The following is a 144,179-nucleotide window of genomic DNA, read 5'->3' on the forward strand; positions in this document are numbered from 1 at the left end:
ACCGAACTATGAACAGCCTAGTGACTACGTGAATATGGAACAGGTCAATGCTGCGGGTACTTCAATTCCAGTGGGCATTGGATTCAGGGTAGACAACGGGATGCACCCGGCGAGGATCATCCAACTTTCGATGGGAGACGGGGGCCAATCAAAGAAACCAAGGACAGAACCAGTATAACCCCAATCCAAACCAAACCCTAACCGTGGACTAGCAAACCCAGACTACCAGCCCAACTGGTCAGGAAGAAACAACCAACCCAAAATCAAAGCCCACAAAGCCAAAACCCGAATCCTGTTTATGTACCACCACCACCAGAGAAACTTCCACAGTTTCCAAATCAGCCAAATCATGCACCCCAACACCATCAGAACCAAAATCAGTTTCAAGCCCAGCACCAGAATCAATATCCTCAAGATCAGTACGTCCCTCCTGCCCAGTATAACCAATACCCGCCTAATCAAGGCCAGCAAAACTTCCAGAACTATCCAACACCAAGGCCGAATCATTTCCAAAATCCGAACAGGCCAAGGAGGTCCGTTGAGGACATGATGGTGAAATGCTAGCGTCACAACAGAGCATCAAAGGAGAATTGCAATCCCATAACGAGGTCGTGCAGGGGATGCAAAATGCCCAGAAAGAACATAAGGCGAACATGGATATGATGAATAGGCAGTTAGCCCAACTGGCCAGTTCGGTGGGTGATTTGAAGGGAAATGCAGGGAAACTACCATCTACAGTCCAAATACCCGAAAAGGCAAATGTGAGTAAGGTCGTTGAGGTCAGGAACTACTTATGACGCGCCTCAACCCAAACGACCTAGTGGAGGATCTAACGGAACGAAGATAGGAGGCGATACCGTTTCAGCGGAAGAACTAGGGGGCCTATGCCTCAGATGCAGGATCCATTCTTCTTGGATGCTACACCAATTGCAGGAGATGAACCCGAAACCCTACTGACCAGAAAGGAACCTCATCGAGAGGAGCCCACAGAATGGAAGCCCAGACTCAGGAACTACCCCGGAAAGACTCCAAGAAGGTTGCTAAGGACAAGTAGATGAGAAAAAAGGGAGAAACCATTCCCATTCCGATTTGTTACAAAGAGGAAGAAAAGAGAACCCGGTTGACTATTTGTCGATTTTTGGGAAGTTGGATGTCACCATACCATTTCTCCAAGCCGTGAAACTACCCCCCCTTGGGAAATTCATAAAGGATTTTCATAGCCGGGAGAGCCCAGAAAGATGGCAAGATTATGGTGGAAGGGATAGCGTCAGCAATAGTGCAAGAGACGTTACCACCCAAGAGAGCCGACCCAGTATGTTTACCTTACCAATAACTGTTGGAGATGTGAAGGTCGAACATGCAATGTGTGATTTGGGGCATCTATAAATGTCATGCCATTGTCTATCTATAACCGGTTTGAAGGGAGTGAGGCTGTCAAGTACTAGAGTATTGATCCAACTGGCTGATGGTCATGCAATAAGTTCGGAGGGAGTTTTAGAGGATGTATTAGTTAGAGTGCATGATTTTACATACCCTGCTGATTTTTATGTGATCAAAATGAGTGAGCATGAAGCGAGGGAGTCTAGTGGAGTCTGTTAGGAAGACCATTTTTTAGAACGGCCAAGACGATCGTGGATATGGCTGAGGGGACAATTTGCATTGATTTCCATGGAGAGAAATTTACTTTTGATATCATGATGCCATGAAGAAACCTATTGATTCTGAAAATCTATGCTATGTTGATGTGATTGACCCTTTAGTCCAAGATTTTCTTGAGACCGAACTATTGCAGGAGAGACTCCAGGCTTTAGATGTTTATGAACAGGCTGACGTAGAAGCTGCTGCATGGTGTGATCTGATCAGTAGCCAGGGGTTGACCGATGAAGAAATTGAAGGAGCAATCAAGGATTTTTGTCAAAAGTCGGAGGTTCATAGGAGCCGCAGGGGCCAGCTACCAGTCAATATAGAAGAACCATCAGAAGGAGATTTAGAAAAAGGGAAAGAGTCCGAGAAAAAACCCCCTAACCGAAGACACACTTCCACCCCAAGTTGAGCTGAAGAAGTTACCCTCGAATTTGAAGTATGCCTTCCTCGGAGGTGAGGATTCCTATCCAGTGATCATCAGCAGCAGCCTTACGAAGGAACAAGAAGCTAGGCTACTGACCGTGCTGAGCAAGAACAAGAAGGCGATTGGATGGAGTCTTACAGATTTAGTTGGAATTAGCCCCGACGTCTGCATGCACCATATTAGGCTGGAAGATGGAGCAAAGGGCACATCGAGATGCCCAAAGGAAAGTAAACCCTAACATGCGAGAGGAAATATTGAAGGAAATCTGAAGTTGTTGTCACTAGGGATTATCTATTCAGTGCCAGACAGTGAGTGGGTCAGCCCAATCCACATGGTTCCAAAGAAGTCGGGAATCCAAGTCGTCCAAAATGAGAGGAATGAGCTGATTCCAACAAGGCTAGTCACGGGTTGGCGAATGTGCATCGATTACCGCAAGCTGAACAATGCAACAAGGAAGGATCACTTCCCTCTGCCTTTTATCGACCAGATGTTGGAGCGACTCGCTGGGAAGAAGTACTTTTGCTTCTTGGATGGGTACAGCGGATATTTCCAAATCTACGTGGATCCTGAAGACCAGGATAAGACTACCTTCACTTGCCCATTTGGAACTTATGCATACCGGCGCATGCCTTTCGGCCTATGCAACGCTCCAGGTACGTTTCAACGCTGCATGATGAGCATATTTTCTGATTTGATTGAGGATTGCATAGAGATATTCATGGATGACTTTACGGTCTACGGAGACTCGTTCGATTCTTGCCTTCATCATTTGGATATAGTTCTTGAGAGATGTCAAGCGAAGAGTTTGGTTTTGAACTTTGAGAAGTGCCATTTTATGGTCACCGAAGGGATAGTTCTGGGACACGTGGTCTCGGAAAGGGGAATCCAGGTAGATCGAGCAAAGGTGGACGTTATATCTAAATTACCATTTCCTACTGATCAGAAGGGGATTAGGGGTTTTCTGGGGCATGCCGGATTTTATCGACGATTTATTAAGGATTCTCCAAAATCGCCCAACCCCTTACCAGGCTACTTCAAAATGACGTGGAGTTCGTTTTTGATGAGCAATGCAAGGCTGCTTTCAATCTTCTCAAGGAAAAGCTGATATCCGCACCTATCATACGGGCTCCTGACTGGGACCATCCTTTCGAAGTAATGTGCGACGCCAGCGACTTTGCGGTAGGGGCCGTGCTGGGTCAGAAGATCGATGGGAAGAGGTACGTAATTTTTTATGCGTCCAAGACTTTGAATCAAGCCCAGCGGAATTACGATACCACTGAAAAAGAGATGCTGGCAGTAGTGTATTCTTTCGAGAAGTTCCGGCCGTATTTGTTGGGATCCAAGGTCATAGTATATACTGACCATGCAGCCATTAAGTATCTGATTGCCAAGAAGGAATCCAAACCACGCTTGATCCGATGGGTACTCTTGTTACAAGAATTTGATTGGGAGGTGGAAGATAAGAGAGGAGTCGAGAACAAGGTGGCAGACCATTTGAGCAGAATAATGCAAGATGGAAACAGTGACGGAGTGCATGATAAGTTTCCAGAGGAACATTTATTTGAGGTGATTTTTGTGCCCAGGAAAATTGATTGGGAAGTAGTGTACAAACTTACTGGTCAGAATGATACAGCAAAAGGAAAGGAGAAGGTAGGGCAGGAGCCATGGTATGCGGACCTGGCTAACTACCTAGTAACTGGAGAACTTCCAAAAGCACCAAGTGTTACCAAGGCACAAAGAATGAAGATCAAGAGTGAAGCAAAATACTACTTTTGGGATGACCCCTACCTATGGAGGGTAGGATCCGATCAAGTGATAAGAAGGTGCATTCCTGACTGGGAGCAGCGGGATGTTCTAACCCACTGCCATTCGTTAGCATGCGGAGGACATTTCGGATCCAAGAAGACGGCAAGGAAGATTATGGATAGCGGCTTTTATTGGCCAACACTCAACAAAGATGCGTACGAGTTCTGCAGAAGTTGCGAGCGTTGCCAACTGACCGGTGGAATATCTGCCCGGGACGAAATGCCGCAGGTTCCTATAATAGTTTGCGAGCTATTCGACATATGGGGAATGGATTTCATGGGGCCTTTTCCTTCGTCCTATGGCAATCTGTATATCCTAGTCGCGGTAGATTACGTCTCCAAATGGGTAGAAGCCAAGGCCACAAGTACGTGTGAAGCAAAAGAGGTGGCCAAGTTCTTAAAGAGTCATATCTTCAGCCGGTTCGGAGTTCCAAGGGCGATCATATCAGATCAAGGTACACACTTCTGTAATCGCACAATTGAAGCCTTAATGAAGAAATACGGAGTGCACCATAGACTTTCCAGCCCGTACCATCCGCAAGCCAATGGTCAAGCGGAGATCTCTAACCGTGAGATAAAGAAGATTTTGGAGAAGACTGTGAACACTTCGAGGAAAGACTGGAGTGTGAGGTTAGAGGATGCTCTCTGGGCGTATCGAACAGCCTACAAAACCCCCATAGGCATGTCCCCTTACCGGATCGTTTTTGGGAAGATGTGCCATTTACCGGTTGGGATCGAACATCGAGCATACTGGGCAGTACAGAAAGTGAATATGGATGCTACAGCCTGCGAAGAGGAAAGGAAGCTGCAGCTGCAGGAGCTTGAGGAACTTAGATTGGAGTCATTCGACTCAGCCATGTGGTACAAGGAGCGAACCAAACTGTGGCATGATCGAAATCTGAGAACTAAGGAGCTCCACGTTGGCCAGAAAGTACTACTCTTCCAGTCAAGATTGAAGCTTATGCCAGGGAAACTCAAGTCCAAATGGACAGGACCTTACATCATAACTGCACTCAGATCCAATGGAGCAGTAGAAATTTCAGGGAGTTTTCCTAACTCGGAACCTTTCATAGTAAATGGACATAGGTTGAAAATATTCAGGGAGAATAGCGAAGTGGGTGTGTAGTGGATGAAATTCCACTGCAAACACTTACATCGGTTTCATACTGATCAGTAAGATGGGAATTTGGAATTCCACATGGCTAGTTCCTTTTTGATAATTTTCTGCGTATACTGGCCAAGTAAGATTCCAAATTACCCAAGAAAGGTGTAAATATTGTAAATACGTAATTAGTCTTTGCATGTCAGATAATTCCTAAGAAAATCCAAAAAAATATTTTCGGGCCTTAAATTTAATTTGGAGTACACATTAACCAAAAGACTACCTGTTTGGTGCTATTTCAATTCTAATTTAAGAGCCCATTTGAATTATTTCCCTTATTAGGTAGGTATCGAGAAAAGACGAAATTTTTGAATTAAGACTTATGCAGCTTTTGCAGGGTGGCAGTGGCTGGAGTGGCGTGGAGCAGGGAGAGCAGACGTGATAGCCAATCAGGGGCCAGCATTCCTAACCGCCTTCTGTCCAAGCGTCGCGACCGGCAACTCCCTATAGCCGGTTGCAACCACCTGCAACTGCTATCTCTCGCCTAAATTAAACGACCGTCCCAAACTTTATCCCTCACAAACCCTCATTTTCAAATTCCCTTTCTCAAGAGATATTATCCCATACTCTCTCAAGAAAGCGTAAATCACAAACCCTCATTTTCTTCCATTTTCTCCCAGATATCAAGACCAAATTCCACTGTTTACAAGCCCTAATTTTCAGCCATGGGGAAGAAAGCTTTTGCTACCAAAATCAAACCGCCCTCAAAGAAGGTCAGTGAGGAAAGAAACCTCGAAATACCACCACCACTAAACCCACAACGTCCCGCGCCAACACAACAAGCCCCGCCGATGGTCTCTCTGGATGCAATGACGGAGTTTCTCCGATTGCAGGATCCGAATAGGAATTGGGCAGCGGAGTTAGAGTATTTTAACCAAGGTAGAGGGCAAGGGAGCGGAGCCGGAGCAACTCATGCGGCAACCATGCCAGTAACCACTACGTAACCCTTGACCCCTATTTCATCTACATTGCCGATTCCGTCGATGATTCCCCAGGAAAGCAACCCCTCAACTGAAGCCGAAATGACAGAGACGGAAGAATTTTTTCCGACGACCCAGGAAGCCGAACTTGAGGATCTCGAGGCCATTGCGGCTTATTATGCCTCTGATGAGGAAGAAAGAGCGGAAAGGCTGAGAAGGGAGCAACAAGACCAGGAAGGGGGAAAAGGAATTGAGGAGACGCCAGAAGTGGAAGCGGTTCACCAAGAAGTAATTAGGGAGGAGATCGACCTGAATAAGTCGGCCCAAAAGCGCGGCCTCATGACGGAAACGGAGTTTGAATCAATAGTGGAGGAGGTGAATCGCAGGGAAGATACCGCTCTAATGGCTGAGGGTCTAGACCTCGCATCGAGGGCAGTAGGAGAGGATGAACAAGCTTTTACAGAACCCATACCGAAGGATAAGGCATCCCAGTCAGTAGGGGAAGAGGAGAGGGAAGAACAGAGTGAAGAAAAGGGGGCAGAGCCAGTTGATACCCAAGTGGAAGCAGGGGATGATCGAATGCAAGTAGAGGAGGGGAGACCAACCGTAGACACTCAAGTGCCGGAAACTGTGGCGCCTCCCGTCTTAAGACCCCACCCAGTGAAGCGGCAATTGGTCCTGAAGACGCGGGTATCTCAGCGATGCCTGGGCAAAAGAGCAGCCAGCAAGGCCAAGACAAACACGGCTGAGAACTCAGTAGAGATCGAGAGCGAGGAAGAACAAGCCACTCCAACGAAGGCAGGGGGTGAGCCTGCACAGCCTACTGCTCAGGAGGAAGAAGCACAATATCAGCGAGAAAGAAAAAGGAAAGGAAAAGCCGTTGTGAAGAACAAGCCGATTACCAAAAGACCGCGTACCGTGAACACAAGCATCGTGATCACTGAGGCTGACCAGAGGACCCCATCAAACCGGCAAAAACAGAGTGACAGTGAATATGAGATCAGTGAAGAATCTGAATCCGATAGCAATACGACCATGGAAGATGAGGAGTACAAGGAGCAGCAACTCCCTAACGATCATCGGGAACTATTGCATCCACCTGCAGAACCACTCCGATATAAGCGTTGGACGGTGGAGCTCACAGATGACGTGGTGGAGGGGATGCAATTTTTTGACTCCAAGGAGCTCCAATCCATCTATCGCAGCAAGAACGCAAAAGGCAAGAAGGTTAAGTGTGGAAAGGTAATTCATCTCCCCTCGTTAGATGAATTGAAGGTTCGGGAATCGTTTCTCGCCCTTTTCCACGAATTGGGTTTTGAATGGCTGTTAAGGAATGAGAATTTGAATGTTCCGGTCGATTTGGCCAAGGAATTTTTCGCGACCTTTCGATTCAAGGTCACAACGGATTTGGATGTAGAGTGCATCAGTTTCAGAGTATTTGGAGGAGAGATTAGGATGAATTTGATTGAATGGACTGTTCGGCTAGGGATATGCAGTTTGGAGGAGGCCATAGGGCCCGAGTGGAGAGATAGGGAGCGGGGGATTCCCCGCAGGCATGTGGACTTTGAGCCCCAGGTAGCTTGGGAAGAGCTTACTCACCCCGGGGCAGGACAGTTTCAGTCCACTATCTCCCGATCTATCCATCTCAACGATCCTAATCTACGCCTGGTTCAACTCTTCTTGGGTTACAACCTTTTAGGACAGTCGAATTCGGCAGTCCGGACATCGATGACGGAATTGTATCTTATGTGGTGTGCCAAGAGAGGCAAGAAGTTGCACTTAGGGTTCTGGACTGCATACACATGTCACCTCATCGCTACCCACCCAGCACGGAATATTTCCCTCTGCCATATATTGGGAATCTTTGTGAGAAACAATGTCACCGTTTCAGAGGACGAAGACTTAACCCCCTTGGCGATGGTGGACGCCCCAGGATTGTTTGATACCCCCCTATTCGTCCGGACGAATGCGGTATACATGAGGCAAGGCGTGCCACACTTCTACGCGATGGGAGAGGAAGCTAACCCCACTGCTCGGTTGGCAGCAGCTCATGAAGCACCGACACACGACCAGAGACAAGAGGGGATGGAAAAAGCTATGGAGAAGATAGCGGAGGGAAGCAGGCAGATCAGGGCAGACATGATCGGATTGGCATCGGACCAGGAACAGCGTCAAGCCAGGATGGAGAAGGAAATGGATGAAGTAAGAGAGGAGAATAAGCAATTGAAAGCAGAGATGGTCAAGCTAGCGGCAGTGATGGAAAGGATGTTGAAGAGATCTGCAGAGCAGGAGACATTGGCTCAAAAGCAAGACGCTATGGAGACGTTAGTGACTACTTTGGGAGAGGAAAATCATCGATTGATCACGGAGATGGGCCGGATGGCATCCGTGATAGATGTGTTGTTGGAAGAAGTGACCAGCCGGAAGAAAGAACAAGCTACAGGAACAAGCGGCCATGCTGGCCAGGATGTTGAACCACAAGTCCCAGAGACCGTAGTGAAGGAGCAAGAGGAAGAGAAAGCCGAGGTGCTGGCAACTGCCGAGGAGCCGGCAAAGGATGATGAGCACCAAGCTGGAATGGAGACAGACCAACCGGAGGACCAACCGATAGAACGACCTGCACCACCTGCCCCACGAAGGAGCAGGAGACTCCGATAGACCCCCCCCTACTGACCAAGTTAGTTTTTCTTTTTAAGTTTCAGTTTTTCTTTTAACTTTTCGTATTGTTGTTATAAGTTGGTTTTGTTTAGGTAGTATAATTTGTGTTTGTGCGCAAACCCCACTTCAAAACACTTAGCCTATTCCATAGTCTAAGTGTGAGAAGTTAAGGGTTTGTTTCTTTGGAGCATGTTTTCTTTGTTTTGTTTGTTTTGTTTTCTATGTCGCATGCATGTTAGCTCACACTTAGCCCATTGCATGGTCTAAGTGTGAGGAGTTTGTGGTTATGTTTTGTTGATCTCTGTATAGGTGATAAAACCTCTCTCACTTAGCCTATTCCATAGTCTAAGTGTGAGAAGTTTTTGTTTTAGTTCTGCTGTTTGTTGTCTGTGTGCCATCGTACTGGCCATTACCTTTTCCACTTCACAGCCTTATCTGAGGGCAGACACTTGTGAAGTGAGAGGGGGGACGCAATGGCCAGTAAGATGTATGTATATATGTGTAGTCTTTGTGTTTGTGCTTTTGTTTTGTTTTGTTAGGTCTAGTTTTATGTTGTTTGTGATTGGGCTTAAAACTCAACCGTCTTGAGCTGAAGGTGAGGGGAATTGAGGGAGATAGGACATGCTGGAAAACCTAAACCATCCCCGTTAGTACCTCCTAGTCAGGATAGATGAGGTGAGTATGAGAGAAAAGCCCATACTTAGAGCCAAACACAAAAGCCCTCTAAAAATGCGAGTTATAAGCCTTAAAGTGGAACCACTTTCCACATATATTGAAAAAAAAAAAAAGAGAGAGGCTGCCACAATTCGCCTAGGGTGAAGTGATCACGGGTAGCAAATACTGAAGGCAGTAGGAACCCCCCCTCGTTAAAAAAAAAAAAAAAAAAAAAAAAAAAACCACCTTTAGAACCGTTTCTTCTTAACCTTTTATATACCCAGATAAACACCCCAGCCGACTGGGACTGTGTAAGGCATGAAACAATGGAGCTTACTGGCCAGGAAGAAGTGCGGAAAAGCAGAAACCAGCTGGGCGAAAAAGTTAGAAGAAAATCGACCAGGGAGTCATTCCCAGTCCAAAAAAAGAGAAGAAGGAATAAGGGTGGCGAAGCCACGAAGGAACGAAAAAAAGAAAAAAAAAGGGGAACCGAGAAAATGAAGAAAATGGTCAGAAAGATTTGACCACAAAAAAGAGATGAATGAAGGAATAAGGGTGGCGAAGCCACAAGATGCTACTGACCAGTGGAGATCAAAGCCAGAAGCGCCAACTAAAGAAAGCAACTGATCAGAAGCCTAACATACACAGTTCCCCCGCATAAATAAAAATAGAAATTTTTGAACCTTAGAGCCTTAGGAACATCCACCGAAACATTACAAGCCAACAGCCCCGTTACAAGCCTATAAGTCCTTCAGTAGCCGCTCGTGGAATCTAAGTCCGAAGCAATTGTGGTGAGCATAATGAGAGAATGCAGTCCTGACATTCCTGGTGAGGTATGAGCGACTGAGCGAACCTAGTGTTGGGCCAAGAGTGTGGGCGATCTTGACAAACAGATATACTGACTGGAAGGGAAAAGGGGGGCGGCAGAAGTTCAAGGCTGTCTAAGGCCGGATTGCACCTGATCCAGAGGGGAGGGATGGTTGAAAATATAGCCCGATCTATGTGTTTCAGTCTTTTATGTGTTTATGTTTCTCTGTGTTTGTTTGTGTTTTTCTTTGCGTCATAGTTTAGAGTCTAAGTTAGGTAGAGTCGGTCAGGGGAGTAACCAGGCTAGAATTCGACTTATTCTTTTCTTTGTTTGTTCTTCACGCTTGAGGACAAGCCTGTGGTAAGTGTGAGCAGTTTGATAAGTCGTATTCTAGGCCTTGGTTACGGGTCAGTATGATGTGCTTAATTGATTATATTTGCAAAACAGTTGTTTAAAGTGTGCAGGTTAAGCATTCTAGCCAGTAGGGAAGTTTCGGAATGTTCAGGTGAAGAAGGCGCCAGCATGATCTCATACTGATCAGTATTCGTGCTAAAACGGCTTGAGATGGAGAAGACGGATAGCTGGGACGGATTACCCACAATTAAGGGCAAAGAAGTCAAATTGCAACGAGGATTTACCCTAAAATCAAGGGTAGCCTCCCTATAAAAGGAAGCCAAATTGGAGAGAAAGGGACGATACAACATTCACTCATTCAACACACCATCTTTAGGTAGAAAGTTCTCTCGGTAGTTTCAGTCTTTCAGCCGTGTCCTGCTTCTTGCCTCGCCGTAGCCATGATCACTTGACGTTCAGATGTTCCCAGAATTCCAGTCATCGTCCATTCCAGCCAGCAAGATCGTAGTTTAGAGTCTCATCGTCCGGAGTGGCAAAACACTTTTACATTGCTTTCGTAGTTTTAAATTTCTCGCTTTCCTTACGTTGGATCTTGTTTACCTTTGGATATTTTCTGCTTTTGAAATACTTTGTTGAAGATCCGAACGTGTTTATGCTATGAAGTTGATTTCCGTTTCGTTTATTGTGGTGTTTCTTTATTCCCTTGCCTAATTAGCTTAGATCTAAAGTTTCTCGGTGTTTAAAGTGCTGATTCTCTCAATTCCGTTTACGTAACAAATTTCTTTAGGATAGATAAACAAGTACTGTTTGATCGGAAAGTAGGTAGTTGCATGAAAAGCTTAGTTTTAATTTCTGAATCGTTCTTTCATGTTGACCAGTATGCAGAAGTCCAGTTTCAGTGTTTGATTTCGGATTTGATTTCTTAGTTTTGGATCTGTGTTTGTGAGTTGTTAATCTGAGTTTTTCCGTGTTGAATCTGGAATTGTTATCTGAATTTTGGAAGTGTTTGTTGAAGAAGATGATGTCTATTTCAATTGGAGGGGACCACTTACTTTTCAAGATGCTTTTGCTTTTGTCCTTCACTTTTAGTTAAGCCCTGTCAGCCCAGTAACAAAACTTCCACTACACTCTGAATATTCTGCTTAGCCCGAAATAGAAACCCGTACCTTCCAAATATTTTCTGTGCAAAATTGTCCCCCCATTCCACGTACACAGTTACATTCCAAATGTTTTCCTTACCGTCTGACCAGTAGAACACCTCCTTTAAGTTCCAGTCTAGGTAGAAACTCAACCCAGCGTGGTAGCTAACCAAATCTTCCGATTGTCACCGCGGTAGTTTAAGAACGCACCATCTCTGTGGGATTCGACCCTTACCACCACTATGCTGATCAGTAGAAGTGGGTTGAGGAATCTTTGAAACCAAGGTCTAGGTTAGTTAGGATTTCTATCCTGATCAGTAGGATATATCCTAGCTTGAACGACACCTACGCACCTTAGGTCCCTTTCACTCGCACTCTCATTTTCAGCATCAACTGTTTCAGAGAAAAACCACAAATGAATGCAACACTCTGAAAGGTACAATCCCAATCCCATTCATGAGCTTTCAACTATGAAGGATCTACAGGTTAAGAAATTTCCTCTCTTTTCTCTACCAATTATCAGTTCTCCTGCTTTAAAATCATACCTGGTGGAAATGGAGAACATGCTATGCTTAGGGTGCCTTTTTCGCATCATGCAACTATGCAAGGAGGAACAGAATGGATTGTTTTGAAGATGCAGTTATTGCAGCAATTTTTTTCATTGGAACATTCTTTATCAGGAGTAATTCATAAGCACTGAAATCGATAGATACCATATCCAATTTTCTCTAACTTCGATGCTGCAGTATTGAATGCCTTCGATATATGGTACAGTGCACGTCCCTGGCAGAAAATACCTCTTCATTAGACAAGCAATACGTAAAGCCTAACAACATGCAAGCTTTACATATCATCTCAAGTTTATGCAAGAAGCTACATCTGCTATGAAAATCAATAGCATGGTGGAGGAACGAACATGGACATTGAATCTTTACAAACTTGAAATCCCACTATAGAAAGACAGAATTAAGAGATTAAAAAAGATAAATTATGGCATCCTAAAGAATCAAAAGAGAGAGAGAGAAATGATTAAGATATGATATGGTTGTATAAACTCAAAAACATGCGAGCTTGCAACAAAGGCCACTACCAAATCATTCAACGATGCGATAGACATTCTGATGCTGGAAGAACGACATAGATACATGTGACTATTTGAAGCTTGGAAAATCATAAAAGGTAGAGGAATACTAACAACTTGAGAAGAGAATACGTTGCAGAGCTGAGGCGCCTGGTATACCGATCCATCCAGATGTAGTAAGTCACCACTAATTTTAATTTCATACCTGAGGTTGTTTCTTCAAGAAGATTCCCCCAAATACCATTCTTTAGGAGGTCCCTTGTGCAATGATTTCAGTAAATTTTGCATAAAGTAGATGCAAATTAACACACTGGAAAAATATCATGGTTTTGATAAAGGTTGTTCCAATAATAGATGTAGCACCTCAGACATAATATTTATATAACAAAATCAAGGTTTGAAAGAATGCATAAAAAACTGAATGATAGTACCCATTAAAACTCTTAGCTATAACCACACAAGTTCAGGGAAAGAGAGAAAATTTAACACGGATTACTCTGTGGAAGAATGAAGATGATCAGAAATGCACTAGCTAATATTACATCCTTACATTTAAATCTGTAGCCGACGAAAAGCTTCACATGGTAGTTCTTCAAAATCACGCTGCACCTGCTTCCACAAAAGAACACTTATAAATCATCTTGCCATACCATTGAACTAATTAACAAGGAGTAAATTCTAAATATAATCTTGATTCTAACAAGCAAATGAAGGAACTAATTACCTTGCTTCTAAGAGTTTGAGAACAGAATACTGAAGTATCATGAAGCAAATTATCCGCCACCTATTCACAGGTAAACAAAATTGGAAAAGCATGCAAACACCTCCTTTGTTACATCAGATTATATGCCTCCTTACCCATATTAGGATCATATCGCATAGAACATTTTCTATCAAACTTGATATATATTTTAAAAAAGGGGTGTCGCAAATGAAGGTTTGACCGTTTGAGAAGCTACAAGAAGGGGTGTCGCAAATGAAGGTAACAAAGTCTTAAAAAAGAGGTCATTGCAATGTTCAGATTAGTACATAGTTTTATAGCTTAGCAGAAAACAATACACCAAATGATATAAAATCAAACTAACAAAATCTTCGTCATCGGCAAAAAAATCCAGCTCTTGATTTGGAAACTCTCTGTTCACTAAGGCATATCTTGGAACATAATGCAAAACATTTCAAGTTTCTACCCTCAAATGAAGACTACTTACCCACTTTAATTGTTCTATTATTAGATGGAAAAGAAAACCACGAGGGAGAATTCAGACAATCAATTTTCATTTTCATTGGAACTCCAAATTGACCGGATATGATGAAGGAAAGAGTAAACTTTTCCTAATGGAAAAACTAATGTTCGGAGATGTACATTACAATGATTGCATTAAAGCATACATAATCCAAAAAAGAGCAAATCATTATATGGCTGTTCTTGGGGATAGAAACTGAATGATGGACTCCTTAAATCAAAAGCAATAATTCACAAAGAACGGACTAAATTCGCTAAGTTAAATTTTAAAAAAAAATGGCGACATTTTAGAATTCATTATTGTATTGAATCTCCAACTAAGAATTTTATAAAACTTAAACAAAATGTTACTTCAAAATTGAGTTGCACAACAACGATATTGAAGCTTGAATGAACAAGAAATTTACCCCTCCAATTTCAACCGTAAGGACACCCGAGGCACCAGCGTGGATCGAGCACAGTGAGCGATGACAACGGAGCTGAAGCGGCTGAATGCTGTAGCGGATTATCCGCCGCCATTCTGCCATCCTCCAGTAATATAGACTTTTTTTTAGTGTTTAGAATTTGCATTTGAGTACATGCATATATATAATTGTGGAAAACAAACCTTCCCCCTCGTAAAGGCATTTTAGGGCATCAATAATCCCGCCTGGTTTCAGGCCCCAAGTCCTCTCCACGTCATGGTTCCTCTACAGTTGCGGTCCAAGCCCCAACTGCTCTAATCCTGCAGGCCACAACCCGGGCCGCAACTAATAAATTACACTATTCACAAATTCAACATATTTAACTCGTAAATGCAATTCGTTGAACAATTGAAACCGGGAAAATGCATTGTTCATTAGAAATTAACATTACATTTCCTAGACGAAGCAAATTAAAAATACTAGAAACCGGGCCACAACTACTACTTCTTCATTTGAGCGCGAAGGTAGGCGATCATCTCACGGTGTAACTCGAGATCGAACTCCGACATCGTCGAGGTATCCCTCGATGTCAACTCCGTCAGCGGGCTCATCTGCCATGTAATACTCATCTCCGACAAAGAGTCGGACATCTTATCCAGAGACGGATTGATCGGTGGTGGCACCATGGCGGAGTTGCTCGCAGTTGCCTTCCCCTTTGCTTTCCTCTTTGCCGTCTTTGTTCCCATCGGGCAGCTCTGAATGCTAGGAGAGGAGCCGAAGACATCGTCGTCCGTCACGTTGAGGTCGATCGACGGACCTCCTTCGCTCGAAGAGTAGTTTCCGGAGGCGGAAACTTTGGTTCTCTTCGCCGCCCCAGTTGTCGTCGGCTCGGCACCGCTGGTGTACTTCGGGCTCTTCTCGACGAGCTTCCAAATGTCGAAGTATTTGAAGGCCTTCTTCCCGTCAGCGAAGAACGCCTCCTTCGCCTTTTCGACGAGGTCCGCCTCGCTGGGCCCGCTCGGCCACATCCGGACAACGTTGGCCCACTTTCCATTCCACTTGCTCATATCCGCCTGGACCCGACCCCAATGCTTACGCAGCTTCACGTAGCTACACTCGATCGACCCTTTAGGACGCCCAGCTTTATACCTCTCAGAAATCCGCTCCCAGAAATCCTTGCCGGACTGCTGGTTGCCGATGATAGGATCCTCGGTGACGTTGATGTAGTTCCTCGCAAGCCACATTGTCTCTTGCGGACTGTACTTCTTCAGCCCATCCTCCTCGCCGACCTTGCCCCTGCCCCGCCCTTGAGCGAGCTTCATCTCACTGATCTCGAACTCTTCGGTGTTGACCGGCGATGTTACGTCGACGTTGCTACCGACTCCCGGACTAGGCGTCGGCTGCGATGGTGGCGACGCCGGCATGTACCAATTGTTCGAGTTAACGAACTCGTCCATCTGACGTTCATCGTTGTTGAACCACTCCATTGACGCCGTAACAAAGGTATAATAGAGATTTGAAATGGATAATGCACGTAAGAATGATGGGCGATAGTCTCGTATTTATAGACACAAAATCGAAAAAAAAAATAATAATTTTTGGAGACTTGCGGCCCGACCCGAAGATCATGCAACGCTGGGCCGGGACTCGCGGGATGCGGCCCGTGACGCGTTAACGCCGGCCCGGCCGGGCCGCGGGGCCGTCACCGAGCCGCAAATGCGGCCCCGAGACCGGCCTGGGCCGTGACTCACCTCCATCCAACGCTTGGGACGGGCTGGGACTCGCTATTTGCGGCCCGGCCCGACGCTTTATTGATGCTCTTGAGGAGGTAAATGACACATTTCTACTGTATCCAACCCCCTCTCTCTTTTCTCACAAGCCATTCTACAGTTTATTGAACAATTCGGAGAAAATTGTGTTAGTTTATGGAATACGGTAGATTTGGGCAGTCTTCTTTATTAATCTTTTCCCAAAGAGAGGCCACCATCTTCCAACTTCCTCAACAAGCTGATTACGATTCTCGAGAAAGAAAACTTTGGTATGGCGTGGATTGGTGGGGTAGGGGTGGTATTCAACTAAATAAGCAAAAGTTTTACTATAAAATTAACTTATTAAAACAACTTTAACTTTTTTATTAAATTGGTAGAATAGTAAAAATAATATTTATAACTAGAATGCATTTATAAGCATAATTGCTGTTGATTTTAAGTTTTGGATGAGATTTTAGTTATTATTGTATCACAATTTTATAAAATTAATAAATTTTATTTTTATTTAATTTATATTGTTTTCTTAGTTTGTCCTAATTTATTCGAAGATTTAACTCAATAAACCAAATTATAAGATAAAATCCACTACTAATTTATTACTTATCCATACATATCTCGTATTGTATATCGTTACTAGGTTGTCCAAGAAACCGAACACCATCTTAATCTACTTAATAAAACATGCCCTTATTATTTCTTTGACTAAAGGCCCATTTTGATCCTTAACATATTGCGATTTTTTTATTTTGGTCCAAAACATTATCTTTTGAATTATTCGGTCCCTCACAAAAATAAAACGGGTCACATTTGGTCCATTTTGGACGGTTCCGTAAAAAATTTGACGGAAATTCCCCCCTCCCGCATCTCCGCCGCCAAGCTCCGCCGTACCATCACCTTCGGTCCTCCTCCTCCCTCACCAAACCAATCCAGCTCCCTGCCACCGCACCATGCTCCTACCTCCTTCTCCAGCACGATTTCTCCTTCTCCTACAGCCAGCCGCCGGTCCTCGCCGCCTACACACCGCCGCCGCACTGCCCCTCCCCAAGCTCCGCCAAAATCGTCCTCGAGTGGACGGTGACGTGCAAGGGCATGCAATTCGACCGCATCTTCGGCGTCTGGATCGGCGGCGCCGAAGGCCTCCGCAGCTGCACTGCCGAGCCATCCGCCGCCGGCATTATCTGGACGGTGAAGAAGGACGTCACGAGGTACTTCTCTCTGCTCTCCACAAACCAATCCCTAGCTGTTTATTTGGGGAATCTCGTCGATTCCACCTACATCGGCGTTTACCACGTCAACGTATTGCGCGAATTTGGTTTCCACCTTAGGGTTCCCATCAAATTTTTGACGAAACCGTCCAAAATGGACCAAATGTGGCCTGTTTTTATTTGTGAGGGACCGAATAATTCGAAAGATAATGTTTTGGACCAAAATAAAAAAATTGCAATATGTTAAGGACCAAAATGGGCCTTTAGTCTATTTCTTTTAATGCATTTAAAAAGAGTTTTCATATGCACCACAAACAAATGAATCCGAGATTTCCTATCTTAATTCTTACGCACACAAAGATACTACATGACTTCTGGACCATTCTTAGGTGGTGTTCAGTTTTTCAGATAAAATAGTATCAAGATACAATCTAAGTTAAGTTGTGAGATTATTTTAGTTGGAAGAGTTGGCTATTACTAATTAACACATAATTATTTATCGAGAAGTGAGTTGTGAGATTTAATCTCATGAACCAAACACACAATATATTTAATCTCGAGAAAGAATCTTGCAAACCTAACAACCCCTTAATCTACTAATTAAACGTAATAAGCCTTACTTTGCATGAGTACTAATCCCTCAGTCCATGATAAGTGTTTCAAATTTCCTTTTTTCGTTGTCTACAATTAAGTGTCTTATTTACATTTTACTATTTTGTAGTAATGGGCCTTACATTCCAATTCATCCAACTCACATATTGTTATAAACTAAAATATTATCTCTGTCTCATTCTAAGTGAAATATTTCTAATTCAACACGTGATTTTATTAGTGTTGTTTTATAAGTTACGTGGAGAAAGAATAAAGTAGGAATAGTGATGTTTCTATTTTAAGAAATATGTTATTTAGACCGAGACATACAAAAGAAAAATGTATTACTTAGAATTAGACGGACATAGTATAAAAATGGGATCACATTGCACTAACTTTTTCTACCTACTTTCTATTAAATTTCTTTAAATCTGAATATTTTCTACCTACTTTCTATTACATTTCTTTAAATCTGAATTGAGTGAACTTATATTACTTCACCATAGACAGAAAAAGTAATATTTATTTCTTTAAATGCATTTAAAATGAGTTTTTTTATCTACACCACAAACATATGAATCCAATATATCCTATCTATATCAGTCATAATCTACTAAATAAACGTGCTCTAAATCAGCCTCATACCTTGCATATGTATCTGCTACCATTATTTCTTTATTTTAATGCATATAAAAAAAGTTTTTATCTACGCCACAAACTTATGAGGGCATCCACAATGGGGCGCCCTAAGGCGCACCCTATGGCTCGTCACGTCAACAGTTTTATCCTCCTACCCCCTACCTGCAATGGAGCGCCCTATGACGCGCCCTATGCATTTTATTTTATTTGAATATTTAAATAACAAAAAATCAGGAAAAAACTTCATTTCATATATAAAAATTAATACATTACAATACGAATTAAAAAAAATACGCAAACTCAACGACGGCGGTTACGGTCCCACACTTCTTCAATCATGTCGTTCATGAGTTGCGCATGGTCTTGTTGGTTGCGCATTGAGGCCTGTCTAGCTAGAACCTCGTCGAAGCCCGACGGCAATCCTCTAGCGGGGTCTCGGTCGCCATGCTGGACGAGCTAGATGCACCGTCATCATCATTCCACTCGGTGATGCTCCCACCTTCATGCTCGACTATCATGTTGTGGATGATAATGCACGCATACATGACGTCGGCGATGATTTCCTTGAACCAAAGACGAGCCGGCTCTCTCACAACGGCCCACCGTGATCGGAGCACACCAAATGCCCGCTCGACATCCTTCCGCGCCGACTCCTGCTTTTGCGCAAATAAAACCCTCTTCTCACCCATTGGGCAACTGATCGTCTTCAGAAAAACAGACCGTGGGTATATGCCATCGGCCATGTAGTACCCCATGTGGTATCGGCGTCTGTTGGCAGTGAACTCGATGGCCGGGCCGTTGCCGTTGCATTGCTCGGCGGAGAGGGTAGAAGAGTTGAGGACGTTGATGTCGTTGTTCAACCCGACTACGCCGAAGTACGCATGCCAGATCCAGAGCCGATGGTCAGCGACGGCTTCGAGGATCAAAGTCGGGTGGCTGCCCTTGTATCCACTAGTGAATTGGCCTCTCCACGCCGTCGGACAATTCTTCCACTCCCAGTGCATACAGTCGATGCTCCCTAGCATCCCAGGAAAGTCGTGCGCCGTCTTGTGCATCTTCATCAGGCCCAGGCAATCAGGGGCAGTCAGCTTGGGCAAATATGTGTCGCCGTAGGCCTCCACAACTCCCCTACAAAATCTCTTCAAGCACTCCCGGCCTGTTGTCTCCCCGACGTGGAGGTACTCGTCCAAAATGTCCGCCGTGGTGCCGTATGCCAATTGACGGAGTGCAGCCGTGCACTTTTGCAACGGTGTAAGGTCGGGTCTGCCGATGCCGTCTTCACGATACGTGAAGTATTCATCACGTGACGACAACGTTCGGACAATGCTGAGAAATAGGTAACATGGCATTCTAAACCGCCGGCGGAAAACAGTCGGTCCCCACCGTGGTTGATCGGCAAAATAGTCTTCAACCAGACGTTGGTGAGCTGCCGCGTGGTCGCGTCGTACAGACGTCCGACGTCGAATAGGCCTGCGGATCTGCTTCGCCGCCGCCGCCACCTCCTCGCACTGCAGTTCGAGTAAGCATTCCGCCATGGCCTCATCAACGGCTGCAAGTAAGGCTGCCGAGGTCTCTGAGTGCGAACTACCCGACTCTGAGGAGCTAGAACTAGTGGTGTCATCGTCGTGGTTTATTCTGGTATGTGAGATATGTAGACATGTGAGAGAGGAGCAAAACGAGAGAGGCGAGATGTTCGTATGAACAAGTGAATGAGAAACGAGGTTTAAATAGAAAAAAAATAAAAAAATGCGTGGCATCGTCTACGACCATCATCCGCCGATCCCGCAATGGGGCGCCCGATGGCACGGACGATGGCCTATCTGCCCGCGCCCATCGTCAGCCGAGCCCACAATGGCGCGAACGATAGGCCATCGTCCGCGCTTCAACCGCGGATGATGCATTGGGCGTGGGCGTAGGGCGCGGACGATGGCGGACACCCACAACGGGGTGGACGATAGCGCCCGCGGACGATGGCACGCATCGAGCGTGCCATCGGGCGTCCCATTATGGATGCTATGAATCCAATACATCTTATTTTACTCAGACAATCTTATTTTTATCATATCGAGACCACTGTATCTACTAATTAAACACGTTAATCGACCTCAACATTGCAAGTGTTTACTATATTGTCTATTTCTCATTTTGTTTAAATATTGATTTTACATTTAAATTATAATTGGTGATGTTATCGCTTTACAGTCCGTTGTATGCAATTGGCAAAGTGTGAACAAGTCCAAAGGCGATGAGTACCCTATTTAACGCATAAGAGGGGAATATTAAAAATATCAACTCAAACATGAATATGTGATAGAGGGAAAAGATGAGACTATGACTCTGTGTGTGCGTGTCAACTAGCCAGGAGGGTACCTAGACCTAGCTGTGTCGTTGGGTCTGTGTCTATCTTCCATATCAACAAAAAAATACCTCAACCCACTTCTACTGGCTAGTATAGTGGAGTAAGGGTCGAATCCCACAGGGATTGATGTAGGCGAGATACACTTGCGATGACATTCTGGGAGCGGTTGGTTAGCTACCACGCTTTTTTTTTTGGGGTTGAGTTTTACCTAGTCGGAAAATGAAATGGAACCTATACCCCTCCTGACCAGTAGGTCAGGGTGGGCTCTAAATGCTGCATGCTAAAAGAAATTAAAATGCGTGTGTAAACTAGGGTGTGCGAGTGTGCATGTGAGAAGCTATTAGACGAAACTTACTAAAAATGGCTAGACAAAAGGTAAAGGGAATCAAAGGACATGCTGGCAGACTGTCTGCTGGGTGTGCAGAAAAGCAGAAAAAGTGCAAGTACAAAAGCATAAAGCAACAAAAGCAACACAAGTGGTCTCATTCTTTGATTGTGATATTTTCTTCTTCACCAAGCTAAACTAACAAGATCTAACAAACTCCATTGATGAATGATCAAGCTTGAAAATTCGTAAATGCAATATTTAACTTGAAATCGAGAACGAAAGCTAAGAAAACTGAGATCTACGCAAACTGGTCAGCGGGACAAGGTGACAGAAGCAAGCAGAAACGATTCCCATGTATTTTTGAGGAACTTAACCTGATTAAAACTTGTAAACACTCCAACAAAACCTAGATCTAACTAAGCAAAGAAGATTCAAGCACTTAAACAACATAAATCAACGTAAAACTACCAGATATAGCTACTAGGCAGAAAGAAATAGTAAGCAAGCTGAAACACAAAATAAAACCACAATAAACTTCATTGCATTCAAGATTATCACCCAAAAGATGTTCCAACTAAGTAGCTACTGGAATCCAAGTCAAAGGCAAGCAAAAACAAGTACTTAAACTAAGAAATCTTAAAAACAAAGCAAGTAAAAGATTGTTTGGCTCATCGGAAACTGAAACTGGAGGAATTTCTGAAACTACGGCGGCTGGAATGAATCAGGCATGATGCTCTTGGCCGGCAGGTGGCCGGAATCTTCAAGTCAGACTGCTGGATTTAGATGGAACTAAGAGCTAATGGAGCTATTCTCCTCAAAAGTGATGTAGTAGTGATGATAAGTCCTATGTGAAGTGGTGTAAAAATTTCTCCCTTTTCTTTATATTCAGCTCCTATTTATAGGGTGGCTTGCCCTAATTTCTAGGGCTTTCTCTTCATGTGGAATGACAATTTTGCCCTTCTTTAGATAGGTGATTATTGATAAACTCGTATTTTAACTGTTTTATTGGGCGTTAAACGTGATGATAATTGGTGTTTAAATGCATATTACTTGAGTTTACGTCCATATTTCACTATAAATGTGCTTTGATGAGTTTATCCAGTGTTTGAAGTTAAAATAGGTAAAAAAGGGTCAAAATGAGCCAAGCCGTGACTAGGGTCTGCTTCAAACGTTAATCTGCCTATCAATATGGGGTCCAAATCCTATTTTGGGAGTACCATTGTCTTCATCATCGAAAGAGCTTCACGTGGGTACCTCACACGCCCCAATCGGAGTTTGGATTTGAGAGATAAGGCCGATCTACGAAAGCCGCGCGGACTGGCGGGAGCTACCCAACCGGGTGAATTTTATGTGCAATAATTCCACCCGGCCGGGTGGCCAATTTTGTTCATAAAGAGTCCAGAGACTTCTGCCCGACCGGGTGGATTTTATGTGCAATAATCCACCCGGCCGGGTCCGTCTGACCGACGATTTTTAGCCCAGACATGATTTTTCTGAAGGGAAATAAAAAGAGAAAAGCTAGGGCAACGAAAGGGTATTCTTCTCCAGCCGCGAAAATACACTTTCTCTCTCTCTGAAGAACTCTTGGAAGAAGATTGAAGATTCAAGCTTCGATTCCTCCGCCAATTGTAATTCGTATCATGGTTTTTCTTATTTTTCTTAGTTTTTGTCTGATTTCCGCCATGAATATGAGTAACTAAACCCTTTGTGTGGAATTCTTGGTGAAGATGCATTGATTCATAGTTTTAATCCAATTGATTTCGTTTTTATCTTGCTCTTGTAATTGTTTGAATTATTCTTGTGCTTTTTTTCCTATCAATTGCTTGATCACCATCTAGGAGTGTTAGGATTTCTTAGAGTAATCGGGAGATGAAATATTTAATCTTGATAGAGGAATAATTCACACCTTAATTCAATAAAACTCAGGAGAGTTGAGATTATGAGTGTGATCTTTAGTCTAATCAAACTTTTGGGAGTTAGGTCTAAGATTTAGAAGGGGACTTCGCTTATTACACCTAATCTACAGATTTCTCACCTCGGGAGGGGGTTTAATCTACAATTGTGATTGATTCAAAAATTCTGGAGACTTTAAATGGTAAACCGGTGTTAATTGGGTTAGGCTATGAGTTGTGCATCGGATCCTTGAATTCTGCATATTTCTCCATCATCTATACAACTTGCTTTATCGCTCTCTTGTTTATTTGTTCTAATTTAATCTCTGCATTTACATGTTTTCAGTAGTTGTTAGTTTCAAAACCAAAATTCCTGATTGTCTGGATAGTAGTTGAAGTTTGTTCGTGGTACTTAGGTTTACACTTAATTGTCTCTGTGGGATACGATATACTCTTGCTTGCTATTTGCTACGATAACCCCGTACACTTGCGGGTATTATTTGGGTAAAATAAAGTTGAGTCAAGTTTTTGGCGCCGTTGCCGGGGACAATTTTGTGTTATATAGCTTGATATCGTGATAATAATCAAGATTACTACTTCAGATTTTACTGCTTTATTTTTCGTTTAATTTCTATTTTTTTAGTTCTCACATTTGTGTTTCTTGTTCAGGTGTATACACACACGTTCTAAAGGCTTGCCTCTGGAACCTTTCGACTCTGAGATCGAAACATCGAACCGGAAGAGGAACGCATATAGGAGGCTCACGCAGAAAATTCACACCTCTTCGCCTACCCGCGCAGGAGCATCTTCAGATCAGAGGGATCTTTCACCCATCCGATCAACAGTTCAGGATCATATTCAGTTTGATCCTGTTTCTCCTAGTCTGATGGAGAACGAAGAGGGTAACAACGGTCCACCACCTCCTCCTCCTAATTATGCTGAGCTTCTACGACAGCTGGAGGAGTTGCGTCAACAGGTCAACCGTACACCACCTGTGCCTGTGCAGAATCAATATGTATACCAAGGCCCGGCAAATCCAACCGTCCATAGCAACATCGCGGCCAATACTTTTGAGCTGAAAAGAGGACTGATTTAGATGGCGGAGAACATTGCTTTTAGGGGCAAATCCACATATGACCCTAACAAGCATATCACCAAGTTCATTCAGATTTGCAACACAACAAAGATGAATGGAGTGACAGATGAGCAGGTTCGACTAAGGCTGTTTCCTTTCTCTTTAGAGGATTCAGCAAAGGATTGGTTGGAGAGTTTGGAGCCAGGATCAATTAGAACATGGGATGCTATGGTGGAAAAATTTTTGGAGAAATTCTACCCCCCTAGTGAAGCTATAAAGAGACAACACGAGATCATTGCCTTTCAGATGACTCCTACAGAGAATATCAGAGATGCATGGGGGAGGTTTAAATCTTTGATGAAACGGTGTCCCAACCATGGGTTAACCCCGACTGTCCAAGTTATTACATTTTTCAAGGGATGTGTGCCTGAAGCACAAAGGGAATTGAACTTGAGCTCAGGCGGTAATTTTCTCAAGAAAGGAGTGAATGAAGCCATGGAAGTAATAGAGGAGCTTGCATCTAATGACGAAGGATGGTGCAACGAAAGGAGTAAGGTGCATAGGGTAGCGTCTACTACAGATCATGATCCTATGAGTGCCCTATCTGACAAGTTGGATGCGTTGACTATGAAATTTGACTGCATTGCAATGGGACAGTCGTCTCAAGAACCCCAAGGAAAAATGGGGGACGTGAACTATGTGAATCAAGGGGACAACAACCGGTACTCAGGGTGGAGGATATAATCAGTTCGGGAACAAATGGCATCCCAATCTCTCTTATGGAAACCCAAATAATGCTCTGCAACTACCCCCGGGGTTCACAGTTACTGACGGAGTGGTTAATGATCTGAATAAGATGACCACGGAAGACATACTCAAGTCTTTCATGCTACAGTCCAACAAGCTCATGGAGCAGAACAATCAAAGGATGGAGAAGGTTGAGACAGATGTGCAAAGTATGGCCACTCATCTGAAGAACATCGACACACAGATCAGCCAGATTTCCCAGACTGTGAGTACTATTACTCAATCGGGAAAATTCCCTTCGAACACCATCATAAATCCCAAAGAATGCAAAGTTGTGCATCTAAGGAGTGGCACTGTTTATGAAGCTCCCTCACTGCATGCGACCACATCTGATACCGTTCTTGAGCCCAAGGCTGCCGTGGCAGAGAAGGAAAAGGAGGCTGAAAAGGAGAATACTGGCACCACTTCTGGAGTAAAGGTGCCATTCCCGCAGGTACTGAATCAAAAGAAGAAGAAAGATGAGCAGTTCACTCGATTTTTGGACATCTTCAGAAAGGTGCATGTGAACATTCCTTTGATCGAGGCACTGCAGCAGATGCCTAAGTACGCTAAGTTTCTGAAGGAGGTGATAGCCCAGAAGACCAGTTGGGGGCAGGTTGACACTATTAATCTAACTGAAAATTGCAGTGCTCTGCTGCAAAGGAAACTGCCTGCCAAGCTGAAGGATCCTGGAAGTTTCACTGTCGACTGCCTCATTGGGGGCTATAAGGTGGAGAATGCTCTCTGCGATCTAGGCGCTAGCATTAATCTAATGCCACTATCGGTGTTCAAGCAAATGAACATTGGTACTTTGAAGCCCACCTCAGCCACACTACAGATGGCAGACAGATCTGTCGTGTATCCAGAGGGCATCGTGGAAGACCTACTGATTAAGGTCGGGGAATTTATTTTTCCCATCGACTTTATGGTCTTGGTACTTTGAGTCCCCCTACTGCTAGGACGTCCCTTCCTTGCCACTGCTGAGGCAAATATAAACGTGAAAAAGGGAGAGTTGACAATCTTCATGGGAGAAGAAAGTCAAACATTTTCCCACAAACCGAGAAGCATGGATGGAAGAACTTATGAGTGCAAGGTGGTGCGTCTGAAGCACCAAGAGACTACTGAAGAAGGAGGATCGAGTGCAGTCAGAAAAGTGAAGCAGAAGGACTTTTATGAGCTTCACATGGATATGATGGCTTCCACTGACTCAGAGCCAATAACATGGATCGAAGCAGACCATAGTCGCCCTTCACCGGTGCACGCGGTGATCACTACTGAACCCCCTAGGATGGGGGGTAAAATACCAACTGATGTCAAGGGAAGAAAGATAACTGCTCCAACACTAAAGGAGCCTATCCCGAGAGAGCCTGAAAAGTGGTGGCTCACCAAGACGTGGAACGATCTATTTCCTCATGGAGGAGGAGCCAAGCGATCACCTAGAGGCAACTCTGGGATGAAAGGGGATCTCGGTTGATATTTGAAGACGTCGGGCACACGACGATAAAAAGGTGCGCTGCATGGGAGGCAACCCATGGAAGGTATCTTGTTTTGTTTTATGTATTTCTTTTAGTGTGTTTGCTTAGTAGGCATCACCTCTCCACCAACGTTTCAAACTTATTTCTTTGCGTAGCTTTGAATAAGTTTGGGGGGGTGATATGGTGGATGGTGAACCTATGAGCATGTTTATTGTTTTCATGTTATTTTTGGGTAGTTTTAAAATTTTTGCTTAGGATTTTAGTTTAGGATTAATAAACTCCCTTGGATGAAATTGAATGGGGTCGGAGCAATTTGAATTGAATTCAAGCATGTTTGTTGGATGAGTTGCTAATGATGCTATATGTTAAAATGTTTGTGAAAACTTGTTGATATGACCAAGCATGCTTGTATGTCCTTATTGTGATTTGCCTAAAGTGAATTGCTCGTTGTATTGTCCTTTGCCATAACCCTGTGAGACTTGAGCCTATATATTTCTAAATGTGTGATTATCGTCATTGTGTTATATGTTTCTAGAACTTGCTCGCGATCTTCCTTGAGTCTACATAGTGAGTATAGATTTAGGAAGTGACGTTAGGCCATCCGTTCTAGCCTTGTCTTTACTTTTACTCTAAAATAAAAATCATAATCCTTTATTAGCCATATTTGAGCCTAATAGCCTATTATTTGATAACTTGGGGTTGTATATATGCTTGAAAATAAGTTTGGGGGAAAAGAACACTTTTGGATGATAAGAAGAGTTTAAAGGTGAAGTATTGACTTGAATATCTTTGGGAAAGTGGATGTATGCTTTTAGTTGTGAAAAAAAAGAGTGTTAAAAAAAAGAATAATTTGGTGGTATAAGCTAGGCGAAGCCTAGAGGGGGTATAAGCTAGACGAAGTCTAGAAATGCGTAAGAAACCAAGTTTGGGGGAGAATTGGTAGATGAGAAGAGTCTATAAAGACTACTGAGGAGTTGAGTTGTTTTAAGAATGAAGTTATTATAGTTTCGAAAGGGATTATAAGTCACTTTGGCCAAATTTTCCTTACCTAACCAAAAACCCTACATTACAACCTACAAATAAGACCTTTCAGATCCTTGATTTATAGTCACAAAATAGTAGAAGAGAGGTTAGATTTCGAGCAAGCCTATGGTAAACTATGCATGATTGATTGATTTGAGAGCTTGTATTTTACCTATACACTTTGAGAGTGGGAGAATCACACTACATATCTATCTTGTGAGGGCAAATTGACAAGGTTGCATACGTGTTAGTAACTTGAAGCAATGATCAGTTGGTTTACATGTGTGTGAAGTTATTGATGCATGCTATTGTTTATTAACTGAGGCAATGATGAGATCCAACTAATGTGTATGAGTTTATATTTGATTGTTGTCTGCTTCTTGTTTGAGGACAAACAACTGATTAAGTTTGGGGGAGTTGATAAACTCATATTTTAACTGTTTTATTGGGCGTTAAACGTGATGATAATTGGTGTTTAAATGCATATTACTTGAGTTTACGTCCATATTTCACTATAAAGGTGCTTTGATGAGTTTATCCAGTGTTTGAAGTTAAAATAGGTAAAAAGGGGTCAAAATGAGCCAAGCTGTGACTGGGGTCTGCTTCAAACGTTAATCTGCCTATCAATATGGGGTCCAAATCCTATTTTGAGAGTACCATTGTCTTCATCATCGAAAGAGCTTCGCGTGGGTACCTCACACGCCCTAATCGGAGTTCGGATGAGAGAGATAAGGCAGATCTACGAAAGTCGCGCGGACTGCCGGGAGCTACCCGGCTGGGTGAATTTTATGTGCAATAATTCCACCAGAGACTTCTGCCCGACCGGGTGGATTTTATGTGCAATATATCCACCCGGCCGGGTCCGTCTGACTGACGATTTTTAGCCCAGACGTGATTTTTCTGAAGGGAAATAAAAAGAGAAAGCTAGGGCAACGAAAGGGTATTCTTCCCCAGCAGCGAAAATACACTTTCTCTCTCTCTGAAGAACTCTTGGAAGAAGATTGAAGATTCAAGCTTCGATTCCTCCGCCAATTGTAATTCGTATCATGGTTTTTCTTGTATTTCTTAGTTTTTGTCTGATTTCAAGCATGAATATGAGTAACTAAACCCTTTATGTGGAATTTTTGGTGAAGATGCATTGATTCATAGTTTTAATCCAATTGATTTCATTTTTATCTTGCTCTTGTAATTGTTTGAATTATTCTTGTGTTTTTTTTCCTATCAATTGCTTGATCACCAATTGGGAGTGTTAGGATTTCTTAGAGTAATCGGGAGATGAAATATTTAATCTTGATAGAGGAATAATTCACACCTTAATTCAATAAAACTCGGGAGAGTTAAGATTTTGAGTGGGATCTTTAGTCTAATCAAACTTTTGGGAGTTAGGTCTAAGATTTAGAAGGGGACTTCGCTTATTACACCTAATCTACAGATTTCTCACCTCGGGAGGGGGTTTAATCTACAATTGTGATTGATTCAACAATTCTGGAGACTTTAAATGGTAAAACGGTGTTAATTGGGTTAGGCTATGAGTTGTGCATCAGATCCTTGAATTCTGCATATTTCTCCATCATCTACACAATTTGCTTTATCGCTCTCTTGTTTATTTGTTCTAATTTAATCTCTGCATTTACATGTTTTCAGTAGTTGTTAGTTTCAGAACCAAAATTCCTGATTGTCTGGATAGTAGTTGAAGTTTGTTCGTGGTACTTAGGTTTACATTTAATTGTCTCTGTGGGATACGATATACTCTTGCTTGCTATTTGCTACGATAACCCCGTACACTTGCGGGTATTATTTGGGTAAAATAAAGTTGAGTCAATTATTCCAAGCAAGTCCTTCCTTCTCGTGTCCAGTTCTACAGCATCCATCCTGGCCAGTTTGCGTATTTTCTGCTCATACTAACCAGTTTGAACACTTTTCGCAGCTTTTTCACTCGAATTCCTTCTGAACCTTTCCTCCTGATTTAGTACTTCAACCTGCACACTTTAACAACTATTTTGCAGATATTATCCGATAAAGCACCTTATACTGACCAGTAACCAAGGCCGAGAACGAGACTCATCAAACTGCTCACACTTAACTCATACTTGTCCTCAAGTATGAAGAAACAAGCTAAATAAAAATAATGAGTTGAGTTCGCAAGCCTGGTTACCTCCCCTCACCGACCTAAGACTCCAAATCTTAAAAGACTCTTCAAAACATAGATGACTCACAGAAAACAAAAAAATAAGAAAACGGAAAAAAGAAAAAAGAACTCATAAACACATTACACAGGCTATATTTTCAATCAATCCTCCCCCTTGGGTTGAATTAATCCGGCTGTAAACAACTTTGAAATTCTGCCGTCCCCCTTTTCCTTCCCAGTCAGTATATCTGCTCGTCAAGATCACTCAGATTCTCGGCCAAACACCAGATTCACTGTCGCTCATTCCTCACTAGGGATGTTAGGACTGTTTTCTCTCAAAATGCTGAACCACAGATGCTTCGGACTCAGATCTCACGTGCGGCTCCTGAAGGGTTTTAAGGCTTGTAATGGGACTATTGGTTTGTAGTGTATGGGGTAGATGTTCCTAAGGCTCTAAGGTTAAAAAACTACTACTTTATTTCGATATGGGGGAACTGTGTGCATTTGGGCTCTTGGCTGTTGCTTCTCTTCGGCTGGACGTTTTCTGATATTGGACTCCAACTGGTCAGTAACTTCTTTGTGGCTTCGCCACCCTTATTCCTTCTTCTTTCTTTTTGTGGTCAAGTGTTTTCGACCATTTTCTTCAACATTTCTTTATGTGGCTTCGCTACCCTTATTCCTTCTTATTTTTTTGGACCTGAGATTTTTCCAGGTCGATTTTCTCCTTTCCTCTCAATTTCTTTCTCCAGTTGGTTTTTCTTGTATGTCCTCCTGGCCAGTCTCCTTCTTGCCTTATGCCTCGCACTCACACAGTCCCTGTGGTTATTGGGTTATATCTGGGTATAGATTTGGCTAGAAAAAGGGGTTATAAGGGATGGTTTTTTTTTAGGGGGGTTTCCTACTACCTTCAGGACTTGCTACACGCGGTCACTTTACCCTAGACATCCTGTGACAGCCACTCTTTTCTTTTCTAAATTGGTGGAAAGTGGTTCCACTTAGGCTTGTAACTCACCATTTGTATCTGACTCTAAGGATGGGTTTTTCTCTCATACTTGCATCATCAATACTGACTAGGAGATACTAAGAAAGGTGGTTTCTACTTTTGGTGTGTTTTATTTCCATCGATCATCTCGCCTTAAGATTGGATCAGTTGAGTTTTAAGCCCGTGTTTTAACACATGTCCTAAAAAAACCAAAACTTAACCTAAACTGACTTACTAGGGATTGACTCGACACATGACAGCACATATATACAATTATACTGGCCATTATCTCCTCCTCCCACTTTATCCTTGCTTGCCTTCATGCAAGTTTAGTGAAGTGGAAAACAGGATGACTAGTATCCAACACATAGAAGCACAAAAGACCAGAAAACACATAACACATGGAAAACATATTATATATGAAATTCTCACACTTAGACTATGCAATAGGCTAAGTGGGAGAAGAATAACGAACATAGAGAACACATAGACAATGTGGAACAAGAACTAATATGCAAAACATACTATGTCAACAAAAACTTCTCACACTTAGACTATGCAATAGGCTAAGTGGGAGAAGGTATAGGACTCACATAAAAAAAACACAAAACAAAGACAACTTCTAAACATCCTAAACACATATAACGTTGTAAACCCTCGTCTTCTCACACTTAGACTATGGAATAGGCTAAGTGTTATGAATGAGGGTATACGCATGCTAAAACATGTACAAAAAATAGAAACAACACAACTAGAAAAAAAGTTTAATGAAAATAAAAAGAGAGCTAACTGGTCAGTTGGTAGGGTCGGTCATCTTCTCCTCTGGATCCTCTTTGGTTAGGAGCCTTGTGCAGTTTCTTTCTCGGGTTCCTTTGTTGGTACACATCAGGGGTGTCACTCTTTTTCTTATGATTCTTGAAAGTCCCCTTGATTTTCCTCTTTTCCATGGGCCGCAGATGATGGTTGCTGGGGACCTTGCTCCCAATCAGTTTGGGCACTTGTCCCAGCTTCTTGATGATAATGGCCGATAGGACCACCCTGGGCTTCTTGGTCTCCTTCTTTTGCTTTGCTGCCCCATTGTCTTTCCTCTTTCTTTCTTGGTTGCATTTTCCTTCTTTGTCTTGATTTTCGTGTAAGTCAGTTTCTGGTACTGGTGTCTCTTTCTGGGTAGCAGGGATGGCAAGTGGATTGTCGATGTTGGCCTCCTGTACTGGCTGGGTGAAAGTTGCAGTCGGGTTCTCCCCAGGTTTTGTAGGAGAACCTCCTTTCTGGATAGTAAGGGTCGATGACGGATGTCCAGCAACAGCAGGGGTCTTTGACTTGGTTGTAGCATGTTTTGGGTCCTCCCCAGGTTTTGTAGGAGGTCCACTATCTTCCTGGCCAGTATCAGTGTCCTTGCTCTTCTTTTTGTTGCAAGGAGTCTTGTCCTCCTTGCTTGAGATCTCTACAAGATCATGAACCTTGCTGGGCCTCTTCTTTTTCTCAATCCTACGCCTGAAGATTCACCTCGATGCGCGCTTCAGCCCTTGTTTTCTCTCTGCCTTCTTCTCGGCCAGTTGGTGAGCCCCAGTGGCTCTAGCGAATCTTGACTTCTGACAAATAGTCTCTTCAATATCCTCTTCATCAGGTTCTTTAGTGGTTTCCCTTGAATTCTCTTCCGGACCTTGATTGATTTGAGGTTCAGCAACTGGTTCAGTTTCATCAGGACCACTCCTCTTGGTCAGTATGTCCCCCTTATCCTTCGTCTTGCTTGATTCCCCAAATGACTCCTTCCGTTCAGGCTACTTTTAGGATGTTCTTGACCACAATGTCACCTTGCTCACATTAGCCTTGTCAGGTATGTGCACCGTAACTGGGAGCCTTTTCGCATTCCCACGAATCTCGTTCATCGAACTGGCCAGGTAGGACAGTTGCTTATTCAGCATGTCCATATTTTCCTTATGCTCTTTCTGGGCGTTTTGCATGCCTTGCACCACTTCATTATTTGACTGAAATTCGCTCCTCATGGTTTGGTGGTAAGCAAGCATCTCTCTCATCATCTCTTCCATAGATCTTCCTGACTTGTTTTGGTGTAGGAAATAGTTAGGATTTTGCTGATGGTGGGGATTATACTGGGTGTTAGGGTATGGGTGGTTGGTATAGCTTGGCTGATTTTTATGAGAGGGGTACTGGCCGAATTGGTTAGAGTTGTGGGGTTGACTGTGATTGGGATTCAGGTGGTGTAGGTAGGGATTTTGCTGGTGATGGGAGTTATACTGGCCGTTGGGATGCGACTGGTAGATGGGATGGTTTTGATTGTAAGGGTAGTTTGGCTGATTTTGGTGTGAAGGTTACTGACTGAACTGGTTGGGGTGGTTGGGGTGAGTGGGATTGGTAATTCTGGTTTCCCATCTAATATTGTGGCACATAGGTGGTATTTTGATATGGATTTGGTGGGTGCGGATTATGCTGGTTTTTTCCTGACCAGTTCGGATGTGAATCTTGGGCTGGGGGGTACATTCTGAGGTGGGTTGGGATGGTTAGAGTTTCCCTCTCCCCATCTAAAGTCCAGGTGTTCTCTCCAAGGCGTGTCCTCCTACTTTTCAGGATTCCAGTTCCTATTTGAATTCCAAAGCCCAGTCGTATTTGGATAGTGATCCTCTTGGGCAGTTACCGTGGTGGCATTGATTGGAGGAACTTGCGGTTTACTCTTCTCAATTGCTGACAAAAGTGCCCTCTCGAGCTTGTCAATCTGACTCTCTAATTGATCATTATTTCCTACTGCTGCAGCATTTGCCATACCTCTTCTGGACGGGAGAGTACGTGGATTGTCATTGGCTCTTTTCGCGTAGAGAAGTCTTTCCATAATTCTCTTGGCCTCACTAACTCGTAGTTTGGAAAAACTTCCTCCACTTGATGAGTTCACTAAGTCCTTGCTCTCTGCATTCATCCTCTCATAGAAAATCGAGTAAATTTCTACTTCCAACATATGGTGGTTTGGGCATGCGTCCAACAGACCCATGTATCTTGACCAGTAATGACTCAGTGTCTCATCATAACCTCGTGTAACTCCTCGGATTTTATCTCTTAGTGCACTTGTCCTGGCCGCTGAGAAGAACTGATCCAAGAACATAATCTTGAAGTCAGACCAGGTTCTGATACAATTTGGTGGCAGCCTCTTGAACCAAGTATTCGCCTCCCCTTTAAGGGCAAAGGGAAGGGCCTTCAGTCTGTAGTCGCCTTCGCTCGACCCCGCTAGCCGCTTTAGAGCCTTGCAGATTTTGCAAAATTCATGCAAGAACTCGTATGGGCTGTCACAACTCCTTCCCAAGAACACAGGCAAGATGGCCATAATGTGGGGCTCCACGTAGATTGCTTCTTATCATAGGGTCGTGACGATTGCTTGCAGTGGTTCGCCATCCAAGTGAGCGTACAACGAGCTTATCTCGGGATCATTTTCTTGGTCAGCCATGTTGGCTTTCTCCTCTTCAGTTGCGGATATTGATTCCAGTTCACTCTTGATGGCTGTGTTGCTATCCTCCTCACCGCTCGCATCCAAGTTAACAGGCAAGGCAGTGGTTAATTCTGAATGAGTGGTGACTGGATTTACCCCTTCTTCCTTTGGCTAGTTGGACTCAGTTTCATTTAACTGCGGAACACAAAAAATAAAGAAAAGTTTATCTACAATATTCACACCAAAATTCTTAACAAAACTCCTCATAAACTAAGAAACAAAAGAAAAGAAAAACAATTAACTATATGTACACCAAAGTGTCATGCCACAAATGTAAGCAAAAACGCCATCCATCCCCGACAACGGCGCCATTTGATAGAGGGAAAAGATGAGACTATGACTCTGTGTGTGCGTGTCAACTAGCCAGGAGGGTACCTAGACCTAGCTGTGTCGTTGGGTCTGTGTCTATCTTCCCTATCAACAAAAAAATACCTCAACCCACTTCTACTGGCTAGTATAGTGGAGTAAGGGTCAAATCCCACAGGGATGGATGTAGGCGAGATACACTTGCGATGATATTCTGGAAGCAGTTGGTTAGCTACCACGCTTTTTTTTGGGTTGAGTTTTACCTAGTCGGAAAATGAAATGGAACCTATACCCTTCCTGACCAGTAGGTCAGGGTGGGCTCTAAATGCTGCATGCTAAAAGAAATTAAAATGCGTGTGTAAACTAGGGTGCGAGTGTGCATGTAAGAAGCTACTAGACGAAACTTACTAAAAATGGCTAGACAAAATGTAAAGGGAATCAAAGGACATGCTGGCAGACTGTCTGCTGGGTGTGCAGAAAAGCAGAAAAAGTGCAAGTACAAAAGTATAAAGCAACAAAAGCAACACAAGTGGTCCCATTCTTTGATTGTGATATTTTCTTCTTCACCAAGCTAAACTAACAAGATCTAACAAACTTCATTGATGAATGATCAAGCTTAAAAATTCGTAAATGCAATATTTAACTTGAAATCGAGAACGAAAGCTAAGAAAACTGAGATCTACGCAAACTGGTCAGCGGGACAAGGTGACAGAAGCAAGTAGAAACGATTCCCATGTATTTTTGAGGAACTTAACCTGATTAAAACTTGTAAACACTCCAAGAAAACCTAGATCTAACTAAACAAAGCAGATTCAAGCACTTAAACAACAGAAATCAACGTAAAACTACCAGATCTAGCTACTAGGCAGAAAGAAATAGTAAGCAAACTGAAACACAAAATAAAACCACAATAAAATTCATTGCATTCAAGATTATCACCCAAAAGATGTTCCAACTAAGTAGCTACTGGAATCCAAGTCAAAGGCAAGCAAAAACAAGTACTTAAACTAAGAAATCTTAAAAACAAAGCAAGTAAAAGATTGTTTGGCTCATCGGAAACTGAAACTGGAGGAATTTTTGGAACTACGGCGGCTGGAATGAATCAGGCATGATGCTCCTGGCCGGCAGGTGGCCGGAATCTTCAAGTCAGGCTGCTGGATTTAGATGAAACTAAGAGCTAATGGAGCTATTCTCCTCAAAAGTGATGTAGTAGTGATGATAAGTCCTAAGTGAAGTGGTGTAAAAATTTCTCCCTTTTCTTTATGTTCAGCTCCTATTTATAGGGTGGCTTGCCCTAATTTCTAGGGCTTTCTCTTCATGTGGAATGACAATTTTGCCTTCTTTAGATAGGTGATTATTCCAAGCAAGTCCTTCCTTCTCGTGTCCAGTTCTACAGCATCCATCTTGGCCAGTTTGCGTATTTTCTGCTCATACTAACCAGTTTGCACACTTTTCGCAGCTTTTTCACTCGAATTCCTTCTGAACCTTTCCTCCTGATTTAGTACTTCAACCTGCACACTTTAATAACTATTTTGCAGATATTATCCGATAAAGCACCTTATACTGACCAGTAACCAAGCCCGAGAACGAGACTCATCAATATGTCAACACAATTGTATTGACGTATTACATGTATCATATAACATTTTATGGTATATCACGGTTGACATGTATTGATTATCGAAATATGTGAAATTTCCAATAAATATTAGTATTATCAGATTTTATCGTCAAAACATATGCAATTGGGAATTTCATTAAAATCCTTATAAAACTATCTTTAATTTGATATATGTTGCTGAAAAAATAATTTAAATAAGAAACTTATATGAATTCTAAGTTTCGAGATACTCCCTCTGTCCCATTACAAATGAAACGTTTTCCTTTTTGGATTGTCCCATTAAAAATGAAATGTTTCCTAAAATGAAAACAACATCATCTATTTGCTGCTATCTCACTTTACTTTCACTTCATTAACTCACAAAATAATCATGCATAAAATCCATGCCAAAAAGCAAATGTAACGGATGGAGTATTTCATACTCCCTCCGTCCCTCTGTAGTAGAGGCGTTTCATTTTCAGCACCCGTTTTGGAAAAATAATAATAAATAGTTAAAGATAGAAAAAGTAACGTAAGAGATAGAATAATATAGAGAGGACTCTTATCTATATTATTCTCTCTTATTTTACTCTCTCTACACTTTAACTATTTATTATCATTTTTTCAAAATAAGTGCTTAAAATGAAACACCTCTACCACAAAGGAACGGATGGAGTATGAGTTAGTTATAACTAATAAAATTTAGTTTCCAATAATACCCATGGTTAACATTTTTTGCATACCAAATTGGCATCACACGTTAAACTAATCTTGGTAGCATATCTGAAGATCTTATTGTAGTTAGCACACTGTTATTATTCTAATACCCCCCAATATACCTATCTCACTACATATTTTTGACCATGTCAACATTTCATTTTGCATTTTTAAACACTATTGCAATTAGGTCTAACCCCCAAAGTCCAATGGTAGAATTACATGGAGTTAATAAGGGAGGGTGTGATCAATTGCTAACTCAACCCAACTACAACTAATTTAAAATTATAAGATTTGTAGAGATTTAGTGGTCTATAAATTAGTATGTGTAAGTTTATTTTTTTATTATTTAAATTTAAAAAGATAAGAAAACTACCAAATTTAGGGTTTTGGATCAAAATGTCAATATAGTGTATTAAATATAGTAAAGGCCAAAATTGGTCTTGAACATATGACCATTTTACGATTTAGGTCCTAAACTTTATCTTTTGAATTTTTGCATCCTGAACATTTCAAATCGGATCACAATTGGTCCCCCGTTTACAATTCCGTTAAAAACTTACGGTCAACGGGTTTAATCCCGATTTTGACCAAATTAGACTTTTAATTCTGATTTTTTACTGCCTAATTAATTCCCTAATTATTTTAGTAAATATTCATTTAAAATCAGAAATATATAATAGATTAGGGTTCTTATTTCATCGTCCTCACATCGGGTTTACTCCTTTTCTTTCATCTTCTTCCTTCCTCTTCCTCTCAAGCCGTAGTTATGGAGCGTTCAACTTTCAGTAAAGGGTCCGGCGTGAGTGGCGGCAGTCGATTTGACCTGTGATTCCGATACGAGTCTTGCAATTGCAAGAAACTTGCTTCACTTCGTATCGTCAAAAGCCATGATAAACCTACAAGGGGGAAGCTCTACTTTGTTTGTGAGAAAAAAGAGTGCACTTTGTTCAAGTGGTGCTCACCAATCGAACCAATTGAAGAAGATGATGGTGTGGAATCATTGCCGAAGGGTTAGTCAAGTGTAAGGCTTCGTCGAGAACTACTCTAATCCCTCGTCCAACAAAGGGATTTGCCGGCGATCGAAGTGAGCGGGAGGGAGATGGAGGGTTAAACGTCGCGGGAGGGAGAGGGGAGAGGGAGAATACGATTCATTTTCTGGCAAAGTGTTAGAGAAAGAATTTGTTTTAATTTCAATTTGTTATTTTAATTTCAATTTGTTAGAAGACAATTCATTTTTAAAATATATTTTTTTTGTTTTATTATATTTCAGAAGACGATTCAGTTTCAAAATATATTTCAATTTGTTGTGTATATTTATTTTTAATATATTTGTTTTGTTTTATTAGGAGTAATAAATAGAATAATAATTAATGATACAATTAGTGACTTAAAAATCATAATTAAGAGTTTTAATCAGTCAAAATTAGGTTAAATCCGTTGACTGTTACAAAATTAACGGAATTGTAAACGGATGACCAATTGTGTCAAGTAGTGTAGTTTCCATTTGTCCATCCAGTTGATCAGTTAGGAGTTGTCTTAGGTAGATCAGGTCTTAGCAAAGTTCAGTCCAGTTGATCAGTCAGAAATCGCAAGTGGTCAATCAGTTTTTGCGTAGTTAGTTTAGTGATCAGTTAGATTAGTTTTTTTTATTTAGCTCCGTCAAATAGGATAAATCTTAACCCACTTAGTTTGCGTGGCAACAGCCATCCCGAAATGTCCACAACACATGTTGAAACACCTTAATCTCTGTGGGATTCGACCCTTACTTCCCTTTACTAGTTAATAGTACTGTGGGTTAAGGCTTTAAAGGTTCCTCGTTCTAGGATTGCACACCCGACGACACGTAGATAGACTTTTAGGAGTCGTCTTGACCAGTTAGACTTCCACCGCTTGATCCGTCTGCGAATCATCACATGTCAGGTTGAAGTGTGTCTGCTGGGTCAGTTGGTCGATGTCCTCTTGATCAGTCTGCGTTAATTTCACTTAATTACGTTGCGTGCAATTCAACTCAAACGATGCTCTTTCAGTTGCGCTTAGGTGTGACCTACTGGTCTATCAGCGTAACTGCATGGAGTTAATAAGGGCTTAAGCCCCCATTCAATTAATTTTTTTGTATTTATATATTATTATCGACTTTTTTAGATTTTGTGTTAATCATTGTGCAAAAGCCCTTATTATGATAATAAAATATATGGTAGTTATTTTCTCAAAATTTCAAATTAAAATTTATCCCTTCAGAGCATCTTCAAGGGAATTAGGTAAATTGAGAAGGTATATTTCATTTACCTCTTCATAAAGGTAAGAGTGAATAGCACAAAAGTGGCCTAACTTTTCGCCGTGTAACAGCAGAGGCCCCTAACATTTAAAAATCCCATTGCAAGTATCTAACAAAATATATAATCACAAATCGTGTATATTTTGCCATTTTTCGGATGAAAATGCCCAAATGGGTTGAAGGGCAGTTTAGACAATTTACCCACTAAACCTGCACCCTATGCTGCACATAGCCTGCATGTGTAAGTCCTGTCTTGTCAAACAGAATAGTAATCATATTTCCATTCTCCTATTTTCTTTCATCTTTCCCTCCCTCTCTAAATGATTTGCATTCGACACTGCATTATAAACACTCTGTTTCTTTCATCTTTCATTTTCGTTGGCTTTCATATTTCCCACTCTGAACATAATAGGCGATTTTATGTTGTTCCGCATCTGGGAATTTAGGGGATTGCATTTGTTGGCAGAAAGTTCGGCATCTGGAATTTAGGGGATTTCATTTCTTCGGCATCTGGAATTTAGGGGATTTCATCTGGATTTCGCTGAATTTAGGGTATCTATAAAGGTTTAGGTGATTTCATATGAAATTTTATTTTGCAATTGTTGGTTGATTTTTTTTGTTGTAGGGTTACTGTCGGGTATCTGAAAAACTATTTTGCAATTCTTGGTCGAATGTAATGGTTGTAGGGTTATAGTCGGGGCATCTGTAAAATTTTGCAGTTCTTGGTTGAAGTTTGCAGTTGGGCGGAATTATGATTTCAGTTTTTTGTGCTATGTGCTATCTTTCGGCAAAATTGCATTGCTGATTTGAATTTTGTATTGTCGAATTGAATTCAGGTCGTGTTGCAATGTCTTCTTCTTCTTCTTCTCAATCTTTCGGTTCAAGCTTCAATTGGAATTGGCCTCGTCCCGAAACTGTGAATTGTAATCACGATCTTGAGGCTGAGCTTGTAACATCTAGGACGGCTGCTAACCCGGGTAGACGTTACTATCGCTGCCCAATATGGAAGGTTAAAATCATGAATTTTTGTCTATTTTTCCATTAATTTTGTTGGCAGAAAGATTAATGAGAAAGTATTAAGCAGGAAGATGATTGCAAGTTTTTTCGATGGGTTGATGCGAGTCTATCCCCAAGCCAAGACAGTTACTTTCAGAGAGTAAAACTTGAGCGAGACCAATTCGAATCTGAACTTCGAGCCAAATCGCTACTTGAAGGTGTTCTGCAAGAGAAATTGCGCATGAAAACTGTGGAGTTTGAAGCCTTGAAGTTACAACTGGGCATGAAAACTGAAGAGTGTGATGCATTAGCGCTAACAATTGGTAAAACGGCAACAACTCTCCGACAGTTAAAAATCACAATCTTGTTCTTATTTATTGTAATTTTTCTACTATTATAACAAAGTTATGTCGTGTTCACTCCTTCGTTATCTTCTGATGTTGATTGATTACGCTTTGTTTTCATCTATGCCTGAAATCACGAATGAGGTTACTCGACTATGACTGAAATCACAAACTATGTACACCAATGAATACAAACCGACGAAGATCACCGCGGTGGCCGCATCGCTGAGGCAGAGTCCGGGTCCGAGTCCTTGGTACCAGATCCGAAACATTAGGCTGCAACAATTAATAGTATAGTAAATATATATGAGAAAACACTGTGTACAAGTAGAGAATGTAGGTGCAGATGCTTATTGCATAGTACCTCTTGGCGTCGGCGATTGTTCGACGACTCAGGCAAAGTACTCTCACCACGTTAACATGACCCGTTGTGCTATGAAGTCTCCCCAACTTGAGAACGGACATCTGTCCGAGGATCATTGCTGCATGTCCTCCTATTATGACCTTTTTGACCGCACCGACGACATTTCATCATGAAGGTGCGACGCAATGACTCACCTCCATCCGCATGAAGACGAATCTGGGGCTCCTCAAGTCTCAGTTTCTTCGGCCTACCACGCTATCGCTTTGACCTCGGGGGCGTCAGTTCCACCGCACAATCAGAAGTAGTCTTGGGCCAATTGTCCACCCCATTGATGGGGTAAAGGACATTATTGTACAACATGACCATTATTGACTTAAAATAATAGCGGGAAATGAATCGCGTCACGTCGTCACCCTTCTTATTGATTGTTTCGATAGCATGAGTACACGAGATTCCGGTTAGCTGCCACAATCTGCAGGAGCATGTAAAATCGCGCATGTTGACAACATATTGGCCAGAAGGCCCAGTTACTTGGTACGAAGAATGTCTGTTCCATGTAACCCTCCACGATGAAGCCCGCGCGTACCACTTATCAACAAGCTCCTTGATAACAGGAGGGACTGCGTGATCGTAGCTTTTGATCCACTGGCCTCTGATCTAAATTCTTTCAATTTGACTTGTTCGAATGTCCTCCAACATGCTGATAATTGCTTTCTCTCGAGCCAATGCAATCTTCGAATTGAATGTCTCACAAATGTGGTTGAGGAGCACATCACAACAAGTGTGTGGAGAGAAAAATGCCTTGACCCACTTTTCTTTGGGAGCAACTCCAGAAAGCCACTGATGTGCTTGGGGATACTCGGTCTGCAAAGCATCCATCTTGTCCACATAATGTTCGAGGGTGGTACTCGAGGTAATCTCCCGTAACCGGTCTTTGAAATTTTCCGACAAATCTCTTCTTGAAATTGTTGTATTTGTGCTGAACACAGAAGCGATGCTCGCTCTGTCGGAATTCCTCAACAATCAACTTTGCAAGGCCCTGATGCAACACAACAAAACAAAAATTACCACAAAATCACAGTTCCAGTACATAATGTATTGATCAAATCACAGATAAAATTAAATCACATACCAAGTACATTATGTAATATTGAAATCACGGCGGCCATACCTTTTGTTGGTCAGACATAAACACATATCGTGGGCCATTTGCATGCAAGTTAAGGTCATCAGATAAGTACTCCACGACCCACTTCCACTGGACATAACTCTCGGCCTCAGTCACAGCCCAAGCAATCGGCCACCAGCCATTGTTGGAATCAATCCCCATTGTTGTCATGAGCTGTCCTTTGTACATCCCTTGCAAGAAACAAGCGCCGAAGAAGATAATTGTCCGACATAACTGCATCCATCCCTTTTTCAATGGTCCTAGACAGCAGTAGAACCTCAGGAATCTCGGACATACGGCGCCATCCCTCGTATTCTCATAATGTATATGTATGCTGGAATCAGTGTGCATCCGCTCAAATTCAGCTTTGTAGTAGAACAAGTTTCTGTATTGGGTTGCCACAGAGCCGAATATGCCGTCCAATGCATGCTCTCTGGCCCGATATGCCTTCATCCTACCTATCTTCAGGCCAAAATCTTCATCGACACACTGCCGTATAGCTGCAAGTGGAATGTGAGGGCTGGCTTTGATCTTCTTCATATAACGCTCACCTAGCCATTTTGCCGTCAGCCACTTCAAATCCAACACCTGAGAGCATGTGTGCGCGTGATCGCGTTGCATATTCATCACGACGTAATCCCGACCGTTGTGTATTTCGTGCTTCCTCAAGTACACATACCACTCACAGCCTTGCCCTTTACAAATCACACGAAGTTTGTCGCCGTCATTTCTTTTCACGTGCACCCGCCTTCTGTTCATTATTGCGTACTACCTCAACACGTCATAGAAGAAATCTCTATGCTTAAAAACATCACCAGGCTTCCACAACGGAAGCTCATTACTCTCGAGCTTGAACGGGGTAAACTTTATGCCTCTCTTCTTCAAACCCTCCAATTCCTCAAGGTCATCAATATCTTGTAGCTCTTCCACAAATTCTTCCTCGAAAGTGGGTTATCTGTCATGTTCCTCTTGTCCACATAAGGCGAATATTTCCCCCGCCGTTTATCCCCTGACCCCCTGACTCCGTCTGCTCTTCGCTTTCACCCGATTGGTCTACATTCTCTGGCTCCTGTCTCGCATGTTGTTGTTGGAAAATGGATTCGTAATATGAGGTGAAAAGCTGCTCATCTCGGCACATGTGTGTCAATGAGATAAAATGGTCCATCTCATCATCTTCATCATCAGTCGGCGGTCCCTCGTTATGGAGATGGCAGCCGTCCGGAACGTACTCAAACGATGGAATGTATACCTCCACTTGAGGTTCTACTCCCGGCCCATCATGTACTTCCTGTCCACCCTGTACTTCGGGTCCAGCTTGCACTTCCGGTCCACCCTGCACTTCAGGCCCATCATGAACTTCATGGCCAGCTTGTTCCACATCACGTTCAAGTCCGGACATTAGCAATTCATCCAGAATCTCCTCGATAATGGGAACTTCCGACTGCAGTTGACATTGAGGTTCGGCTGAAAAATCTAAGGTCGGGTTGTACACACTATCGTTAACATGTTGAACATCTTGACTTTGAATAGATTGGCCCATCTGATTTAACATACAATCACAAATGAACACCATACATACAAACATAAATCACAACTCTAGTACAAAGGTGTGCACTAACCTCTGCCACGCTATCAGGGTCTATAATTGCTTCATCTTCATGTTGCCCAATCTGACCAAAAGATGAATCACATATGAATACCAAACATAAATAACAAATCACAAACATAGACCACATGGTGTACTAACCTCTGCAGGGTCTACAACTGCTTCAACCTCAACCTCAGGTTGTATAACGCGTTCACCATGTCTAATTTGTTCAACTCCATCTTCTACCTCAACCTCAACTCCATCTTCGCATGCATGGACCTCTCCTTGTCCAATAACTCCATCGACTGCATCATCCTCTTCACCCTCCACCACAACAGCTTCGACTTGTTCTGCACTACATGATGCAAATGCATCCATCAAATTCTTACGTGTTGCCTCATCTTCCCTCTTCCATTCGCGACGTTCGTCTTCTAAACTTTTGGTCAAATACTCTTCAAAATCGACATCCCTAGGGTACCACTCAAGCATCAATAATGGTGCCGATGGTTTCCTCTGCTCCTCGTGCTGATGTTTCTTCCTTTTCGGTTTACTCTTCGGCACAATTGGTTCCGGTTCGTCAAGCTCTTTAATGACCACAGTGGATTTTTTACAAGCGTTCACAAATTTTAGAAACTCCTCCGCTTCTTCCTTTCGCTTCTTGAGCAAGGCGGTCGCCTCTGTCATCTCCACGAGATAAATGTGAACTAGCTTTGTGCTAGTAACCGCGACTTCGAGAAAAGGGGCTAGATGTGAATCGTCAGTAATGGGCAGTAATGGACCTCCTATTTCCACGCCCATACAACCATAACTGTACCTTGGATGAACGTAATAGAACTCACAGATGGTTTTCCTATTGTACCCCAACCGCAACACCCTGCTAGAAAGATCTAAGAGCTCGAATTGCCGAATCCAGCAATAGTCAAAGAATGTCAATTTCCCCCCAACATACTTCTTCTGTCCATTGATTTCGAAGATTGACCCTCCGTGATGAAAAGCGACGGAAAACATCCCGACACGGTCCCCTGTTAGGGTTTGTATATAGTTAAAAAAATTCCAAATTTAAACCAACAAATTTCACATATCAAGTCCTAAATCACAGTCAAAACAATTTCACAAAACCTCCCAATTTTCGGAGCCCTAAATCACAGTCAAAATCGCTTGCTTGGAATTTTTAATTTGAACTTACTATATTCTTCCTCCAGAATAAAGAAATCCAGCCGAGGATCGCGAATGCTCCATGTTTCTGGGCCTACGTCGATTATCTCCGGTCCTCGACCCCTTCTACCGTATCTAGGTGATGCCGGAGGTGATGTGACGAAGACGATGGCGTTGGCGGCTTCTTTTTGCGCCTTGAAGAACTACGGCCGGAGGACGCTCCAGCAGAATTTCGTCTTCTTTTTGGAGGCATTGATGAAAATAGTGTGAAAGGCAGCGGCGTTTTCCGAGAATGAGTAGAAAATTGTGGTGAGATAGGGTTATGCCAGACAAAAATGATGAAGTGAAAGTGGATTGGATGGAAATAAGAAAGAGAAGCAACCGCCTAAGTGTTTTGGTAAATTAGCAAAATTTTAGAAATTACAATGCAGGTCTGAAGCGTGGGAAGATAATAGGGGACAAAAGACATGCTTTTCTGTCATATCAATTGCTTTTCGCCACCACGTCAACAGTACATGCAACAGCCAATGCAGTGGCGGCCATACAAAAGGGCGATTTTGCTCTTCCAAGCCCTAGGGGTGTTATGGTCCGAAAAAACACGATTTGTGATTATATATTTTGTTAGATACCTGTGATAAGATTTTTAAATGTTAGGGGTCTCTGCTATTCACAGCGAAAAGCTAGGGCCCTTTTTGTGCAGTTCACTCTAAAGGTAAATATACATTTTTAAAAAGTAGTGAACTCCAAGGGAAGAAGGTAAATTAATAAATGTATACAAAAGTGACTATCATATTTACGTTTTATGTGGAAGAGGTAAAGATATACTCCCTCCGTCCCACTCTAAGTGAACCATTTTCCTTTTTGGGATGTCCCATTCTAAATGACACATTTCTAAAAATATAAACATCACTCTCTCTACTTTTTCCCTCTGTCTTACTTTATTTTATTCACTTAACTCACAAAATAACACTAAATAAAATTTTGTGCCAGAATAAAAATGCTCCACTTAGAGTGGGACGGAAGGAGAACCACTTTAAAATCGAAGAAAGTATAATACTTTCTCATACTCGAGAAGGAGTTTTTATGAAGAAGATGTAAATATAGTAGTAGTACTAGTTATTTTTATCCACCTCTCTATTTACCTCCTTCCTTGGAGATGCTTTTAACAAAACAATTTTTTATGTCCACCTCACCGAGTCACATCTATTCAGATTATTGTCTATTCGGGTGCGAAATAATCGTATTGTAATTTTATCTTATTAGAAATTTACAACCACAATCCTTTCAATTGAATGGTCTATTCGAGTTAGTTCACATATCCAGACTGCACTGACATATACATGTAAATCATAGATGACAAGGAATGGAAAGAATTAAGTGTTTAAATTGATAATCTTCAATAAAACCAAATAACCTTCACCAAAAAATTGAGGACAACTCTTTACAACTTCACCATATTTCCACAATGTCTAATCCACAATGCAATCATAGTCAAAGCTCTATATTTTTAAAATAACATCTCCCCGACCAATAGGGAGGAAGTCTCTCTAAGGAGGTTTTTCAAAAATATATCTAAATTAAAAAGAAAGGTATAGTATCGAAAATGGATTAGAACTTCCTTCCCGTCATCGTCTTCAGCCAGATTCACATTAGATTTTAATTAACTTTTGAACTGTTATAAATTATAAAAATATAATAATTGATATTAATTGAAATTATTAAATTTTATATACAAACATTGTTAGCTGTCATAATGACGTGGATGCATTGTTATTATTTGCAAATAGCGAAAAAGACTGATTTCTATTTAAATGGTTATTTAGTTTTTCAATAAAATTTCGATTGTATTATCCCCTCCCATCCAAGACTTTTCCTAGTAGATATACTATAAATCAATAACTTTAGTTAATGCTCCAATATTGTTTAATTGTTCCATTTTAATAATTTATTAATAATTTAAATCTAAAATTTAAAATTTAATTTATAAAAATAATAATTGAAAATTATAATAGTCAAAAGGATTATGTCAATATTCACTCAATAAATAATTGTAAATCTCCCCCAAATTTTCGTAATGCGGAATTCCATAGTTGAGATTCAATGAATTCCAATTAATACATTTTTTGTTTTAAATTATAATACTCTATACGAAAATAAATTCTATTTTTTTTTATTTTGGTTCATCCATAAAAATTAAATTTTATATATTTATGGATTTTTTTCACAAATTATTATCCTTCAATATCTATTTATTTAAAGCTTATGTATGTGGCCCATCCGGTCAACCATTTTTCCCCTTTCTCTCTTAAATTTTCCATATTTTCTCCGTCTCTTATTTTTGAATAAATTGAACATTAAAATATGTGTCTCTTTTCGTGTGGATAAAAGAGTATTATTTTCCAAAAAAATTTTGGCAACTTGTGAATCACATTTTATACATACAACATCAAACATCATAAAATCTAATGCACTAAATTTTGTATAAGATCATATTTACAGAAAAAGTAGTCAAAATATAATATTATGTGTAATATTGGACCTCTTTATGAGCATTTATGATGCCCCAGTGTTATATAACTCAGGAGAAAAAACAGAGAGAGGGCAAGAAAAGAAATGACGATTATGAAACTGAAAAACATTGTGTTTGTTGTGTTTATGTGCATGGTTTCAGGATGCTTGAGCGCATCAATCAACGAGTCATTTGTTGAACTGAAAAACTGCAACATTTATGAAGGAAAATGGGTTTATGATGAGTCCTTCCCTCTCTTCGATTCCTCGAAATGCTCTGCCATTCGCGGCCAATTCAACTGCCTCAAATACGGCCTCCCCGACCACCAGTTTCTCAAGTATAGGTGGCAGCCAAATGCCTGCAACTTGCCAAGTATGCCCTTCATTTCTTTCGAGATTTTTATTTAATTATTTGGTTATGCATTACTATGATTTATTTATTTAATTTTTTTAATAGATTCGACACCAGAGATTTCCTGGCAAGGATGAAGGGCAAACATATTATGTTCGTGAGAACCATGGGCAATCACTTATTTGCCTTCTTAATCAGGCCGGTGCACCGGCCAAGGTTATCGAGGCCGTAAGTGGCCTGACCCCAAGCGACTCGATCACCAATGTTAAATTGGAGGTATGTACAAAGTGATTAATAAATTTGAGACCACCAAACTATATACTAGCTCATTATTCAATGGATCACAATTGTTCATGTGGTTTGAACATGCAGGCACATGGCGTTACGATATCAATTTCTCCTTTCGCATTATTTGGTAGACATCGAAAACGAGAAAATCGATCGAGTTTTGAGAGCATCCGCAACGGTAGAAGGACGGCGTCCATCCGTCCGTGCCAGCGGCGCGGCGGAACGCTGCTCGCCGCTACGCTCTTGTCGTTGGCTTGGCGCTGCTCTTAGTTAAGAGCACGCCCGTGCCAGTGAGCAGCTGATGTGGCGGCTCCTGATTGGCCAACGACAAATTCGTTGGAATTTAATTTTTTTTAAAAAAAATCGGATTTTAATTTAAAAATCCGATTAAAAATAAAAAATATATTTTCCCACTTTCCAAAAAATTATATCCGTTTTCTCCCCACTTTTAATTTATTTTTCAAATTTTTTCCCCAAAAATACACATTTTCATCTATAAATACACAATTTCATCTATAAATACCATTCTTCCACCCAAAAAATTTCACACCACGCTACACAATTCTCATCTAAATTCTTTCATTTCCATTCTTACAATTCTCAATCTTTCTTTCACTCTTAACAAAAAAATGTCCGGCTCCAGCGATCACCCCTCCGGCTCCCACGGTTGGAACCACGAATGGTTCGGTTCACAACCATTTCCTTGTCTGGAAACTGCAACCATTTCCTAGTCCGGAAACTGAATTTTCGGCCCCTCCTCAAACCCAAAGTTCGCAAGCTCCGGGTGGCTACCGGCCTTACCCGGTCGACAACCAAGATGCCCCCGCTGGGCAATACGGGTGGGCACCCGAACCACCCGTACCTAGAGCGGGAGGGAGCGACGGCTCTCAAACTCCTACTCTTCCTACTCTTGGTGTCGGCACCCCGTACACTCCGGGGGAGATTGAGCAATTATTCAAAGCGTTTTTGTCTATCTCCGAACATTCGGAGATTGGCACGAACCAATCCGGGGACCATTTTTGGTGGCGCATCTGTCGCCGGTACAATGAAAACCAGCCGGCTGGAACAATCGAGCGAAACGAGAGTATGGTGCGCAATACCATATACAAAGCAGATGAAGAAATCCAAAAGTTCCAGGGGTATTACCTCCAGGAAGAGCGGTCGGCGGGGAGCAGCCGAAGCGAGGTCGACATCGTCAGTGCCGCGTTGGCGACCTACCAATCCCAACACTACAAACCGTTCAAGTACCTCAATGTTTGGCAGGAGGTGCGCGGGCATCCGAAGTATAGGGGAGGCGTAGCATCCTCCTCTAGCTCCTCCGGCAAACGGTCGAGGTCGGTATCCCTATCCGACGCCGGCTCCGATGAGGTGTCCACCCAGTTCGCCGAAGCTAACTTGGGTAGCCCCGACGCCGGCCCGAGTAATTCCCAACGCCGGCCACAAGGAAGGAAGAAGTCGACGGCCAACCGCCGTCTCGCCGCGACTCCATCCGCCCCCGCTCCCGATCCCACTCCCGCTCCCTTTGTGCCACCTCAACCCCCCACCAACTCATTGTGGGGGGTTTTGGCCCAACTTAATTTGGCCGATAGGTCAAATATGACCCTCGAGCAACTTTGACCGCATGTGGCAATGATACGGGGTCTCCAAAGAACATTGGGGGTAGAGCCAGATGCATAGTCTTCCACGGCGGTATTTTAGCCTTTAATTATGTAATTTTAATTTTTTAGGAGTTTAATTAGTAATTTTTATTTTTTAGGTGTTTAATTATGTAATTTTTAATTTTTAGGATTTTAATTATTTAATTTTTAATTTTTTTGTAATATGTAATATTATTTTGAGTATTTTTAATGCATTTTAATTTTGTGGAAATGTTTTTATTTAAATTGAATAATAGAATGGTGGGACCCTTGAGTTTGTCCTTGCGGAAGAGCACGGATGTGGGTGTTGTGCTCTTGCCTAAGAGCAGAGAGTAAAAAAGTAATAAAAGTGGGTCCGTGCCCACATCCGTGCTCGTTGGCAAGAGCACGGATGGGGATGCTATGAAGCTCGATTCGATTAAGGATGGAAACACATGGAAGCAGGCCGATGTCTTGATCTTTGATGGATCCGCGAATTTCTGATGTTAGTAAATGCTGGTAGAGAATAAAGACTACGACACAATGAATTTACGTGGTTCGATTTACTGAAGTAAATCTACGTCCACGGGAAGAAGGGAGGGCAAGATTGTATTGCTTGATCTGGGATTACAGCTTACAACACAGACTTGCTATATGCTATTTTATCTCTAGAGAGCTTAACCCTTTTCTATCTGATCTAAGTTCTATTTATACATTGAACTAAGGTCGTGGTTTGCAGCCCCACTAACAAGATCGTGGGTGAGCAATAACTGCTCAATAACTGCTTCGTACCACTAAATAGATCGTGGGTATAGCGGAGGTCGTGGAGGCCTTTCATGAGTCCACTAACTCCTAGTTCGGTCGAATGCTGAGACCGAACTGCTGGACTTTACCGATCAGCTCTTGCCGATCTGAGAGGAGAGCTTGACTGGTCGGCTTTTACCGAGCTGTAGGCTGAGTCCGAACTCTTTGGTCGTGCCGAACTCTTTGGTGCCGAACAGATACTCTTTCTTGGGCTCTGGGCTGATGGGCCGTCACTGTTATTGGGCTTGCCATTAGGGTTTAGTTCGTACCCCATCACTACCCCCCCCGAAAAGCGAAGTGAATCACTTCGGCGAGGTGAGTCACTTCGGCATTCTGGATAATGGTAAGGGGGAGGCTGACGTCAGGGGACGTGCCTTGCGCGTGCCTGCATTAAATGCGACAGTAAAATCCGGCCGTTGAATCCTGAAAAGGTGGGATTCGAAACGGCGCAACGATCTCGAAATCTTTCCCGAATCTGATAAATATGCTCTTTCTTCCTCATTTGAACACCTTTGCTGTTGCGTCTTCTATACTCTCTCTTTCTCGAGAAATTTTCTTCCTCTTTCAAGAGCTTCTTCAGACTTTCTTCACCTTCAAAAAGTAAGAAAAATGTCTTCTTCTTCTTCGGAGTCGGGTAGCGGTAGGAAAGGGGATAAGGGGTCTTCTGGCCGGAAAGAGTCCGGGGAGAAGACCGTAGAGTATTTCCATAGTATTTTGAGTAAGGATACTGTGATATCCCTACCCGAAAAATACTTTTTTCCTGGGGGGAAGGCAGTGGTACCTGACGGTGATCATAGGGCTGACTCCCCGCCGGAGGGTTACGCCACCGTGTACGAGGCCTGCTTAGAATTCGGGCTTCGTTTCCCCCTCCCTTCTGCCTTTATAGATTTGCTAGATTTTTTTCAGCTTCCTTTAGGCCAGGTGACTCCGAACTCTTGGAGGCACTTGTCGGCCTTCGCTGCCGAACTCCGTAGGTTAGGAAGGGATTTGTCTTTGAAGGCGATCCTTAAATTCTTTCAATTTAAGAGGAAGGGGTCTTGGTTTTACTTGATCCCTTTACAGCCCTTTAGGGCCTTTTGTAAAACGAAGTGGCCGAAGTGGCAAAATCGCTTCTTCTACTATGATAGGACCGCGGCTCCTAGTTTTCCCTGGAGAGGGCCGAAGTCTGTTATCCGTCATCCTCGGCCTGAACCGTTGGACGAGCTCGATGGCGAGCTCAACAAGATTCCCCTAGTTAGGAAACAATACACGGAGTCTGAGCTCGTCAAGGGCGACGTCGTGTTCGACATCTCGTCTTCGGACGAAGAGGCCGAGGGTGAGGATTTCTCTTTATCTTTATGCTCTACTGCTTTAACGAAGAAAACTAACCTTGCTTTCTTGCTTTTTGGCAGTGTACATGTTGAAAAAGGCTATCCGAAAGTCCTCCGAGCTTGTGGAGCCGGAGAGGCAGAGAGCCCCTCGCTCGGCGTCTGAAGCCGAGAAGAATCCGAAGAGGCAAAAAACCTCTTCTTCGGATCCGAAAGTGCCGGAGTCGTGTTCGGGGAAAGACCTGGTCATCTCCGAGGTGGTTGCAGACATCCCGGAACACGTCCCTGAGCCTTTTCAATGGCCGACGAATTTTGTGGAGGTAAGCTTTCTGACTTGGCTTGTTTTCCACATTTTTTGATGGCCATTCTGTTGAGTTTTTTCCTTGTTCATCTTCAGAGAGCCAAGCTCGTCTCCGTGGAGCTCTCCAAAGCATCCCACGACTACGAGGAGATGCAGAAGGAGTTGCATCTTGCTCGTAGTCTAGCCGAACAGGCTGAGGCCAAATTTGAGAGGGCCCGAGCTGCTAGGATCTCGGCTCAGGATGAAGCCCGGTCAGCCAAAAACCAGCTCATCATCCTGCAAGAGCAGACGAAGCACCGGGAGGCTCAGAAGGAGGCTGCCGCCGTGGCTGCCCAGGGGGAGGCTCTCCGTGTTTACACGGAGAAACTCTTTTTGAGCAGCCAGTTCTCGGCCTTTGTCGGTAGTCTGGTAAGGCTAATTACCGATAAGGGCGAGCAGGGGGCCGACGTCGTGCTGCCTCTGTACAGCCGTGAGATAGCAGCTCGGCTTCAGAATCTGCCGCTCCTTGAGGAGCTCGCTTCATCCTCGGTCCTGCTTTCTGCAGACCGAGTCCGGGGTTGTCGAGCTGATCGGGACGAGAACCTGGAGGCTATCTTTGCCTCCGTGGGACCCGTTTCACCCGCTTCGACTTACAACGGAGAGGGTGAGGCCGAGTCGCTGGAGCTGGAGGCCGAAGTCGAGCGGGCCGGGCATCCGGAGAAGGAAGCCGATCAGGAGGCGGAGGCGAGGCCGGCAGGATGCGAGGCCGAGGCTGAGGTAGCTCAGGAGAAAGAAGCTGAACCAGACCAAGGAGCCGGAGACGAAGCTGGCGGAGTATGATTTCGTCTCCCTTCTCTTAGTCTAGTTTCTTCCTTGTAAAATGGCCTTGAAGCCCTCCTAGTGTAAAAAATTTTCCTAGTGAATGAAAAATTCTCTACACTTGTCTTCGTATAGCTTTTCGTACTCGCCTTTATTCCTGTTGTATTTTACTATCTGCTCGGTACAGCTGCCGAACTAATATAGCTGCTTTGTACTCAAGGAGATGGAGATACTTCACTGGAAACGGCTGTACTCTTCGGCTTTAGACGAAGCTGAGAAAAGAGCTATAGCCGATCAGACGAAGAATGACGAGCTTCTGGCTCGTTTAGTGAAGCTGGAGGCCGATAATAAGGACTTAGAGTCCGATAAGAAGAATCTGGAGGCCGAGCTGAATACGACCATTGCTGAGAGGACTGCGTACGAGGATTACATCCGTGTGCGCGGGGGAGTGACCATATCAGATGTTCAGAGTCGAGTTGACGAACTGTGGGAGGAATATCATGTACTCCGGAGGAACAATGCGCTGGAGAGCTCGGCTTGCCAACAAGTTGTGAAATCATTGCGGCGCTGGGCTTCTCGGTACAACATTGTTCTTTCTCGGCGCCCCTCCATAGAAAGATTCCTTCGGCATATCGTGCCCACAGATGCTCGCACTCCAGATCAAACCTCTGGTTCCCTTGTTCAAAATCCTACTCCCAGTCAACAACGAACTCCGGAACAGCCGGAAACGTCAAGACGAGAACGGGCTCAGGAGCAACCGGAATCGTCAAGACAGGGACGGACTGAAATTCGCCGAGGAGTTGTGACTATGAGCGAGCAAGATCAGCAGATGCTAATTGCAGAGACTCTTCATCGCCGAGGTGTTAGGACTTCTCGGGCTCGCGGAAGAGGTGTTGGGTCGAGGATAGCATCTCGTCGACCTGCTTATTCTTCATCTGCTCGGAACAACCGAACTCGGCTTCCAGAGGATTTCGCAGATAGGTGGCTTAACTTCAGCAACCCTGGACAGTAGAATAGTCCTTTGTAATAGCGTAACGCCATTTTGTAGGGTAGCGGAGTTGTATGCCGAACAAGATTTGAAAAATGAGATTTTGTTTTCGCTTCTAACACTGTATTTACAGCTTAGCGAAAAAATTTCATCGTACTTGTCCTCGGTCTTATGAAGTAAACTTCTTTGACCGGACTTGGTCCTTGGTCTTATGAAGTAAACTTCTTTGACCGGACTCGTCTTTGGTCTGATGAAATAAACATCTTTGACCGGACTCGTCTTTGGTCTGATGAAATAAACATCTTTGACCGGACTCGTCTTTGGTCTGACGAAATAAACATCTTTGACCGGACTCGTCTTTGGTCTGATGAAATAAACATCTTTGACCGGACTCGTCTTTGGTCTGATGAAATAAACATCTTTGACCGGACTTGGTTTGTGTTCTAATTTGGCGATTTGTCGCCGGGATCGAACTTTCCCTTGTCCTAATTCGGCGAGTTTTATCGCGTGGATCGGACTTTCCCAGTTAACCGAAGTGGTCTTATGCAGTAAACCCCTTTGACTAGACGTGGTCGTCCCCGGTCTTATGAGGTAAACTTCTTTGACCGAACTTGGTCGTCCTAATTCGGCGAGGTTTATCGCGTGGATCGGACTTTCCCTTATTGCAGTTCGTTTCAGACGAAGTGCTTATTTCTTAAGCCGAATTGTGGTCTTGTATCTTCCTGAGAAGCTTGGACTCACAATCGTTGGCTTATTGCAGTTCGTTTCAGACGAAGTGCTTGTTAAGCTGAATTGCGGTCTTGTATCCTCCTTGGAAGCTTGGACTCACAATCGTTGGCTTATTGCAGTTCGTTTCAGACGGACTGCTTGTTAAGCTGAATTGTGGTCTTATATCCTCCTTAGAAGCTTGGACTCACAATAGTCTTTAATAATCGATCTAAAAAGGGGATCAGTCTTTAAAGAACGATATACCTTGGTACCATTTGTAAGAGACGACAAGCACATAGAGACAAAACACATAGAGAAAAAATGAAAAAGACGAAAGAAAAAAAACTTTAAACTTTTTATAAAACGACAAGTAAAAGGTACAAGTAAAAACAAACAAATAAAAACATGTACCCCTATGACCGAACTAGACACAAGACAGACTGACCGGACTTTGTCTCTTACAAGTGGAACTTCTTGAGGTTGGAGACGTGCCATGTTCGGGGTACTTGTTCTCCTGACATGTGAGTCAATTTATAAGACCCTTTGCCGAGGACTTCTGACACCCGATACGGACCCTCCCATGTGGGCTCGAGTTTGCCCAGCTTTTCTGCTCGGCTTACTTCGTTGTTTCTCAAGACGAGATCTCCCACTTGAAATTGAAGCTTTTTCACCCTTTGGTTATAATACCGGGCTACTTGCTCCTTATACTTGGCTGCTTTTATGCACGCCAATTCTCTTCTTTCTTCGGCGAGATCTAGTTCTGCTCTCAGTCCGTCGTCATTCATTTCTGAGGAGAAATTTAGAGTTCGGGGACTGGGTACGCCGATCTCCACCGGAATTACGGCTTCAGTGCCGTACACCAGACTATACGGAGTTTCACCGTTGGAGGTTTTGGGTGTAGTTCGATAGGACCATAGGACTTGAGGGAGATTTTCTACCCATTGTCCTTTGGCTTGTTCTAACCGAGCTTTTAACCCTTTCACCAGAATCCGGTTCGTTACTTCCGTTTGTCCGTTTGCTTGGGGATGGGAGACCGAAGTGAACCGCTGTTGAATGTTCAGCTCTTGGCACCAATTCTTGAACGTCTTGTCGGTGAACTGAGTCCCATTATCCGAGATGAGGATGTGAGGTATGCCAAATCGGCACACTATGTTCTTCCAGACGAAGTCCAATGCCTTTGAGCTCGTTATCGTAGCTAATGGTTCCGCCTCCACCCACTTCGTGAAGTAGTCCACGGCAACGATAAGGAATTTCATTTGCCGAGGAGCTTGAGGAAGTGGTCCCACTATGTCTATGCCCCATTGCATGAAAGGCCAAGGGCTTTGCATAGTGTATAGATCGGTCTGCGGCATCCTTGGGACATTTGCATGAATTTGGCACTTCGTACACTTCTTGACGAGCTGCACTGCCTCTTGTACCATGGTTGGCCAATAATATCCCCATCTCAGAACTTTTTTAGCTAAAGCTCTGGCTCCGATGTGGCTACCGCACGATCCTTCATGAACTTCTCTGAGGATGTAGTCCGTCTCTTCTGGTCCTACGCACCGCAATAACGGCTGGAGGTAAGACTTTCTAAAGAGGACTCCTTCATGAAGTTCGTACCGAAGTGCTCGGCACGTGACCTTCCGAGCTTCTCTCTTATCCTCGGGCAATTGTCCTTGATCCAGATACTGCAAGATCGGCGTCATCCAGTTCGGCGAGCTGGATACTGAATGTACCTCGGCTTCATCAATGCTTCGATGCATTAATTCTTCCGCCTTTGAGCTCGGATCTGAGGCCAACTTACTTAAGGTATCTGCTCGGCTATTTTCCGCTCTGGGAATGCGGATTATCCGAAAATAGGAGAAACTTCGGCTGATGCTTTGCGCTTTGTCCAAATACTTCTTCATTCTCTCGTCACGAGCTTCACTTGTACCCAACATGTGATTTACTATGACTTGTGAATCACAATGGACTTTGAGAGATTTGACGAGCAGACTTTGCGCTAGCTGGAGTCCGGCCAGGAGGGCTTCGTACTCGGCTTCATTATTAGTAGTGGGGAATAGGAACCGAAGTGAGTAGGTTACCTCGTGTCCGTCGGGAGCGACAAGTAAAATACCAGCTCCACTTCCCATCTTGTTTGAAGCTCCATCTACGAATCCGCTCCAGCAGTCCGGCGGCTCTACTTCGGATTCCAAGGGCTGTGCTAGTTCGGCATTGGCAGAATCCTTCTGTTCGGCAATAACAGGAATTGCTTGATCGAACTTTGCCTCTGCAAGAAAATCTGCCAAGGCTTGTCCCTTGATGGCTTTCCGAGGTAGATATTCAATTGTGTGCTCTCCCAACTCTATAGCCCACTTGGCGATTCTGCCTGATGCTTCTGGTTTGGTCAACACTTGCCGAAGTGGCAGATCAGTTAAGACGCATACCTTGTGAGCATAGAAGTATGGCCGCAGTCTCCTTGCTGCATTTACTAATGCCAGAGCAATCTTTTCCAGAGGTTGATACCTGGTTTCTGGACCTCTTAATGCTCGGCTTGTAAAATAGATGGGAAGCTGCTTTAGGCCTTCTTCTCGTACAAGCACCGCGCTGATGGTTTGATCCGATGCCGCTAAGTATAAGAATATTACTTCGGCTTCGGTTGGAGCAGAGAGGAGAGGAAGCTCGGCTAGATAACTTTTGAGCTCGTCAAAGGCCTTTTTCTGCTCGGCTCCCCACTCGAACTTTGGTGCCTTTTTCAACACCTTGAAGAACGGCAGTTGCTTTTCGGCTGCTTGGGAAAGGAATCGATTCAGTGCGGCTAGACATCCGGTTAGCCTTTGCACGTCATGTATGGACTTCGGCATTGCCATGTTCTGAACGATTTGAACTTTTGAGGGGTTTGCCTTGAGTCCGTCCTTTGAAACCCAACAACCCAGAAACTTTCCCGAATCTACCAAAAAGGTACACTTTTGGGGATTAAGTTTGAGGTTGGCTTTCTTGAGCACGTTGAGAGTGGACTTGAGGTTGTGCTCGTACTCCGAAGTGCTTTTGCTTTTGACGACTATATCGTCAACATACACTTCGACCTCCTTTCCAATCAGGTGCCGAAAAAGCTTGTCTACCATCCTTTGATAAGTGGCTCCGGCATTCTTTAAACCGAATGGCATCTTTTTATAAGCGAAAATGCCGAAATCAGTAATGAAGGCCGTTTTTGAAGCGTCAATCTCATCCATTAAAACTTGATGGTATCCTTTGTACAGATCAAGAAAACAAAAAATTTCAAAGCCTATCAAAGCTTCTACTTTTTTATCTATTTTCGGAAGGGGATAGCAATCTTTGGGACAGTGCTTATTTAGATCGGTGAAATCTATGCACATCCGCCATCCTCCTTCCTTTTTCTTGATCATGACAGGATTGGCCACCCACGAAGGATACTTCACTTCGAATAACACATCCGCCTTCAATAATTGACGGACTTCGTCATGGATGACTTGACTTCGTTCTGCCGCAAAGAGTCTTTGCTTCTGTTTTATCGGCCGGACTGAAGGATCAATATTTAACCGATGAGTGATTACCTCGGGGGGCACTCCGGTCATGTCCAACGGAGACCATGCAAAGACGTCTTTATACTCCTTGAGGAGCTGGATGGTTTTTTCCCGAAGTAGGGGCGTTCCCGCGAAGCCGATCTTAACCGTTCTGGATGGATCGTCTTCGTACAGCTGAACTGTCATCGAGTTCGGCTCCGGTATGACTTCGGTCATCGCCTCTGACTCCGGCTGCTGTGATTGCTATGCTTGGTGGTGCCGATCTGACTGCTCGGCACTTCTAAGCGCAATTTGCAGACATTCCTTTGCTCTCTTTTGGTCACCTCGGATGACCGCTATCCCTCCTTTAGTAGGGATCTTGATGGTGAGGTGATAGGTGGAGCAAACGGCCCGAACTGTGTTGAGCCAGTCTCTTCCCAGGATGACGTTGTACGGGGACCGAGCTTTCACCACGAAAAACTCAATCATCGTACTGGAGCTAGTAGGCGCTTTCCCCACCGTGATCGGAAGGCTGATAATACCTTCAGGGCGGGTGTCCTCCTGGGTGAAGCTCTTCAGGGGAAGCGGAGCCGGACTGAGCCGAGCTGGGTCCACTTCTAGTTTGTCGAAGCACTCTTTAAAAAGAATGCTAACCGACGCTCCTGTATCCACAAACACCCTGTGGATCAGTTTGTTTGCCACTCCGGCTTGGATGACAATGGCGTCTTGGTGAGGAGAGATGGCCGGGACGGGATCAGCAGCCGAGAACGTAATCACTTCGTCCTGCTTCAGCCTTTTATGCGTTGGCTCCTCTCGATTGGAGCCTCTGCGTTCTGACTTTAGGGACGACTTGGTCTTCCCGGCAGGGAGCGCGTCAATAGTCTGGATTACTCCATCATATTGCGGCTCGTCATCGTCTTCGGGATCCGGCTGCCTTTTCGGATCCTGAGGAGCGCAGTTCGCACCACTCTGCTTTTTATTCTTCTTTGGCTGCTTGCTTCGGTATTTTTTCAATGTCCCTGCCTTCACAAGAACATCGATACCTGCAGCCAAGTTTCTGCACTCCTCAGTATCGTGACCGTGGTCTTGATGGTAGGAGCAGTAGCTATCCTGTGGTCGGCGCGCGGCTGATTTCGTCATCCGCTTTGGCTTTTCGAATAGGTCAGAGTGTAGTTCGAAAATTTCCGCTCTCGGCTTGTTCAGCGGTACGAACTGAGCGGGCGACTTCTCGGGATTGAGACGAGGTCCCAATCTGTCTTGCACCGGAGCCCTTTGAATTCTTTCAAATGGAGTCCGGCGAGGATGCCCCTGATCGCTATGATCGGGCTTCCTTCTGTCTCCTCGGGTCGATGAGCTGTCTAACGACCGTTTGCGACGGTCTGCCTCATCGGCCCGGGAGTACTGGTCCGCAATGTCCCACATTTCCTGAGCTGTCTGCGGACCGTACTCAACGAGCTTCCTGTAGAGAGCTCCGGGCAGGATTCCATTTTGGAATGCCGAGATGACAAGCAGATCGTTGAGATCGTCTACTTGCAGGCATTCCTTGTGGAATCTTGTCATAAAGTCGCTGATTTTTTCGTCGCGACCTTGACGAATGGAAAGCAGCTGAGCCGAAGTGATTCGGGCTTCCGCTTTCTGAAAAAACCTCCTGTGGAAGGCATCCATTAGATCTCGGTAAGATCTGATGCTGCCCTGGGGGAGGCTATCGAACCACCTTCTCGCGTTCCCGATGAGCAGCTCGGGAAACAGCTTGCACATGTGGACCTCGTTGAGACCCTGGTTCGCCATGTTATATTGATAGCGCCCCAAGAAATCGTGAGGGTCCACGAGCCCGTCGTAAGTCATCGACGGAGTTCGGTAGTTCTGTGGTAGGGGAGTTCGGGTGATGTCGTCCGAGAACGGAGTCTTCAGTGCTCCGTACATGGCGAATCCGATATCTCGTCGGTATGGAGGAGATTGAGTTCTCCTGTGATTCCGGTACCGAGGAAGAACTGGAACATGTGGGGGACGGGGATTCTTTCTCTTGGGAGATGCGACACTACTGCGGTAGTGACTTTCTTGTGCGGAGGGAGAAGGAGAATCCGCCGTTTTCGTCTCCGGCTGCTTTTGGCTTTTTCGCAGGAAGGTTAAGAATTCCTCCTGCTTCGCCTCCAAAAACTGCTTGACAGCCTCATTCAAATCGGGCTGCTGAGAAGACTCAGTGGGACGATTTTTGGAGCGGCTTGTTCCTTCACCATGAGAACTGGTGGTGGATTTATCCCTAGGCTGTTTTCCAGACCTATGGGATGGATTGGCTTCCTCCTGGTTCTCACGGGCAGGAATACGGGTACTCTGCGATCTGGTATGCATTTTTTGGGCGGAAAAAATGGATCAAAAATTCGCTTTATCACAAATTTTGTTCTCTGGTTCCCACAGACGGCGCCAGTGATGGATCCGCGAATTTCTGATGTTAGTAAATGCTGGTAGAGAATAAAGACTACGACACAATGAATTTACGTGGTTCGATTTACTGAAGTAAATCTACGTCCACGGGAAGAAGGGAGGGCAAGATTGTATTGCTTGATCTGGGATTACAGCTTACAACACAGACTTGCTATATGCTATTTTATCTCTAGAGAGCTTAACCCTTTTCTATCTGATCTAAGTTCTATTTATACATTGAACTATGATGAATCCGCGAATTTCTGATGTTTGTGAATGCAGGAAGAAGTAGATCACGACACACAGATTTTACGTGGTTCGATTTACTGAAGTAAATCTACGTCCACGGGAAGAAAAGAGGGCAGAGTTGTATTGCTTGATCTGTTTTCTTACAGCTTACAATACAGACTTGCTATTTTGTATTTTATCTCTAGAGAGTGAGAGAGTCTAACAGAACTTAACCCTATCTATCTGATCTAGGTTCTATTTATACAAAGGACCAAGATCGTGGCATGCAGCCATTTACTAGGTAGTGGATGTCGTGGAGATCGTGGCGATCTTGCATGGGTCAACTATCCTGCATGAGTTAATGACTGCTTGACACCACTAAATAGATCGTGGGTGTAGTGGAGGTGGAAATCCTGCATGAGTCCACTATCTCCTAGTTCGGTCGAATACTGAGACCGAACTGCTGAATTATTGCCGAGCAGCTTTTGCCGATCTGAGAGTAGAGCTTGATGCCGACCTGAGAGCAGAGTTTGATTGGTTGGCTTTTACCGAGCTGTAGGCTGGGGCCGAACTCTCTGGTTGTGCCGAACTGAACTTTTTAGTCATGCCGGACTGATACTCTTTAGTCATGCCGAACTGATACTCTTTCTTGGGCTTTAGGCTGATGGGCTTTACTGCTGTTGGGCTTGTTTAGTACGTACTCCATCACTACCCCCCCCGGAAAGCGAAGTGAATCACTTCGGCATTCTGGATAAAGGTACGGGGTAAGTTGATGTTTGTCCTCGGTCTGATGAAGTGAACTCTTCTTTGACCGGACTTGGTTTGCGTCCTAATTTGGCGAGTTTTATCGCTCGGATCGAACTTTCCGTTTTCCTAATTTGGGGATCGGACTTTCCCTTGTCCTAATTCGGCGAGTTTTATCGCGTGGATCGGACTTTCCCTTGTCCTAATTCAGGCAAGTTTTATCGCGAGAATCGGACTTTCGTTGCAGTTCGTTTCAGACGAAGTGCTTGATTTTTAAGCCGAATTGTGGTCTTGTATCCTCTTTAGAAGCTTGGACTTCACAATCGTTGGCTTATTGCAGCTCGTTTCAGACGAACTGCTTGTTTAAGCTGAATTGTGGTCTTGTATCTTCTGTAGAAGCTTTGACTCACAATCGTTGGCTTGTTGCAGCTCGTTTCAGACGAAGTGCTTGATTTTTAAGCCGAATTGTGGTCTTGTATCCTCTTTAGAAGCTTTGACTCACAATCGTTGGCTTGTACATGTTCTAAGAAGGGGATCAGCCTTCGAAGAACAAGATACCTCAGTAACATTTGTAAGAGACGACACGCACAGAGACAGACAAAACACAGACAAAACGCACAGAGACAAATAAAGACCAAGTAAACCAAATAAAGCACATTGACCGAACAGGACTTCAAGACTGACTGACCGGACTGTCTCTTACAAATGGAACTTTTTGAGGTTGGAAATGTGCCATGTTCGGGGTACCTGTTCTCCTGACATGTGAGCCAATTTGTAAGACCCTTTGCCGAGGACTTCTGACACCCGATACGGACCTTCCCATGTGGGTTCGAGCTTGCCCAGCTTTTCTGCTCGGCTTACTTCGTTGTTTCTCAAGACGAGATCTCCCACTTGAAATTGCAGCTTCTTCACCCTTTGGTTGTAATACCGGGCTACTTGCTCCTTGTACTTGGCTGCTTTTATGCATGCCAATTCTCTTCTTTCTTCGGCAAGATCTAGCTCGGCTCTCAGTCCGTCGTCATTCATTTCTGAGGAGAAATTTAGAGTTCTGGGACTGGGTACGCCGATCTCCACCGGAATCACGGCTTCAGTGCCGTACACCAGACTGTACGGAGTTTCACCGTTGGAGGTTGTGGGTGTAGTTCGGTAGGACCATAGGACTTGAGGGAGATTTTCTACCCATTGTCCTTTGGCTTGTTCTAACCGAGCTTTTAACCCTTTCACCAGGATACGATTTGTTACCTCCGTTTGTCCGTTTGCTTGTGGATGAGAGACCGAAGTGAACCGCTGTTGAATATTCAGCTCTTGGCACCAATTCTTGAACGTCTTGTCGGTGAACTGAGTCCCGTTATCCGAGATGAGGATGTGGGGTATGCCAAATCGGCACACTATGTTCTTCCAGACGAAATCCAATGCCTTCGAGCTCGTTATCGTAGCTAATGGTTCAGCTTCCACCCACTTCGTAAAGTAGTCCACGGCAACGATTAGGAATTTCATTTGCCGAGGAGCTTGAGGAAGTGGTCCCACTATGTCTATGTCCCATTGCATGAAAGGCCAAGGGCTCTGCATAGTGGATAGATCGGTCTGCGGCATCCTTGGGATATTTGCATGGATTTGGCACTTCGGGCAGGTCTTGACGAGCTGCACTGCTTCTTGTACCAATGTCGGCCAATAATATCCCCATCTTAGAACTTTTTTAGCTAAAGCTCTAGCTCCGATGTGGCTGCCGCACGATCCTTCATGAACTTCTCTGAGGATGTAGTCCGTCTCTTCTGGTCCTACGCACCGCAATAACGGCTGGAGGTAAGACTTTCTAAAGAGGACTCCTTCATGAAGTTCGTACCGAAGTGCTCGGCACATGATCTTCCGAGCTTCTCTCTTATCCTCGGGCAATTGTCCTTGATCCAGATACTGCAAGATCGGCGTCATCCAGTTCGGCGAGCTGGATACTGAAAGTACCTCGGCTTCATCAATGCTTCGATGCATTAATTCTTCCGCCTTTGAGCTCGGATCTGAGGCCAACTTGCTTAAGGTATCTGCTCGGCTATTTTCCGCTCTGGGAATGCGGATTATCCGAAAATAGGAGAAACTTCGGCTGATGCTTTGCGCTTTGTCCAAATACTTCTTCATTCTCTCGTCACGAGCTTCACTTGTACCCAACATATGATTTACTATGACTTGTGAATCACAATGGACTTTGAGAGATTTGACGAGCAGACTTTGCGCTAACTGGAGTCCGGCCAAGAGGGCTTCGTACTCGGCTTCATTATTAGTAGTGGGGAATAGGAACCGAAGTGAGTAGGTTACCTCGTGTCCGTCGGGAGCGACGAGTAAAATACCAGCTCCACTTCCCATCTTGTTTGAAGCTCCATCTACGAATCCGCTCCAGCAGTCCGGCGGCTCTACTTCGGATTCCAAGGGCTGTGCTAGTTCGGCATTGGCAGAATTCTTCTGTTCGGCAATAACAGGAATTGCTTGATCGAACTTGGCCTCTGCAAGAAAATCTGCCAAGGCTTGTCCCTTGATGGCTTTCCGAGGTAGGTACTCGATTGAGTGTTCTCCCAGCTCTATGGCCCATTTGGCGATTCTGCCTGATGCTTCTGGCTTGGTCAAAACTTGCCGAAGAGGCAGATCGGTTAAGACGCATACCTTGTGAGCATAGAAGTATGGCCGCAGTCTCCTTGCTGCATTTACTAACGCCAGAGCAATTTTTTCCAGAGGTTGATACCTTGTTTCTGGACTTCTTAATGCTCGGCTTGTAAAGTAGATGGGAAACTGCTTTAGGCCTTCTTCTCGTACAAGCACCGCGCTAATGGTTTGATCGGATGCCGCTAAGTATAAGAATATTACTTCGGCTTCGGTTGGAGCAGAGAGAATAGGAAGCTCGGCTAGATAACTTTTGAGCTCGTCAAAGGCCTTTTTCTGCTCGGCTCCCCACTCGAACTTTGGTGCCTTTTTCAACACCTTGAAAAACGGCAGTTGCTTTTCGGCTGCTTGGGAAAGGAATCGATTCAGTGCGGCTAGACATCCGGTTAGCCTTTGCACGTCATGTATGGACTTCGGCATTGCCATGTTCTGAACGACTTGAACTTTTGAGGGGTTTGCCTTGAGTCCGTCCTTTGAAACCAAACAACCCAGAAACTTTCCCGAATCTACCAAAAAGGTACATTTTTGGGGGTTGAGTTTGAGGTTGGCTTTTCGGAGCACGTTGAGAGTGGATTTGAGGTTGTCTTCGTACTCCGAAGTGCTTTTGCTTTTGACAACTATGTCGTCGACATATACTTCAACCTGTTTTCCGATTAGGTGCCGAAAAAGCTTGTCTACCATCCTTTGATAAGTGGCTCCGGCATTCTTTAAACCGAATGGCATCTTTTTATAAGCGAAAATGCCGAAATCGGTAATGAAAGCTGTTTTCGGAGCGTCACTCTCATCCATCAACACTTGGTGATATCCTTTGTATAAATCAAGAAAACAGAAAATTTCGAAGCCGATCAAAGCTTCTACTTTTTTATCTATATTCGGAAGGGGATAGCAATCTTTAGGACAGTGCTTGTTTAGATCGGTAAAATCTATGCACATCCGCCATCCTCCTCCTTTTTTCTTGATCATCACAGGATTGGCCACCCAAGAAGGATATTTCACCTCGAATAGTACATCCGCTTTTAGTAATTGGCGGACTTCGTCATGGATGACTTGGCTTCTTTCTGCCGCAAAGAGTCTTTGCTTCTGTTTTACTGGCCGGATTGAAGGATCAATATTTAACCGATGAGTGATTACTTCGGGGGGCACTCCGGTCATGTCCAACGGAGACCATGCAAAGACATCTTTGTACTCCTTGAGGAGCTGAATGGTCTTTTCCCGGAGTAGAGGCGTTCCTGCGAAGCCGATCTTGACCGCTCTGGATGGATCATCTTCGTGTAACTGAACGGTCATTGAGTTCGGCTCTGAAGTGACTTCGGTCATCTCGCTTGCCTCTGACTCCGGTTGCTGTGATTGCTATGCTTGATGGTGCCGAACTGATTGCTCGGCACTTTTAAGCGCAATCTGCAGACATTCTTTTGCTCTCTTTTGATCACCTCGGATGACCGCTATCCCACCTTTAGTGGGGATCTTAATGGTGAGGTGATAAGTAGAGCAAACGGCCCGAACTGTGTTGAGCCAGTCTCTCCCCAGGATGATGTTGTACGGGGACCGAGCTTTCACCACAAAGAACTCGATCATCGTATTGGAGCTTGTAGGTGCTTTTCCCACCGTGATCGGAAGGCTGATAATACCTTCAGGGCGGGTGTCCTCCTGGGCGAAACTTTTCAGGGGAAGTGGAGCCGGACTGAGCCGAGCTGGATCCACTTCCATTTTATCGAAACATTCTTTAAAAAGAATGCTGACTGACGCTCCTGTATCCACAAATACTCTGTGGATCAGTTTGTTTGCCACTCCGGCTTGAATGACAATAGCGTCTTGGTGAGGAGAGATGGCTGGGACGGGATCGGCATCTGAAAATGTAATCACTTCGTCTTTCTTCAGCCTTTTATGTGTTGGCTCCTCTTGATTGGAACCTCTGCGTTCTGCTTTTAGGGACGACTTAGTCTTCCCGGCAGGGAGAGCATCAATAGTCAGGATTACTCCATCATATTGCGGTTCGTCGTCGTCTTCGGGATCCTCATGCCTTTTCGGATCCTGAGGATTGCAGTTCGCACCTCTCGGCCTTTTGTTCTTTTTCGGCTGCTTGCTTTGGTATTTTTTTAACGTTCCTGTTTTCACAAGAACATCAATACCTGCAGCCAAATCTCGGCACTCCTCGGTATCGTGTCCGTGGGCTTGATGGAAGGAGCAATATTGATCCTGAGGTCGCCGCGCGGCCGATTTCGTCATCCGCCTTGGTTTTTCGAACATATCGGAATGTAGTTCGAAAATTTCCGCTCTCGACTTGTTTAAGGGTATGAACTGAGCGGGCGGCTTCTCAGGATTGAGACGTGGTCCCAATCTGCCTTGTACCGGTGCCCTTTGAATTCTTTCAAAAGGAGTTCGGCGAGGAAGCCTCTGATCGCTATGATCGGGCTTCTTTTCGTCTCCTCGGGATGAGCTGTCTAAAGACCGTTTTCGACGGTCTGCCTCATCCGCACGGGAAAACTGGTCCGCGATGTCCCACATTTCTTGAGCTGTTTGCGGACCGCACTCCACGAGCTTTCTGTAGAGAGCTCCGGGCAGGATTCCATTTTGGAATGCCGAAATGACAAGTAGATCGTTGAGATCATCTACTTGTAGGCATTCCTTGTGGAATCTCGTCAGGAAGTCGCTGATCTTTTCGTCGCGACCTTGACGTATAGAAAGCAGCTGAGCCGAAGTAATTCGGGCTTCCGCTTTCTGAAAGAACCTCCTGTGGAAAGCATCCATTAGATCTCGGTAGGATCTAATGCTGCCTTGAGGAAGGCTGTCGAACCACCTTCTGGCGTTCCCGATGAGCAGCTCGGGGAACAGCTTGCACATGTGGACCTCGTTGAGACCCTGGTTCGCCATGTTATATTGATAGCGTCCCAAGAAATCATGAGGATCCACGAGTCCGTCATAGGTTATTGACGGAGTTCGGTAGTTCCGCGGCAAAGGAGTTCGGGTGATATCGTCCGAGAACGGAGTCTTTAATGCTCCGTACATGGCGAACCCGACATCTCTTCGGTACGGAGGAGATGGAGTTCTCCTGTGGTTCCGGTACCGAGGAGGAACAGGAACATGTCGGGGTTGAGGATTCTTCTTCCTGGAAGACACGGTACTACTGCGGTAGTGACTTTCATGTCTGGACGAGGAAGGAGAATCTACCGTTTTCGTCTTCGGCTGTTGGCTCTTTTGCAGGAAGGCTAAGAACTCATCCTGCTTCTCAGCCAAGAACAGCTTGACAGCCTCATTCAAATCGGGCTGCTGGGAAGACTCGGTGCGATGACTCCTGGAGTGGCTTGTGCCTTCTTCGTGAGAACCGGAGGTAGATGTCTCCCGAGGCCGTTTTTCAGACCTGCGAGCTGGACTAGCTTCCTCACGGTTATCACGAACGGTATTGTGGGTGTTATGTGATCTGGTATGCATTTTTTTGGTAGAAGAGGATCAAAAACTCGCTTTATCACAAATTTGGTTCTCTGTTTCCCACAGACGGCGCCAGTGATGAATCCGCGAATTTCTGATGTTTGTGAATGCAGGAAGAAGTAGATCACGACACACAGATTTTACGTGGTTCGATTTACTGAAGTAAATCTACGTCCACGGGAAGAAAAGAGGGCAGAGTTGTATTGCTTGATCTGTTTTCTTACAGCTTACAATACAGACTTGCTATTTTGTATTTTATCTCTAGAGAGTGAGAGAGTCTAACAGAACTTAACCCTATCTATCTGATCTAGGTTCTATTTATACAAAGGACCAAGATCGTGGCATGCAGCCATTTACTAGGTAGTGGATGTCGTGGAGATCGTGGCGATCTTGCATGGGTCCACTATCCTGCATGAGTTAATGACTGCTTGACACCACTAAATAGATCGTGGGTGTAGTGGAGGTGGAAATCCTGCATGAGTCCACTATCTCCTAGTTCGGTCGAATACTGAGACCGAACTGCTGAATTATTGCCGAGCAGCTTTTGCCGATCTGAGAGTAGAGCTTGATGCCGACCTGAGAGCAGAGTTTGATTGGTTGGCTTTTACCGAGCTGTAGGCTGGGGCCGAACTCTCTGGTTGTGCCGAACTGAACTTTTTAGTCATGCCGGACTGATACTCTTTAGTCATGCCGAACTGATACTCTTTCTTGGGCTTTAGGCTGATGGGCTTTACTGCTGTTGGGCTTGTTTAGTACGTACTCCATCACTAAGGTCGTGGTTTGCAGCCCCACTAACAAGATCGTGGGTGAGCAATAACTGCTCAATAACTGCTTCGTACCACTAAATAGATCGTGGGTATAGCGGAGGTCGTGGAGGCCTTTCATGAGTCCACTAACTCCTAGTTCGGTCGAATGCTGAGACCGAACTGCTGGACTTTACCGATCAGCTCTTGCCGATCTGAGAGGAGAGCTTGACTGGTCGGCTTTTACCGAGCTGTAGGCTGAGTCCGAACTCTTTGGTCGTGCCGAACTCTTTGGTGCCGAACAGATACTCTTTCTTGGGCTCTGGGCTGATGGGCCGTCACTGTTATTGGGCTTGCCATTAGGGTTTAGTTCGTACCCCATCAATCTTCAACTGGCTCTGGTGGTATCGCAAAGGCCCTAAACAACCGTACGTTCTTCTTTTTCATTAATCAATACTTGCAAATTCTACTACTTGATTAATCTTTCCCTCTAATAATGCTTAGATTTCATACCTTCTTTATGATAGTTATTGGCATATAATCATAAATAGTGATAGTATACCCTAATCAATTTATCTTTATTGAATATTGTATATATATTTTCAATCATGCTCGAAATCATGTGAAAGTCTGTTATAAATTTTCCATATCATTTATTTTTATTGCTATAACTAGTAACAAAACTAATTTATAATTGAATTCAAAATTTAAGGGCATATGTTAAGTTATGAACATCTATCTTTATTCATTTATACATTATGTAGTTGACCTGTCTTAGTAAATTAGATGCCGATAATTAAATAAAAAGTGCCGATTTCATATTTTCAAAATTGGTACACTATATAATTTGGGCAAGTATTTTAGTGTTGATTAATGTGAAAGGCGAAACATATTGAATTCTGACTTTTCATCACAAACGTTTTTCATTTTTTAGTTAAAAACAGGATATATAATGCTTGGTTTGAATTGCAGATGAGATTATATTGAAAGTGAGGGAAAGATAGTGAAAGACATGGACCACATGGAAGCATGTCGGAGAGGTCTTACTACATGGAAAAATTGGGCTGACTCAAATCTTAATCCTTCCAAAACCAAAGTTTTCTTCCAAGGGATCTCTCCTATGCATTACAAGTAATTAACAAATCTCAAACACATATACTCATATATGGTAATACTCAGATAGTGATAAAATGCAAACTTTATGTATTGTACAAACTCGCAATTCCACAACACAGTGTCAGCACAATGTCAACACATTGTAACATTTCAAGATTTTGATTTCAATACAGCCTCAACCGTTGACATCTGTTAACATTTTCTAACGGTCCAGATCATAGTTTGGAGGTTGTACAATATATAGAATTTGCATTTGATTACATAACTACTCATATAAGGTTAATTATTCAAAATATTCATCAAAGTTAAGCATGATAGCTTTTGGTCTTAAACAGTATGTTTTGTTTGAACATAGTGGGGAAGATTGGAATGCGAGAGGAGTGAAAGACTGCTCTCGAGAAACAACGCCTCTAGAGGGATCGACTTATCCAGCCGGGGAGCCATTGGCATTAAAAGTGTTGAAATAAGTTCTATATCGAAAAACATCATCGTCCTCGGTGCCAATTTCTTTGCTTAACATCACAACTCTGTCTCAGTTGAGAAAGGATGGGCACCCTAGCAAGTACAACAACTTGGGTGGCATGGACTGCACCCATTGGTGCCTCGCAGGAGTTCCGGACACATGGAACCAACTGCTATACACAGAGTTGTTGCGCTAAATAAGGAGAAAATCGGATTTCTAGGCTATTTGGCCTTTAAAATTACGTAAATGTACCCATTTTGTTATCAATTCCATTTATGGGAAAAACGCCTACGAGAATGGCGTGTTTATAAATGAAAACGCTAGTGATATTAGCGTGTCTATACGCAAACACGCCAACACAGTTGGCGTTTTACAATGGCACCGTATTTTGCTCGTATTATTAACCAAAATACTTAAATTTAAACACGCTAACTTCTTTGGCGTGTTTGATAGTAAAGACGCCAATCTTGATGGCGTGTTTAAGTAATAAAACGCCAAGATCATTGGCGTGTTTAACATAAAAAACGCCAACCTGGTCGGCGTTTTCCGGTTGAACCATATATCACAGATCTCCCTCAAAATCGCAGACCCTAGTCACATTCCCTCCCCAAAACGCGAAAAACCTTCCCAAAGCTGAAAAACGCGAAAACGCTTGCCTTGGTCGGGTCAACCCGGTCGGGTCAACACGCAAGCCGACGAGCAGAAGTCGAAGATGATGCCATAATTTACCTACACAGCATTCATAATCCAAATTTAACATTTACCAAACATAAATGATTTCAATAATTACATACAATTTAATCCAATTTCACAAAATGGAACACCAAAATCAAATAATTCACAATACACAAATTCACCTACACAACATTTCACATCCAAAATCATAACACAATTCATCTACACAAAATTGACAATTTCAATTACAAATTTGTCCAACCTAACAATTTCAATTTGTCCAATTACAAATTGCCCAGCCTAACAATATAAACAAAATCAACAATTCAAACTAAACAATATACATCAACCAAAACCCACATAAACCAAATCAATTTGCCCAATTTTTTTGCTATAACAACCCTAGGGTTTAGGTTTATAATCAATCACTACTAGAAAATTGGCTTGTAATGACACTTAAAATTGTCACTAGAAAATTACTGTGCTGACACTTCATCTATAATGGCACTTATGCAAGTGCAGCACCGGGTACCTGTAATAAGAGGTAGTGTGTAGATAGTACATCTATGATGACACTTTTTATGTTGAAGTGCAGTAACAATATATTATAAAGTGCAGTGAAAAGCTAGTGTGTAGATAGTACATCTATGCTGACACTTTTTATAAAGTGTGATAAAAAAAGTGTAGTGAGAAGCAATTTTTCTAGTAGTGAATTTTATATATAAATTCACTTAAATCCAAATAATCCAACATAATAATCAACACTAATGTCATTCAAACAATCCAAAAGGCATAATATTTCAACTCAATTCACAACCCATTACAAACCCTAGCTAACTATCCAACAATTACTCTAATAATGTAAAAGATAAGCATACTAACCGAAGAAAATATATGAATCTGGGGAAGAATAGCACCGATTGATGAATGGAGGGTGAAATCACGGAGAGGAGGGCGAATTCGCGGAGATTGGCGCTGCTTGGAGAAAAATCGCAGAGTGTGGGTGTGGCTGTGATGTTTTCGCGATTTGGGGGTGGAGGCTGGGGTATATCAGCCTGTTAAAACACGCCACTCAAATTGGCGTTTTTCTGTTAAACACGCCGATGTTATTGGCGTCTTTTCTTTTAAAAACGCCGATGTTATTGGCGTCTTTGCGTTTAAAAACGCTGATTTTATTGGCGTCTTTGCGTTTAAACACGCCGATGTTATTGGCGTATTTGCGTAAACACGCATCTAAAATTGGCGTGTTTTATATAATACACGCCAACACTAATGGCGTGTTTTAACGTAATGATAATTGGAAAGAATACGCCCAAAATACGGCACAAGTATAAAACGCCGTCTATGTTGGCATCTTTACGTTTAGACACGGCAACTTCATCGACGTTTTTCCCATAAATGGAATTGATAACAAAATGGGTACATTTACGTTATTTTAAAGGCCAAATAGCCTAGAAACGTGATTTTCTCCTAAATAAGAGGATCATATATAACTCACCCTTTTCCTTACTATTTCCTTCAATATTTTTACTTTTACAACTGATCATATGAAACTTCATTTATAAATACTATAATAATATGATACTACTGTTTATGTTACTTATTGGCTAATGGAGAGAATATTCATCCAAGAAACAAAATTGATCATGACTTCTATGTGATGAGCACACATGTACATAGATTAGTTATGGATTGGACACATGCCCAATCTCGTTTGCATTGCCACACTCAATTCTGAAGTATCGACTTATGTATTACTATTTGCTATTTAAAAAAATACTCGCCGTCCTACTATAAGCTAGAAGTTTCATTTGGGCATAAGATTTGAGAAACTGATGCTTTAGATAGTTAAGTTAAGTTGTGAAGATCGAATAAAGCAGGAGATATAATAAAGTCAAAAAGAATAATTATGTTATATTTTGTAATAAAATATTTCATGACTTAGTTTAGCTGTGACACCCTAAAAACATATGCATAGCTTAAAACAGATAAAGTAATAAATTAGTTGAACTATAAGGTAGTGACTTTAGTGTAATGTTTCATCTTTCAAATTAATATATACGCAAGCATTTGTACTTATGTATCTCTGCAGAAATGTTGATGATTGAGCATGTCCCAATCATTCAGATACTCGCACCGTCTACAAAAAACTGTTCCATTTGTGGACGGCATGAGTTTTAATGAGAAATGAATAAGGTAAGAGAGAACTGGAAGAAAAAGTAGATAAAGTAAGAGAAATAGGGAGAAAAAATAGGTAAAATGTGAGAGAAAGAAGAAAAAGTGGAAAAAACATGAGCTAGAAACTTTTCACTTTTAGAAAAGAGACTATGTTTTGTAGATATCCCAAAATAATAAAATGAGATTATTTTCGTGGATAAAAGAAGTATTAAATCCCGTTTGTTCCTTCATATCATGTAATAAAAAAAGTATACATCTTCATTATTGTATATCACATTTGACTTTACAATAATATTTTATTAATATGTCTCGTATTCGAATAACTCATTACTTCACATTTCTTGTCACGACCGCCCATACAAAGGGGTACCACAACCGCGGTGATCGTGACCGACATGCATGGATAACAGTTTAAAAGAAGACTTAATTAACTTAAGAAAGGAAAACAACCTAGTTTTAAGAAGTTTAAGGTTATAAAAATTTTTTAGAAGACTTAAGGTAAAATGCTTTTAAAAGAGCAACGGAAAAAAAAGACTTATAAAATAAAACAATTAATAACTAAGGTAAAACAAACGTTTAACTTAAATATCGGAGAACACCATTTTCAAAAGACAACGTAAATACTTGTTTGAAACCTAACACCACCATACATGTTCAAACACAAAATATAAAGAGAAGGTTAAAGTCTTGAGACATAGTTCAAATTATAGCAGTGGAAAAACAATAAGGTTAAAGGAGAGTCAAGGATAGCGCCTATGTATGAGGACACAACGCATCCTAGGTACTTAAGCCAGCTCAACATCCACCGCAACATCCCTCTCAACCTGCACATAAGAAAATTAATATGCAGGGCTGAGTACTTGTTGTACTCAATGGGCTCATGCCGAAAACATTTTAATAAGTTATGTCATCCATACCAGTGATCTCGAGTTTTATATAGTAAGAAATATCACGAGAAACACAAAAATATTCAAGTCTGGCCAGACAAATTTATCTCCCCATTTTCCACATCAATCCATCAATCACAATCACAGTGCGACGAAAGTGTGGCCACAATATTCTCCCACGAGACCGGCCGACTAGCAAGGACGGCTCACGATCCCACCAGTGTACACAGCCTGATAGGGTTTGCGGCCCTACTCAGACCCGAATTCGTTTCACAACACAGCCATATAGCCAACGGAGTAAACCCATACGAACTAGGCATCAGGCACACAATCTCATAATAAAAACAACATGGCATGACATAACAGTTAAACCACCCTTATAACGCCACATAGCATTTTCGGAAAAGTAAAGAGGTTTGAAAAGAAAGCCCACCTCGTTCGCCTAGCAATTCACAACTCAACTTATAGCAACTCTCGATCCTCGAGTTCACGAAAACACAACACCTTTGTCAACGACAACACAAGTCAGCCTTCTACAACAACATTTTACTATGCATGTCCTATCGCTTCTCTCTCATCGTTTTTCTCAAATTCCCCAACCCAACATACGTCACAAAGGTGTAAAGACACACGTAACACATTCCAACTTATCACAAGTGATTACACCATTTAGACACGTTCCTTGGACATACATGCATCATACAATACTTTTAAACTTGAAACAATGCGTCATTTTAACAAGGTAGAAAACTGGCAGAACAGAGCGACCGTTTTGTAAAAATCCCTATAAATTCACCCAACCTCAAAAGAAGCTAAATTTTGGTCACAATACAGAGGACACATTCAAGTTCATCCATGAAAATTTTCACACCTAAATCACGTCATTTAGTCAGTCATATCACATATTAAACTCTCTGCTCGGAACATACAATTTCTGACAGCACTGCGCAGTTCATTTAAAAAATTCACCATAAATTCATCCAATGCCCAAAAAGGCTGAAAATTTAACACGACTCAGAAGACACTTCAAATTTGCATATAGTTTAAGAATCACATCAATCGGAGGTCATTTGGTTAGTCAAACAGAAAACGAAATATTCTTGGCGAGAACACGAGTTTCTGGCAGATTTGCGCAGTCAACTTCAAAAATTTATTAAAAATTAATTTTTTGATAAAAAGGGCTGAAATTCACGCGAGACGCAGGAAACACCTTGAAGTTTACTCAGTAAAAATTTCATATCAAAATTCGTTCGTTTGGTTGGTCAATTACAGATCATAAGTTACTAGTCGTGCACCACATATTTCAGGTTCATAGTTCGAAAATAGGGTTTTCATCTTCCATCAAACAAACACCAATTTTTCATGCTTGAAAACACATAATCATGCTTTAAGGTTTCTCATACACATATTTGCACATAATCTCACTTCATTCACCAAATATTCCAATCCAACATCACATGATTTCAATCAAAAACACATAACCATCCAAGTTCTTACGACAACACACTTTCCCCCCGATAAATCTTGCGATCTATTAATCCTACACCCTCTACATGCATGTAGGACTCAAGAACATGGTTCAAACGAAAAGGATGAGGAAAAGTGAGCAAATATACCTTCTTGGACAAAAATAAATCGGTAGAAGCAAAGAACGATGCGATCCGTCGGAGACTCTTGAAAATCACTTCAATGGGTGCAAGAATAAAGCTTGAATGGGAGGTTTTTGGGGAGGAAGAGTGGGAGAGGAGGAGAAAACGTGTGAGAGTGAGGGAGGATGGAGGGAGGCGTGTAGGATGACAATGAGGGCTAGGGTTAAGGTTTTTAATATTTATAGTCTAGGTTAAAATCCCACACTTAAATGAATTAATTAAATTGTGGGAGATGTAAAAAAAATTCCCACAATTGAAATAAAAGTAGGCGTGTGGAATGGGGGTGAATTTCGAAAATTTTGCCAAATAAATTAGTAAGGAATTGACTTGGTATTTTCTTGGAGAGAAAAATACTCAAAATTTGGTAAAAGATATTGAGTATTTCATAAACAAGGAAATAAAATAATTTGAAGAATCTACAAGTAGCAAAATAAAAGGGAGGGGGCATGTATTTTGAATAGGGGAGAAGAGGATTATTTAAATCCTCAATTAAATGGGGATAGGATTTAAATTTGGAAATTCTGTTATAGGAAAAGACTCCCATAAAATAGGTAACAAATAAATAAATTTCCACAAGGAAAATAGAAGCATATGGGGCGTGTGGGATGGAGACAAAATAGAAAGAAAATATTCACATCCCCAATTAATTAGACATAGGTATTTATTTTGTATTTATTTGAATAAAAAGGGATTCCACAACAATAGGAAACAAATACAATTTCTCCACAAATAGGGAAGGGGCGAAAATTTGGCTTTAATTGCCACAAGGAAATATTTCAAATATCAATTCAATTAGAGTGAGGAAGTAAAATGTGGCATGATTTAATTGGATTTGAAATAAAAGAAGGGAATCAATAAGGCATCAATTAAATCAAAGAAAAATAATTCATCCTCCTATTAAATAGGGGATTTTTCGAAACTCCCAAAAAAATAGCTAGAGTTCGAATTTCATGTAGCATAAATTAGGGATAATTTGGTTTGGATTTAATTTGGATAAATATCCCAAAACAATTAATTAAATCCAAGAAGAGAATATTAATTCCAATAATTTTGAAGAGGCCGAAAATATCCCATTAAATTGGCTAGAATAAAATGAATGATCTCACTTAATTAATTTCCTCACATTGGAACATATAACAATTAGACAATTCTTCATTCCACATCACTCATAACAATTATTTCATATAATCAACTTAATCACATAGAAACAATTAATTTCATAAAAGGAAATTTTATTCGACACCCATATAAAAATAAAGTCACAAAAATTTTGGGATGTTACATTTCTTAATACCAATATCCAAATAACTCATTCCTTCATATTTCTTAAAACCAATATCAATCTCAAATGAGATGATTAATGGCAAATGGAAGGGGTATTTTTTTATGCAACTATAGAATTCCATTAATTTGTAAAAAAAAATATATGAGTGTTGGGAAAGTGTGGCTTTAAAATATGAACTAGCCGTTGGAAGTGTGGCATGGTGTGTAGCTGCTCTGAGGTACACCGTACATGCGATTAGGGCTGTATGAGTAACGGTTAGAGGAGTATAAATACCCTCATTCCGGTCATTCCAGATGTAACAGGATGTAACAAATACACACACTACAACTCAAAATTCAATCTGAGATGAGAGATGATCTTTGAGATCAAGAAGGAGTTGAGTTCTTGCTGTCAAGTAGGCATTGGGTTAGTTGATCTTCCGCGTTTTTGGTAGAGGAAATTATATGTAGACATGGTTAGATCGTTGATACGCTTGGATTTTGCATTATTTTAAGGCCTTTATTTGGTCCACTTTAAGTGTCAAGTGTGCAATTCATGTCCATTATTTATACTTTTTATTTACCTTGGTATTTTGACGTGTTTTGCGTTAAATGTGCAAAATAGAGCCTAAAAAGATAGTAAGAAGTCAAAGTCTGGAGCATTCGAGCCAGCCGCTGGACCGCTGCAAGTGGCCGGCTGGCCGCTGGAGCCCATCGACCATTGAAGCTGCAGCGGTCCATCTCGGAAATAGTGCTGAAAAGAGGAACACGTCCAGCGACCGCTGGACTGTGCACAACGACCGCCGAAAGTTGCACTGAAAGAGTCCGAAGATTCCTAGTGGCCCGCGGGATATCTAGCAACGGGCCGCTGGAATTGGGCGGCGTAATATTTACTTAACAATTGGGTTAGAAGATTTACCATATCATCATACACGACTTGAAGGCTATAAACGCTCTCAAAGCTTCATCAAAGCAACCTTTTGATGCATTCAACACCAGGGATAAAATATTTAGAGTTCATGATCATTGTTCATCATCTTTCCACCGTACTTGGAGTTTGAAGCTTGGATTGAAGTGAAGATCAATACTACAAGATCATCATTTGTGTTTTATCTTATTAGTTTTTATATTTTCTATGTTTTCCCTACAAACTACTCTTTCCGATCCAACTAATTTGAGACATAACTTTTAGGCACAAAGATTAAGAAATTATGTTGAAAAAGTAGGAGAGAAGAATAAAGTAGGAAAGATAAAGATAGAGTAAAGTAGATAGTGGAATAAAGTAAGAGTGGTTGGATGTTTTATTTTTTTGTTAAAAAAGGAATACGACTCAACTTAGTTAGGACATCCCAAAGAGGAATACGAATCCAAGCCCCTTGGCCTAGCGATAAAGGGTGCTGGATACCGCGTCCATCCTGGAGGTCTCGAGTTCGAACCTTAGGTGGCGTAATTTGTCTTTCCTCCTTGTTATAGGAGTTGATTTGTAATTCCCTCCTTCATATATATGATATAAATATATGAAGTTAATTTTAAAAAAAAAATCCCAAAGAGGAATACGACTCAGCTTAGTTGGAACGGAGGGAGTATGAGTTTAGTATATTTGCCTATGAGTAGCTAAATCTGTAGAATTTTAAAAATATGTTAGTAACGATTTTGGTTTATATAGTTCATATTTATTTAATATTTGTTTTGTTCATGCTTGCTTTATTCTAAGTTGTGCGATAATGTTTCATGTTTGAGTGACACATTCTATGATGATTTCTTGGCTTGCAAAATAATTGAGAGAGGATTTGCATGTTAGAATGACTTAGATAACACTACAATTAATTCCCCCTAAAAAGGTGATTTGAATTGAGAGTGAGGACCTCTTGAGAGTTTAATTGAACCTATTGGAGTTGTTAATCTAAGATTGACGACCTTAGTGTGTAATCTACTTTGTGCCGCATGAGAAATACTTATCTGACTTGTTCGAGTTAAGCATGAACTATGCTAGAGTGTTGTAGTTGGAATTTATATATATTGAAAGCAGATCCTTGGAATTCCCTTATCTCTACCTGTTTTACCCTCGTGTTTAATCTATAAATGACATACTTACTTTTTTTAATTGTTTTATTTACTGTTTTTCTTGGTTCAAACCAATCCCAGAACTGTGTCTCCAAATAATAGAAAAAGTCTAGTATTAGATAGACAGTCTGTGATAGTGTTCCTTGTTTTCAATATCCGGTACTAACCTTTAGTTATACTAGATCTACAATGTATACTTGCATGTATTTTAGTGCTAATACATTGTATATCAACCGTAAAGCTTGTATGTTTGTAATCGGTGACACATTTTGCAAAGGCATCAATAAGGAATTGCTAGAGTTTACCCGTGGATGTAGGCTCATCACCGAACCACGTATATGATCGCGTTCTTGGTTATTGTTTAATTCCATTCGTTTGATTTGTTTATGCTTTAGATTCAACTCGATATTACAAATTGGCGCTATATGTGGAAAGCAAAAATTGGAATCAAACGAAATGATTACGACTCAGTTTGAAATGGAAAGATTCACTGGAAAACATAAAATGATTTTGGATTATGAAGGATCAAAATGCGAGCGATCTTGATACAACAAGGTCTGTGGGAGGCACTAAAGTATGAGGCTGTGGGTAAACCTTAAGTTGATGATAAAGAATAAAGATGTCATTAAGAAGTTGGTATTGTTGGAGAAAGCTCATAGTCCTTTGGATATATGTAATAGGATGGCCGAGAAAATGGGTGGAAAAGGAAAACAAGAGAAAAGTTAGGTCAGAAAATTATGTAACCTGACCTAAGTAGAAAAAAAAAGAAAAGAAGAAAGAATTATTAGGTTAAAAAATATACAACTGACCTAGGAAAAACAGAAAAAAAAAAAGAAAAAGAATAAGGCCAAAATGGCATGTTAACCCCTGATTTGTACAAAAGCCAGAGCTAAACTGAAGAAGGTTGCTTTCAGAAAATGTCTTTGATCCTGCATGTTTTGTTTTTTTAGTACATATATTCTAAACTTAGAGTCCTTAGGAACCTACATGTATATGCCCTAACCCCAAGCCCTATTGCAACCAAATAAAATACCTTTAGGAGCTATTTTATGTGAATTGAACTTGAAGCATTTGTGGTCTAGCATGAATGAGAGAAAGATCCTAATATGTCTGGTGAGGAATGAGTTACGAGTGAATCTAGCTTTTAGTTAATAACATTGGCTATCTTGATTTGATGTGTTTTTTCATACTTGTGGAAAAGTATATGTTAATTGTGGGCAGTTTGATAAGGCGTGTTTCATGAATTGGTTACTGTTAGTTGAATAGTGCTTCAACAACATAAGTTGCTAATGTGAATCAAATTGTAGTCCTTTATTGTATTATTTTAACTGTCACGACCGCCCCTTAGGGTTAATAAAAGCGGGCGATCGCGACTTAAAGGGGTTTAGATGAACGGCATAGAAGACTAGGGTTTTCAATAAAAGTTTGACTAAAAAGTAAGTCTAATAAATAATGCGACCAAGAGTATTAGGGTTTAATGAATAAAGACTAGGGTTTAGCATTTATTCAAAAAGTGTAACGAGTTTCAAACATCCCATCATAAAATAGTTTCAGAATTTAAATGAAAAGTATTCTAAGAAAAATATCACAGCGGAAGCATCCAAGAGAAGAGTGACGTCATGTGTGAAGACACAACGACACTCGGAATTTCAAAACCAAAACAACCACAGTTCATTATTAGTTCCTGCTCAACACCGCCAACCGCCCGTCGCCGCTCAACCTACATATAGGGAAAACATATGCAGGGCTGAGTACTATGAAATAATACTCAGTGGCTCATGCCGAAAACATTGTAAATACAGTTTATGATATCATGCCGTACGTAAGTAACCGTCGGGGTTTTTCTTTAGAAAGGCCCGAGGCACTCAAAATCATTTTTCCATTTCAAACATCGACTGATCAGTCATTTTTCCCATAGACGTTAACCATATCTGCCAATACATGACAAGGAATGCGGCCGCAAACCAGGTCACTAGACCGGCCAGCCCGTACGCTAGCACACAGTCTACCATAGGTGTACACTAATCCAAGTAGGGTTTGCTGCCCTACGGGGACCCGAATTCGATTTATAAATAGTGGCAAAAACCACATCAGATAGGCACGTAAAAACCAAAACAAGGCATGAAGTCACATTTATTCTCATTGATAAAACATTAGGACATGGTCCTTATTTAAAAAGGAAGAGAGCCCACCTCGATCCTTTAGTTTTCAAGTTTCGCTTTTCCTTTGGTATCACGCGTCTCGCACAAAATTTCACCTTTGGATAATGTGTCCCCGATTAGTCACTAACATGGACTAAAATCATGCATGTCCTAGATCACTCCCCTTTCCCAATCAACAATAGGAATCACATCATATCACCCATCTTTGCATATCACATCACCTCATCACATATGTAAACTCATGTATGTCATTCAAGCATACAAATATAGTTGTTTAACCAAAGTAGAGATCTGGCAGCCCTGCGCAACTTTTTTGTAAAAATTATTTAAAAATCATCCGACCTCCGATGGGGCTAAAACTTTATGACAAGGCAGTAGACTCATCAAATAACATTCAGTTTAAATTTCATGTCAAAATACCACTTTTAAGTCGGGCAAACCAAAGGCGTAACCTACTGGTCGAGAAAACACGTTTTTGGCAGAATCGCGCAGTCAACTTTAAAAATTCACCATAAATTCATCGTTTAGCCAAATGGGTCGAAATTTACACACAATATAGAAGACATCACGAAGTTTACACAGCAAGAAGAATCGGTCAAATCGGAGTTCGTTTGGTTGGTCAAAAATACATCAGAACACACTGTTCGGAAATCACAGATTTTCATACTGATAGCAATTCGAATTAGGGTTTATCCCTACTCATTCAAAATCAATCTTTTCATGGTTTTGATATACAATCATGCTCAAAAGAGTCCTTAAACACATATTTTCACGAAATCGCACATCAATCACCGAGGATTCAATAAATCAACAAGTAATTGCAATCAAAACGCACTCACACATATGATTTCACATTCCCACCGATTAAACCCTTAGATCTTCATTCCCTGCACTCTCTACATGCATGAAGGAGTCAAAGAAAGTCTAGATGGAGAGGATTGAAGAATATGGGTTTGAATTTACCTTTTCTTGGACGAAATAATCGGTAGGAAGCAATTAAAACCTTGGTTCTTCAACAATCTCTTGGAAAATTGATAGGATCTTGAGTGAAATGGATAACAAGTGGGAGAAGAGATGAAAAAGGGGGTGGGGCGTGTGGTTTGAAGAAGTGGGCGTGTGATTTGTGTGTTAGGTTTAGGGGTTGATCCTTTGTTTATAGGATTAAGAAATATCCCACAATTAATTGAAGATTTGGGAGAATAATTGAAATAAATGATTGAGATATTTGGGAAGATTTTGGGGGAGGAAATGGCGTGTCATTGATGGAGAAATAAGGAGGATATTTTGTAAATCATGGCTATTTAATTAGCCATTGATTTAATTTAGTATTTTCACGGAGCAGAATAAAATAATACGGAGCAAGAAAATCAATAAAAACCCTCCCAAATAATATGAAAATAGGCGTGTTATTCAATTCCTCCCACAAGGAATAATTTCCAAATATTGATAAATAAAGTAGGGAAAGATTTGCTAGGATATTCCAATTAAAACATGGAAGGAAATAATTGAGGGATCAAAATAATTAGTGAATAATTTCTTCTTCCACAAGCTAGGAGATTTCGAAATCTCCCTAATCAAAACAATAGGGGCTAATTTTATCAAGAAATAAATAAGATAATTAGGCTTTAGGATTTAATTTGGATAATTATCCCAAAACAAATAATTAAATCCAAGAAAAATAAATTCCTCTCCAAATAATAATAGTGGTCGAAAATTCCCTTCATAAAAGGGCAAGGTAATTATTTATGATCCTAATTAAATCTCACTCCCCGAAATAATATAATTCACCATGATATATTTCATTCCACATTAATTAATTTAAGCCACTTCATAAAATCAACGAATTTGACTCGATCAAATCAAAATTAGGTCACCATTTCAATCACATAATAAATCCGTCATTTAATTCGGCAATCAAAGCAATAAGTACAACATCTTAGGGTTCGAAAAAATTAGGGTTCGAAAAGTGGGGCGTTACATCCTACCACTCTTAAAAGAAATTTCGTCCCGAAATTTGGTACTCTCATGGGAAGAGTTCTGGGTATAACTCCATCATCTTGTCCTCAAGCTCCCATGTGGCTTCTTCGTGCCAGTGGTTTCTCCACTGCACTTTCACGTAGGCAACTTGCTTATTTCTCACGTTCTGGACTTTTCGGTCTAAAATCGTTTGGGGTCTCTCCTCATAGCTCAGGTCCGAATTCAACGCGACCTCCTCGTAGTGAATCACGTGCTTTGGGTCGAACACGTATTTACGTAACTGTGACACATGAAAGACATTGTGCACGTTCCCAAGGTTCGGAGGTAGCGCCAAGCGATATGCAACAGGACCCACTCCTTCAAGGATTTCATACGGTCCAATAAATCGCGGTTTCAATTTTCCCTTGACGCCGAAACGTGTTATCCCTTTCAACGGGGATACTTTGAGGAAGACTTTGTCGCCAGCTTGAAATTGCAAGTCGGTTCGCCGTGCATCCGCGTATGACTTCTGTCTGTCTTGAGCTTCTTTTATCCTTTCACGAATTTGTCGAACGATTGCAACCATTTCTTCGACTGCGTCGGGCCCGAGTACCCTTCTCTCGCCAACTTCGTCCCAGTAGAGCGGGGATCTACACTTTCTCCCGTACAAGGCTTCGTACGGCGCCATGTTTATCGTTGCCTGGAAGCTGTTGTTGTAGGCAAATTCGATCAAGGGGAGTGCGGACTCCCAACTTCCTCCTCGGTCTAACACTACGGCTCTCAACATATCCTCGAGGGTTTGGATCGTCCTCTCGGATTGTCCGTCCGTCTGCGGGTGAAACGCCGTGCTAAAATTCAAACGAGTCCCTAGCTCCCGTTGTAGGCTGATCCAAAATCTTGAAGTGAACTTCGGGTCACGATCAGACGTGATCGTCACTGGGACTCCATGCAGTCGCACTATTTCCCTTATATAAATTTGAGCTAGCTTATTTGATCCATAGGTTATGGGAATCGGTATGAAGTGCGCACTCTTGGTGAGTCGGTCTATAACTACCCAGATGGCAGTATTCCCTCTTTGCGTCTTTGGCAATGCTGTCACAAAATCCTTGGCGATATGCTCCCATTTCCACTCGAGAATTTCTAGTGGTTGCAACTTTCCGTACGGTCGTTGATGTAGAGCCTTCACCTGTTGGCAGGCTAAGCAGCGCTCCACAAATGCCGCTATATCCCTCTTCATACCATTCCACCAAAAGGTCTTCTTCAAGTCTTGATACATCTTCGTACTCCCTGGGTGGGCGGTGTAAGGAGTCTCATGTGCTTCACTCATGATTTCGTTTTTGAGTCCTTCGTCACTCGGTATGCAGAGTCTCCCTTCGAATGTGAGAGCATTGTCGGATTCCTCACGGAAATTCCCAGATTCGCCAGTTCTTAGATCAGGTGTAACCATCAAGGTGGCAATTCGACCCTTCACTGTTTCGGGTGCCCTTACCACTTCCAAACGCATCTTGCTAAATTCGCGTATCAAGCTTTCTTCTTTGGTGAGAAAAGCAGCCAGTTGGGAATGACTCTTCCGGCTCAAGGCATCTGCCACTACATTTGCCTTGCCGGGGTGGTAGTTGATGCCACAATCATAGTCCTTTACCAATTCGAGCCATCTTCGTTGTCGCATGTTCAAATCCTTTTGCTCGAAGAAATATTTCAGGCTCTTGTGGTCCGTAAAGATCTCACACCGAACTCCGTAGAGATGATGTCTCCAAATCTTTAAGGCATGTACCACCGCTGCCAGTTCCAAATCGTGGGTTGGATAGTTCAACTCGTGTGGCCTCAATTGCCGGGATGCGTATGCAATCACCTTGTTGTTTTGCATCAACACACATCCAAGTCCCACCTTCGAAGCATCCGTGTATACCACGTAGCTCATTCCAGGCTCTGGCACGGCTAAGATTGGTGCGGTGGTCAGTTTATCCTTCAAAAGTTGAAAACTTGCCTCACACTCCGGGGTCCAATTGACTTTTACCCCCTTCTTGAGTTGTTGGGTCATTGGTCTCGCTATCTTGGAAAATCCCTCTATAAATCTTCGGTAGTATCCTGCCAAACCCAGGAAGCTTCGAATCTCGTTTGGTGTCGAAGGTGCCTTCCATTGTTGTACCGCCTCAACCTTGGCGGGATCCACTCGGATTCCTTCTGCCGACACAATGTGACCTAGAAAGTTGACTTCTTTCAGCCAAAACTCACACTTGCTGAATTTGGCGTATAGCTTCTCGGTCCTCAACGTCTCCAAGGTAATTCGCAGATGCTCCTCGTGCTCTTTCTCATCCTTCGAGTAAACAAGTACGTCATCTATGAAGACCAAGACGAATTTATCCAAGTATGGGTGGAATACTCGGTTCATCAAATCCATGAATACTGCGGGTGCATTTGTCAATCCGAACGGCATTACAACAAACTCATAGTGACCATATCTTGTGCGAAAAGCGGTCTTTGGTATGTCCTCCCTTCGGACTCTCAATTGATGGTATCCGGACCTTAGGTCCATCTTTGAGAACACACCGGCTCCTCGGAGTTGATCGAATAGGTCATCTATTCTTGGCAGTGGGTACTTGTTTTTGAGGGTCATTTTGTTCAACTCCCTATAGTCGATACACATCCTCATCGACCCATCCTTCTTCTTGACAAAGAGCACCGGAGTGCCCCACGGTGAGACACTGGGTCTAATGAAACCCAGGTCCATAAGCTCTTGAAGTTGTATCTTGAGTTCCTCTAACTCTTTAGGCGCCATTCGGTATGGTGCCTTGGACACGGGTGCCGACCCTGGCTCCAGGTCGATTGTGAACTCCAATTGTCGATCTGGCGGTGGTCCAGGCAAAGCTTCGGGGAAGATGTCTGGAAACTCTCGTACAACGGCAACATCTTCCACTTTCCTTTCTCATTTCTCCTCTCCTTGTAGATAGACAAGATAAGCAGGACGCCCTTTTCTCACCATCGCACTAGCTTGAAGAGCGGAGATGATAGACGTTCGCCGGTTCATCGAGATTCCATAGTATATGGTGGGTTCCTTCCCCGGGGCTTGCAGAGATATTTGTCTCTCCTTGCAACGAATAGTAGCAAAATTCGTAGCTAACCAATCCATTCCCAAAATTATGTCAATATCCCCCATTGCCATGACTTGTAGGTTGTGAGCGATTAACTTAAGTCCTCCCATAACAATTTCTACGTTCGAGCATGTTCGAGAAACCTCTATTACCCCTCCCACTGGTGAGGACACCATCATCTTATGTTCAGATTTGTAAGCAGGTAAACTTAAGGTGTCCACACACAATTCAGATATGAATGAATGTGATGCGCCCGTATCAAACAATACAACAATGGGTGTGTCGAGGATTTTGCCCATACCTGTCAGGTTTCCCTTCTCGTGACTCCCATGTTCAGTCTTGGGTTGTTTCTGACTCAAGGCATATGCTCTAGCCTGAGAAGGGAGTCTTGGGCGGTAAGGTTGCTGTTGTCGCGTAGGTTGATCGCGATTTCCCCTTGATTCAATTTGCAGTGCCCTTGGCTGCTGGCGGGATCCTTGAGTGTTCTGCCTCGACCCCATTCCCACATTCTTGCTCGGACACTCTCTAGAGAAGTGGCCATTTCCCCCACAGTTAAAGCACTTGGTGGTGTTCTGAATTCTACACTCTCCAAAATGGTACTTGGAGTACACATTGCATTGGGGTGGCTTGGGCCGGAAGTCGCCTCTCTGGTTGGATGAGTTTTGCCCTCCACCATACTGTGGTCGGTTCTGGGTGGGCTGGTACCTCTTGTTGTCATATGGGGTCCCATTCCCCTCCCACTTCCTCTTCTCTCGAGAGTGGTGTGGTGGAGGTAGTGCCAAAGTAGTGTTTTCCTTCATCCTCTCCTTGGGCATAGCTGCCTCAATATCTAGCGCAAGGGCTAACGCTTCCGCGTAGGAGAGTCTCCCACGACTAGCCAACGACATCCTTATCTCATGCCTTAGTCCCTCACGGAACTTTTCAGCCAGCTTCTCGTCAGTATCGACTTGGTCAGGTGCGTACCGGGTCATGTTGTTGAGCGCACGGTCATATTCGGTCACAGTCATGCGCCCTTGGGTCAAATTGTAGAATTCAGATGCCTTTGCCTTCCGGTAGCTCTTGGGCACGTACTTATTATATATTTCTGTCTTGAAGCCTTCCCAAGTCATCCCCGCTGCTTGATCTCGGGGCATTGTCTTCATCCTGGTATCCCACCAGAAGTCAGCAGACTCGGTTAGTTGGTAGGTCACACAACTCAACCGTTCCCTATCATTGCACCCTAAGATTGCAAAAATGCGCTCCAATGCTCGTATCCATGATTCAGCCTGGGCCGGTTCTCCCATTCCATCAAAGACGGGAGGTTTTTGCTCTAGAAAAAGCTTCACAGTTTCACGGTCAACCGGAGGTGGAGGAGGCGGTGGTGGAGGGATGGGTTGTGTCACACTCTCTTCCATCGTCTGAGGGGTAGGTTCGGGATTGTTACGTCTTATGTTGCGTCTTGGCGGCATTCTGATTCAGTACCACACGAGTTACTATCGCATTTATTCAAAATCCAAGAATAGTCATGTGGCGTAGTTGAAAAGTGGAGATCAAGGGGCAATTGCATCATAAAGAGCTTTTGCAAAGGTGTCAAATACAATTGCACAGAATGATAACAAGAGAGCAATTGCAAAATAGCATAGCAGGAGGTGATTGTAGAAGAAGGCGATTGCTCAACAGGGTAGAAAAAGGTAATTGTTTAATAATGTAACAAAAGACAATTGTACAATAGAATAGCAAAACATAAGGGCACAATTGGGATAGAAAAAGGCAGTTGCACAACAGAATAATACAATTGCATAATAAGACGGCAAAAGGCAATTGTACAATGGAGTGGTCAAAAGATAGTTGCGCAATAGTACATCAAAGGTAATTGTGCAATATGATAGAAAATGACAATTACAATATAGTATAGCAAGAGGCCGTTGCGTCATAGGCTAGCAAAAGATAATCACACAAAAGATAATAAGGGATGGTACCAAATCATTACACAATAGGATAGCAAAAGACAAGAATTTCCCATAGAAATATGAAAAGTTGCCTCGAAGAGGTCTTAGTTCCATTATAACGAAAACAAAGGAAAAAACGATGTCAAGGTCAAGCAAAAACGGTAAAGTATCCAAAACATGGGAAATCGTAATAAAATATTATAGAATTATTATGTTTAATCCCTTCCATCCTCATCTTCCTTCTCCTCGGTCTCTCCAACGCTCTCTCTAATTGGGTCCTCCTCCTCTACGGGATCCTCTTCCTCGGGATCCTCTTCCTCATTTTCCTCCTCGACACCCGCAGGTGGAGGGGTAATCCCAAACCTCCCATTGACCTCTCTGTTGCTTCTTTGAGGGGCTGCGACACGCATCCCGAGTCTCCTTCTCTTAGGAACACGGGAGACGCGTGGCTCCTCGTCGCATCGATACTTCCGCATGCGGGCTGTACCCGGCGGATAGATATGTGGAGGTGGATCACGTGGCGGTCCATCAAATGCCGCTGTCATGGCCGGAAGCAGCACCTTTATAAGGCCAACCAAATCCCCTCGCGCGGTGTAATCGAGCGGGCTATACCATATGAAAAACTGAGACGCCTGAGCGGTCCACTCGCTCCAAGGAGATGGTAGAGTGTGGATGAGCTTTTGGATCCCCTCGTGATGGGTAGCTCCCCTATATGCATAGGCGTTCATCCATTTACTGTAAAACTCGGTGACGTAGGTCATGAGGAAGAGCTCCCCGTCCCACTCGTAATCTCGGTAGTGCTCAACCGGGTGGTCCCTTTCGCTGGAGTAGCGATTACGCATCAGAGCATAATACCGTTGGGCCATAAAAACTCAGCATCAGCACAAGGATCGAAAGAAATAACGGTGTATGAGGTTTCGAATGATGCTGAGAATATGATGGGTGCGTATATATAAATCTCCAATGATGGAGGTGTGCGGGTAGTATCATATCAAGAATGAATGAAATTTCATTTCCGAAGCAAAAAGGTTCGTGCGTTTTCGCATTTCGTTAAGTCGCGATATATATCCCCACGCGTCGCTTGCCTTGCGTTAGGCTTTTCCTGCCTCCACGTTCGACACTATCTCAAAATTTTTCATTCATACATGATTTACAATTATGTATAGCAGCATGCTCAAGTTCTTTCACATATTGCCTCATAAAGCAATTGAATAATCACAATCATATAACTTCATTCATCCAACGTATATAGAGTTATCACATATTTGCCAATTTTTCCTTATCAAGTAAAATACAAGTTCATCGCATAACGACATTCATCATCTTGGGCATAAGCGCAAATATCAATTCCATATCCATGCATTTTCATCCATTCATATTCCAAGCAAAAAATTTCGAAAATATCATATCAACTTTGTTCCCCATCGAAAATTTCAACTTCGGTTAATCAAATCCAAAACTCACAAAAGTATTTTTACCTTTTTTTTTTGTGGTTGGGCGGAGACGAGTTGTGGTGTTGAGCTATCGATGTTTATCAATTTATCAAATTACACATGCATAGATTTTGACTCAAACAAGACTCTTGGGTCCAGAGCGGAAAGAACTGAGGCTCTGATACCAAACTGTCACGACCGCCCCTTAGGGTTAATAAAAGCGGGCGATCGCGACTTAAAGGGGTTTAGATGAACGGCATAGAAGACTAGGGTTTTCAATAAAAGTTTGACTAAAAAGTAAGTCTAATAAATAATGCGACCAAGAGTATTAGGGTTTAATGAATAAAGACTAGGGTTTAGCATTTATTCAAAAAGTGTAACGAGTTTCAAACATCCCATCATAAAATAGTTTCAGAATTTAAATGAAAAGTATTCTAAGAAAAATATCACAGCGGAAGCATCCAAGAGAAGAGTGACGTCATGTGTGAAGACACAACGACACTCGGAATTTCAAAACCAAAACAACCACAGTTCATTATTAGTTCCTGCTCAACACCGCCAACCGCCCGTCGCCGCTCAACCTACATATAGGGAAAACATATGCAGGGCTGAGTACTATGAAATAATACTCAGTGGCTCATGCCGAAAACATTGTAAATACAGTTTATGATATCATGCCGTACGTAAGTAACAGTCGGGGTTTTTCTTTAGAAAGGCCCGAGGCACTCAAAATCATTTTTCCATTTCAAACATCGACTGATCAGTCATTTTTCCCATAGACGTTAACCATATCTGCCAATACATGACAAGGAATGCGGCCGCAAACCAGGTCACTAGACCGGCCAGCCCGTACGCTAGCACACAGTCTACCATAGGTGTACACTAATCCAAGTAGGGTTTGCTGCCCTACGGGGACCCGAATTCGATTTATAAATAGTGGCAAAAACCACATCAGATAGGCACGTAAAAACCAAAACAAGGCATGAAGTCACATTTATTCTCATTGATAAAACATTAGGACATGGTCCTTATTTAAAAAGGAAGAGAGCCCACCTCGATCCTTTAGTTTTCAAGTTTCGCTTTTCCTTTGGTATCACGCGTCTCGCACAAAATTTCACCTTTGGATAATGTGTCCCCGATTAGTCACTAACATGGACTAAAATCATGCATGTCCTAGATCACTCCCCTTTCCCAATCAACAATAGGAATCACATCATATCACCCATCTTTGCATATCACATCACCTCATCACATATGTAAACTCATGTATGTCATTCAAGCATACAAATATAGTTGTTTAACCAAAGTAGAGATCTGGCAGCCCTGCGCAACTTTTTTGTAAAAATTATTTAAAAATCATCCGACCTCCGATGGGGCTAAAACTTTATGACAAGGCAGTAGACTCATCAAATAACATTCAGTTTAAATTTCATATCAAAATACCACTTTTAAGTCGGGCAAACCAAAGGCGTAACCTACTGGTCGAGAAAACACGTTTTTGGCAGAATCGCGCAGTCAACTTTAAAAATTCACCATAAATTCATCGTTTAGCCAAATGGGTCGAAATTTACACACAATATAGAAGACATCACGAAGTTTACACAGCAAGAAGAATCGGTCAAATCGGAGTTCGTTTGGTTGGTCAAAAATACATCAGAACACACTGTTCGGAAATCACAGATTTTCATACTGATAGCAATTCGAATTAGGGTTTATCCCTACTCATTCAAAATCAATCTTTTCATGGTTTTGATATACAATCATGCTCAAAAGAGTCCTTAAACACATATTTTCACGAAATCGCACATCAATCACCGAGGATTCAATAAATCAACAAGTAATTGCAATCAAAACGCACTCACACATATGATTTCACATTCCCACCGATTAAACCCTTAGATCTTCATTCCCTACACTCTCTACATGCATGAAGGAGTCAAAGAAAGTCTAGATGGAGAGGATTGAAGAATATGGGTTTGAATTTACCTTTTCTTGGACGAAATAATCGGTAGGAAGCAATTAAAACCTTGGTTCTTCAACAATCTCTTGGAAAATTGATAGGATCTTGAGTGAAATGGATAACAAGTGGGAGAAGAGATGAAAAAGGGGGTGGGGCGTGTGGTTTGAAGAAGTGGGCGTGTGATTTGTGTGTTAGGTTTAGGGGTTGATCCTTTGTTTATAGGATTAAGAAATATCCCACAATTAATTGAAGATTTGGGAGAATAATTGAAATAAATGATTGAGATATTTGGGAAGATTTTGGGGGAGGAAATGGCGTGTCATTGATGGAGAAATAAGGAGGATATTTTGTAAATCATGGCTATTTAATTAGCCATTGATTTAATTTAGTATTTTCACGGAGCAGAATAAAATAATACGGAGCAAGAAAATCAATAAAAACCCTCCCAAATAATATGAAAATAGGCGTGTTATTCAATTCCTCCCACAAGGAATAATTTCCAAATATTGATAAATAAAGTAGGGAAAGATTTGCTAGGATATTCCAATTAAAACATGGAAGGAAATAATTGAGGGATCAAAATAATTAGTGAATAATTTCTTCTTCCACAAGCTAGGAGATTTCGAAATCTCCCTAATCAAAACAATAGGGGCCGATTTTATCAAGAAATAAATAAGATAATTAGGCTTTAGGATTTAATTTGGATAATTATCCCAAAACAAATAATTAAATCCAAGAAAAATAAATTCCTCTCCAAATAATAATAGTGGTCGAAAATTCCCTTCATAAAAGGGCAAGGTAATTATTTATGATCCTCATTAAATCTCACTCCCCGAAATAATATAATTCACCATGATATATTTCATTCCACATTAATTAATTTAAGCCACTTCATAAAATCAACGAATTTGACTCGATCAAATCAAAATTAGGTCACCATTTCAATCACATAATAAATCCGTCATTTAATTCGGCAATCAAAGCAATAAGTACAACATCTTAGGGTTCGAAAAAATTAGGGTTCGAAAAGTGGGGCGTTACATTAACACACATTTTAAGGTGAAAAATGGACCCATTTTGATATATTGTAGGACTAAAGACCAAGCTATAAGAGAGAGAGGAGGAAAAAAACAAAGGTTCGAATCTGATCAGTGATCAGCCCTTGAAAATTAATTTAAAATGGTTCTACAAGTCTACCATTACATTCACCTTCGAAAGAGCTTCACGTGGATACCTCGGACGCCTCAATCAGAGCCCGATAGAAGAAGATACGACTGTTTTACGAAGACTGCGCAATATAGTGAAAAACGCGCGACTGTGTCGAGAGTCAGACAAAACGCCCGACCGGGCATTTCCTAAGTCGCAGCGCCTTACCGGGCAAATGTTACTGGGCCTGTTTTTAAGCCCTAACTATTTAAATAGCTAGGGCACGAATTCCATAGCATCTTTTGGCGGCTAGAGGCATTTTTAGAGAGAGAAAGAGGCTTGGAGTCCATTTTTGGGAGGAAGAAGAAGAAGCTTGAGGCTAATTCTTCCCCAATCTTGCCCATATGGCAGCATTTACTTGTTTTCTTGTATTGTTGTCCACTATGAGCGACCATATTTCAGAGATTACTCCTAGTTAGTTAGGGAAGCTTGTAAATATGAATCCATGATTGTGTTTTGATTTATTTCCGTATTTTGGTTCTTGTCTATGTGTTTATTTCAATCCGTATTGGGTTTTGCTAGCAAAGTTAATCCGGTAAAAGCCTTATCTTCAATGTCTCTTTAACTTGGAGTAGGGAGCTAACATAGATAAGGAACCCTAGGCTAATACTGATCAGGGGATAGGCCGGGGTGGATCTTACGTGTTGAACATTCGTAGAAGTTAATCCCGAGCTTACTATGCGACTGTAGGAGTGAGGGGTTGGTGAGTAGAGCCTAGGAGACATGATCAGCTTATCCTAGGTGTAAAATTCCACGATCAGTGATCAGCTGAGTGAGACAGTAAAATAAACATGATCCCGATAAATAATGAAAATTAATTAGATATTTGTATTCATGTGAACAAGTGGCCCCAAACAAGCTAGGAGTAGTTTTCCTTCTTTATCGTGATTTCCTTGCATTTCACTTTCTCGATTCGTCCGTCACTCGCCTTCTGATTACAAAAACTCAAAATTAAACTATTTTACTGCTTTTTAGTTAGATTTACTAGTTTTAGCAATTAATCTCCTCCCTATGGGTTCGACACCATTTATACTGCATTGCATGTCTGTATACTTGCAGAAGCAGTATTTTTAGGGAATTATTACTTTTTTTGTGTACTTAAAATGCACCCTAAAAATCACAATAGTTGCTTAGTGTGCACAAAGGGGTACAATCACGTGCAAGGAATATCAATAGAGCATCAAATAAAAGTGGAGGAAACAAGTGTCAAACTGGTGAGAATGATGCACTCTGAAGTTGGAGTGCAAGAAGGCAAAGCAGGCTTCTATAAGAAATCCCTTTTGAGGACACAAATGTCAACACATGAAGGAAATATCTCTATAGGTTAAAGCCAAGCCACCCTATAAATAGAAGAAATTACTACAACGATAGGAGATGTAGTTCCACCTGGTTCACACTCCAAACTTGAAGTCTTAGACCTCCATCACTGGAGGAGGGGGGAACACCGCACCTGTCATCCATCAGCTAGTTTAGCAGTCTTACTGATCTTAGGAGCGAGAAACAATTTTTTTTACATTTTGGTTTTGCATTTACGTTTTTGTTTTGAAGTATTTTAGTTGTTTGATCTTTTGAATATTTCTAGCTTAATCTATGTTGGGGTTACCATAGCGGAAGACACGGAAAATAAAATGGTCCTTATGAATCTATTTAGGTGATTATGTATTTGATTCTAATTTCATGCAATTATTCTATATCTATAGATAAAACACATCAAAACATACATAAACATGCTTATTTGATGCAGATCAGATTGTTACCTTTCTATCAATTGAAAGATTGACGTTGCTTGCTGCACCACCCGATAATCCTTGATTTATTGACCACGAATCTTCCATTCTATTCCCACGTCCTTGATTATTCATCCGTGTGGGCGGATCTTGAAGAATCAATAGAAGTTTGATGAGATCTAGGAAGAACAATACACAAAATAATCTATCTCGATTCAATTCTATAGATTAGAATGAACAAGACAAGACCAAGACAAAAACCCTAGATCTTCCTATTTTGATGGCTCGAAAATCGAGGCAAAGGAAGTGACAGGGGCCGATTTATCGTCGGCTAGGGTTAGGGTCTTTGGAGTTGTGAATGTGTAGTCTAGGTTTTCCCATCTCTTCTCACTATTTATAAGTTGGCCTAGGTTTGGACTAGAGTGAGGATCTATGTAGTGAATTATATGGTGGGCTCACTGATTAGATAAAATTCTAATTAAATCAATTAACTCATGATTTAATATATTATCCAATGGGATATTATTTTGTTCCACTAAAGAATAATATTGGACTCCCATCTAAATCACCAAATTACGAATAACTTGGGTTCCATTTTATTTTATAATATTTCCCGTATTTTAGTTTATCTTAATCCATTACTTTAATTCTTTGTCTGCTATGCGACTTTATTTAAATTAATTCTCCAAAGAGTTTTTCTAGTTTGAAACTTTATTTATTATTCATACAACTGCGCAGTTTTCTGAATAATAAATTCTTTTTTCAAACACCTCTTGGGGATTAATCATACCACACTGGGTACGCGAATTATATGAAATAATATTCTAATATTATCATGTTTTTCAATTAATACCACTCAAGATATCATGATTGAGTTGTGAAAAACTCTCACATATTGATAAGTCAAAGTGGCGTCTGATTAAATAAACGATATCAATATTATTTGCATATACTAAGAAATACTAAATTTTCTGAAATATATTCTTTCAGTATATAACAATAAATAATATATTTCGTGTTGATCCTTTCAGTGTTTTACCACACTAGTGTTACTAATCTCTTCTTAGGTAAGAGAGAATTATCATAAACACTAAAACCATACAAATAAGTAGTCAAGGCCTATCTAGATTGTGAACTCGTTTTTCTTCTTACTAGATCCGATCAAGTTCCCTACTAAGAACCCATGAGAAATCATCAAATTCCCTTACTTTAACCTTCTTAGTTATATTTTATTTAATTTTTCAGTAGTAGTAATAGTTTTTGTACTTAATATAGATTTATACATATGAATATGATGATGATAACATTGATAAAAAGTTTTATAGAAAATATATAAATTAGTGCTGAAGACAGTGGGGAAACGTGTTACGTATATTTTAATCTTAATTACTCCTTTCGTCCGAGATAGTTTGTCCCATTTTTCCATTTCAGTCTGTTCCACATAGTTTGTCCCATTTCATTTTTTACCAATTTTAGTAGTGAACTCCATATTCCACTAATTCATTCCTACTCACATTTTATTATAAAATTAATATATAAAAGTAGGACCCACATTCCACTAATTTTTTCAACTCCTTTTTCATTACATTTCTTAACCTCCGTGCTCGGTCAAAGTGAGACAAACTATCTGGGACGGAGGGAATATTAAGAAGATTTGGAGAATAAGATAGCCTCAATTACTAATAAAATTTTTCTTTTGTACTCCCTCCGTTCCATAGTAATGGGGGCATTTCTTTTTTGCACGGAGATTAAGAAAAATTGTGTTAGGTGAGTTAAGTAAATGGAGAGTAAAGTGGAAAATAAAAAAGGTAGAGAGATGAAGAGAGAATAAAGTAAGAGAGAGTAAAGTAGGTGTAGAAAAATGAGTTGACTTTTACTAAAATCGGAAATTACTCTATTACTATGAAACGTACTGATAAGGCTCATTTCATGCATCGGTTTAAGGGTAAAATGTATACTACATGATCGGTTTATCGCGCAAAACAAGTGTTAAAATGTGCAGAAATGCCGCTTGACCAAGGTAGCAAGGCCGAACAGATCAAACAAGTACAAAAGGCGATAAAAGGCCAAGAATCGGGGGAGTTGATCAAGAGGGAGTGATCAAGCAATTAGGCGGGGACCGCTGGCTTCTAGAAGAAGAACACGTGAGGAAATGAGCTGGATATGGCGCACCATTCTGTTATCAAGAACGACGTTCTAGAAGGGGACACGTGCTAGCTTATGAGACACAAGGACGGAGCTGAGTCAAGAATCTGTTACTCAAAAGCGTCGTCATTCTAGAAGAAATGGCACGTAGCAATCAATGAGTCGCTCATTCTCAACATTAGCGAATATTCCCTGTCAAAATCGTTATCCAGCTGGAGGCCGAATCGAGCTTATAAATAGAGGGTGTGTCATCACAAAGAAAAATCGAAGACTTTACTTTCCGTCTAGTTTAGCTTAGCTTAGTGTAGTTCAGCTCCCTAGCTTAGTTTAGATCGGTTCTCTAGTTTAGTTTAGATAGCTTAGTTAAAAGGGCGACCGAAGGGAGCGCTGCAAAATACTCATTTCTGTTAGCGTTATCTTAAGTTTCCCGCTGAAATTCTTCTCAGTTTTTACCGCTTTCTAGTTTCTGAAGTGTTAGCTTAGTTTAATTTCACGATGTACTCAGTTTTTAGTTTAATCGAAGTTATTTTTCGTTTACATCCTCGCATTTACTTTTCCGCTGTTACCTGCAATTCACTTGACCCAGTTGTTAAAGTTCCATTGATCAAGCTAGCTAGTTTAAAAACTCCTAAGTTAACGCGTGGCAGCAGCCAACCCCTCTGTTCACTACTCACACACTCGACACACCAACTTCTCGTGGGATCGACCCCGAACTTGCCGCTTTACTGTTAAAGTTGTGCAAAATTGGGAGTTATAAATATTTTTCTTGCGTGAGTCGGTTTGAGGATTGATTTGATTAAGTGGCAATGACAATTTTCTAACTGATCCGACCGGTTTGGTTATCTTCCATATAACTTGATCCAATTCCAATCCGTCGATCTCGACCTCACCAAAATGGCGCCGTTGCCGGGGAAGCATGGTGTTATTTTATGTTTGTGTGTAGTGCGTAGGAGTAAATAGTTTTATTTCTTTCTTTTCTCATTTGTTTTTCTGCTGTTGATGAGAAGGTACCACCAAGGCGATTACTAGAATCATCCCTTGATATACAGAAGAACTAACACTCAGTGGAGAATCCAGGAAGCCGGCGTAGTTACCACTCGTTACAGAGCTGCACAAGCAGCAGCAGCCACCGAGCAGAACACAAACCCACCACCACCTGAACAAGCAGAAGTAAAAATGGCCCTTGTCCCTGACGACTCGGGAATCGGCTCTCTACACGCTCATGATGAGATAGAGCCCACACATGCCATCGCCGCTACTCCTGGGATGCGGACCATCGCAATCAAATCAGGAGTACTGGCCGTTTTGTCCCACTTCTACGGCCTTTCGAAGGAGTGTCCGTATGCTTTTCTGGAGGAATTCTGCCGATACTGTGATATTCAGCCCGTGCCAGCTGGATCCACATCCGAAGATTACAGGCTGAAGGCTATTCCCTTCGTTTTGAAAGGCGATGCGGGTGTCTGGCTGTCTAGGCTGCCAGAAGGATCCATCAAGACTTGGGCCGAATTCCGCATGATATTCCTCGATCGTTTTTTTCAGCATCGAAAACAAGTGCCCTGAAAAGGGAAATTACAGAAGCTAGACAGGAGTATGTCGAGCCCCTCGGCCAGTACTGGGATAGGTTCCAGGGGCTGCCATGTCCTAACCACAAGCTGGGAGAGAAGAAGATCTACTCGATCTTCTATGGCGGACTCACTGTGGAGAGCAAGAACGACCTCAACCTCGCAGCACAAGGGGATTTCTCAAAAACCCTTTTTAGCCAAGCTAAGAATATTTTGGAGAGGCTGATTGAGGCTAAGCGTTCGTACGAAACATCTCGAGGGCAGTACAGGAGAGGAGCAGTGCACGCAGCAGAGCGCGCGTAACGATGAAAAGCTGGAGGCTCGATTCGAGCAGATGGAGAAGAGACTGCTGGAAGCAGTAGAAAAAACGAGACCGTCGCCACCACCTGCACCGAAGGAGACACAGTATGTGCCGCAGCCGCCACTGCCAGAAGAGCATCACTACTATTACTGCGAGTTTCCCCCTGAGATAGAGCAAGTAAACGCCGTAGGCCACTGGAACACAAATGGCAACTGGATCCAGGGGGAGCAGAGAGATGCTCCGTGGATGGACCACCCCAACTTCAAATGGACTGATCAAAATCAAAGCCAACCAGAACTAACCGCGACACAACAGGTACAACCCTCTGACGGGCAGTCCAACTGGCCAGCTCGAATCCTAGATAGACCAAACACTGGAGGGAATAGAATACAGGGAGGTCAGGTAGGTTGGTCAAGTGGAGGACAACCTAGCTGGTCAAGCCGACAACAGGAAGGAGACTGGGGGTACCAGCATCAAATCCCTCAGTTTAGCAATCAAGGAAGGCAGCCAAACAATCAACTGGTGAATTATGTTCCGCAATACCAAAGATCAAACAATCAACTGGTGAATTATGTTCCGCAATACCAAAGAGGAAACTCACAGTATTTCCAAGGGAACCAGCAAGGTCATTTCCAGAACCAGCTAGAGCAGTATGGAACTTCCGGCTACTACCAGCAAGGCCATGGAGGAGGCCGATTTAATCAGAGAAATAACATGCAGCAAAGTGAAGGTCCAGGGGATATGATGATCCCACACTAGCTCCATGATGCTGTGCGAGAAATACAGGAAGCCCAGAAGGAACAGAGAGCTGCATTAGAAATGCTTATGAAGCAGTTATCTCAGGTCACCCTGTCACTGGGCGAGCTGAGAGGTAATGAAGGAAAGATTCCAGCTACAGTGCAACCACCAGCGGGGCGAGAGAATGTCAACACAGTCTCTCTGAAATCAGGAGTTTATCAAAGCTTAACTTCAAGTTTTTCATCACCCAGGTCCAGTCATAATAAAAACTTTGAATCCAGCGCCCTTGATCAAGTAACAACGGAAGAAGAGTCTAACATCCGTGAACAGGTTACTGAAAAGAGAAGGAGGGTCGAAGCAGAAAAAGTGACCGGTATGATCCAACCTGGTGATCTTCCCCCAAGAGAACTGACCCATGGGTATTTACGCTTCCAATTTCCATCAGAGACGTCCAAATGAAGCAAGCAATGTGCGACTTAGGGGCTTCCATCAATATTATGTCGTATTCTATATACGAGAACCTGGAAGATGCTAAGCTTGTCAAAACCGATATGGAGATACAGTTAGCAGAAGGGTCTCGCATCTACCCCGAAGGAGTCCTGGAAGATGAACTTGTCAAGATAAACAAGTTCATGTACCCCACCGACTTCTTCATCATAAAGACGACAGAGTCAGGAACAGAAGAGTCTGTTGGCATCCTTTTGGGAAGGCCATTCTTATCCACAGCCAGCATAGTCATCGACGTCCGCCAAAGGACAATGAAGCTGAGTTTTAATGGAGAACAGCTTACCTTCGAAATTGATAAAGCTGAGAGGAAGCCACGGGACAACGAGAGCATTCAAACAGTAGACACTACCAGCCCTCGGAAACAAAAGTATCCAAAAAAAGAATCCTTCGAAGAGCCATCCTCTGGTTCCGCTGAAGATGAACAACTCAAGAGAGAGGCAGCAGAATGGTTGGATACAACAATGACTGCAGAAATGGATGATGAAGCCACTTAAAAGGCAAATATGGAATTCTGCCAGCCATCACAACCAGCCAAGTCAAGAGAGATCCTCAACCGGATCGGAATGAAAAACCACCTGACCAAGCTTCTCTACTGAGAAGGGTGCGGGAGAAGAATCCCACGCCAACAAGGCAACTACCTGAATCGCCAAGTACCCTCAAGGACTTGCCTGACCAAGCGTATTACAATCCAGTTGAACCAAGTCTGCATGGACAGAGGAGACAATCAGGAAAAAAACTGAGGCTGGGTGAAGAAGACGTCAAGTGGAAAATGGCAAACCCGATGGAAATAAATCCAAATCGGTGCAGGCACCCAGCCACAAAAAAAAAAGAGTGACCAACTTCTCCTCGAGAAAGGAAGAACCCATCGGTGAACAGAAAGAGCCACCATTCCAGAGTCAAATCAAACTGATATCCAGGGAGCGGGATTCTGAATGGGCAGACCCCCATATCGCCACGGCGACACACACACTGGAGGCAAACACGCGCAAGGGAGACCCTTCCAATTCGTTCTCTTTTGTGGTAAAAGGTAATAGGGTCAATCCCTATAGAGACAAGGCTGAAGCAGGTGTAGTGGAAGAAATTCTACTGACCTTGCCCAATATTATCTAGTAAACATGTATAGGGAGCTACTGCGTATTCTTGGGTAGTCTGCTTGGTCAAGAAACATAAATCCAATCTTCGGTCTGATCAAGTGACATCCTAAGGACACCAGTCACTCCCTAGATAGTGTAATGTAAATATTTTAGTTTTCTTTTTAGATAATTAAAAAGACGAAAGTGGAGGAAAGAAACTGATCAAGCGGAACTATGTGAGTTGTCATCGGGATTTAATGGTCCACGTGATCAGTGCAATTTGAATTTAATTGGTGGTGCAGTGAGTGAGTTGATAAGAGCAGGTGATAATAAGACGTGCGCAGTAATTGGAGAGGTGTCAGGCGGCGCCGACTGATTGAAATGAAAGGACGTCCTGGAGAGAGGAAGGAAGCGTATCTGAGAAGCTTTGCCATCTGGCATTCTGAAAAGGCGCACCGGTACGCGAAAAGTCACAGAGATCTCAACAGGCGGAAATCTCAACAGTCGGAGCTTGAGTATAAAAGGGGCTCTTCCGGATCTCACTTTCCATCAACTACCTTCAGAACCTTTGTGCTATCCTCATCTAAATTCAAATCACCAGCAAACATAATCAGAAAGAAATGCAGGGCAATCAACTCGAGACTTCCAATACTTCCTCGTTTTCATCAGGAGCCGACATCAACAGTGATAATTAGAGGTCCTTGTTACCACCCAGACCACCAACCACCAGAGCCCCATTATTGCCTCCTAGATTCATCGACCCACTCCAATATTTGAACCCGGCTGACATAAGGCGTGGTAATGGAGGCGATAAGGAAGGCGCGCAACATTCCCCTGATTCAACAATCTGGAAGGCAGTAGTATCACCCTTAACCCTGTTTCTTTGTGTAAATTATATTTTTGACTCCGTTCTCACACTTAGTCATATGTCTGGACTAAGTGTGAGAAGTTTATGGGAGTTGTGTTTTGTTTTGTCCATGTGTTATGTTTTTTCTATATTAGCATGTGTTGATTGCTGGCACTGTCTCACACTTAGCCCAGTATCAGGTCTAAGTGTGAGAAGTTTCTCTTGTTGTTGTGCCGTCGCCTGTGCCTAACCCTTTTTTTCACTGCATTCAGTCCCTCGAGGACGAGTTCATATGCAGTGGGGAGTGGGGACGGGTTAGTTACAGTAGAATCATACATGCTAAAATTTTTCAAAATTCCAATTAGTAATTAAATAGGCAATATGCATGAAATTGGATAAATGGAAGACTTGATTACTTTTTTGGAGAGTTAGAAAAAGGATTCAGTATGCTCACATGAAAAACTTGATTGCAAAAACTTGATCAATTTGAACGACGCAAGTATGATGGAAATGCTCAATTTCTAAACCAACTGTGAAGCCTCTCTATATGTGAGTTATAAGCCAAAAGTATAACACTTTCTACTATTTTTACAAAAGAAAAATTTTTACGAGAGGCTGACTTTTAATATTGAGATGAAAATTGCACAAGTAATAAGGACTAAAGGCATTAGGACTAAAAAAAATGATGAAAAGGTTTGAGAAAAAGAAAAGGCAGGAAATGGTTGTAACCTGACCCAGAAAATCAAAAGTAAACAAATAAGCAGAAAGTTATAAGGCTAAAGGTCGAAATTTGATCGAGAAGGAACATCGAGAAGAGGAAGAAATAAATATCCCAATTCTGATCCAGCGAGTTCAGTCAAATCTTTGGCTTTTGACTCATGTGATTTTTCTTTAAAATTTTATATTTGAACTTAGAACCCCTAGGACCCTACCCTAATACGTTACTACCCTTGAGCCCTGTTACAACCCAAAACAAAGACCTTAAGGAACTATCTTGTGCAGTCCGATTCAAGGTATTAAATTTATGGCAACACCGAGTGAACAGTCCTAACATCTCTGGTGAGAAATGAGTGACTGAGTGAATCCAACAGTGGTTTTGAATTGAGCAATCTTGACAAGCTGACACCTTGATCAAGCAAAGGCGAAAGAAAAGAAACATAAGCTACTGAAGATTGGATTGACCTCGACCTCGGGTATGATTGTTGGAAAATTATTCGGTCTAATGCATACATGTGAATACGTGTTTTTCTTTTCATTTTTCTTTACTTGTGAAATAAGTAAACCATGCCTGAAATTTGCCTTATCTTTTTCTTTTCTTTTTCTTTATACTTGAGGACAAGTATGCTTTAAGTGTAAGCAGTTTGATAAGGCTCATTTCATGCATCGGTTTAAGGGTAAAATGTATACTACTTGATCGGTTTATCGCGCAAAACAAGTGTTAAAATGTGCAGAAATGCTACTTGCCCAAGGCAGCAAGGCCGAACTGATCAAGCAAGTACAAAAGGTGAAAAAGGGCCAAGAATCGGGGGAGTTCATCAAGGGGGAGCGATCAAACAGTTAGGTGGGGACTGCTGGCTTCTAGAAGAAGAACACGTGAGGAAATGAGCTGGATATGACGCACCATTCTGTTATCAAGGACAACGTTCTAGAAGGGGACACGTGCCTGAATATGAGACGCAAGGACGGGGCTGAGTCAGGAATCTGTTACTCGAAAGCATCGTCATTCTAGAAGAAAGAGCACGTAGCAATCAATGAGTCGCTCATTCTCAGCATTAGCGAATATTCCCTGTCAAGATCGTTATCCAGCTGGAGGCCGAATCGAGCTTATAAATAGAGGGTGTGCCATCACAAAGAAAGATCTGAGACTTTACTTTCCGTCTAGTTTAGCTTAGCTTAGTGTAGCTCAGCTCCCTAGCTTAGTTTAGACCAGTTCTCTAGTTTAGTTTAGATAGCTTAGTTAAAAGGGCGACCGAAGGTAGCGCTGTAGAATACTCATTTCTGTTAGCATTATCTTAAGTTTCCCGCTGAGATTCTTCTCAGTTTTTACCGCTTTCTAGTTTCCGAAGTGTTAGCTTAGTTTAATATCACGCTGTACTCAGTTTTTAGTTTAATCGAAGTTATTTTTCGTTTACATCCTCGCATTTACTTTTCCGTTGTTACCTGCAATTCACTTGACCTAGTAGTTAAAGTTCCATTGATCAAGCTAGCTAGTTTAATTCTGCCTAGATTAAAAACAGTAGTTAAAAACTCCCAAGTTAAAGCGTGGCAACAACCAACCCCCCCTGTTCACTACTCACACACTCGACACACCAACTTCTCTGTGGGATCGACCCCGAACTTGCCGCTTTACTGTTTAAGTTGTGCAAAATTGGGAGTTATAAATATTTTTCTTATGTGAGTCGGTTTGAGGATTGATTTGATTAAGTGGCAACGACAATTTGCTAACTGATCCGACCGGTTCGGTTATCTTCCATATAACTTGATCCAATTCCAATCCGTCGATCTCGACCTCACCACGTACCAAAATGGCAAAATGACTCTATTACTATGGAGCGGGGGAGTATGTAATAGTATGTGTATTAATTTCTTGTATTTATAATTTAAAACTAGATTATGTTTACATATAATTTAATATTAAAATAGTTTATTAAATTTTACTATATTTCAATAATTCTTATGTATTTATATTAATATAATATAATACTCTATATTTATAATTTATTACTTGTATATATAAATTCATATTTTCGTAATTTATTTTACTATATCCTTATAATTTATATATATTTGTATTAATATAAAAATGTAGTACTACATACACTTGATCTATAAATTGATAATCTTGAATACGTATGCGATCTTTTCCGCAGATAACATGAATGTAACGTTACACTATCGTTAATTTTCAGCCCCAACTTCTTCAAATTCCTGGTTTCGTCACTAAGTATATCTATCAAGTTCATGGTATTTCTTACCGTCACCAATATTATAGTTTGTGGAAAATACCAAATTTTAAAGAAAGTTAATGATTTTTAAAGCTATTTTCCTAAGAAGGAAAAATACGCAAATAACTGTAGTTGTTCTGAATCTGCTTGTCAAAATGGAGACTTTTATTAGTTGCCAAAATGTAAATGTATAATATTAAACGTGACGGCAAAATATACGAATTCCTATTCGCACAAAAGAAAATGCAAATGACAATAGATTTTAGTGAAATTGAAAACATGATCTTTCTAAAATAATGAAAAAGTCAGAAAATTGTAGAAAATAAGAGTCAAGATTAGTCTTTACAATATATTGTAGGGGAAATTGAAAACATGATCATTATAGTTAAAAAATTGTAGAAAATAAGAGACAAGATTATCTTCATAATTACTCCCTCCTCTCTCTATATATATACCCTTTCAACGCATTGTATCTCCATCTTCACAAATCAACTTTTCTTTCCCACATTTTTGTGTGAGAGAGATTGTGAAGATGATGATGGTGATGCGTAGACACTCATTCTCCCGCTGCGCCGCCGCCAAATCCAAATCCACTCTCTCTCTCACCAACGAACCTCCTCTCCCAAAAATTCCTGCCTTCGACTACGTCGCCCCACCAATCACCATATACCGGCCCCTCCACCGACGAGATCCTCGCCAAGCGCGGCCAGTTCCTCAACCCCTCCATCTTCCATTCCTTCAAAAATCCTGTAACATTCGCAACCTGAATATTTTATTATTAGTATTCTCTTTGAATGTTAATGTGATTTGTTTTTTTTTTTTTTTTTATGTTTTGCAAAGTTGTGTTTGGTTGATGGGAAGAATAGTATCTGTTCGACGACAAGGGGCGGAGGTTGTTGGGCTGGTCCCATTATGTGGGAGCCCAACTCAAGTTGGCCCAAATAAATGGGCATTTTTTTAATGCTAATTAGTGTGTGTGTTTAATTAGAAATTGACACCACATCTTTTGATTTGGGTGAATCACAAAAAAACTGAAACGGTGGTGCAGAGAAAAGAAGGAGAGGGTCAGCTGCTGTTATCATCAATTCAGTGTCAAAATTGAGAGATTAAGTGGCAACGTGTAACTCCATTTTGTGAAAGGTGAGTGCAGATTTTCAGCTTGGTGCAGTTCTGTTCGAGGCTTCGATCGGGTATTCATCCGTGGTTTGATTGAGCTGAAATTCGGACAGTGGGTAGTCGACTTGAAGATCTTGATATTGTACGGTGGGATTGTTGATCCGTGAACAGTAAGGTCAGATTTTCTGGTGTCGAAGTCAGCCCCTGTTTTGGTGATTTTCTTATCTTGTTTTGGGTATTTTGCTTAAGATTGTTTTATCAACCTAGTTGGAGTTCATACTAGTTGCAGAGGTTGGATATTTGATCTTGTAGCAAAAACATATTATAGTGGAGTTTTTGAGTGGACTCTCAAGTCCCGTGGTTTTTCCCTTTTGCTTCGAAAGGGTTTTCCACGTAAAAATCGTTGTCTCAGTTTATATTTCTGCTGATTGTTTGTCTTTGATATTATCGTGCCATATTGTGTTTGAAATAATTATCGGACTTGTGTTATTGGGAGAGAAAGAACACCGTTTGTGCTTCCGCAGGCTTTGGTTGTTTGGTTTCTTCCCAGCAGAGGTAACTCGACGCGTCTGGCGGGATCGCCACCGTGGGATGTGGCCACAGCCACCCCGAGGTGGTGGACGTTGTCGTTAATCAGATGAAGCGCCTCCAGCATCCCATTGTTCTCTATCTCAATCCTGCTATCGCTGATTTTACCGAGGCGCTCGCTTCCAAGTTTCCCGGCGATCTCAAGGTTTATAAAAAACATTGCGAAAACAAGTACTTATATTTTTTGGCCTTTCACTGCAACACAGATAACGGTTAAGGGCGCTTTTTAATACTCCATCCGTCTCATAATAGATGTCACACTTTTTTTTTTTAGTTTGTCCCACAAAAGATGTCACATTTCTATTTTTAGAAAAAGTTCTCTCTCATATTAATATAAAAATATATTTTTTCTCTTCATTCAACACACAAAACAAAACCTCCTAAAATCCCGTGCCATCCCACAAGTGTGACATCTTTTATGGGACGCAGGGAGTACTATTAAGGACGCTGATTTATGTGTCTAATTATACCAACAACACTTTACAAAGTGTCCTTATTGTTGGTGTTCCAACTAAAATTAGGGGACACAAATAAAAATCTCCTTAAAATGCAAAAGATTAAGATAATTTATCTTCAACTTAGGAACAAAAGATTAAGATAATTTATCAACTTAGTGACACATTCTTTTCCTTTCTAAATTATGGTTAATTTAAAAAAATTCAACTGCTAGTAGTAATAATTGTTGTTCTGATTTAGGTTGTTTTCTTCATGAATTCGGGGACGGAGGCGAAAGAGCTGGCCTTGATGATGGCGCAATTGTACAGTGGCTGCCACGATGTGGTTTCGATTAGGAACGACTATCATGGTAATGCTGCCGGCACAATGGTTGCCACTGCTCAAGGAAGCTACAAATTCAATGTTGTGCAGGTATTTTGATATTGAACAAAATCTCTTGTTTTGTATTTTTTTATTGAACAAAATCTCTTGATTTTTCAAAAGTTGAGCGTGTTACATCTTTGCTTCTATTTTTGACAGACTGGAGTGCATCATGCACTGAATCCAAACCAGTACAGAGGAATCTTTGGGTTGGACGGGTTGAAGTATGCAAGAGATGTGGATGATATAGTCACTTACGGAACGTCTGGTCGTGTTGGTGCCTTCATTGCTGAAGCCATCCAGGTACACATCTTGTTTTTTTTGTCTTGTAGTGTATAAGGATTGATGATTGCAATCTCGACAGGGTGTTGGTGGGGTCATGGAGTTGGCTCCGGGATATCTTCCTGCTGTCTACGACACCATAAGAAAGGCAGGTGGCCTTTACATATCTGATGAGGTCCAATCGGGCTTTGGTTGTACGGGGAGCCATTTTTGGGGCTTTGAAGCCCATGGGGTTGTGCATGATATAGTAACCTTGGCCAAGGTAGTTTCTCATTTTTTCCAAGTTATGTCTCCACATCAACACTGCATTTATTATATTGCGTGTGTATATATCATCTCAGGGCATTGGGAATGGAATGCCACTCGGTGCAGTGGTGACCACGCCCGAGATTGCAAAGGTCTTGACTCATCGGAACTATTTCAACACGTTTGGTGGCAATCCGGTCCGCAGCGCTGCCGGTCTTGCAGTGCTTAAAGTGATAGAGAAGGAACATCTTCAGCAGAATGCTCTCACTGTCGGGCCGTACCTCAAGGATCGCCTCGTTTCCTTGAAGAACAAATACGAGATCACCAGGGATGTCAGGGAAAGAGGGTTGATGCTTGTAATAGAGCTTGTCACGAACCGGCAGCTGAAAACCCCTGCCAAGGATGAGACTATTTATATACTGGAACTAATGAAAGGTGATGTTCTTTTCTACTTGAATTCCATTTTGATGATCATGCTTGTACTAAAAAATCCTAATGTGTAAATGTTGTGTTGACAGATTTGGGAGTGGTGATTGGGAAAGGGTAGTTCTTTGGCAATGTGTTCAGGATCACACCGCCCCTCTGCTTCACCGAGGAGGATGCTAGTTCGTGTTCATATCGCATTGATTAATTTCGTTGCAACCTTATGTTGATGCTGATTTATTATGTTGATGCTGATTTCCTTGTGGATGCGATGGACTATTCAATGTCGAAGGTATAGAGTTGGATCAGTGAAGTATCTTCCCAGAATAAAATAAAAGGTCTACAAAAATGGAATTTTGTTTATTATGGCAACTTAATTAATCTAGTAGAGTACTAGTAATTTTTAATAACGTATTATTGTTCTCATTTCGGTCTCCTTTATTTCTCTTGCGTAGATGAGCATGACCCTTAGATGACATCCTTGATCCAATCTAACGGATCCATATCCCTACCTTTCCCAATTTGTGTGAAAACCATCTTTTACTTGCTTTGCTTAGTTAATTGTCTTAATTTGCTTACTTGTTCCTTGCTATTAGTTAAGAAAAACCAAAAATCTCCTTTTATTAGTCTAGATAGTGTTTGACATTGCATCATAGTACTCAAACAAGCTTTTAGTCTTCATGGATCGATAATTTTAGCTTGCCACGTGCTACATACCCCATACACTTGTGGGTGACATATTGATTGCAAAATTAGCATGAGTCAGACCGCTGGGATGAAGTGTAGCGACCGCTATCCATGAGGCAGAGGCTACAGAACACCATGCAACGACCGCTGGCCAAGGTGCAGCGGCCCGCTGAGAAAAAGCGGCCCACATAATTGACCTACTTTCTCCCCAAGATTTACCAAACCGAGCCACTTTTTACCTTATTTGCTGTTGCTCAAATTTTCCCCTATAAATACCCCCTCAAACCTCTTCATTAAGGATCCTCTTTTTGCCATTTAATTTTAGAGCATAAATTTGAGAGTTCTTCATTGTGCAAGAGGTTGAAGAAGGAATCAAGAGAAGATCAAGGCTACAAGGATTCAACCTTTAGGTTTTATTGCTTTAGGTCTTATGTTCACTTTGTTTTCCCTACAATCTATATTTTTAGATTATTCTATCATGTGTAACTAAATTCATAGGATTCGGGATGTGTTAGTAACGACTTTGGTTATACAATTCCATTTTCTATTTAATATCCATTTTGTTTTTACTTCGTTTCTTCCCTAAGTTGTTGGATAATGCTTCACGTTTGAGTGACACATTCGGTGATGAATTAATATAACTTGCTACATAATTGTGAGAGGAGGTTGGCGAGTTAGGTCCATTTAGTAGATACTACAATTAGCTTCCCTTAAAACGACACTGTTAATTGTGAGTGAGTACTTTATAAGGGTCTTAGGAACTTTTAGGAGTTACGGATCTAGGATTGACAACCCTAGTGTGTTAGTAATCTACACTTGTGCCGCATGGGCAAAACTTATGTGACTCATGTTAGGGTATTGTAGTTGGAATTTGTATAACCATAACTGTGAACGCGCATCCCTGGAATTCTGTTATCTCTCATATTTTACCTCTTTGATTACTTGCAATTAGTTGGTTACTTGCTTTCAAACTGTTTTTAGTTTTCAAAAATTCTAAAACTTTCAGTTTTTCAAATATTGAAGGAAGCTTAGTAGAAGATAGTCAATTTGTGATTGTTTTCCCTGTGTTCGATATCCGGTACTAACCTTTAGCTATACTATATATACTCTGTATACTTGCAGGTTTATTTAGTGCTAATAAAAAGTGCATCAAGTTTTTGGCGTCATTGCCTGGGACAACATTCACTACGTGATTGATATCTTCAAACGGACGAATTTGCTACTTTGGATTTTAATTGCTTTCTATTTTTAATTTTTAGTTTGTTTTTGTTTCTGTCTCTTTCAGGTAGTGTATGCGAACGCGTTCTGCGAAGAACATCTTAGAGTCGCTCGATTTCGAACTTGAAAGGACACGTAGGAGAATAAGAAGTGATCGAAAAACAATGGAGGACGAAACCAGATTTGATTTGGAAAAGCTGCAGGTCTTACTTAGTAAAGCAGTTGATAGATGAAAAGACTTCCCGTGAGGAGCAAGAAAAGAAAAACAGGGAGATAATTCTTGTTATGCATATGTTTAATCACAGGAACATGATTACTTTTGTGGATGCTAATAATTTTTGAGCTGCGAATACCCATTATACAAAGGGTTGAGCAGCATCCTTTTGCAGGTAGGGCTACAGAAGATGCAAACTGCCACCTCTCGAAGTTTGTGGAGATTGCAAACACTCTGAAATTGAATAGTGTCACCGACGACACCATTAGGGTAAGACTCTTTCCCTTTTCGTTAATTGATTCTGCTAAAGAGTGGTTTGAGTGTCTACCTACAGAGCAAGTCTCCACGTGGAAGGATATAGTGGCAGCATTCATCGACCAGTACTATCCGCCGGGCACTATTCTGAAGTTGAAGAGTGAAATCTTCGAGTTCATACAAGGCCACGACGAGCCTCTCTACGAGGCCATTGCTCATTTCAAGGGCCTCCTCCGCAAGTGCCCCAACCACGGTTTCACCGTGGACCATCAGGTAGGCATACTTTATAATGGTTTTAATGAACAAATCTGTGCTATGTTAGATTCAGGGGCCAACGGAGGATTTCTGCGAAAGAGTAGAGCGGATGCCATGGCGGTGATAGAGGAGTTTGCTACAAATAGCAGAGAATGGTCGAAGGAAAGGCACAACTCACGAAGGGTAGCTGCCATCAATGAGGCCGAAGATAGTTCTTTTGCTAAGGAATTCGCCGAGCTTAGAGTGCAGGTTGATCAAATGGACACATCAAGAAGAAAGGATCTGGTTCCACCAACCTCCGTCATTGCGGTCACCAAACCCGACACTCCTCCCGCTACTATCGAGGATGTCAACTATGTACAACAAGGAGACGGTCCTAATAGGCCTTACAACAACAACAATTATGAAGGAGGGGTAGTTGAGCCCATAAAGGAGACGGTCCTAATAGGCCTTACAACATTTCAATAATTACAATGAGAACCGTCCTCATCCCAACCTTTCTTATTCTAACAATAATTTCTTGCACCCCCCGCAGGATTTAATGTGAGCAAAGGTGGGGTAGTTGAGCCCATAAAGAAGGAGGAAAAGTACGACCAAGGGATCATGAAGATTTTGGAAATGCTAGTGTAGAAAGACCAATAACACCAAGATTGGGGTCGTTTAAGCAAGGTTGAACAACCTCGAGGCTGGAATTAACACCATTGCCACCTCTGTCACCAATATCAAGAATCAAATGGACAAAGTCCAACAAACGATAGAGGAGGACAGGGCAAAGGCGGCAGCACGAGTGGCCGACATCAATAAAAAGTGGGTTGCAAAGCAGAAACAGGCGAAGTCAGCACCTCCAGGATGAATTTTGGGGTTTGCCCGACGCCCAGCCGACCGCTGCACATGCCGCAGCGAGCCGCTGCCGAACAGTCAGAAGCACCCACCAACGATAGACTCATGCGGCACAATGGGATTGTACTCCCTTTCCAGCCAAGGAGGAAGTTTAAGCTTGAAGAGCAGTTTAAGCATTTCCTAAACATGTTTTGTAAAGTTCATACTAACATTCCTCTCGTCGACTCATTGCAGGAAATTCCTAGGTACGCTAAGTTACTAAGGGAGGCTGTGATGAAGAAGAAGTTTATCAAAGCCGACCTTAAGTTGCCCCATCATTGCAGCGAGATCATTCAAAGGGAGAAGGCCGTGAAGCAAAGAGATCTCGGGCAGTTCATTATTAGATGCTCAATTGGGCAAGGAAAGGTGGACAAGGCTCTCTGCGATCTAGGAGCAAGCATAAACATCATGCCACTGAAGTACTATGAAAAGCTCAACATCAGGCCACTCAAAACATCGGATGTGATCATAAGGTTGGCCGATAACATCGCAATCAAGACAGTGGGCATGATCGAGGATGTGTTGGTAAAGGTAGACGATTTCATTTTCCTTGCCAACTTCATTATTCTTGATATGAAAGTAGATAAGAATGTATCTCTAATCTTAGACAGAGATTTTGTAGCCACATGCAAAGCTCTTATTGATGTAGGTAGGGGAGAGATCACGATTAGTGACAACGTTAGCAGGTCCACCAACAAGATTGAGAGCGCGATGCTTAAGTATGAAGAGGCACAACGAGCTAAGATGGAGCATGAATGCAGGGTGGTCATGATGACCGACAGGTCAAAGCCTTATAGACCACTATAAGGGGAGGATTTTTCTAACCCTTCTACTTTTATTGTTAACACTTTACCTCAAGCTCTTAAAAACAGCAAGCCTAAGCTTCCTAAGGCTCCTTCACAGGAAAAACCAAAGAAGAAGAAAAAGAAGACTCAACCGCAAGTCGACCCCGAAATCTATGTAATCAAGACCTCGAAAGGGAAATACAAATGGTGGAAGAAGTTGGGAACTAAATTCGTCCAATTCGCGGTTTTCAACACTAAGGTCGTCGATTCGCCAACGACTTAAAACAAAGGCGCTTGTTGGGAGGCAACCCAACTTGTTTTTCTTTAATTTTGTTGTTTTCGTTTTGCCTTCATTTTCGTGCATTTTGCACATAAAAAAATTAACTCGTAGCGGCTGCTGCACAATCCATATTGGTCGCTACCCTTTTTACACGTGTGCAGGAATAGGTCGGGCCCTAGGGCGGGCTGCAGCGGTCGTTGTGCGGGCCACAGTGGCCCGAAGAGACGCGCCATTTTCAGAAGACGCGCAGCGGTCGCTACGCGAGAGTCAGTGACGTGATCTGCTTCTATAAAGGTATTTTTTCTCATTCTATTCTTCATCTTTTCTCTCCATTCTTCCTTGCACACGACCCCAACTCAAATTCATCATCAAATTCACACATCCACACTCTTATTATTTCATTGCAATTCAATTCTCAAGCCTTCATCTTTCAAAATCACTCCAACACAATGTATGAATCATAACTTTGAATTTCGAGTTTAGTTCTAATTATTTCATGGATTTTTCTCTCTATTGTTGAATTGTTCAGTTAAAAAGCATGTTTTAGCATGGGAGATGATTGTGGTGATGTTTTTACCTGAGTTTCATGGTTAGATTTTTGTTTAGGGTGGTTATTTGTTGGTTTCTGTTGGTGAATTTACTCTTGTTCTTTGATGATTATAAATTGTAATCATGTTCATAGCTTTGTGAGGCTATTATTACTTCCATGAATTGCAATACATATGTAGATTATAGAGATTGTTGTTTTGTGATATCTATGTTGATACGTCTCTGCATGGGGGATTAATTCACGTTGGGGGATGGTTGTTGTTCTTTTGTGTTGGTTTTGTTTTACATGTTCATATGCTACACTTTAGAACACATTTCTGATACAAGCTTACACATCATTGTTGATTGTTGATATATGTGCAGTTGAGTGCAAGTTTGGGATAAACCCTTATTTGTCTATTCTTTGGTGTGCTTTTAAGAGTATGTATTTATTTTGTAGGAAAATAACAACAAGAGGCAAGCCCAAAAACGCGAAGAGCTATGGAGTTAGCCTTTCGGCTAACGACCACAAGGCGATGTGGAAGAGAGTCTCAGCCAGAGACATGGTACCCACACGAGCTTCCCCTCACTACCTTGGAGATCCTCAAAGACTTCTGGGCGTTGTGCAACTTCGGGGAGGGAAATGGCTTGATTTACATGTTCCAAGGGCGATGGCCCTCATATAGGAGACTCACTCTCGAGTTTCTTAGTACGCTCAAAGTGCACAAAAACCACCGTTCCCGTATTCCCGAGATGATAGACTTCTGCCTCGGCAACCGCAACCATACCTTCTCTATGGAGGATCTCTGCGAGGTGTTTGATAAGGCTAATTTCATGCATAGGTCTAGGGGAAAAATTCATGAATTTACAGGGTCTAACACTTGTTTTAAGCCAGGTGTGTAGAAGGAATCCGCCAGGTCCAGGAAGGGAAGGCGGTAATCACACGCCCGAGGAAACTGGCGGATAAGTGAACAATGTGCGAAAAATTGCTTGACGGAGGAAACCTCGGAGTTGAAGGGTAGAATAGAGATTTCTACGAAGACTCTAGAAGGTTATGTCCGCATCTATAAAAGGGAGAAGCATGCACGCTGGAGGGATCTGCTCGGTTGGAGGCCTCGCTAACAGCCTGTAGCTTAGTTCACTTTTCACACACTTGGGTTCTTTTCGTGGGGAGATTCAGGGTGACGCACTTTGGGTTCACATCTAGCTTTTTCACGTTTTTGATTAGGTTGTAACACCGTCCTTCTGAGGGGTGAAGAAACAATTTAATTTCCACTTTCGTACTTTGCTGATTTCGCCGAGATTCGTTGTTCGAAGCTCGGACCTCTGGTTGTTTTTACCATTTATTCCATATTTTATGCGAGTTTTATTTTCAGTTATGTCGATGATGTTGATTTCTGGTTTTGCTGCTATGATCTTCTGAAATTTGAGTTAGTTTACTTGTTTTGGATGCGTTTCGCAATTATTTTCTGAATTTATGCAGGTTTTGGTTGGATCTGGGTGATCGGAGTCTGTTTGTTGATGAATCGGAGAGTTGAGTTCGCTGGTGTTGTGGAGATGTTTGTGCTTGTTTGAATTCGGAGTTGATCGGAACAGATCTGTGAAAACCGGGGTTATAGAGTCGATTTTGTCTGTTGTTGGGTTCAGATCGCTTGGATCCGGAGTGGATTAAGCATCCAACATGAATCTGAGCAAGATTGATTAAATTTCATGCCTAGTTTATGTGTTTTCATTTTATTTCGCCTAGTTTACGTAGATCTGATGTATTTCCGGTTCATGGTAAGTTTCCAGCATCCAAATCTTTATATTGTGTTCGAATCCAGATATATGCTCTTCTTTCTCCATTTGCGTGCTTGAATCGGTTAGGAAATTTCATGTCGTTGTTAGTTGCAGCATAACTTTGTTATTTGCAGCTTTGGCCGTACTTACTATATTTGGAGTCATGGTCCCCGCCGTTTTATTCTCTCTATCTAGTCTTAATTAGTTAGGCGTTTACTCAATCTAGGAAGTAAAATGTGTCTCTCAGTATTGAAATCTGATTCTATTTTCCTTTCCGTGTCCTAGGTCTAGCATTTACATTTCGTGCCTAGGTCTAGAGGTAGTTAAAATTCTCAACCCTTTTGCGTGGCAGCAGTCGCTTGTTTCCAGAGTCTCTAAGCACTACTTCACGAATCCATCTTCGTGGGATCGACCCCGCTTCTCTATACTAATTTATAGTATTCGGGTTGAGGGATTTATTTTTGAAGGGGAGTCGAGTGTGTCCAACGACAAAAACACTGTTGTTCTCTTGAGTTCCTGGACCTGGTGATCCGGTGGATTTAAGGAGCGTGGTGTCTTGACCGAGCACTTGCTTTAGTTTTCTCTGTGCACACTTGACTCACTTACTATCACTGCTTACAGAGTCACCACCCTTCAAATGGCTCCATTGCCGGGGATGGATGGCGTGCTTTGTGTTAGTGTTCAGAGCCTGTGGTGTAAATAGTTTTGATTTATTTTCTCTCTCTTTTATTTGTAGTTTATGAGCAGAGGCTCAAGATCTACCTACTGGAGCAACTCATCTGGGTGGAAGCACGACCAGTTTAATTGGCGGGTTAAGGATACAGTCTCTACTGTGACCACCAGATCAGGGTTCACCACGGGAGATCCGTTTCCGAGTGAATTTACTAGCGACGAATCTTGGACGTCGTCAGGACGTGAAGATCCAGAGTCACCACCCGAATCAGAAACAGAGTCAGAAACAGGGGAAGCAGAGGAAGTAGTCATGGCGCAAGTAGTAGATCCAGATCCAGAGATCGGTTCGCTCACTGCCCATTTAGATGGAGAACCATCTCAAGCAATAGTGATGAATCCACGCCAGAGGACTATTGAGATCAAGACAAACGTACTCGGCATCTTGCCAACGTTCTCTGGGCGTAGGAATGAGTTTCCGTATAAGTTCCTAAATGAATTCAGTAAGTTGTGTGGTATTCAGAAGAGACCGAATGATGCAACAGAGGAGGATTATCGCCTACGTGCAATTCCATTTACCTTGAAGGGGAAGCTAATACGTGGTTATTGAGGTTGCCCCCAGATTCTATCCGCACATGGAGGGACTTCAAGTTGGAATTCTTAGATTATTTCTTTTCATCCAACAAGACGAATGCACTGAAAAAAGAAATACTAGAGTGTAAGCAGGATTACGATGAATCGCTGAGTCAGTATTGGTCGAGATTCAAGGGGTTGTTGGATGCAGAGACCTACTCTCTGTTTTACGAAGGGGCAACTCCTGAGTCAAATGACTTAATGAATTCCTCGAGTGGAGGGAATTTCACAAGAAAAAGAGGAAGTGAGGCAAGAGAAATCCTGGGGAAGTTGATCGACGCTAAAAAAGCATACGATAACCCTAGGAATGCAGTGAGGAGAAGATCGGTGCATGCTGTAAGAGAGCAAGAAGATGACAAAGTAGAAGCAAGAATTGATAGGCTCGAGAAAGCTCTTTTGAACGCGATTGAAAAGGCGATTCCACTAGCTTCACAAGGGAAGGAGAAATCTCCTGGTCCAGGAGATAATCAAATTCAGCAATATTACGGGACCCAGGAAGGAGATTATCAGGCCCAGGTCAATGCAATGGGAAGTTGGAATCCCGATGGGAGCTGGAATCCAGGGGGACAGAGAGATGCGCCCTGGAGAAACCATCCAAATTTCAGATGGACTGACAATGAGCAGAATCAGCCGGCACCACAACAAAGTCAGCAATTTGCACCTCAGCCCAAAAGACAAGGTAACTGGTCAGGAAGGAATCAAGAGGGGCAGGGCAGCTGGATCAATCGGAACCAAGGAGACCACTCGAGCTGGGGAAACATAAATCAGAACAGTCAAGGGAACTCTTATGTACCACCGCACCAAAGGAATTTTCAGAACAATTACCAGGGTCAAGGAAATCAATACAACAACTCTTCAGGAGGTCAAGGAAACGCTCGTCAGGGTCAAGTGAGTGGACCGACTCTGAGCATAGAGCCAGGGCCCAGTCAGCCATCGAAATCACCAAAGAGTATCGATGATATGGTGCACGATCTCGTTAGTTCTCAGCAGCATATGCAAAACAACCTGCAATCGAACAATGACGTAGTGCACAAGCTTCAAGATGCTCAGCAGGAGCAAAAGGAAGCAATGGATATGCTGGCCAAGCAGTTATCCCAGATAGCCACTTCTTTGAGTGATATGAGGGGAAATGAAGGGAAGATTCCTGCCTCCGTAAGGCCACCGGATAGAGCGAATATAAGTCAGATTACCTTGAGATCCGGGAAATGATATGATGGGCCAGTGGTAAGAATGAAAGAAGCGACAAGCCCCAAGGAAGGCAAGGACGAGAATACAATTCCTAGGCCTAGGAATGTGGAGGGAGGAACTTCCTAGGTCAAGGATGACCTTAAGACAGGGGATTTGGAGAAACCCTTGCCAAGGTCAGCTGAGCCTTTTTTCCTCGATCCAGAGCCGGAGTTGGAGAACGAGGCAGTAAGGGAGAAAACTGGAGAATTCTTAGCTGAAAGCTCTACAGGAGCAGGGAAGCGACTGAAGCCTTTCCCAAGCTGGGGGGAAGCCAAGAAGAAGAAGGAAGAACCGGTGGACTTCATGGATATTTTCAGGAAATTGGAGATTAATCTACCATTTTTACAGGCCTTGAAATTGTCGGTGTTTAGCAAGTTCATCAAGGAATTTATAGCTGGGAAGGCTAGACCCAGTGGGAAAATTTTGATAGGCGAGAACGTCTTTGCAGTGATTCAAAAACGGAGGATGCCTTCGAAATGCAATGATCCAGGTATGTTTACCTTACCCATCTCTATTGGTGATGTAAAAATCGAGCATGCTATGTGCGATTTAGGTGCATCCATAAATGTGTTACCACTGTCTATATACAAGAAGTTAGTAGGGGTAGGCATGGTGGACACGAAAGTTGTGATCCAATTGGAAGACAGGTCATGCATTTGTCCTGAAGGAGTGCTTGAGAATGTAATAGTAAAGGTACATGACTTCTTGTACCCAGCTGATTTCCATTTGATTAGAATGAGTGATAATGAATCTGCAGAGTCTTGCGGAGTACTTTTAGGGAGACCCTTCCTGCGTACCGCCAAGACTATCATTGATGTTTTTGATGGTACCATCTGCCTTGATTATAATGGGGAGAAATATACATTCAGCATAGATGAGGCAATGAAAAAACCTCTTGACGTCGAAAATTTGCATGCTATAGATATTAATAACCCCTTGGTCCAGGAATACCTTGAGACATAATTAATGCGGGAACAGATCGAGAATTCCGAGATGAGTCATGCCATTGATAGAGAAGTAGCTAGTTGGTGTCAAGCAATGAACACAAGTGAGTTATCAGATGATGAGCTAGCTGAAGCGATTCTGGAATTCTGTGCGAACCCGAAGCTAGCTAGATCAAAGAAGGCACCTTATGTGGCGAGCATGGACAGTTCTACTGAGTCTAAGAAGGGAATCGCAACAGAGTCGACAGAGAAAAATCCCTTGCCCCAGGAAAAAGATATCCCCAAGAAAGAATTGAAAACGCTTCCACCTGGGCTCAAGTATGCGTATCTGGAGGAGAATGAAAATTTCCCGGTAATTATTAACAGCAGCTTGACCGAGGGACAAGAAGAGAAATTGCTGAATGTGATCCGGAGACATAAGAAGGCTATTGGGTGGATACTCTCTGACTTGGTTGGAATCAGTCCAGATATGTGCATGCATCACATTCGTCTAGAAGAAGGAGCAAAAGCCTGCAGGGACCCGCAACGCAAGTTGAATCCGAACATGAGGGAAGAAGTGCTGAAGGAAGTATTGAAGCTGCTATCCCTAGGAATCATATATTGCATACCAGACAGTGAATGGGTTAGTCCAGTACATATGGTACCAAAGAAGTCAGGAATACAGGTGGTTAAGAATGATAAAAATGAGTTGGTCCCCACTCGACTTGTTACTGGGTGGAGGATGTGTATTGACTACCGGAAGCTGAACGAGGCTACTAAGAAGGATCACTTCCCGTTACCTTTCATTGACCAGATGTTGGAGAGGTTGGCGGGCAAGCAATATTTCTGCTTCCTGGATGGATATAGTGGGTATTTTCAAATCTATGTGGATCCCGAGGACCAGGAGAAGACAACTTTCACGTGTCCCTTTGGAACGTATGCTTATAGACGGATGCCGTTTGGTCTGTGCAATGCGCCAGACACCTTTCAGCGGTGTATGATGAGTATCTTCTCGGATCTCCTAGAGGATTGCATCAAGATTTTTATGGATGACTTCACTGTGTACGGGAATTTATTTGACTCGTGTTTGGCAAGTTTGGATGTAGTGCTGAGGAGGTGTCAGGAGAAGCACTTGGTTTTGAATTTCGAGAAATGCCACTTTATGGTCCCCGAGGGAATTGTCCTAGGGCATGTGGTATCGGAAAGAGGCATACAGGTAGATCAAGCAAAAATCGATGTTATCTCAAAAATGCCTTACCCGACGAATCAGAAAGAGGTGAGAGGATTCCTAGGGCATGCAGGATTTTATAGGAGGTTTATAAAGGATTTTGCGAGAATTGCTCAACCACTCACTCACTTATTTCATAACGATGTGGAGTTTGTTTTCGATGAGGAGTGCAAAAAAGCTTTTCAGTTGTTGAAGGATAGGTTAGTTTCTGCTCTCATTATTAGAGCGCCCGACTGGAATCTACCCTTTGAGATCATGTGCGACGCAAGGGACTACGCTGTGGGAGCGGTGCTAGGTCAAAGTGTTGATGGGAAAAGCTACGTGATTTTTTATGCATCCAAGACACTGAATCAAGCTCAGAAGAATTATGATACACTGAAAAGGAGATGCTGGTTGTTGTATACTTATTCAAGAAGTTTCGCTCGTACTTGGTGGGGTCGAAGGTGATCGTTTTCACAGACCACGCGGCTATTAAGTACCTGCTGGCGAAGAAGGAGTCCAAATCAAGATTAATCCGTTGGGTGTTACTTTTACAAGAATTTGACTGGGAGGTCAAGGATAAGAAAGGAACTGAGAACAAGGTGGCTGACCACTTGAGTCGTATTTTTCAAGGGGAGACCGAGGAAGCAATTCTAGATGCATTCCCCGAGGAACATCTATACTATTTAGGAGAACTTCTTAGACCCGTCAATTGGGAAAAGATCATGGCGTTAACAGATCCATGAGATTCTGAGAGAGGAAAATGTCGTCTAAACGATGAGCCATGGTTCGCAGACTTGGCAAACTACTTGGTCACTGGAGAGGTGCCCAGTTCGCAGGAAATTTCCCGGGCCCAGAGGATGAAGCTCAAAAGCGAGGCCAAGTATTATTTTTGGGACGACCCGTATTTGTGGAAAATGGGAGCTGACCAAGTGATTAGAAGATGCAAACCAGAATGGGAACAAAGGGATGTGCTGAACCATTGACATGCCCTAGCTTGTGGAGGTCACTTTGGACCTAGGAAGACTGCAAGGAAGGTGTTAGATAGTGGTTTTTACTGGCCTACATTGCATAAGGATGCTTTTGAGTTTTGTCAGAACTGTGAGAGGTGTCAACAGACAGGGGGAATATCCAGGAGGGACGAAATGCCACAAGTTCCAGTGATTGTGTGTGAGATCTTCGATGTCTGGGGAATGGATTTCATGGGTCCATTTCCGTCTTCATACGGGAACGCATACATACTTGTGGCAGTTGATTATGTTTCAAAGTGGATAGAGGCCAAGGCGACCACATCGTGTGAAGCCAAAGAGGTAGCGAAATTTCTTAGAGCTAACATCTTTAACAGGTACGGAGTACCCAAAGCTATAATATCTGATAATGGGACGCATTTCCGTAACCGGACTATTGAAGCTCTAATGAGAAAGTACGGAGTTCACCATCGCCTTTCCATACCATATCATCCTCAATCAAATGGGCAAGCTGAAATATCAAACAGGGAAATCAAAGCGATTCTGGAAAAGACGGTTAATCCGTCAAGGAAGGACTGGAGTAAGAGACTTGATGACGCACTATGGGCATATAGAACAGCATATAAAACGCCCATTGGAATGTCTCCTTACAGGTTAGTATTCGGCAAGATGTGTCACTTGCCGGTGGGAATTGAGCATAGGGCGTACTGGGCAGTCAAGGAGATTAATATGAATCCTCAAGCCTGTGAGGGAGAGAGGAAACTGCAGCTCCAGGAGTTGGAAGAATTGAGGCTTGAGTCTTACGAATCAGCGATGTGGTTCAAAGAAAAGACCGAGCTTTGGCATGATAAGAATCTCCGGACCAAGGAACTGCAAGTTGGGCAGAAAGTTCTCCTGTTCCAATCCCGGCTCAAGTTAATGCCTGGTAAGCTGAAGTCCAAATGGACTGGACCATACACTATTGTGAGTCTTCGTGCAAATGGAGCAGTAGAGATCCAGGGAAGTGCTTCAAACTCAACTCCTTTTCTTGTCAACGGTCATCGTGTGAAGGTATTTAGGGATAACTCGGAGCTGTGTGTAGTGGACGAAATGCCACTATGTGCACTCCCTGATATCACTTGATCGGTCTAGGAAGTGAGTGTTCTTAAGGATTTCCTAGGTCCAGTATCCAAGAAGTTTTACCATGACCTGACCTAGGAATCGTGAGAACACTTGAACACAATTTGTAAATATTTAATTGTTTTCCTTAAATCAAGAAAACCCAAACAAATCAGAAAAAAAATAATCTTCCAAAAATATTTTCGAAATACCAGACTCCTTGGGAATGTTTTTGATATTGTCATATCCTAGACCTGGGGGGTCTGGCGTTTCATTTTTTTAGTTTGATTCTTTTTCTATGTGTAGTTCTGCAAAGAGTATCTACTGGGGCAGGGAGTTGAGGAGCAAAACATTGGAGGGAATTGGCACCGGTTCGGATTTCAAAAAACTAAAGGGGTACCTTTATGAGGAGACGTACGGTCGCTAGCGCCATGCCTGCAAAACCGTCCTCGTCCATACCCATCAGCTAATAACCGTGTGTTGTTTTTTATTTTTCATTACTCACTCTCTCTCTACATTCGAAAATCCCCAAAATTTCTCTTTAGGTTTTCTTTCTCTAACCCTAATCGAGAAAATTCCGTTCGAGTTTCTGTGAAAATTTTGCAGCATTCTTCATGGACAACAAACAGGGTGCCGGAAATACTTCAGGACCCGCCGATTCTAATACGGTGGCGTTCATGGCTGACCTCCTACAAAAATTTGGGGGGCCAGAAAAGGCGATGGAGGCATTTGCTATGTTCGCGTCTGTGATGGGGAAATCTGTACCGGCCGTTTCAACATCTGCCGTACCACCCGCACCGGAAACTTCAGGGGTTTGAACATCCCAACCGGAAGCCGTCGCAGAACCTGACACTGCCGTCCCGGAGACAGCTACCGCAGAAAAGCACGAAGAAGAAGCAGATCTGGCGGCAGGGCTGGGATTATTGGCTGTAAGTGAACCCAGGTTAGATTTTGTCGCTGAGAGGGAATCCCCTGTTTTAAATGATGAAGTAGTTGGAGTTCCTGAGGGGGTGAACCCTGTGTTTGCCGCCGTGGATTTTGTGGAGAAAGAAACCCTAACAGAATCTGTGGGTGTCGATCTTTCTGTTGTTGCTGATAGTCGTACAGAGGGGGAATCCCCTGTTTTGGAAAAGTTTGGAGGGGGGAAAACCCCAGTTGTTGATAGTGATGTTCCAGAGGGCGACGAAGCCCTAAATTCTGATAGAAAATTAGCAGGGGAAACCCCAGAAGTGGTTGAGGGCGCCGAAGCCCTAACTGTTGAGGAAGATGTCAAAGAGGGGGAAACCCCTGAGAAATCCATGGGTATTAAAGCCCATGTTGAACAAGAGTTGGTTGGGGTAGAGTCCCCTGTTTATCTCAAGGGGGCGACCCCTTTTATGTCTGACAAGGGAGAAGCCCTCGTTGCTGATGTTGAACAAGAACCCGGCGGTGACGGGATGACTTTGATGGTAGATCTAACTGATGTCCCCGTTGGGACCGATTCACCAGTTAACGCACGGGAAGCAAAGAGGCAAGCTCGTCGAGGTTTACGTGATGAAATAGAGGAACACGTCCCGCAGACAGAAGCAGGGTCGCTGGATCTAGAGCCTGCAGCTCCTGACCAGGTAAACTTTCCTAGACCTACTGATGGGGAGAGCGACAAGGAGGAGCGCCGACACGCGGTCGAGAGGAAGAGGAAAGGAAAACAGATTGCTCCTTCCTCGACCAAGAAAGCAAAAGGGAAGTCCGTTGAACCCTCTCTCCCTCCACCTGCTAAGGTACCGTACGCTGCTGAGTCCGGAAGCCCTGATGGGTCCAGTGACTCCGAAGATGAACAAGAGGTGGAGCTTAACTTTGAGCCGAAAAAAATCTGGATTACTAAAGAGCTGCTGAACGAGATGAGGAAGTTTGCGGACCCAAAACGCACAGCAATATACACGGAGAACAGTGGTTTAGGAAAGGATGCTAAGTCCGGGAAGATGTATGACTCGGCGGAACTAAAGGAGATCTCGAGCAACGATGAATTTCGGGGGTATATAGAGGCAATCAGCTTTGACTGGTTGCTAAAGCATAGCACCCTTGAGGTTCCGATAGACTTGGCCCGGGAATTTTTCTCGACTTTTCGGTTTAAATCTACCACCGACTTGGATGCCGATTCCATTAACTTCCGGCTCTTCACCGAAGAACATGTGATGAGCATCCGTGAGTGGACCTTACGGATGGGTCTGCTGACGCGTACAGAAGATGACGAAGGATTATGGAACGAGAGAATGGTCGGCCCACCAAAGTTCACGCCAGGTTTCAAAGCGCAGAGCGCATGGGAGTTCTTGACCCACCCGAGGGTGGGTCAATTTAAAACTAGTTTTTCGAAGGTCCACCATATCGAGAACAGGATCCTGAGGTTCACCCAAACCTTCATTAGCTATAATCTGATGGGCACAGCTAACAACGCATTGACGACTCCCGACTTATACTTTACCTGGTGCATGGCCACGGGTGTACGTGTCCACTTGGGCTACTGGTTAGCCCAAGCCTGCCACCAAGTAACTGCCAACCCTTCCCGGCATCTATACACATGCCATCTTCTCGGGGCTTATCTACAGCGGAATGTGATCATGAAGATCCACAAGTCCTGCCGAGAAGTGAAGATGTGTCTACCCCCAGAGGTTTTCAACATGGATTACTTCTTAAACAAGGGGCTGCTAATCACGCACGGGAGGGATGTCTGTTTTTATGAAGTTGGTAAGTCGGAAGCCCAGATCAAACAGGAGCAAGAGATGGCGGGGGTGACAGAAATTGCTGATGTGGATGCAGCCAGAGAGTCAGTCGTGGAAGTGGAAGTGATGAGAAAGGAAGTCGGATGGATGAGATCCGAAATTCAAAAGGTGAGGGAAGAGATCGTGGCCCTACGGGGTAAAGGGAAGGACAGTGTTGGGGCTGAGGGAGTCCGGAAAGAAGTTGTCAGAGTAAGAACGGAGATCGACGAAATGAAAACTGAAGTCAGGAAGGTTAGGGAGGAAATGGTGGCCCTCAAGGGGCGCATTTCTGATCTGGTGGAGACATCATCCAGATGTACTGAGAGGATGACGGAAGGTGTCGCATTAATAATGACGATGATGAAGTGGTTGCGTGAGAAATTTCCGGACGCACCAAAGTCACTTCCTGGATCCAGTGGAGGAACCACGGCGCCAAGTCCAGGAAGTTTATCTATCCAGAAGCCGCCACAAGTCACCAAGCCTCTGACCATCCTCTCTTCTGCTAGACCCGTGACTTTAAAGAAGACCGTACCCAGACAGACAGAAGAGAGGACAGAGAAGCCGAAATCGCCGGCAAGAAAGAAGGCTAAAGTGACCCAACAGGCCGTGCCGCCCAAGTCTGGCTCCCAAGGGGGCCAGACCCCGAATTAATTCCCCCCAACCCAAGTAACTTTTACTTTTCATCTTTTATTGCTTTCTGTTTTTGTTTTTCTGAGCCAATATGCTTGTTCTGTACTTATGTGTTGCAATTTCCCACACTTAGCCCATTCTTTGGTCTAAGTGTGAGAAGGGGTTGTGCCATTTTTGCATGTTTGGTTTTAGTTGTTGAACTTTCTCCCACTTAGCCCGGTGTACGGTCTAAGTGCGAGAAGTTTGTTTTGTTTTTAGCATGTTGTTTGTTCGTTTTGTGGTCTGTTTTGTGTTGTTCATACTTCCCTGTTTCCCCCCTTCACTAGGATAGCTTGGGGACAAACTTGAGTGAAATGGGAGGGGGAGGGAATATGTGCAGTATGTAAATAAGAGTCTTAGAGTCTTCAGTTTTTTTTATTTTATTTTTATGTGTTGCATGAGCTAGTGGATACAATAAGGTAAAAATTCCCTTAGTAAGAGCAATTGAAGAAAGGATACACGTCAACTTTGATGCCCTTTTCCTTAATAAACCAAAAGCGGTTTGGATGAAGTGAGGACGATAGAGGATGCTTTAGAGCATCTCCAGTAAGACTAGACGTCAAATAGCCCTCACATAGCCTTCACACTGCCACATCATCAGCACTACAATTCTCCTGCCACATCAGCTTGCCACATCAACTGGACATCAAATAGCCCTCACATAGCCTTCACACTACCTATCCACATCACTAATAACAATTATATAATTTAATTTACACTCTATCAACATACGGAGCTTAATTTACGAGACAAATACATTTAAATTGAATAATACTATAAAAATTTTAAAAAGTACAATAATTTAAAAAAATACATTTAAAAAAATTACATAAATTTACATAAAAACTAACGCCTTGCAATCCTCCGCGCCCACAACTCTTCAACTAAATCCTTTTGGAGTCGAATATGAGCCTCCGTCTGACGCATGTCGGCATGTGCTTGGAGGAGGGCTTCTTCATCGTGAGGTACCCCACCTCGGCTTGGACCGGCCTCATTATCGTCGTTGGCCCAATCAGTCAGTTGTACACCTTCATCTTCGACAATCATGTTGTGCATGATAATACAGGCGTACATTATATCAGCAATGCAGTCGACATTCCACAAACGCGTTGGTCCCTTAACTGCAGCCCATCGAGCCTGAAGCACACCAAATGCGCGCTCTACGTCCTTTCGCGTCGACTCCTGCCGCGTCGCAAAGTAGGCCTTCTTCGCATCTGATGCGCACCGGATCGTCTTCACAAAGACGGGCCACCTAGGGTATATCCCATCCGCCAAGTAGTAGCCCATATCATGCTGGTTGCCGTTGGCGACAAAACTGATGGCCGGACCGACGCCCTGGCACTGCTCATTGAAAAGGGGCGACGAGTTGAGGACGTTTAGGTCGTTGTTCGAACCGGCTATCCCAAAATACGCATGCCAAATCCACAACCGGTAATCAGCTACGGCCTCGAGGAACATCGTGGGATTTTTTCCCTTGTAGTCGGTCGTGTAAAACCCCTTCCAGGCAGCGGGACAGTTCTTCCACTCCCAATGCATACAATCTATGCTGCCTAACATTCCCGGGAACCCATGCTGATCCCCGTGCATCCGCAGCAGATTCCGGCAATCTTCGGGGGTAGGCTTTCGGAGATACTGATCACCGAATACTTCGATCACGCCCTGACAGAAATACTTTATACATTCGATGGCAGTCGTCTCACCGATGTGGAGGTATTCGTCCCACATGTCTGCCGCGGTGCCGTAGGCTAACTGCCTGATTGCCGCAGTGCACTTTTGAATAGGGGTGTGGCCGGGTCTGCCAGCCGCATCGTGCCTGAAGCGGAAATACAGATATCGCTGCTCCAAAGCGTTAACAATACGCATAAACAAGTCCCGCCTCATCCTAAAACGACGCCTGAAATGGTTGGCGTTAAAACGTGGCTCCTCTGCGAAGTAATCTGTGAACAGGCCCTGATGTGCAGCTTCATGATCACGATCAACCACTTGTCGACGGTGGACAACTGGTCGTGGGCGAGGTGCCGCCGGCTGCATATAACTCTGCATCCATCGATCAACCTCACGGCTTGTATAGGCATCTAGCTCTTCGTTCATCATACGCTCGTACTCATCCGCATCCCCACCACTACCACCGGCATTAATCATTTCTTAAATTGATCTTGTACAGAAAGTAAGGTGTAGAGAGAGTACTCGTTAAAACAAGTGGTGCGAATGAAAATGACATTCAAAGCGCGTATATATAGTGTTTTCAAAAGAAAAAAAATAAAAAATAAAATCTGACGTCGGTTTGACGCCGATCCGGGACCCACAATGGCACCGTGAGGATCGGCGTCGGAACCGGCGTCATCGCGTGAATCGGCATGGCCACGCCGATTTTGATGCCGATTTCGCCGACGTCGGTTCTAATGGTTCGGCGTCAGAACCGGCTTCGGCGAAAAATCAGCGTCGCGATTTTGACGCCGGCATTGGAGATGCTCTTAGATAACCTAGCTGTGCAGCCCTACTATAAAAGTGAGTTATAAGCCTAAACACTTTGAGCTAACATGTAAAAAATGGGCAGCCACTTGATGCTTAGGGAGTAGAGTACAAAGGAGGAAAAATGGGTTATGGAGGAATAAGCTGGACGAAGTCCAAAACTGTTGGTATAAGCTGGACGAAGTCCAGGAAAAGGAGGTATAAGCTGGACGAAGGCCAGGAAAAGGAGGTATAAGCTAGACGAAGTCCAGGGAAAAAAAGAATAATAAAATTACCTGACCTATAAAAAAGAAAAAAAAAAAGAGATGATAGAAAGGAGAAACTCTCGTAACCCAACGCATCAGTGGTGTAACTTTTACTTTGGAGCGTTTTGGTCCTAACATCCCTGGTGAGGAATGAGCGATCGAGCGAACCTAACCGCTAGGAAATCCATAGGCTTCTTGACAAACTGACGGATCGTTTAGGTCGACGAAGGAAGAGGGAGGATTTGAAGACTGTAGACAATCAGAGAGAACTTAAGCTTGTGGGGACCATTGCCTAAAAGTTGAAACTAGTGCATGCTTATTTGTTGTGTTTTGTGTTCTTTGTGTGTTATTTTTCTTTTCTGAATTTGTAGTTGTCTAGGTCTAGGAGTCTGTTTTTGTGTTAGTGTCTTGTTTATAGAGTCATTCTTGGGAACCGTGCATTGAAATTCACCTTATTTCTTTTTTCTTGTCTTTCATACTTGAGGACAAGCATGGTTTAAGTGTGGGCAGTTTGATAAGGCTAATTTCATGCATAGGTCTAGGGAAAAAATTCGTGAATTTACAGTGTCTAACACTTGTTTTAAGCCAGGTGTGTAGAAGGAATCCGCCAGGTTCAGGAAGGGAAGGCGGTAATCACACGCCCGAGGAAACCGGCGGATAAGTGAACAATGTGCGAAAAATTACTTGACAGAGGAAACCTTGGAGTTGAAGGGTAGAATAGAGATTTCTACGAAGACTCTAGAAGGTTATGTCCGCATCTATAAAAGGGAGAAGCATGCACGCTGGAGGGATCTGCTTGGTTGGAGGCCTCGCTAACAGCCTGTAGCTTAGTTCACTTTTCACACACTTGGGTTCTTTTCGTGGGGAGATTCAGGGTGACGCACTTTGGGTTCACATCTAGCTTTTTCACGTTTTCGATTGGGTTGTAACACCGTCCTTCTGTGGTGCGAAGAAATAATTTAATTTCCGCTTTCGTACTTTGCTGATTTCGCCGAGCTTCGCTGTTCGAAGCTCGGACCTCGGGTTGTTTTTACCATTTATTCCGTATTTTATGCGAGTTTTATTTTCAGTTATGTCGATGATGTTGATTTCTAGTTTTGCTGCTATGATCTTCTGGAATTTGAGTTAGTTTACTTGTTTTGGATGCGTTTCGCAATTGTTTTCTGAATTTATACAGGTTGTGGTTGGATCTGGGTGATCGGAGTCTATTTGTTGATAGATCGGAGAGTTGAGTTCGTTGGTGTTGTGGAGATGTTTGTGATTGTTTGAATTCAGAGTTGATCGGAACAGATCTATGAAAACCGGAGTTATATAGTCGATTTTGTCTATTGTTGGGTTTGGATCGCTTGGATCCGGAGTGGATTAAGCATCCGACGTGAATCTGAGCAAGATTGATTAAATTTCATGCCTAGTTTACGTGTTTTCATTTCATTTCGCATAGTTTACGCAGATCTGATGTATTTCTGGTTCATGGTAAGTTTCCAGCATCCAAATCTTTATATTCTGTTCGAATCCAGATATATGCTCTTCTTTCTCCATTTGCGTGCTTGAATCGGTTAGGAAATTTCATGTCGTTGTTAGTTGGAGCATAAGTTTGTTATTTGCTGCTTTGGTTGTACTTACTATATTTGGAGTCATGGTCCCCGTCGTTTTATTCTCTCTGTCTAGTCTTAATTAGTTATGCGTTTACTCAATCTAGGAAGTAAAATGTGTCTCTCAGTATTGAAGTCTGATTCTATTTTCCTTTCCGTGTCCTAGGTCTAGCATTTACATTTCGTGCGTAGGTCTAGAGGTAGTTAAAATTCTCAACCCTTTTGCGTGGCAGCAGCCGCTTGTTTCAGAGTCTCTAAGCACTACTTCACGAATCCATCTTCGTGGGATCGACCCCGCTTCTCTATACTAATTTATAGTATTCGGGTTGAGGGATTTATTTTTGAAGGGGAGTCGAGTGTGTCCAACGACAAAAATACTGTTGTTCTCTTGAGTTCCTGGACCTGGTGATCCGGTGGATTTAAGGAGCGTGGTGTTTTGACCGAGCACTTGCTTTAGTTTTCTCTGTGCACACTTGACTTACTTACTATTACTGCTTACAGAGTCACCACCCTTCAGTGTTCCATTGTTACAACCTTAACCCCGACGAAGAAGTGGAGTATGACTACTCTAACATTTGGAGTGCGATGACCGTGGAAGGGGAAGACTTCATTCCGGCCTACGCCAAGTCCTCTTCCATCCGCAACCCCGTACTGAGGTACCTCCACCGAGCTATGACTCAATTGATGTTTGCTTGGATCGACGGTGGAGGAGTGTCCCAAACCGAGTTAGATGTGATGTGGAGTCTTCTCAACAAGAAGGGGATCAACTTTGGGATCCTTTTCACTACTCATGTCGACCTCATCTCGAAGAAAGACGGTAGCCCCGTTTGTTGCGGGAGATTGGTCACGGCGATTGCCGAACACATTGGCATCCCAACCACGAACTTCGCCGCAGACATGGGTCAGATGTACATCACCTATGAAGTGCTCTTTTCGGTTGGGCTTTTGAAGAACGATTCGAGTGGGCAAACTTTCTTTCTCCAAGGAGAGCAGGATCACTTTCCCGTGCCCATCCCATTTTTGACCAAGGTCGATACGTGGGACAACAAGACCATGTGGAAGCTCGACACCGCTGCCCACCGATGAGCCAATGAGGCAAACCCCATTCAAGGGGAGTTTAGGAAGAGGAACATGCCAATGCGTACCCCCGTCTTCGACCCCGAGGAGGACTCCACCTTCGACGCAATTGATCAATACCATGAGGGCAGAGAGCATTCACATGCTCAAGGAAGTGGGGCAACGCCGCAAGAAGACGAAGAAGAAGAAGAGGAGGAACTTGAATGCTACTGCCGCAGCAATAGGCGAAACCGCCGACGAGGGAGGGCGGATCCCGCCGAGGAGTTCTAAGCCGACACCTCCGCCCCGACTAGGAGAGATGTTCGCCTACATGCAAAACATGTCCAACACTTAAGACAATCGATGGGCGGAGCAACAACAAGTCAACGCCTTCAACCAACAAGGTTGGGAGGCGCAAGGCGATTGGCGGGCGGCGGAGCAAGATTTTTGGGAAGCTCAAAGGCTAGCGGATGTGCAACAATGTCAACAAATTGCTGAGCTCCAAAGGATGGCCGCCGAGGCTCGAGAGGAGCGCCAAACCATGAGTGGCGACATCGCTTATCATATTGGCACATTCGACGACCTCGACGCTCGTTTCCCTCCTCCTCAAGAATGAAGAAGTCAAGCTCATGACTTTAAATGAGAATTTGTATCATTTTTATTTTTGTTTTGAGACAATTTATTTTGATGTTTTGACAAATTTTTGCTTGAGTTTTGAGTACTTTTTTAGTTTAATTTTAGTTTTGTGTTGATTGAAAATTTTTGCAGGTTCTGGACTCTCGCCAGCGACCGCTGCAGAGTGCGCAGCGGCCCGCTGGGCACTCACTGGAAATGTTCTGACCCGTCGCCAGCGACCGCTGGAGAGCTCTCAAATTTTTGCCCCGTCTAGCCACTAAACGAAAAATTTCAAGGTTTGTTTTCTTTTTAGTAGTTTACTCACGTCCCTACTGACTCTACAAACTTATTTTACACTTTGTTGTAAATAAGTTTGGGGGGATGAAGTGGTGGACCGTGAGTTTAGGTTTTTGTTTTAGGTTTTTAGTTTAAGTTTTTGTTTTAAAAACCCGAAGGTGAATCCATGTCATGAACATAGCATTAAGAACTTAGAAACACGCATGTTTAGTGACACATTAGACCGAGTTGCCAATGATATGAAGTTCCTTTCATCTTTGATTAAGTATGGCTTGACGTCTTGATATGAAGGTTTGGTGAAAAGGTGCATAATTAGTGAATTGCTTGTTCGCCTTGAATCATGCTTACACCTTGTGAGATTTGAGCCTTAATTCTTTCTTGTGTGATCTATTTGCATGCATGTATATGTTTCTAGAACTTGCTCCTAGTCTGCCTAAGTTTACATAGTGTTTAAGTTGATAAAGGAGGATGTTATGCCATCTTTTCTTAGCTACTTTTATACCTAAAATTTTCAACCATCTCAAAATTTCAGAATTTTTCCCTTTGGAGTCAATTTTGAGCCTTTAAGCCTATTCTTTGGAAGCCAAATAAATAGGGACAATTCCTTGGGTTAGTATAGTTTTTATTATCTTTTGTAATGGAATTGGAGAGATAAGGAGGAAAGTTATAAAAAGTAGTGTGCTTAAATGTAGAAAAGTGCGAGTTGTGAAATAGAAAAATTCAAAAATGTGTGCTTAATCTAGAAAGAATGCTTATGAAAAAGAAATGAAAAGAAAAGAAAAAGAATTAGAAAGAAAGGTTGTGAAAAAAAAGAAAATAGAGAAAAATCAAAGTAGGGTAAGTGAGTTGAAGTTAGAAATAATTGTCAAAAGTGTCTTGGGTTATTACAAAAGTGGAGTCATTTTTACTCTACTTGGGATATTTTTATGTTTAAGTCACTTTTTAGGCAAATATTCCTCATCTACCAAAGAGCCTACATTACAACAAAAAATAAAGACCTTTCGAACTTTTGATGCTTAATCACATCTAGTAGATGAGGGATTAGACTTTGAGCAAACCTATGGTAAACTTTGCATGATGCATGATTTGAGTGCTTATACACATTATCCTTATACACTTTGAGAGTTAGAGATAAATCGCTTCCCATCTTTGGAAGTTTGCCACATGAGAGTGCATAAATTCAAGGTGTTCCACGAGTTAGTAATGAAAGTGCACTAATAAACCTTTTTTGATTTGATTGCGTTAATACATGCTTGATCTATCTTTTCCATACATTGAGGCCATTATGACGTCTAGTCCTTGTGCATTCCGTGCGTCTATTCTTGTGTCTTTTGTGTTTTGTTCAAGGACAAACAAAAATGTTAGTTTGGGGGAGTTGATACGCTCGGATTTTGCACTGTTTTAAAGCATTTACGCTCGGATAAAGCACTGTTTTTAATGTCAAAATCACAATTCATGTCCATATTTTGTATGTTTTCATCTATTTTGGTATTTTGACTTGTTTTGTGAGAAATGTGCATATTTGAGCCCAAAAAGATAGCTAGAAGACGAAGTTGGAAATTTGGAGCATTCGAGACGCCCAGGAGTCCGCTACAACCCATACAGCGGCCACTGGGGCCCAACGACCGCTGAGCCAGTAGCGGTCCACTCCGGAGAAAGTTGTGCTGAAACGAAGAACACGCCCAGCGACCGCTAGGAGGTGCGCATCAACCGCTCCAAGAGTTTTCGATGCTAAAGGATTATTCACAGGGATCGTTGGGATGAAGTGGAGCGACCGCTATCCATGAGGCAGAGGCTACGGAACACCATGCAACGACCGATGGCCAAGGTGCAGCAGCCCGCTGAGAAAAATTGGCGCACAGAATTGACCTACTTTCTCCCCAAGAATTACCAAACCGAGCCACTTTTTACCTTATTTATTGTTGCTCAAATTTTCCCCTATAAATACCCCATCAAACCTCTTCATTTATGATCCTCTTTTTGCCATTTAATTCTAGAGCATAAATTTGAGAGTTCTTCATTGTGCAAGAGGTTGAAGAAGGAATCAAGAGAAGATCAAGGCTACAAGGATTCAACATTTGGGTTTTATTGCTTTAGTTCTTATGTTCTCTTTGTTTTCCCTACAATCTATATTTTTAGATTATTCTATCATGTGTAACTAAATTCATAGGATTATAGGGACGTGTTAGTAACGACTTTGGTTATACAATTCCATTTTCTATTTAATACCCGTTTTGTTTTTACTTCATTTCTTCCCTAAGTTGTTGGATAATGCTTCGCGTTTGAGTGACACATTTGGTGATGAATTAATATAACTTGCTACATAATCGTGAGAGGAGGTTGGCGAGTTAGGTCCACTTAGTAGATACTACAATTAGCTTCCCTTAAAACGACACTGTTAATTGAGAGTGAGTACTTTATAAGGGTCTTAGGAGCTTTTGGGAGTTACGGATCTAGGATTGACAACCCTGGTGTTAGTAATCTACACTTGTGCAGCATGGGCAAAACCTATGTGACTCGTGTTAGGGTATTGTAGTTGGAATTTGTATAACCATAATTGTGAATGCGCATCCCTGGAATTCTCTTATCTCTCATATTTTACCTCTTTGATTACTTGCAATTAGTTGGTTACTTGCTTTCAAACTGTTTTTAGTTTTCAAAAATTCCAAAACTTTCGGTTTTCCAAATAATGAACAAAGCTTAGTAGAAGATAGTCAATTTGTGATTGTTTTCCATGTGTTCGATATCCAGTACTGACCTTTAGCTTTACTATATATACTCTGTATACTTGCAGGTTTATTTAGTGCTAATAAAAAGTGTATCAAATTTTTGGCCGGAAACCAGGGGTTCTGAACCGCCGTCCGAACCGGCGGTTCTGAATCGCCGACCGAACCAGTGGTTTTTTAATCGGAACCAGAACCCTTGGCGGGCCGGTTCAGGTTCATGAAAATATTGAACCGTGAACCGCCGGTTCCGAACCGGAACCAGGGGTTTATGAACCGTGTGCATGCCTAATACTTGGGATTCATAAACATTTTTTAACACGTTTCTGTTCCAACACAAGTACTACTCATTAGACTATTTAGCACTATTTACACTGTTCACCACATTATTCACATTAGTCACGGTACTATTCATACTATTCTTAATACTTCCTCCAGGTTCCATTAAATATCTCATATTTGACCGGTGTGAGTTTTAATAAATTGTTTGACTTTGTAAAGAAAAGTGGGTGAAAAAAGTTTGTGGAATGTAGACTCCACCTTTATATATTACTCCCTTTGTCCCACTTTAGGAGTCTCAGTTGAGTTCAGCACGGGTTTTAATAAATGTAAAGGAAAGTTAGTGAAAAAAGATAGTGGAATGTGGGTCATACTTTTTTATATTAGTTTTATAATAAAATGTGAGTGGAAAAAACTTAGTTGAATGTGGGGCCTAATACCATTTATGGAATATTTCAATCGGGACTCCTAAAGTGGGACACCCAAAAATGGTAAACCGGGACTCCTAAAGTGAGATGAAGGGAGTAGTTTATAATAATTGTGAGCAGATAGAGTTAGTGTACTAAAAGTACTAAAAGTGAAATGAATTTTCATTGGAGACCATCCAAATACAAAAATATGAGACATTTAATAGGGGACGTGAGGAAGTACTATTTATACTATTCATGACAATGTTCACACTATTCATGGTACTATTCGTCTACCTTTTTACCATATACAAATTATTATTTACATGTATGATCATTTGCATCTGCCTTTTTACCATATACAAATTATTATTTACATGTATCATCATTTGCATCTACCTTTTTACCATATACAAATTATTATTTACATGTATCATCATTTGTAGGAGCATGCTAGAGGAATTGAAGCTTCCCGAAAAAGGAGCTTCAACTCTTTGGAAAATTCATAGCTATTTGTAGTCATGCCCACAGTTCCGGAACCGGCGGTTCCGAACTCGGTTCCGGTTTGGTCGAAGTCGGAATCGAAACCAGACCGTGAGGCTATTTCACGGTTTCGGTTTGAAAACCGGCGGTTTCGCGGTGCGAGATTTTTTTTTTTTAATTTGAAATTTATACTTATACAATAAATTGGAACAAGACAATGGATAATTTAAATTGAAATAAGACGAATACAGTGAAAATGGTATCAATTTTATTGAATTTGAGTTTTAACGGACAACGATACATTACAATTTACAATACATGTGCAAGTATACAACATACAATTATGTAATATAAATTTGAAATTTGGACTTATACAATAAATTGGAACAAGACAATGGATAATTTAAATTGAAATAAGACGAATAAGTTGAAAATGATATCAAGTTTATTGAATTTGAGTTGTAACGGACAACGATACATTACAATTTACAATACATATACAAGTATACAACATACAACAATGTAATATAATTTATAAAATAAATAAAAAAACATGAAATGGGGGGGGGAAATTGAAAACGGCTTGAGCTCAACTTAAACTTTCAAAGTTAAACTTTTCAAATTTAAGTTGAGATGCCTACGTATCCACAATTTTATTGAGGAATCAAAGCCCACGTAGTTCTCTTACCTTGCTTACCTTTTTGGTCGGCCGTGCTCGCCATTCACCGCCCCCCTCCCCCGTCAAGTCATTGCTATTGTTGAGTGCTCGCGCTTCTGACCTCGTCATCGCCATCAGAGGAAAATTCTTCACCATCACTCTCTACACGGAAGTCGAAATCTGACTCTTGTGCTCTCATGTCAGCCTTTGCCCAATCATCAAGTAACATAGTGGCTTCCATGTTCTTGGTGGAGAGATTGCTCCTTTTGTCGTCTAGGACACAACCGCCGACACTAAAATCTTGCTCAACGGCGACGGTGGAAGCGGGAACGGCGAAAATCTCCTTAGCCATGATGGATAGTATCGGAAACTCTTTGTCATGTGTTCCCCACCAATTAAGGATGTCAATTTGTTGAGTAGGAGGACCTGCATCTTGAAAAATAGAGCGCGATTCCAAATATATATCTAACTCACTAGTCGCTCTAGTCCTATTGGTTGTAGTACCGTATAGATCTTGCAATTGTGATACTACGTCTGGATCAATCATGACATTGCTAAAATCCCCGCCACCAAAATCAAATGTGGAAGGACTAGGAGGAGCATGTACCTAGTGAGCGGTGTTATAGCGCATTTCATATTCCGCATAGAGAGCACGAAGTGCACTATCTAACCTTAGTTTGATTTCATCAACATCCGGAATACTTAGTTCGAAGCATTCTCCTCTAGTCAAGCCCATTTCGCGGAGTTGAGAAAAATCCAAATCGTGCAAACAACCATAGTACATGTCTAAAATTTTATAAACACCATGCAACTTCCACTTTGGATCCAAGCATTTTGCAATAAAAAACACATTTGGAATACGGGCAAAATATTTTAACCACTTTTCAACCATATAAAACAAAATTGCCCTCAACTCAATGAATTGAGTATTTTTCACACATGTCTTAAAATCAATTGCCACATACATGCAATGCTCCAAAACGCGCACAGAAGTAGGATAATAAACACCGGATAACTCAACAGTGGCATTTTTGAAAGCGCAGAATAATCGAAACAAATCCAGGTTGTGGTCCCAACAAGCGGGTATCAAAAGCAAATCAGAAGGAACATGAGGACAAGTTCTAAAAAAATCACATAAATATTCAATGTGGTTCAAAGTCAACTCCAACATATCATACGTCGAGTTCCAATGAGTTGAAACATCCAAACGAAAGTTGGTGTACCTGCATTGCTTGCTATGACAATATTTCTTCCAAGCTCTACCAATAGGAGCTTTGTTATGAATCAACTTCACAGCAGTTCTAATAGGATCAACATACTTTTGCCAAAAATCGATCGCATCTTGAACACACAAATTCAAAATATGGGCAATACATCGCACATGAAAATATTTGCCATCAATAACAGGAGAACATGCACTGATTAATTCATCTATGCTAGCAGTGTTAGCGCTAGCATTGTCAAAACCAATGGAAAAAATTTTATTGATCAATTGAAATTCATTCAAAACTTGAATGATCAATTGAGCAATTGCTTGTGCAGTGTGTGGTGCGGGAAATTCCCGAAATGCAATCAAATGTTTGTTTAAAGTCCAACTGTGATCAACGAAATGCACAGTGATGCCCATATACGAATTTTTGCAAAAACAATTGAAAACTCGGAATTCTGGAAACGTGTGTGCTTTTAATGCTAGGTCAAGCTTCTCAGATCCAGAGAATCCGCTAGATCACGAAGTCTAGGAATTCAGAGAATATCAGAAATCTCAGTCGTTGGACACACTGATTCCGAGTTCAAAACCCTCAACCCGCTACACTATGAATTAGTACAGGGAAGCAGGGATCGATCCCACAAAGATGCACGCGTAAGAAAGCATTTAGAAGACCTTGGAAATGGTGAATGGCTGCTGCCACGCAATTTTGGGTTGAGGTTTAATTACTACTAGACCTAGGCATGAAATCAAATACTAGACCTAGGAAAATGTAAACATCATGCTGACATCGAACATCCTTATAACTACGAAATATTAAACTAAATTCTTAGACCGAGCAAATAATTTCCTAATATAGCTTGACAGAAAGTGAGTAAACAGCGGGGACCATCTTCCAGAAGCACCAAGTACGGAATAAAAGTTGCAATTAACAAACTAAGAATTTAACTAACTCTAACATGCATCTCATCAGCTGATTCAAACGCGAACATGAAGAAAATAGAGCACATACCCAGATTCAAACAAGATATAAAAATTCAGACGTCGGAAACTTGCAATTAGCCGGAAATTAAACAGATGTACATATACTAGACGGAATGAAATGAACACACGAAATCTAGACATCAATCACGAATCCTCTGTTTCAGATCCAGTCGTCGGATGCTTAATCCACTCCGGATCCAAGCATTCCGAACCCAACAATCCACAACATCAACTCCATAACTTTCGATTTCAACAGATCTGCCCCGATCAACACAAGCTTCCAATAATTCCACTCAAACTCAGTAAACCAATGCAAAAATCACAGTAACTATGGCAAACTCAAAACAATTTACATCCATAATCGAAATCAACAGCAGCTCAAATACGGAAAAGAGAAATTGCATAAACCCACGGAAATTCAACAGAAAACTAGGCCGAGCTTCGAACAACGAAGCTCGGTAAAATTCACGACAGCAAATTAAAATGAAAGCAATTAAATTGTATCTTCGTCCTCCACAAGGACGGTGTTACCCAACTACTGACTACCAGTGAAATGAACCGAATCCCTACAAATTCCCGAACATTCCCCCCCAAGTGTGTAAAAGTGAGTGAGCTACGAGCTATAATCTGGTTACAAGTACTCCACCGAGTCTCCCTTTCCAGATTGCATGCTCTCCTCTTTATATAGGCGTGGAGTTGATCTTCTAGAAGCCTTCGTAGAAATCTCCATTCTACCCTTCAGCTTCGTTGTCTCCTCCGTCTAGTCATTTTCTCCAAATTGCTCACTTATTCGCCAGTTTCCTTGGACCATGCAAATGCCCTCTTCTTTTCCTGGACCTGGCGAAAACCTTCTACACACCTGGCTTAAAACATGTGTTCGACCCCGCAAATGCACGAATTTAACCCTTTAACCAATGCACGAAATTAGCCTTATCAAACTGCTCACACTTAAACCATACTTGTCCTCAAGTATGAAGACAAGAAAAATAGAAATAAGGCGAATTTCAATGCATGGTTATCCTTGACCGACTCACAGACACAACAAAACCAAAAACTCCTAGATCTAGACATACTACAGACTCACAAAAAAGAAAATAAACACTAAAAGAAAAACACAAAGAAAACACAAAGGCATGAACTAGCTTAAACTTTTAAGCAGTCGTCCCCACAAGCTTAAGGTCTATCCGATTCGTCTACAGTCTCCAAATCCTCCATTTTCCCTCTTCTGCCTAATCGGTCTGTCAGTTCGTCAAGATAGCCTATTGACTTCCTAATTATTGGATTCACTCGACCACTCATTCCTTACCAGGGATGTTAGGATCAAATCACTCAATGTTATACCACTGATGCGTCGGGTTATAAGAGTTTCTCCTTCCTACAATCTCCATTTTTAACTTCCTGGGTCAGGTAACTATTGCTTCCTGCCCTTAGGATATTTTTTCCTTTTCTTCTCCCTTTAGGGATGTTACCTTTTTACCCTGGACTTCGTCCAGCTTATACCTCTGATTCTATATTAATTTTTTTTCCCCTGGACTTCGTCCAGCTTATACCTCCATTCCCTGGACTTCGTCCAGCTTATACCTCCAGAACCCATATTTTTATTTTCTCTCCTTCTTACTCTACTCCCTAAGAATCATGTGGCGGCCCCTTTTTATACAAGTTAGCTCAAAGTGTATAGGCTTATAACTTACTTTTAAAGTGGGGCTTCACAACTAAGTCATCTAAGGCATCCTCTATCGTTCTTACTTCATTCAAACCAAATTTGGCTTATTAAGGAAAAAGGCCTCAAAGTTGACATGCATCCTATCTTCAATTGCTCTCACTAAGAGGATCTTGCCTTATTATTTTCACTAGCTCATGCAACACACAAAATAAAAACAAAATCCTAGACCTAAGACACCAATTCACATTAAAACACAATTGTACGACTCCCTCCCCCTCCCACTTCACTCAAGCTTGTCCCCAAGCTATCCTAGTGAGGGGGGAAATGGGAAGTACGAAACAGATCATAACAAAACACATAACAACATAACTTACAAACAAAACAAACTTCTCACACTTAGACTGAGCAATGGGCTAAGTGGGAGAAATCGCAACAGAACATAACCAAAGCATGCTTGAAAAGAAACACAAACTTCTCACACTTAGACCAAAAATTGGGCTAAGTGGGAGAAGACAACTATAGACGCAGATAAATATATACAATACGCGGCGTGCTGGAAAAAACAAACACACAACACAAAACAGCAAACAAACAAGCTTAAAACTGAAAGAAAAGAAAATAAAACTGAAAGTAAAGTTACTTGATTAAGGGGGGTTTCAATTCGGGGTTTGGCTCCCGCGGGAGCCAAACTACGGTGGTACGTAGGGTCGGGTCACTTTTGCTTTCTTCCTCGCCGGCGACTCCGGCTTATTCTCCTCCTTCTCACTTGGTCTAGACATTGGCTTCTTAACTGACATGGGCTTCGATGCAGTCAGGGCTGTCAAGGGCTTGGACGCAGGTGGGGGCCGCTTGATGGAAGAACTTCCTTGCCCTGGCTGCTTGGGCACACTGCTAAGTCCAGCAGGCAATTTCATTTGGGGCCCGGGAAAGTTTTCCTTCATCCATTTAGTCATCATCATCATCAAGGCTACTGGCCTCCGCCATTCAATCAGTCTGTGCAGACGACCTCCCCGCCAATTCAGTAAGGCTGCCCCTGAGGGCCTTGACCTCATCCCGGACGACACCAAGCTCCTTTCTCATCAGTCCCATTTCCTTTCTAACATCACCCAGTTCCTTGTGCATCACACCCACTTCCGTTTTCACTTCCTCGTACTCAACGCTGGCAGCCGTTTCGACACCTTCCTTCTCTGGCTTCACTTGGGGCTTCACTTGGGGCTCCAATCTACCGACCTCATAGAAGCAAATTTCCTTCCCATGCATGTATAACAAGCCTTTGTTGAAGAAATAGTCAACATTGAAAAGCTCCGGAGGCTCGCACATCACTACCTCAGGTGCAGATTTGGCAATCTTCATTATAGTGTTTCGCTGGAGGTAGGCACCTAGGAGGTGACACGTATACATGTGGCGGGAAGGGTTTGCGGCCATCTGATGGCAGGCCCTTGGCCATGCACCATGTGAAATATAGATCGGCGGTGGTCAAAGCAGAGTTGGCGGTCCCCATCAAGTTATAGCTGATGAAAGTCTGAGCAAAGCGCAGGAGTCGGTTGTCGATATGGAAGGCTTTCTAGTAGCTAGTCTTGAACTGTCCCACTTTCGGATGCGTAACAATCTCCCAGGCAGCCTGCGGTTTGAATCCAGGAGTGTACTTTGGAGCTCCGACCATGCATTGATTCCATACACCCTCGTCATCCTCCGCTCGCGTGAACAAGCCCATCCTAAGGGACCATTCTCTAAGACTCATCTCATGTTCTTCAGTAAAAAGGCGAAAAGTGATAGAATCCGCATCCAAATTTGTGGTGGGCTTCAAGCTGAAGGTGGAGAAAAATTCCCTGGACAATGCAGCCGGCACCTCCGTATAACTGTGCTTCAGTAGCCAATCAAATCCTATTGCACCTATGTACTGCCAAAATTCCTCGTCCGAGTCTATCTCTTCCAACTCCTCTTGAACATACCGCTTCCCTGACTTTGCTAGCTTTTCCGAACTATAGCGTTCCTTATATGTAGCTGTTCTCTTGGGATCCTCAAACTTTCCCATTGCTTCTATCAAACCTTTCGTAATCCAGACTTCAGCTGGCTCGAAATTCAATACTTCTTCTGGCTCTTCTATATCTTCTGCCTCGGATTCACTAGACGAAGGTGGCCCGACTGGTTCCTTGGCGAATGGCACTTTAGTAAGGGCTGGGAGCTGAGCTTCCACAGCTTTGTCCTTCTTAGTCCGCTTGGACTTCTTGACCCGGGAAGTAGCAGCATGTTTGCCCTTCCTTTTTCACTCTGCCGCCAGGCGGCGCTCCTCTGCTTCGTCTTCTTCCCCGCCAGACCTAGGGGTATCCTCTGCTTGTACGCCCTCAGTTCCCGGGGCTAGGTTTTCCGCTTCTGCGGGCAGGGTGAGATCCTCGATCTCATCCCTCAAATTTCTTCGGGCCCTACGCCTGGCCCCTCTCTTGTCCGCCGGTGAATCTGCGTCCGCCGGATTTTCTTCCAGATTGATCACCAACTCGAGCCCACTCTCCTTAGGCTCCAAAACTTCATCAAGAACAGGGGTCTCTATCCCCTCAGACAAACCAGGGGTCGCCCCCTCAATGTAGACAGGGGTTTCCCCCTCAGCAACTATCATATCAGAAATTAGGGCTTCACCGCCCACCAACCTTTCTGGGGTTCCACCCTCAAAGACTTTTTCAGAAATAACAGGGGTTTCCCCTCTCCGAAACACCAACAGGGGTTTCCCCCTCAACAACTTCAACTGGGATTTCCCCCTTTTCAACACTTTCAGACACAACAGGGGTGGGCCCCTCGATCATACTATCAACCGAAACAGGGGTTTCCCCCTCAACGACACCAACAACAGCAATTAGGGTTTCCCCCTCCACATCCGTCATCTGTTCCAACCCCGCAACAGGGGTTTTTCCGGTGCGCTGGTAGACGGTTCGGCTACTGGATGTACAGTGGAAGGTTGGGCCACCGAATCTTCTGAAATCGGCGGTGGTGGTGGTGCGGTGGTTGTTAACGCGGCAGGTTTCATTCTTTCCATCATCGTCGTGAACATGGCGAAGGCTTTCATCACCTCTTCTGGACCGTCGAATTTCTGCAATAATTCTGACATGAACGTTGATACACTCGAATCGGCAGATGTGGTGCGTTTCCCTGCGTCAGATTTATTCTCCATGGCCTGAATCTGCAAAATCTTGTCAAGAACTTGGAAGAAAATTTTCGATTAGGGTTAAAGAAAAGTGGGTATTGCGAGAGAGAGTTTTGGGGATTTTTAGAGTGAGAGAGAGTTTGGATTGAGAAATAAAAGATAAGGAGAGAAAATAGGTATTAGATAGGAATGGGAACGGTTTGCAGGCGGTTGCAGGCATGATGTAAGCAGCAGTACCCCTTCAATAAAGTGTAGATTTGAATTTCGAAACTTTACCGTTTCCCACCCAAAGTAAAATCTCTCTGCCCCATGTAAACGCCTCCTTCTTCCAATACCACACTTAAGCAAAATTAACAAAAATGAAACGCCAGACTCCTAGGTCAAGGATTCAAGGGTGACAAAACAATTTCCCTAAAGAAATCTGGTATTCTGAAAATATTTTTAGAAGATTAAATTTCTTCTTTGTTTGGTATTTTTTTATATTTTTCGAAAAGCAAACAACTATTTACACTTTCAAATGAGTGCTCTCGAGATCCCCTGGGTCAGTGTATAAATTAAAAATTCATTCATATTTACCTGACCCAGGAATTCATTGAGATCACTTACTCACCAAACCGATTAGGCAATAATAGAGAGTACGCATAGTGGCACTTCCTCCACTACGCACAACTCAGAATTATCCCTAAAAACCTTCACCTGATGACCATTAACAAGGAAAGGAGTAGAGTTTGAGGTACTGCCCTGAATCTCCACAGCTCCGTTTGCTCGAAGGCTAACGACAGTGTATGGCCCGACCCATTTGGACTTTAGCTTCCCAGGCATTAGCTTGAGCCTGGATTGGAAAAGGAGCACCCTCTGCCCTACTTGGAGTTCCTTGACCCGGAGATTTTTATCATGCCAGAGCCTTGTCTTCTCTTTGTACCACATTGCGGACTCATATGACTCCAGTCTCAATTCTTCCAACTCTTGGAGTTGCAATTTCCGCTCTTCCTCACAAGATTGGGGTCTCATATTAATCTCCTTGACCGCCCAGTATGCTCTGTGCTCCACTCCCACGGACAGGTGGCACATCTTGCCAAACACTAGCCTGTAGGGCGACATCCCAATCGGCGTTTTGTATGCTGTCCGGTAGGCCCACAATGCATCTCCAAGTCTCTTACTCCAGTCATTCCTTGACGGATTCACCGTCTTCTCCAATATCGTCTTTATCTCCCTGTTGGAGATATCGGCCTGTCCATTATACTATGGATGATACGGGGTAGAAAGCCTATGGTGGACTCCGTATTTTCTCATCAGAGCTTCTATTGTTCTGTTACGGAAGTGCGTCCCTTGGTCAGAAATAATCGCACGCGGCACTTCGTACCTGTTGAAAATGTTGTCTCTAAAGAACTTGGCCACCTCTTTAGCTTCACATGAAGTGGCAGCCTTTGCTTCTATCCATTTCGAAACATAATCTACAGCCACAAGGATATAAGTATTCCATATGAAGATGGAAATGGACCCATGAAGTCCATCCCCCAGATGTCGAAAATCTCGCAGACAATCACTAGGACTTGCGGCATTTCATCTCTCTTAGAAATTCCTCCTGTTTGATGGCACCTTTCACAGTTCTGACAGAATTCAAAGGAGTCTTTGTGTAACGTCGGCCAATAAAATCCACTATCTATGACTTTCCTCGCAGTTTTCTGTGGTCCAAAATGACCACCCCCACATGCCAACACATGGCAATGATTCAGTACGTCCCTCTGTTCCCATTCGGGGATACATCTCCGAATTACCTGGTCAGCTCCCATTCTCCACAAGTAAGGGTCGTCCCAGTAGTAATAATTGGCCTCGCTCTTGAGCTTCATCTTCTGGGCCCGGGAAATTTCTTGTGAACTGGGCACCTCTCCTGTGACTAAGTAATTTGTCAGGTCCGCGAACCATGGTTCAACATTCAATTGACAATTTCCTCTCTCAGTATCTCCTGGACCTGTTATCGCCATTATCGCTTCCCAGCTGATAGGCCTAGGAAATTTCCCTATGTAGTACAAATGCTCCTCAGGGAATGCATCAGGTATAGCTTCGTCTGTTTCCCCCTGGAAA

The 144,179-nt window shown here is 42.5% G+C and overlaps 4 protein-coding genes, 3 long non-coding RNA genes and 1 pseudogene across 16 annotated transcripts; 3 read left to right on the plus strand and 5 right to left on the minus strand.

Annotated features, from left to right (window-relative positions):
- Window positions 1-11,822: 11,822 nt before the first annotated feature.
- Window positions 11,823-14,430, minus strand: LOC121797615 (transportin MOS14-like). 3 transcript variants are annotated; one of them, XR_006049932.1, is made up of 5 exons: window positions 14,300-14,430; window positions 13,374-13,433; window positions 12,764-13,258; window positions 12,114-12,351; window positions 11,823-11,961 (listed from the first exon to the last, which is right to left on the minus strand). XR_006049932.1 is itself a non-coding variant. In XM_042196256.1 (3 exons), the coding sequence occupies exons 1-3, from the start codon at window positions 14,417-14,419 to the stop codon at window positions 13,202-13,204; spliced, it is 237 nt and encodes a 78-aa protein (XP_042052190.1). In that variant the 5' UTR covers window positions 14,420-14,430; the 3' UTR covers window positions 12,358-13,201. The 3 variants fall into 3 exon arrangements, 1 of the variants encoding a protein (XP_042052190.1); XR_006049933.1 differs by having other exon boundaries at window positions 11,873-11,997; XM_042196256.1 differs by lacking the exons at window positions 11,823-11,961; window positions 12,114-12,351 and having other exon boundaries at window positions 12,358-13,258.
- Window positions 14,431-33,909: 19,479 nt separating this feature from the next.
- On the minus strand, window positions 33,910-42,573 carry LOC121760311. Its single transcript, XM_042156018.1, has 3 exons — window positions 41,818-42,573; window positions 41,506-41,685; window positions 33,910-34,152 (listed from the first exon to the last, which is right to left on the minus strand). Exons 1-3 carry the CDS (start codon window positions 42,571-42,573, stop codon window positions 33,910-33,912), a joined length of 1,179 nt encoding a protein of 392 aa, XP_042011952.1.
- Window positions 42,574-47,170: 4,597 nt separating this feature from the next.
- Window positions 47,171-69,695, plus strand: LOC121760384 (annotated as a pseudogene).
- A 3,258-nt stretch (window positions 69,696-72,953) lies between these two features.
- LOC121805354 lies at window positions 72,954-75,003 on the minus strand. The gene is made up of 3 exons (XR_006051459.1): window positions 74,856-75,003; window positions 73,673-73,743; window positions 72,954-73,176 (listed from the first exon to the last, which is right to left on the minus strand). It is a non-coding gene; the product is annotated as an uncharacterized LOC121805354 (long non-coding RNA).
- A 4,685-nt stretch (window positions 75,004-79,688) lies between these two features.
- On the minus strand, window positions 79,689-81,648 carry LOC121798195. Its single transcript, XR_006050033.1, has 3 exons — window positions 81,341-81,648; window positions 80,408-80,472; window positions 79,689-79,935 (listed from the first exon to the last, which is right to left on the minus strand). It is a non-coding gene; the product is annotated as an uncharacterized LOC121798195 (long non-coding RNA).
- Window positions 81,649-89,120: 7,472 nt separating this feature from the next.
- On the minus strand, window positions 89,121-91,080 carry LOC121799988. The gene is made up of 3 exons (XR_006050406.1): window positions 90,773-91,080; window positions 89,840-89,904; window positions 89,121-89,367 (listed from the first exon to the last, which is right to left on the minus strand). It is a non-coding gene; the product is annotated as an uncharacterized LOC121799988 (long non-coding RNA).
- A 13,217-nt stretch (window positions 91,081-104,297) lies between these two features.
- LOC121745899 (alanine--glyoxylate aminotransferase 2 homolog 2, mitochondrial-like) lies at window positions 104,298-107,631 on the plus strand. 7 transcript variants are annotated; one of them, XM_042139854.1, is made up of 8 exons: window positions 104,298-104,546; window positions 104,846-104,937; window positions 105,027-105,646; window positions 106,198-106,368; window positions 106,477-106,620; window positions 106,682-106,861; window positions 106,941-107,280; window positions 107,364-107,600. In XM_042139854.1, the coding sequence occupies exons 3-8, from the start codon at window positions 105,551-105,553 to the stop codon at window positions 107,390-107,392; spliced, it is 960 nt and encodes a 319-aa protein (XP_041995788.1). In that variant the 5' UTR covers window positions 104,298-104,546; window positions 104,846-104,937; window positions 105,027-105,550; the 3' UTR covers window positions 107,393-107,600. The 7 variants fall into 7 exon arrangements, with proteins under 7 accessions (XP_041995788.1, XP_041995778.1, XP_041995796.1 ...); XM_042139858.1 differs by lacking the exon at window positions 104,298-104,546 and having other exon boundaries at window positions 104,789-104,937; window positions 105,027-105,088; window positions 105,438-105,646; XM_042139844.1 differs by having other exon boundaries at window positions 104,846-105,646.
- A 1,734-nt stretch (window positions 107,632-109,365) lies between these two features.
- Window positions 109,366-114,106, plus strand: LOC121745922. 2 transcript variants are annotated; one of them, XM_042139868.1, is made up of 2 exons: window positions 109,366-109,915; window positions 113,853-114,106. In XM_042139868.1, exons 1-2 carry the CDS (start codon window positions 109,499-109,501, stop codon window positions 113,871-113,873), a joined length of 438 nt encoding a protein of 145 aa, XP_041995802.1. In that variant the 5' UTR covers window positions 109,366-109,498; the 3' UTR covers window positions 113,874-114,106. The 2 variants fall into 2 exon arrangements, with proteins under 2 accessions (XP_041995802.1, XP_041995805.1); XM_042139871.1 differs by lacking the exon at window positions 113,853-114,106 and adding an exon at window positions 112,003-112,136.
- Window positions 114,107-144,179: the final 30,073 nt, after the last annotated feature.

Source organism: Salvia splendens, chromosome 1, assembly GCF_004379255.2.
Source record: "Salvia splendens isolate huo1 chromosome 1, SspV2, whole genome shotgun sequence".
In the NCBI taxonomy this organism is placed as follows: Eukaryota; Viridiplantae; Streptophyta; class Magnoliopsida; order Lamiales; family Lamiaceae; genus Salvia; species Salvia splendens.

What these genes read in the sequence shown, in the direction of transcription:
- LOC121797615 (XM_042196256.1), bottom strand. Translation starts at nt 14,419, where the DNA reads ATGGCAGAATGGCGGCGGATAATCCGCTACAGCATTCAGCCGCTTCAG. An exon ending in TTACGGTTGAAATTGGAGGG is followed by an intron (nt 13,434 to 14,299) that starts GTAAATTTCTTG and finishes ACCTGTGAATAG; the next exon opens with GTGGCGGATAATTTGCTTCA. An exon ending in CTCAAACTCTTAGAAGCAAG is followed by an intron (nt 13,259 to 13,373) that starts GTAATTAGTTCC and finishes TTGTGGAAGCAG; the next exon opens with GTGCAGCGTGATTTTGAAGA.
- LOC121760311 (XM_042156018.1), bottom strand. Translation starts at nt 42,573, where the DNA reads ATGAACAGAAGGCGGGTGCACGTGAAAAGAAATGACGGCGACAAACTT. An exon ending in TTATGTCTGACCAACAAAAG is followed by an intron (nt 41,686 to 41,817) that starts GTATGGCCGCCG and finishes GTGTTGCATCAG; the next exon opens with GGCCTTGCAAAGTTGATTGT. An exon ending in ATGGATGCTTTGCAGACCGA is followed by an intron (nt 34,153 to 41,505) that starts GTATCCCCAAGC and finishes GAGTCCAACTAG; the next exon opens with CCAAAGGAAGAAGGGGTAAA.
- LOC121745899 (XM_042139844.1), top strand. Translation starts at nt 105,551, where the DNA reads ATGAAGCGCCTCCAGCATCCCATTGTTCTCTATCTCAATCCTGCTATC. An exon ending in AGTTTCCCGGCGATCTCAAG is followed by an intron (nt 105,647 to 106,197) that starts GTTTATAAAAAA and finishes GTTCTGATTTAG; the next exon opens with GTTGTTTTCTTCATGAATTC. An exon ending in ATATAGTAACCTTGGCCAAG is followed by an intron (nt 106,862 to 106,940) that starts GTAGTTTCTCAT and finishes ATATCATCTCAG; the next exon opens with GGCATTGGGAATGGAATGCC.
- LOC121745922 (XM_042139868.1), top strand. Translation starts at nt 109,499, where the DNA reads ATGCTAATAATTTTTGAGCTGCGAATACCCATTATACAAAGGGTTGAG. An exon ending in GTTTCACCGTGGACCATCAG is followed by an intron (nt 109,916 to 113,852) that starts GTAGGCATACTT and finishes GAATTTATGCAG; the next exon opens with GTTTTGGTTGGATCTGGGTG.